Below are 115,826 nucleotides of genomic sequence, written 5' to 3' on the forward strand. Positions count from 1 at the left end.
TTCGCCTTGGTAAAAAATACCATGATGTCATAGACAGGAATCGACTTAACATATAGGGTCAAACTACTTTTACCTGTACTGTTGACACACTCTAACCCATGTGTCTTGATCAATTCCTGTCTATGGTATTTTTTCCAGAGCGAGACTTGTACACCAGCTTCAAAAAATCTTATAGCCAGATTGTTTCATTAAGCAATTTAAATCAGCACACTACAGTATTAAATGTTATATAAGTACACCTTAATTGTGTTACAAACTTACAAATCAGATCTTGTGTTATCTAAGCTTATGATGATTAAATGTTATGACTGCTCCTGACAATTTACCAAAAGTCATTCACGACATTCAAGGTTAAAACGTTTTTTTATTAACATAGTCTAGCTCTAGGATATAATGAAGTTCATAAGGAGTTTTCTATTTACTTCGTATCATTTGTTTGCAATTTCAATAGCCTATAAAGTCAATAACCTGCAAACACAAATTGTTTATCGTACTTAAATTATTTTTGTTTTGTTTGAATGGCCTACTTCTGATATGCTGTACCGTATATTGATAGTTTCAACCTTACACATTACACAAATGTAATAAAGTAAAAAGAACAATTTATTTTATAATATATATCAATGTGTTATCAAAGTTGTAACTATATTTTAGATGCTGTGATTCAACTGTGTGAGCAGTTTAAAGTAACCAACGAACCAATCACTGATGACAACCCAGACTTGCACAGGTGTTCATTTTTAAATAGAATTTGTGAAGAGTTGCTATGTTTTGATTATATTCGGTAACGTAACCTTTTTCCACTAAGCTTTATCTCAGAACACTTCAGATGCAGTAATTTAATGTTTCTATTACCGTATATAGCAAGTTTATACTATTTCAACACATGATTGTAATCTGTATTAAAGTGAACGTCATAATAAACAAGCAACACTTTTTTTATTACAGATTAGGTTTATATGAAATAATAGATATATTTACAATTATACATAATAGACTTTTGATGAAGGCTAATGAAGTTATGAGGAAAATCTGAATAGAAACTTGAACTGTAATTAGTATCATTTGATCTGATGTGAAATATACATATCAGCACTGACTGCAGTTATCTATTATTTATAGGAAATATGCTGCTGTTCAGTTTACCAATGAACAAAACTGGATCAGACATCAAGACCGGATTTATTTAGTGCTCAGCAGCAATTTTATTGTAAAGAGTTTTTAACCTTTTGTTCATGTTATGCAGACTGTGTGCGAAATTGGAGTTTCTGTTCACGTCTAGTCTAAGAGAGCAGTCGATACTTGGTGTTCCACGTAGTTACTGGAACTGGATTCATGCTTGTCTAAAAGTAAACAAGGGTTTGAGTGATGGAATCCGTTATGTCCGAGGAAACAAAGAGGTGAAAACATCTTTATGTGTTGAATTTTAAAGATGATTGTTTAATTTTTTTTTATTTAAAGTGGCCATGCGCAGTGCGCACTGCGCAGTGTTAATCACATTGACATCAGTAGAATTTGATATTTTACCTGTTTTTAAGTTCTCAGGCCACCACTTATTTGCACTGCTGTAACAAAACAAAACTACGGTTGATTTGAAACTTTATTTATTGAAACAGTAATAACTAACACTTTATTTATTGTGCAATGATTTTTATCAGTAAATGATTTCAAAATTGATTGCAATTGTTCATTTTTGCATTGTGGCTAGTTCCTGGAATGATTCTAACCATTTAATTATTTGCATGTAAACTTCTCGGTAGATCAACAAACGATTGTCTGAAAAAATTTACTTTCTTTGACAAAAGAAAACTACAGCAAAATTATTTTTTTAAGCTGAATATACATATGTGTATGTACAATGTACATAGCTTAAAAGAAAGTGATACAGGTTTAGTTTTAGTCCTATATATATAAATAATAGCCTAATGCATGTGATTGCAGCTGACATCCATGCAGAAAGGATTTATTCAATATTAATATGACACATACTGTATTATACATATAAGGCTATGTAGTTACTCGTTTATGTATCTTTAGATTGTCAGATTATTGTGCAAATGCCAGCATTTGATGAATGCAAAATAGCAGTACTATTTTTCTACAACTAATAGTACGGTATCTATAAAATGTGTTTACTTTTTGATTTGTTGATGCTGTGGAATAAGTTGGACTAAAATGCATTATCCTTTAATATTTTTCTTTAAAGCTTTCCACCATGCCATCATTCCTTAGTGTCGTCTAGCTATAAAAAACAAACTTTCAGTTTTCAGCAGTAGTTTTAGTAACAAATGATGGCAGTTTTAAAACTCTATCTATTTGTTTTTTTTAATTTTTATCTAGCATTTGCGGGAAAGCAGACTTGAGCGCTATGCATCGGTGTACGCCTTCCGACGTACACCTGACGCACGTTGCAGCCGACTGCAATGTCTGTTTCCGGTTTACTCTACTTATGACTTAAATTTGGTACTACCCATTACTCGAAATCGATCACTGGGTAGAGGCAATTATCGTAAAGTTTCTTGCCCAGAGAAACAACAGCAAGTGCGGGTGGCTGGAGTCGAACATGCAGGCTCTCGACTGCAAGTCCAACGCGCTAACCACTCGGCCACTGCTGCCGACTTTGCAGGTTCACTCTACTGCTGGAAAAGGAAGGCTGTTCGTGCGTTACAGTTTGGTTCACCACACATTAGCGGATAGCTTGCAAAACTGTGTCATGAACAAGGCAACCACCAGTCAACACATCAATCCCAGATCAATCTTGGCAAATCCACTGTATTCATCCGCATTGGTGACGGCTTTATACGATCTTCATGGTATCAACTTTGATCTCAATACCAAAGGTTATGACCTGGACTCTGGTTGGCCAACGTTTGCTAGGTTTGTTGTATACATTACATATACTGTAGTTTTACAATTTTGGCAGAGAGGTTAATTTGTTAAATCAAAACCAAGCTAACACCACTGCGTTTATTATGTCACAAAAGAGAAACAAAGAAATAAATCTAGCACTTGTCAAGCAGTTGAAAGCTGATTGACAGAGAGTGTACTGCACACTAAAATATGAAATGCAAGAGTATTGATTGCGCAATCTTGCGTTGATGCTACACGGGTTGATGTATAACCGAAAACGTTCGCATTTTTATTATGTTACTAGATAAATGCCCTGATACTGCTTGGTTAGCTTGCTTGTACAGTATTAATTTACTAAGAATGCATGTATTGTATATATACCTTACATTGCTGACCGATGATGCGCTGAAATTAAGCAATCTTTTGTGGCGTATTTGTGCAATAGGTATTATTTCCGAATTGCGGTCGTTTTGCAGTAAAACAAGCCAAGCTACGGACAAGTGGGAAATTCAAAGTAATGCCGAAAGCACGTCCAGTGGGTCCACTACTTTACCGATGGACTCCGTTCATGCTCACAGTAGTGGTAAGGGATTTCTGAATGCTTTAGTTGTTATTGGGTACTCTTTCTGCGATTAATTTGCCATTAATACCACTTTCTTTATGTACAAAAAGTTATATGTTCCTGCTGCTGTGCTAACGTTTCACATATTGTGTTAAACTTCATCCTCGAAGCAGATAGTGTACACGACACACGTGTAATATTTTTTTTATCTCTCTGATGTCATTTAGCACTCCATGTTAAATATTGTTGAAGACCTTAAGTTTTTCAATTCTAAATTGTAATTCAGTTCTTTTATCGCTTTCAGGGTCATTTCATTATAATAGGAACATTGATTGGCACCACCTAATTTCTGAAAAGAATGGTGCAAATTTGATGAAAATCAGATAAGTGGTTCTCGAGTTATAAGTGAAATAACCCATGACCACTAGGTAGCTTCATAGTTAAGGAGCAATGGAAAAACGGCAATATCTGAAGAACCGCTCAACATATTTGGATAATTTTAGCTCTACCCCCATGTTTTCTGAGGTGGTCTATCTGTTAATGAACACTAAAACAAGTTTTGGCTATTACTTTTTGAGATAAAAAGAAATTGACCTCTTGTCGTTACACATCATGGTTTTATTGGTTACTTACTTTAGTTACAACTTTGGTTACAAACTTTAAAAAAAATTTTTTTTTTTAATTAGGTAAAGGAAAGATTGATAAAAAGTTTGGCAAAAACAGAAAAGTGCTAAAGTCTCAACTTTCTGCACAAATCGTCTATAACACCTGCACAAAGTGATAATAACAACAATCACCCAAAAACCTACCAGTATGAATTGAATATGACATCACAAATAATAACTATCACATCACAAAGGAGTATTGAACCTTTTCAGGAAATATAAAAAACATCAAAAAGTTTCCATTTTACTTCAATTAAATGTGATTTGGGCAAAAAGTTGAGACTTTAGCACTACACTGTTTGTGCCAAACTTTTCATCAATCTTTCCTCTACCTAATTAAAAAAAAGTTTTTTTAAAGTTACGCGTCATGGTTTTATTGGTGCATAACGACAAGAGGTCAATTTAGTAAGTTATCTCAAAAAGTAGTAGCCAAAACTTGTTTTAGTGTTCATAAACAGATAAACCACCCCAGAAAACATGGGGATAGAGCTAAAAATTATCCAAATATGTTGAGCGGTTCTTCAGATATTGCCGTTTTTTCATTGCTCCTTATCTATAAAGCCATCTAGTGGTCAATGGTTATTTCACTTATAACTCGAGAACCACTTGTCTGATTTTCATCAAATTTGCACCATTCTTCTCAGAAAAGTGAGAAGCATGTTTTAAGCCAATAGAAAAATTAGGTGGTGCCAAAATTTGAAAATTTTGTTTGTATTATAATTAGGGCGATTTTTTTGTAACCTAAAAAATTCAAAAAAGTGACTTTATTTTTGCAAAAAGTAACCAAAAAGTAACTTTATTCAACGAAAACAAGAAAGCGTAAAAAAGCAGCAATTCAACACAAAAAAACATTTAAATTATATAGCTTCAATTTGTGCTCAAATTATAGTTGCACATTCAAATTACACAATTACACATATGTAATGTTTTACATTCTCTGGCAGGAAGTTTCTGTCAATCAAACACTTTAGCTGTTGCAGGGAAAACAAGTGGTTAAATATAGTTAACACAATTTGTTTCATCGAAAAAATTACTTTACGAGTTTCGGGAATACACGCGATACGAACAAGCATGGGCTCGTGCAAACCTAATATCCGTACCATAGTAGAAGATACATTACAAGTCTTGGCATTAGGTCTTCATAGAATGTAAATTCATCTCTACAGTAGCAATGAAAGAAACATAAACAAGGAAATTAGGCAAAAAAGTATGCAAAATAAAGTGACCTAACGAATGAAAAGTAACCTAAAAACACAAAAAGTAACTTTTAGTAACTTTATAACTTCTTAAATATTAACCCCATGGCCATGAAATTTTGGCTCTACATTTCTTTTGTTAATTGGTACAACTAAAAAAAAGTAACTTTAGTAACAAAAAATCGTCCTAATTATAATGAAATGACTCAACAATATAATTTTACTCATGTACAGGCCTAACTGACACAATGTCAAACTACAAGGCTTTTGATTGTAAATCAATTCTTCTATTGCCAACTTTTGCGTTGCAACGTAACAAATTTTATGTACAGTGTTTAGCTATTGCTTTTAGGTTAGTATTGCTTTTAGCTTATTAGCTGTTTTTTTTTTATCTTAGTATTGCATTTTGACTGAAGATCGCACAAAGTGCAGCAGACTTCATACAATAAGAAATAAGAATGGCCATTACTTTAAAATAGAGTTTTCTTTCAACCATAACATTTCGTTTTGTGGCTCCCCAGTGTTACTTTGATTCGTTTATTCCTTTGCAGTCAACACTGCTTCACATGTTGATCGCAGACTGGAGGACCTTATGTTTGAGTTGGCTCAAGCAGATAACAAAACGAAAACACAACAGGTAACCACAGCTCAATCTTCAATAATAAACGGGTCAACATTTTAGGGTTGAACACGAAAATGCATTTGAAACCTGAAAGCTAAATTTTCTGAAAGCATCTAACTGGCAACTTGCTTGCCTGGAAAATGAATTTGTTTATATTTCTGTATTGTTGAAGCGATGTACTGCATAATGGCACTTAGTTTTCATTTTTATTTTACGGACGAAGTGATATGCCTCTGTATCAGCTACACCCCTGGATATTGGTGATCCTCGCTGTTAACTTTTTTAGTGGAATTGATGGTTTAGTTTTCTAGTGCTGGCTGCAGTGCTCATCCACTGAAACACAATTTAAAAGCATAAAATTATAATGAATCCGTTTTTATGCTTCACTGATATTTTCTCGCCCCGTGAGTGAGTAGTTTCAAAGCTAGCAACATACATTACAAGATATAATATTTTAAAAATGTACAACCAATGTCGGATGAAAAGGTTAGTCACACAAACATTAAATTGAAATCACTGCTTCGTAAAATAACGTACAATATACCAACTGTGTAATAAGCTCCGGACATTGCGTGTAAGCCGAACAATTGGATTAATCGAGCATATTATTAAAAACGAAATTAAATCAAGGTCCGAGCTGTTTAAACCTAACCATGAACGCTGGTACATTGGTGTGAAGAAAACCGCGACGCAAATGTGACATAATTTTAGTGTGAATTCACTCACAAAATAATAATTAAGCCTTGCTTTTCAAATCTTGTATAAACAATGCAAAGAAAATAATTCAATACGTTTTTTGTGCATCATTTGTTTTGAGCATGCGCTTTGTCATGTTGCCCAAAACGTTGGTAAAGTATATATATCAAGTACGGTATTGTCTATTGTTTGCTTGCATTTCAAAATGTCCCATTAACATATAGGTCTTGTTAAAAGTTAAATAACTCTGATGCACAGTTTTAAACGTCTTGTCAATCATGCGAGGGAAAGGCTGATTTAAAGTTCGCGAGTTTCCTCTGCTTGGATACCCCTGTCGGAACATGATTTGTCTGCAGTGGGCTCAGGTTCGGTAACCCTTTGACTGTTCAGTTATACAGTATTTACTGATTACTATTTGCCTGTGACTTTTTGACACCGTTCACTTCTCAATATTCTATTATGATAGGACGTTATTTCAAGCCATGAAGCAAAGACAGAGGCCATGATACAGCCAACCCACGAGGAAGATGATGCTTTGTTTCAGAAAATAGCTGACCTTGAATCGAAAAATCGTCTCCTACACGATACCATCGACCAGTTGTCTTCAGATTCTCAGGTACTTTATGAGTCATTGAAAGTGTTTTTTGTTCAATGCGCTTTCTATGTTGAGTTACAAGAGCGAAAAAAAATACTTTCACTTTCCCTATTCCCCGCTGCAATGTAGTCCATGTGGATGTTATTTTCGGACAAGTTTTGTATCTCATTTTAGAAATTCATAGCTGCAAGACGGGGTATGTAGGACCGTGGCATACGAGAATACTACTGTGTATTTGAGTAGGCCTTGGTAGGACTTTGTATGATAAACTCTAACACTAATTTGATAGTCACACAGACTGATTTTATAATTTGCAACAGGCTCTCGAACAGCGGTGGAGCGAAAAGTACGATATATTATTGGAGAAATTTCGCTCTTCCGAAGAAAAGAACGAGACTCTTTCTTCTAAAATCGAACAACTGGAACAAGAAAAGAAAACTTTGGCTGATCAGTCAAAGTCTGATGGTTCTGTTGCGGCTCCTGCGACCATTTACGCCTTTTCATCTCATTCCAACAGTTCCGCTCATGAAATGGACGACAAGTCAGACACTCCTGGGAACATTTACTCCTTGGCTCCCGCTTCTTCATCTCATTCCTACAGCTCCGCTCATGAGTTGGACGACAAATTAGACGTTCCTGCGATCGTTCACACCTTAGCTTCTGCCTCTTCATCTCATTCTAACAGCTTCGCACATAAAATGTGCTACAAATTAGACGAACTGACCAAGAAAAATCTTGTCTTAGCTGAACAGCTTGCCGATTCTCAGGCGCAGTGCGCTCTTTTTCAATCGAAAATGAAGGAGCATTTGTTTAAGACGGATACCCTTCCAGACTCGGAGGACAAAGTTGAAATGCAACAAGCAAAGATTGAAGAATTGAAAACAGAGGTGTGCGCCATAAAACTACAACATGAGACATTTCTCTGTCGCGTGAAAGATGCTTTGCAACTCGATGGCAAAGAAACTAGTGAGGTAAGGTCGCTATAATCGTTCTACTGCGATTCTTACATACGTTCACTATTGTACTGAACATTTCACTGGTTTATAGCACTTATCAACCCATATTTCTTCACTGGTTAACATTTTTTGTGCCAAGAAAGTTTCTATGGTTTAGGGATGTGTACTCCAACAGTGAATCATTCACAAATTAAACAAATCAACCGATTAAGAAGCTTATTCCGAGAATTTTTTTTTACATGCACCATTCCCAACCGTATTTCGTGGATTAGAATGCCGATTACTATTCCATCGATAACTGTGTACAAACCGATTTTCGATTTAACGGTTTTCTAAATCGGTCGTTTTTAAACTATCTGCTGATGGTGGCATCCAACCCTTAATGTTGTTGAGTCAGAAAAATACATTGTTTTTTGAATTAGCTTTGGTTTTTGAGATATTTCATATTTTCGGTTCAAAACATGTTAAAAGTACACACATTTTCACATTTTTAATTTTTAGATTTTTAGACCACGTCGATGGTGCTGTATTTGTTTTTATAAGCGGGTATATGTAGTGTTTTTTTATATTTATCATGTGATATTGTAAAAATGGCGCCCAATCAAAGAAGCTTTTGTTTGCAAGTAATGTTTTAACGTGATAAATCAACAATTTTTTTTTTAGAAAATTAAGTATTTTAAGCCGCCAACAGCACATTTTTGTACCGTAGAAACAGGTGACGTCAAAACACAAATAATACTTAATTTAGCAGTGATCACTGATCAGACTGGATTGCATAAACTGTTCCTGTTTCATTCCATGAACTGTGAACAAGGCATATTAATATACACCTGACATTTGATCCGGATAAACGGTCAGGATGAAGTCGCGAGGGTTTCCCGTGGTTGGGGAGAGATCCAGTAAACCTTAATTCTCGTTTTAATACACGAATCAGCAACGTTTCAAAACGTGCATTCTACATCCCTTCAATTATTTTTTTTTTAGTTTTTCAGCATAGAAAATCCTGAACGGGATGTACGTTATTGACTGCAGACAAAGGCCAACTGTTCAGTACTTTAGGTTCTCTATGCCATAGGGAACCAACGCATGGGTCGCGACCCATTATTGGCGTTTTTTTAACATTTACATGTTGTTCGTGTTATGTGCGTGAGACGCAATCTGTAACTGAGTTTTACTGTCCGTGTTGGAGTGTGTTTATGTGTAACATGTGATTCCATTATTTTCATTTTACAAACTTCTAAACATTCCAGTTGAATGAAATCATAGAAAGCACGAGGTGTCTGTGCGAAATTGCTGAAGAGGCACTGAATAAAACTGCAGCCAAGTCCAGTGATCACCTGACCGTCCGTGCTGTTACTTTCCAAGGTAAGCAAATCAGCCGGCTTTGACTTTCACCCTGGTTCATGTTGAAATCAGCCTTCGTGGCAATGCTAGCCACATTATTTTGTTGTTTTCCTTGGAAATTTGCGACTATCCCAGCTCGATCATTGTTGGGTGTCGTCTTCTTAGTTGCACCAAAAAAAAAACTTTCTTGAACACTTCGGTCGTGACAAAAACTAGCACACATTGATTTCAACACTGAGTTGCATGAGTAGCTATGGCAATTTGCAATATGTATTCGCTATTTTTCTTACATAATTTTACAGAAGAGAACAACCAAACGGCGATTGAACCTGGACCTAGCAAGTGCCGCGTCAAGGAAATGGATGACGAAGTCATTCAATTAAAAGTAAGATGAAGTTGGTATACCGTATATACTTTGAAGATAGACCGAAAGTGGTAACCTACTTAAAGTGATACCCAAAGTGCAATTGAATCTTCTTCACCGCATGGCCAGTAGTGAGGGGTTATACTGTGTGGTTTGTGTGCTGTATTAACATGAGCGATTTCATTTTATACCATACAGTTCGAGCAAGAGATGTATTCCAGTAAGGAAACGTTTTCATTACCACATACATAGAAGAATAGTCTTGTTCAAGTTCCGATGCAGCGTATTCATATAATTCCATCAGCTGCGCGGACCAGTGATAAAAGGGTGTTGCTTGAAAGGTCGTCGGTTCAACACCCACGGAGGGCACGTGACTGTGTTTTGAGGCGACTCCCTATAACCTGCTTGTAGGTGGACAAGAAGATCGGCCGTATTGCCTTCCTGGCCTACGACCAAAATCTGCAACAATTAGACGTAGAGCTTCTGTAGAGAGTTTGTCTTGTTGAACCATAGGCATATGTTAAACTTGGTCACGTTGCTCGGTTTCGTATGCCTATGGTTCAATTAGACGTAGATATTACAATTACTAAAAGAAAGTAAACTTGTACATGGTTAAACCTAAACATCTGGTGGATGGTGCTAAAGCTCGGCATTTTCTAAACAGCTATTTCTAACTTCTGCTATGTTTGGTACAAATAGCCTCACACATCCTACTCCTGACGTGTCGAATTACTTGAGTTTATTTATGTCAGACGCGAAATGATCCATAAAACAATCAGATGAAAACATCAACTTACATTGATCACAGGTTCAACTTGAGGTAATGAGCACAAAAGCTGCTGTGCGAATTGCGGAGCTTGAAGATCAAATTTCCACAACGAATCAAGACAAAGATTCCCACGAGCGTAGCTATCGGGAAGTACTTGCCGATCTTCAAAAAACACGAGAGGATTTGAAACAAACCGAATCTGAGCTGGAAGCTGCTCGAGATAGGTGCAGCGAACTTTATCAGAAAGAAAGGTGCTCTTAAATATACTTAGCGAAAGTTTTTCTGTCATTGCGATTTGAAGATTTTGTGTGATTTTTCACTGTGCGAGTGCTTTTTCTAACATTGCACGCCTTTCATGACATTTGTGCATTTAGACTTTTTACCTCAGTATTTCTTTTTGATTTTATTTATCTAATTTAAGTTTTTATCTTAAAGTATTTACTCTAGTGGTGTGTGTTTTTCTAATACTATTGTTGTAACATATTCCACTGCCATACTCAGCAATGTGCCATAAAGTTCTTCCAGCAGTTAGTGAGCGAAGACTTGAAAAAGAGAATTGCTGTTTCTGTATTTTGTTGAGCCGCAAGCAAAAGAACTTAAGCAACACTATGGTATTTACGACGATGCAAAAAGAAAGCGTTTTTGAGTGATGTTTGACAAAGGCTAGATGCATAGCCGAAAACGTCCACACATTTATGTTTCCTTTGCATCATGATCAATGCGATGGTTATGCTTAGTTTCGTTTGCTCATACCTAGACAGCAAAGCAACCGCTTTTACATTGATTTAACGTCTGCACACGTTGAATCAATGTAAAAACGGTTGCTTTACTGTCTGGGTAATTCAGCCAATTAATCTCTCTTAAGTTTGATTTGAAAAGCAAATACGTTACAAGTTGAAATAACTTCAAACACACTTTACGCCAACCACACAAGAGCATGTGCGAGGGATCTTATAACCTTAGCCAGCAAAGAAGTCCTTTTTGACATTGATTTAACATCTGCAGACGTTGACTCAACCAATGCCGACGTTAACATAAGTTAGTTTGTTGAATGGGATCTTGCTTTCTGCCACTGCTGTGTTTGGTGCTTCTCATTATTAGGTGTTTTTGTTTTGTTTTACTGTTCATATTCTGCCTTTTGAGTTGACGATCTTTGTGCGAAAGTATTTATTGTTCCATAGTTTCGATGGCTTTGAATCACCGTGATTTAAAACAAGTTATGTGAAAATTGAAAAACATTGAGCATATTTCTGCAAAGTTTTAAGGTGTTTTCTCATAAACTAAAAACGAAGTTTTTTGGCGTTTTTTCTTCAATAAACCTCCAGAGGAAGTTGCGATTGGTAATGGACAGAAACACGAGAAAGGAAAGCTAAACTTGAGATAAAGGACTCTGCAGTTTTGGTGAGTGAAAGTTTTTTTCTCTCGGTTTCTGTCCATTACACTGCCTTTCCTTTTCATACCTTTAGCTTGATAATTTCTATACTTTGCAGCGGTTTGAAAGAAGAGCTCGAAGCCACCAAGCGACATTATGAAGATGAAATATGCGAAAACGAATTTCTTCTCGAAGAGTTACAAGTAATATTTTGCGCACAGAAAGTTTTCCTCTTCTAGAAAACAATAATGATTGTAAATTTTAGCAAAACAAAATGTCCGTTTAAAAGTTGGTTTGGTTTTGAATCTTTATCTTCGGACTGACAAAGCCTTGATAGGTTATTCTTGATAGTTTTGCATGTTTCTTATCGTTTTCCTGTCTTCAAAAAGTTGCTGTATTGCCTCAGGTGAACTCATACTTCTCTTCATTTCCTTCAAAGAGACCATGCTGAAGTATCAGGGTCGGCCACTATGTTAGCAACAAACACTTCTCAACGATAAAAGAATTGTTTGTAAAATTGTTTACTCGCAGGCAGAAATGAAGCACCAGACCTCTCTGAATGAAACCCTCGACCAGAAGTTGGGCCAAGAGAAAGTGAAATGCTGTCGACTGAACGGGGAACTACTTGACGCGGATAGAATAATCAAAACTTTCACAAGAGAGTTAGAAGAGACCAAAGAAACCCTGATCCTGACGGAAGACACCGTTTCAAAGCTCCAGGCCGACATGATGAGGATAAATGAAACTGAACTCGTCAGAGAAAAGCAAATGAATTTCTTGTCTGGACAAGTCGAAGGATTTTTTGAACATGTCAGGTAATTGATAGTATGAATATTGAATAAGTTACCCTCAGACTGTGAAAGGCTTTTATTAAGCTTAATCCTGGGAGCTTTGCAACTTACAAAGACTTTGAGCCGCGACTGCAGACTCCGTCACCGAAGTTGAAAGTTTCAAGAATTCTCTTTCGAAACTTTTTATTTGAAGTGCTGGCCTCTTAAAATTATTTTAACCGTTAGCTGCCGCTAGACAGTTGCTCAAACATTGGTTGAATCATCGTTGTCTAACACAGCATATTTTTTTCCTAGAACGAGATTGATAATGAAAATTAGTAAAGTTAACTGCAACGCTAGCTGGTGTTGTTACTTCACCCTTTATATGTACAATTTGGGTAGAGAGGTAACTTTTTTAAACCATAAACAGACATAACTCAGCAACAACACTATATTTAACATTATAAAAACAAAAAATAGGCTTGAAAAGGGCTGTATGACTAGCCGAAAACGTTAGCTTATTCTTTTTTTTTGTTTTTATAATGTTAAATGTAGTGTTGTTGCTGAGTTATGTCTGTTTACCCTTTATATGCACTCCAGTAGTTTTATCTCTCTACGCGAAGCCATAACGTTTGATGTAAAAAAAATTTATTAAAGTATTGTTGTTACGAAATATTAACAGTGTTAAGCTGCGAATATCGATTAACACGTTAATTTATTGGTGTACTTTGGTTTGTTTGTTACCGTTGACAGTAGCCTACCGGTAGCGTGGTTAATAGATTTTAATAGAATTTTTCGATATTACGTCATTGTGCACAAATCAGACCATTGATGAGACGTTTTATAAAGGTTGCTTGAAGACAGCGAAGATCTAGAAAAAGTAACTCTGCAAGGAAGTGAAGCTGGTGTTTCAGTTGTGGACGACACAGACGGACTTGGAAAGTGGAACTCTTTCCATAGCAAATTTTTCGACATTTTGCTGAAGTACAAAGAGACAAAAAGTGGGTTTTCTTTATTAATCAGATAATACACTTTGCTGTGTGATGGCGAGTGCCTGGCTTCTACTGAAACAGAGCCCCCCTTTTCTACTGTTCTGTGGTCAATTTTAATTACGTATGTTAAAGTCAAAACTTGTTAAAGAGTTAAAAATTCATATACATTGACATGATTCTATTTGTTACACGCTGACAACAAGGCACTGCATTCTTGAGGCCAAACGAAATTCTTTTAAACTGACATAGCTGTGCGTTGGTTTCAAAGAAGGTGTACTGTTGTTCTTCAGACAGCAGGGGATTTTGATGACAAGCGCTGCGTAGATTAAGAGTAGAAAACCATTTGTACTGGAAAACATTATCTATAACCGTTTGCATGTTCAAAAAAGGTTAGGTACCGAGCATAGTAAATTTGTTCACTGTTTGACTGTAAAAACTGGGCGTTGTACTCAGAAGCTCACGATAGCCCTTTGCTCAGACATTTATTCCGAGCCCGACTGTTAATTTTTTTCCAATGAGATGCCCTACATAAACATCGCCGGTATTCAGACCCACATCTGACCTAATTTTTTTTTTAAACCTGCTCTGCTGAGCCTGAAAGTGCTTACCGAATTGTCACTCTACTTCAAACTGCCTTGCAGTGCGATACTCTGACTATTACTTCCTCTGTCGTTTTAGCACCACTGTATAATGTGCTTCAAATTGTAGGTAAGCTGACGTCACTAGAGAAGGAGCATACCTCGTTATCAGAAGAAGTTGAAACATATAAAAAACAAACAGAGGAGTTGAGCGAAGAGTTGTCGGAAGTACAGAGTTACAATGACATTCATTTGGTGACTATCAAAGATTTGAGTGACAAGCATAAAGTTTTGCAGGTAGTTTCATTCGTAGCAACATTTCAGTGCTTGGTAATTTCTCATTTACATAGACAAAAGTGAATTCTGTAGTATGTTTAACAGAAAAACTATTTCTACCTTATTGAAAGGAGGTAAAGCAGAAAATATTGCCTTCACTATTTTGAGGCTATCTGTCCAGTTTCTGGTCCCAACGTAAGAAATTGTTAACATTATCTGCTTTAGCTTTAAGGATCAACTGCACTCTTACCTCTGCAGATTAGCTCAAGTGGCTTAAATTGACATTTCACCTCACAGGACGCCAAAGCATCGATCTCGGACGAACTTGATCAACTCCAATTTGAGAAAAATAACCTTGTCCGGTCCTTAGAGGAAAGCCGGAAGGTCACTGATGAGGTGCGCGTCTTATTCGCTCACTAAATTTTGAGTTTTATGATTTTCCTCTGAATTTCAATAAACAATTAAACATTTTAATGAATGAGCTTCGTGACGTCACAACACCATTGGGGAAGTTTTATTTTCTCTCTTCGTCGACTGAGTGTGATAATCTTTTTATGATTCTTATGCCATTCTTATGCCTTATGATTCTTCGGCCACCCCCACTAGTGGGGAACAAACCGACGATGGAGTATGATGATGATGATGCCCCACTGCATGTTTCAGCTGCAGTTACGTGTTATGGAAGAGTCTGCCATCCGGTTGGAACTTGAAGGGAAGGTAGAGCTGCAGACCTGTGACATCGAAAGTCTGAAGGATAAAGTCACACAGCTTCTGCTGTAAGTATCACCACGTTAATAGTAACTTTTATACAGCAAGTATCCAATTCAGATCTAAAATCTGTTCGGTTCTTTTCTACTTTATATTCTTTTTACCAAGGGCGCGCTGTAGCTGGATTGGGACATGGTTAAAACTCCAAACTGTGGAAACAGAAATTCCCAAGCTAGTTTAGTTCGACTGGTCTGAAGACAACCAACAGTTAGGAATAGAATCATCATTCCTTTTTACCGTATCAACACAAGTTAGGCATGCTCAGAAGAAAAACGACTCAAGTTATCTATTTTCAAATTTCTATACAAAAATAAAACTCTTATTGAATTTGCATGTAAGCAGCAGCCCGAGCCTGTAACCTTGCTGGAACGTAAGCGCACAAAGAAGTTGAACACGGGAAAAAACAAACTTTTCTTTTTCAGCGACAAAGACACTTTGTGGAAGGAGAAGGAAGAGTTACGTGATCGCTTTAATGAACATCCGGAAGATCCCGGGGAGCCGGACTGGATGCATGACGATGACGCTACTCAATGTACTGGATGCGATGCTCCATTTAGCATCACTCTACGAAGACATCATTGCAGGTAGGATCAGAAAGAATTAACAAGTTGAACCCGCCTGTCCTGTTGACCGCTGCCTCGCGATGTCAGCTTGAGCTTGAACAAAACGACATTAGCCTGCAATTTTGAGAGAATAAAACGATGTCTATTTATTTTATGTTTTTCAGTCAACATACAATACAATAAATAGTAGCCAATCATTTTTTTTATTTCTATACCTGTTGCCACAACATAGAAAATAATACAAATCACAGAATCATAAATTACAAATCACAGCTGGAAGCGTCGAGGGGACTGCTCGCAATGCAGCAGTACTCGATGCAGGAAAATTCAAAAATATCAAACATTTGTTAGGCATGTTATATCCGACTTAGCTTGTTCCCTGTAATAAAATTCCTTTAGTGATGTCCGATTAATTAAATTGTTGAACAAAGTGGTTGGAGTGCATCTACAGAACTAAATTCTGATTGACGATGTTCTAACTGCCCAGTAATGAGGACTGATTACAACTCAGTGCTTGCATGCTTAATTCCCTTGGCTGCTAGTCACAGTTGTATCGCCTATAGGTTACGAACGACGCATTTGTGCTTTTGTGGCAGGCTTTGCGGAAAGATATTTTGCAAGAATTGTTGCGGAAATTGGAAGGAGAGAAAAAACAAAAAAATTCGCATCTGCAACGCCTGCTTCGAGACATTTTCGCTCGACCAATCAGATCTGGCTGCTGATGACACGTCACGCATCTCTCTCGAGCCCACAGAAACACCATCCAAAGGTTTGAAACCAACCCATCGTTTTGCATGTCGTAGACATGGCTGTTTTTGTGGAATAGTCTTAACAATGAGGCACCAGAAAGTGTGACGTATTGATAGTTGCTTCATTTATTTAATTAGCAGCATGTTACTAGCTAAAATAATTTTCCATACACATATGAGAATATCTCACAAAGGTATTTGTTTGTCAGATTATTATTGATAAGATTTTCCATGCCTCCTGTCAAACACGACGTTCTGGTGGCTCGGGTATGGTATTTGAAAAGCTTCATTTTGTACTTTACAGAATACGAAGAAATAGAAGGTGAAGAGTCACACGCAGTTGAACAACACGTAGATGATGACATCTTTTCTGATTTTGACGACAGGTAAATCAACTGTATATTTGGTTACCCCAGACATCAAGTTGTAACCGTGAGTTTTGTACGTAGCCTACTGCATTTACTGTAATAATTGTGGAAATTTTCATCTTTGAACGGGGAAAGCCTCTCTGAATGATTATTTCTGGCAATGGAAGGAAGCATAAGGACTGTCCATAAAAGACGTCCTCATAAAATTGCAAAAAATGGAATTCTCCATGTCCGCTCTGTGTCATAGAAAAATCCTCAATTTTCAACCCCCCCTGCGGACGTCTTTTATAGACAATCCTTAAGCTATTATTAATACCATTCAGGAAAAAGTGAGAAAATGTGATTTTTAGACAATTTTAGTCTGAGAGTCGTGAAAATCTGCAAAATATGACAATTCAGGCCGCATGCTAATCTTACCGTTTCTTCGTTTACAAATTCGGTTTTTCCACCGACTGAGCTTTGATCGCAATTACAGGTTTGGTATTAGCCAGATTTGATCATGCCGCAATTTTAGGACACCAAACGTAAAAAGTCAAGACAACATATCAGTGCCAGCTCGAAGGGAAGTTCACCTTCCCATCCACATAGAACACCCCGGCATTGTGCTGCATTGGGAGATCTCCACGGACCGGGACATTAACTTCAAACTATGTTACTCTCAAACAGAGGCAAGTATTGCATCTATCTAGTTAAAGTAACCATTGAACTTGACAATCACTTCGACAATTTCCACTTCCAGGCAGTGGCGGATAACCTCCCCAAAGCTACTTGCCGGACCCACCCCTGCTTTCAGTTGCTTATCAAGCCGGTCTTTTATCTTCTCGTGTTGCTTTTGTTTTCTCGAAATTTCTTTCCAGAATTCTCCACCCCGTCAACTTGTACGTTTTGCATGGGAAATACCACTCAACGGAAGCTGAATATGATGACGTGTTCATGTAGCTTACGTCACTCTGCCCAAGATAATGCAGCTGCTCTACAAGTGCATTTTTCCAATATAACTAGACCTACCATACGTCCCGGTTTAAACGTCTGTCCCGGCTAGCAAAATGTCCCAGAATTTTACTTTGGTGAAATTTTCAAAATTAACTCTAACCTGATGCAAAATTATGAAATAATTCTGTCCCAAAAGGCATAACTTTGCTTTAACTCGAGGCTTATTTTAATATCTTAACTTTTTTAGCTTATTAGGTTGAGTAAAAAATCGCGCATAGCTTGAGAAATCCTTTAGTTAGGGAATAATGAGTGACGTTTATTGCGTCATTATTCTATTGACTTGAATGAAACGATGAAGCCAATGGTTTCTGAATGCATCCCCCTATAAATGTTTGATTTGTGAGTTAGTGTTATTTCTTTGTTGTCAGTGTTTGTTCTTTCTTTTTTTCTTATAAATGTCTGATTTGTGACTTAGTGTTGCTTAAATTAACATGTATTTTCCTTTAAATAAAGTAATAAAATTTTTTATTCAATCTAAGTACAATAGTTACTTTATTATGCAATATTAAAGCTTATAAATATGGAATAAAAATTTGCCAAGCTCAGGCCTTCGGTCTTCCGTCCAGTTATTTCATTCATAGTTTTGAGTTTGTCCCGGATTATGCCCAAGAAATTATGGTAAGTCTAAATATAACTATGTTATGTATGCCTGCGGGGGTTGACTAGTATACACCTAACTTATGTCACTTTTAACAGGAAGACGAGTTGCAGGAACTGGTTCCACTGCGAAGAATAGATTCTCACATCAAGCCATTCACAGGCGATATTGAAGCAAAGAAAGAAGGTGTTTATACTCTAATACTCGACAACACTTATTCGAGGTGAGTATCTGACAAACACAGTAATCTAAACGTGGCAGTACAGTAAGGTGTTTCATATGTTCGATTTTTAAAAACCTGGGGTCTGGTGCGGCTTTGGGTGAAAACTCGACACCCAAAGTATTAGCTCATTTGACGTCATAAAGATCCGGCCCTTGCCAGTTCCAAAAAAAAACACTTTACAATAAGTAGTTTTCAAAATACGTGGAGCCACAAAAATAGTATCAAATTGCGCAGGGAAAACGGTTTTCCATGACCCCTTCTCTCGGGACTTAATTTCAACAGTTGCTGTTATGCTGCAAATCTCAAGTCAGTAACATGCAGAATACAAATATTTTTATTACGCAGTTAAATGGTGGGAGTGGTCCGATGATCAAGCAATTTAATAGTAGCATACTGTAATACGAATGTAAATATACTTGGAAGCGATTGACTTACAAATACACATGATAGAATTATGTTTCTGGTGCTGAAGCCAGTAATTTGACGAGTTTCACAATTTTGGCAACTTTCCTTTGGCACGTAATTGGACATCTCTTAAAACTGCTGTGTCATGATTAGATTTTTATTGAATTATTTCAGGTTCACAGCAAAGCAAGTTCTTTACACCCTTCGGACGTTCACATGAGTTGTTCGCCTGGCAAATTCAAGTCTTTTGTGTGTTGATTCATTCTGCAACCGTTATGTACGAGGGCACTTGAACACTCTCCTTGGTGCAATATTGTCGACATCTTCAATTATCCTGGTGTCGTGTATAAAATTCATGTTTGTAACTGAATAAATACAACAAAACTTTTCTCGGTCACTTTTGATTCAAGTTCTTCTGACGCTTTTCCTCACAGTTGTGTGTGCAGGTGACGTCACGTTCCACGTGGCCGGAGGAGGTGTCCTATAAAAACGTAGCGAGTTAAGCGCGCCCAGTGCAAAATTGTATTTTTGACATGCACAGTACAGTTTTTCCATTGGGGTGTTTCAAATTATCGATTTTCAAAAAGCCTAGGAATTTATGTGGCTTGGGTAAACTCGACATCAAAATTTTAGCTCATAATGATGTGAATTGGCAATCACGCAACAGCTAACCCACCACGTTACACATTTCAACTTACTTTTCTGGGCAAGCTAGTAAGACAACCGGAGCGTTGGAAGGTTCTCCTGTTGTGATGATGGCGCTGATGTCGCGAGCGAACGTTACATTGATATCAGTAGACGTTTCTAAACAGATGACATTCATACTTGGGCTGTCAGCTTACTTTGAACAGCTCTCTTATATATATAACGAAGCTTTAAAAGTGGCACCAGGGACTTTACGACCTCTACAAGCAAAGGATTTGGGAATGCAAGAAATCAACACTATTGTACTTACGAGGTGTGGAGGCCGCCCTTAAATCGGCAACACGCGTCGCCACAGGAGTCATGGAAGAGAGCGGCTCGTTCAACGCAGGGCGATCATTGAACGATTCAGACGTTCCCGGTTTGGGTGACTGCACTACCTTCCTCGCCGAATGCAAGATAGCTTGGACGTTCATCGGCCGTTTCCTTAAAAGCATAAGACGGAGGACGTTAAAATAAAGTTGCTATGATCTCGTCAATTGACACACAAAGGCAAGATGACAACCCTTCACCCAAAAAGGAATCATGTAATCTTTGAACAGCCCCCCAAGTACCTACCTTCAAGGTTCAGCGACATGACATAAGATCCGGCTATTTTTGGCAAGTATCTAAGTAACTGAAGCAGCTTATCATGCTATGGCAACTACTTTAATTTGGGTATCGGCAATGAAGCAACCGTAAAAGATATCATGATGTAACAATTCCATTGGAACGCAGACTTACTTTCGTTTCAGGGTTGCTGGTGTAGTCAAGGCTTGAGCAGCGGAAAGAACGGGTATGTTCGTTGGTGTACCAGGTACTGAAAGCCTGGCCACTGAAATCAATTTTGTGTACATTTATTCGGTTTATAAAAGAAAGAAAAATATCGACGAAACTTTGCACAAGAAGTGTACGAACTAAATAGGAATTAACGCTTATCAAACGGATAAACAGAGCAAACAAAAATTCACATATCGAACCCAAGGGGACCAACACAGGCCATGCCAACGTGCAAACTTCAAATATTCGACTGGAGACCGATCTACAACGCTCGATAGCAGCCAGAATCGTTGGTAACTAATAATACTGTCCTCAACGCTGGAAACAAAAAAATATTTTTTCATTTATTTTGAAGTGAGTTTTGAGGTGATTTGAGATTCAATGAGTGCACTTCGGCAATTTGGTTTTTCATACCAATGTACAGTACATTTAGTGCAAAGTTCGAAATCATATCAGTTATCAGCTTCCAGTCATTATTATAAGTTTGCACATTGGCAAGGTCTGCGAAAAAAAGAAGTAAGTCAGCAGAAAAAAGCACAATTATCATCACACAGCAAGTATTTGTAACATTCTTCACGGAAGCGAGCAGTTAATTGCTTACCGGACATTCGCTGTACTACAGCTGCCTGTTCTTGCTCGGCGTCAAAGCGCTTCAAATCAAATTCTATTTCACTTGCAAGTTGCTTGTCGGCTGATAAGATGACTTGAACCTCCTTCCTGTATTCTTTCATCACTTCCTGAAAGAATAAATGGTCTGATAGTGACGGAAAAACACAGCATCTTGTATGAATCTGTTTGTGAGTTTATCTTCTTACAAAATCATCGTACCTTCAAGTAAAGCATGACATTTTTGACCAACGGACTCTTCGCATCGAAAAGCATGTTCTTCAGCGCAATAATGATTGGAATAATGTTTTCCACCAAGTTTGTTTTAACAGTCTGAAATGAAAGTTTGGCTTGCAGTCATATGTTCTAGATCTGGAATACATTTAATACTAAGACCTTATGATAAATGCACATCTGCTGACCACCAAACTCCTGTTGTTGGTAAATTAACTTTTAGATAGTCCGTAAGGTGGGAGGCGAGATTTAAAAGTTGGGATCAACTTCAAAAACACATCAAAATGATGTTTCTCATCCCTTCTGTGAAGTCGGAAGAATTTGCCCGGAATCAGTTCTTCAAAATTAGTGGCGAAAGTATTATTGATCTGACTCTACAGCACTGGCTTGATTCACATGCAATGCTAAACCATTCGGTTGATAGAGAAGTGCTCCCAACCTGCAAGATGACTTTGTGTTTGGCGGCGTTCTGTATCATCCTCAACTGATCGGTGGGATTGTTGGACTCCAAGTCTTCCGGATCAGTATCTTCTCTTGCTCGCAAGCATCTCAATCGAATGTCCTTCGCATATATTAAATCAGTTAGATTCAATCATTACGGGAATTGGAAAGCTCATAACAAACTTGTGCCACCCAATCCGAGGCGTCTCTATTGCACCCTGTATGACATTATCACAGGACATATAATTGAAACTTAACACAAGCTATATGGAAAATGTATTCAATATGCAAAATACTTGACAAGTAATCTTTTTAAAATCAAGTTTATCTGAAAGTGAAGAAATTTAAATACAAATTGTAGATTTATGGTGCAAGTGTACGCGATTTCAGACTCTAACTTACAAAGACTGCGGTGCCTAATGCATCAGTTGGTTACCTTGCAGCATAGGACGGATAGTGTATCTGTCAATAAGTTTTGTGTTTTCTTCTTGAGAGGAATCGTTCCTTCAACAAAAGCCTCTGCAAAGAGTGCAAAATGAAAAACAAAACATGCGCCAGACAGTTGAGCCAGAAGATGTCTATAACAACAGACTGTCCTCAGTCAGTTCACACCCAAATAGCTACATCCTACAAATACGTACTGACAACTCTTTTGATCTTGTTCGTTTTGAAACAGTTCACAAAAATAGATTGATTGTGATTAACGTGAAACAAGGAAGGGCTGGCTATTAATAACACGCAATGAGCCATTAACGACAATGAGCGGGAAAAAATTACAAAACTTTGAAAGACTTGGAACGGAGGTGTTCAAAGCTACCAGAACACGGGGAACGTTTTAATGTTTATGATTCTTGGCAGGCCACATCTTAATTCTAACAGCTTTTGTTGGAATTATGAAAGGAATACCGAAGAACTTATGAGCTTGCTTAGGTTGAATGAGAGTGTTGATAAGTTGGCAAAAGCGAATGGAGTGAGGTGGTATGGGCATGTTTTGAGAAGGGATGAAGATGATGTTTTGAGAAGAGCGCTGGAGTTGCGAGTGGAGGGTCGTAGAAAACAAGGAAGACCAAAGAAAACATGGAAAAAGCAAGTTGAGGAAGAAAGTAGCAAGGTGGGCTTGACAAGAGAGGACGCGTTAGACAGATCGATGTGGAGGCAGGGTGTGAAGACGATTGCGGCACTTGGAGGTGAATCCGGCCACCCTCGGTAACGGGGACATCACCGGATTAAAACTGGACTACTACTACTACTTTTGTGCTTGAGTTTCGGCTTAAAATTTACGACTGTAATGAAGCTAAGCCTAGGAGGAGTCGCACCCTTCGTTTAAAACGTGTATGGACAGTTGTTTGGCAAGCTAGGTACATGTCTTGCTGCTGATAGTCACAAAATCCCAATGCAAATTGCCATTAGTGACTGGGATGAGTCGCTTACCAAGCACATCGGTACAAAGCTTCCCTGTGAGATTTATCCGATGCTGGTCCTCCATGTTTTGCAACACAAACTCGTAGATTTCCATCCGCTTTTTGAAGTTATCCGATAAATCAAACAGTTTCTTTCCTCTGCGAAACAGAGTACTTTTTATTGACTTTCATCATGAAAAAAATTGTTTAACGCACAAATGAATAAAAGCACAGATAAATTTGTAATTGATTAACCAAAAAATGTTGTCAAGACAAGAGTACCTAGCATTCGAATCCGCACATCCGCTAGTGAACTTATGACCCTCGTAGACGTTATAATAGAACAAGCAAGGCACAAAATTTCGATAGAAGAGATTTCCTGCAGAAAGGGATCCGTTAAGAAGCTGCTTCAATAAAAAATGTCTTGCCAGTGACTTCACTTCCTCACAATCGTCACAAGAGACATAAAGGAACTTGAAAAGCAATGCCTCCTTCCATTTGACGTATTCCCTCTGAAAATTCATTGGTGATTGACAGTTTTGAGAGTTATTAACAACTGCCGCAGCCCAATCTAACATGCTGAAAACTTAAACAAAAGAATATCAGGTTGGTTATTCAAAAAGTGTATTAGCATTAAAGCTTTCGCCACTGTAAAGGTGGGTTTGTCAGTGATCTTACTCAAATACGAAGTAAAATTCTGATTACAGTCATTTACATGTAATTACATAAATGCTTCCATTTGAAGATATGGAACTATTCTTATGGCGGCGAAAAAATCAATGTCTAATAAAAATCTCAAGTTGCTGGACTTGATTGATTTAACTGTTCAGTGTTCAGCCGATCAGTTGTTTGTGAATTCTCAATTATTATCTTTAAGGTCAGAAACATCTGTTGCAAACTCGCTGGGAGCATCGACTGCTGAACTACTGAGAAGCTGAAATCCAAGATAAAAAACGTCTGACTACCCAGCTAGTAAAATTAGTGCTTTTAACATGGACTCAGCGTATGCAAACGTTGAATAATAATGCAAAGGACCGATTAAGCCAGCTGGGCACATACCTGTAGTAAGCTGCTGAGAAGCACAATGGCGTGTTTTCTTACAGTCACTGATTTGTCACCGAGGCAATTTGCCATGTCATGAAGGAATCTAAACCAGAGGTCGGTTGCAAAGATGGGAAACAAATGCCGCATGTTTACCCAACGATAACCCCAGACAGCACATCCATGGACTTCTAAATAGTAGCATCTGGACTGGAAACTCAGTGGGCAACAGTAGGCCAAACAGTTGGTACAACAGTGGGCCAACAGGGTTAGTTACTTGGCTGTTGGCCCACTGTTGGCCAACTGTTGTACCAACTGTTTGGCCTACTGTTGCCCACTGAGTTTCCAGTCCACATGCTACTATTTAGAAGTCCATGGCACATCACTCGGTTTTTACATTGATTTGTTGTCTGAGAACAAATACAAGCAAAATAAAGAGGAAAACTTACGGGTCAACTAACTGTGTTTGCAGAACACATAAGTCTGTTAAGATGACCAGAGCGTTGCTTCTCACTTCTTCGTGATCGCATGTCGCCAACTCTCTAAAAAGGTAGAACGGAATTAAAGATGGCATGAGATGCAAAATCTAAAGTGAAGCTTTTGACAGATGTGAAACTTTTTCAGACCATGCAATAGTTGAACGGGTGTAACCTTTTCGGACAAATGTGACTGTTCAGACCACCGAAAAAGAACTAATCGAAAACTTGTTAAATTTAACAAAAGCGCTACAATGAGTTGTTTAGTATTTAATACAAAAACAGTTTTTAAATCAATGCAACCTAATATAAGTCTCCCTTCTTCCTGATAAAAACAAACATGTAAAAGTAGATGAATACTGTATCAATCGACCCAATGATCACAAAACGCAACTACAGTACTTCAACTACGACAGTTATATCGTTACCGGGATAGTGCTGGTACAAATTTCTTGGCCAAAACTTCATCATGGAAACAAATCCGACCCAAATTGAAAATTGCATGAGCACGAACCGAAGGTGGGACACCGGCGTCGCCAAACTGTGACAACGGTTGTGAAAGCGAGGGCGAATCTGAAAGACATGCCCAGGATGACTTAGACGAGCAAGTTCATTAATATTCCTTTATGTTGCAGTGCACAACAAAAAAAATGTTCAGAAACAAAAGTATAGTGTAAAATAGTGTAAATAGTTTAGTTCGAATTAAGCAACTTGTTGTAGAGTATAACTTAAAAAAATGTTCAGAAACAAAAGTATAGTGTAAAATAGTGCAAATAGTTTAGTTCGAATTATGCAACTTGTTGTAGAGTATAACTTAAAATAATGTTCAGGAACAAAAGTTTGCGAAAGCATTGATACCATTATCAAGCGACGTGTTGGTGAGCAGCGCCTGAATGGATAGCAAAAGCCGTTTAGGAAGATTGCCACAGCAACGCTGCGATGCTTCACCGACCACGTAGAGGTGGTTGATCAGCAGGTCTACGTCATATCCGCATTGGGATGGCTTGATGACGACATCGGAGAACCACGTGTCCCTAGCCGCCAGCAAAGCATTGCACCAGTCATCCATGACGGCCTAAAAGTAGTTGAACTGTGAGAAATTATATGTTATTTTGCAATTCTTTGGTTTATTTTTGTCTCTTTTAAAAGACAGGATTAACCTAGCCAGCCTATTAGTCTTTTTGGCATTGATTCATTGCTTTCAGGCGTTGAATCAGTGTAAAAATTAGATGATTTGCTGCTGGTTGGGAACTCATTTGATGAAATATTTGATGTCAATTCAATCAATCACATCGTCGCATTAACGTCACTCAAATTCCGCGTGCAAAAATAAGTCGGAAAATAAAGTTTCTAGTACGTTGCATGTTTCACCAGGTAGTCAATGTAACTTCTTCTAAAGCTGTACAGCTTTGGGAGAGAGAAGTAATGTTACAATACTGGACGGCAAACAGACGATAGACAATCTTTTCGTATCCTTACATTCTTTTCTAGCAATAACTTTGCAAACTACGAGATTTGGTGCCGTAACTAGAACATGGCAGAAACAATCCTTTTTAAATGCTTTTTGGTGTATGCGAAACTATTTTAAGAAAACAAATTTGAAGGTTTAAAAAATCGTACTGATGAGAATGGAATAGTTGGTTTTGAATCTTTACCCTCGGACTGACAAAGCCTTGATAGGTTATTCCTGGTAGTTTCGCATACTTGTAGAGGCTCTTGACGCAGGGCCGGTTACCGAGATTGACAGAGTGATTTTTTCCGATTGTTGAAGTCTTGTGGCTGGGGAATTATTCCATCCGTTAGGTGCCGTTGAATGGAGAGCAGTCCTTAGACTGCGTTGCTCAAGCGCACACTCCGAGAGTCGAACCAGCGCCGCTTGATCTTGAAGCTTCTCCGTTCACAAAGTCAAACTTACTTACTAACGGAAACTTACTTTAGTCTGAACGTTGTCGCTACGGTCACTATAAACGAGGTTATATATCGCTTCGAACACATAGCCCACGAGTTGGATGGAACATCGACCGCTCTCAATTCGTGCTTTTAAATTTTCTGTAAATTAAAAAGAGGATTAAAACGAACAAAAGCCACGCGTCAGGAAAGTTTCGAAATCTTAACTTAAACAAGATTTGGAAAGTAAAACTACAAAGAATTTCAGTGCAGCACATTAGTGTTGCAAAATACAACAACATTTTTCTCTCTCTTAAACATATTTCTGCATATCTTTTGTTGCTGCTGTCAGAAATAAAACTGCACTCGGTAATATCCGGCAGCAGTGGCCGAGTGGTTAGCGCGTTGGGCTCGCAGTCGAGAGCCTGCATGTTCGACTCCAGCCACCCGCACTTGCTGTTGTTTCTCTGGGCAAGAAACTTTACGATAATTGCCTCTACCCAGTGATCGATTTCGAGTAATGGGTAGTACCAAATTTAAGTCATAAGTAGAGTAGACAACCGGAAACAGACATTGCCGTCTGCTGCAACGTGGGTCAGGTGTACGTCGGAAGGTGTACACCGATGCATAGCGCTCAAGTCCGCTTTCCCGCAATGCAGGATAAAGATATGAACAAACAAACAAATCACAGCCATACCTAGCACTACATCCTTGTCGTCGTCGTCCATGAATTTAGCGGCTTGTCCGGCAGTCGATATCATGTCGATCTGTAACAATACGAGTAACGTCACGTGACCATGGAGCATGCCCAGGAATTTGTAGAAAGTGACTGAGTGTTACTACAAAGATTGTGGGCTTCTTTTGCCTATGAATGTTCTTGTCGTTTCATTGACAAATCGCCGGCAATGCTTTCTTGTCACTCTCTTGCGAACTAGAACTACAGAAAAAATCTTTCTCTATTAGATGCACTGACAATTGACATTGTCTGCTTTGTAAAGCGCTGAGGAGCAACGACATATGCGATGGATACAGCGCTAAATAAAAACACACATTATTATTATTGAAAAGTTTGTAATATTGGAAACGTGCCTTTAAACTTTATTTGAGAACTTGCCTTTTAAGTTTGTACCTTGTGTTTCGCATTTTGCCTTACGCGTTTTCCATGACTTCTTGATTGGCCGCTGTTAAATACGCTTTCCTGACAGCGTTGCGTCATTTTCAAAACTCGAGTTCCAATAATAAGTCAATGGTTTTAGTGCCGCAACTATGTGGGCGTTTACGTTGCTAGTTTATGTTGAAGTCTGAGTACATGTTGAGATTCAAATAAAGTTATCTGTTTGTTTATAACAGTTCGTCCGAGATAGTTAGACGTCAAGGATCCCGCGAAACATTACAAAGTTGAGGTACCAAATGAGAATTCTATTTAAACTACTTTGTCAAAAACAGCGTTAAACTCTCAGTCGAAATTAATACATAAATAGTTAAGCACAATGATTGAAATAGGCAAAAAAACAATGACGCGGCAACTTGCTGAGCCCGGATGGAACAATAGCAACAATTTTTGACTGCACAACGTACTTGCATGTTCATGGGACTGCTGACTTGTCTTTCCCTCGCCCAGTGCTGAAATACATGGGAAGCCGTTTCTTTGTCGCCGGTGAAAAGAGTAAAGATGCTGAGGAGCATCCACGCTTGAACTGCAAAGGACAAGATGACCTACTAGGCCGAGACAAAAAGTGGGCTACTTCCTACAATCTAGCATGCTAATAAACAGGACAAAACCTCTGAAAGTTAAAGCGTGCTTGAGTCTTTGTTTCTGTTGTAATCTGCATGAGTGGAGTTAAGGGAGAGACAAAAATTACAATCTCCGGATTATACCTATCACACAAAGCATTTAAATAGCAATTGTGACATAAATGCCATCAGATAAAACAATCAGACCTTACTCAAAGTTGCTGAAGCGTGTAACTAAACGGCTCTTGTAAAATACCTTTTCGTTTGTCAATTTCAAGCGAATCTAGAACTTTCTCCAAAACGTTTTTCTTCAACTTTCCCTGAACATTCCATTCCTTTGCTACTTTTTGAAGATATATCCTAAACAAGTATTGATCTCTTGAATCCTCTTGTAAAAATGTAATTTAATGAAATACTAATGATTACAATTTACATAATGGCTCAGCGATCAAGTAATGTGGTTTATGTAATAAACAATTAATGCTATACGTACCTATTTTGATTTCCTTTTTCTGTTGTTAAATGCGATAACAATTTCCATGGCAAATCATCGTCTTCCAACAACTTCGATAAGATTTTTTCCTCGATTAACTAAATTTATTAACAAAACAAAAAGATGAACCTGAGAGTCAACAGACCGGATTACAAGATCGCATCACGCCGTAAAAGTTTCAAAAAAGATGCGCAATTGGCTACGCAATTTGTGCATATTGTTACTGTTTGCGCTGATCTAGGAGAAACCCCACACAATACTTTCACCACGTAAGCAATAAAAGTTCGTTAAAAAGTAATTCAAAACCATAAAAAGAAAAAAGTCAATACCTGGGAGGCCTTTTCTTGCATTGATGATTCGCGGTCTGAGATTGATGGCAGAAGACAATCCATCCAGACGAACCGAGCGTTACAACTATCAGGATAAACCTGCAATAACAGCTTTACATAATGCGGTTTTAATGCAGGTTGCAAAGCACAACTTTTTTCATCTCTCGCTCGTATTTTCGCATGAAATATCAGGGCCGCCAGTCGACTTGCTATCGCTTAAGACGCTTATTGTCTTATTATCCTCTTATCATTGCCGTGTAGTACAGTCCTTGATAGCGACAGTTGTGGTGTTAAGTATTCCTTAAACTTGCCAATATGACAACGCGGTGGTACTTGCTTTCGTCTTAAAATATATTTTCGACAGAACTCTCTCTCAGACACAAGAAGTGCCATTTCTCAACTCTCATCTGATTGTAATAACTTTTGACAGAAAAATATTAAAATGTAATCTCTTAAACATGGACAACTTGATTGACAGCAAGGAACCTTTATACATACACATTACTACACTTACTTGTAACACATTGGTAATGGCTTGAATTGCGCATTTGCGAACACTCAACAGAGGATCACGGCTTCTCTCGCTTAGTATTTCCAAAGCATCCTTCGAGGCAGCTACAAAGCCTTTACATATCGCTGCTTCCAAAACTAAAACAGAACTTTTGCGGACAGCACATTTCATTTCCAAAGAACATTTCGATATGAGTGATAATAAATTGTTACCTGTAAAACAATAAAACAGACATCACGAATTGAATTACTAGATGGATGAATGCATACTATAGTATTGTTGATTATAAATTCTTTTTGGTTTTATCCTATCGTCTACATGTTACGTTGTCTGTTTTCCACCTAAGTAGGCCTACGACATAAGCATAATCTGACGTTTATACAGTACGTAAGATACGTCATCACGGGTCGGTATCTCGCAACTCACTTGTCGGATCATACAAACACAAGGAAGGAACTGGTACTGAATTAAGAATCAAAGGAGTGACACCCGGCAATGGAGTCACCAAAGTGCGAATTCTGAAACAAAAATTGATTCTGGTCAGTTGTCATTATGCTAGAGATGACTACCAAGGGTACAGCACTACCAATGAAGAAACGTCTTCGCATATCAGCCAATTTAATTCTTTTACCAATACTCTGTTCGCCAGTTGGTTTACAGCTCTCTTGCTTTCGTTTACGGGAACACCATTTTCATTTATCAACTATAAACGTGAAAAGCGTTACACAACATCTAAAGCTATTGATTTCTGCTGTAACAATTGTGCCCATAAAATTATAATTCAACAGGAGATTATAGATTTCTTGGACGTGCTGGCTACAAATGGGTGCTCACAACAATCCAAACACTCGCCCATGCACATTTAAATCCTTTAAGTTTTTGGGTTATTCTAGCTAGTGCTATCGCTTTCGTTCTAGACAAGTCAATGAAGAAAAACAAAATATAATCAAATACGAAATTGTACAACTCCTGACCCTGTATCCCCATCTTTCGGTGGTGAAGTGCAAGTGAAAGAACTTTGCAGAAGTTCATTGAAAACAACAGGGGAAACACTGGACTTTTCCATCACATCAGCAAGGATGTTCAACGCTTTTGCACGAATCGATGAGCCACAGTCGCTTACAGCCAACACAACTGTCTGCGTATAAGCTGGTTAATAAAACCTTACGACAATGCGAGTGTGAGCAGCTTTCCACTTATACATTGAAAAGCATAAAACTGTAAAAGAAAAGTTGTGTAATGCAACTACTACAAGTTTTTAAAAAAAAAATCCAGTAGCTTAGTCCTTACAACGTATAGAAAACTAAAAGTCGTTCATTGCAATCACAAAAAACGCAATGCGACTTTAAACTGTCTCAAGTATCACGTTTGTAAGTGTTTGTAGCTGCCAGGTTGCGGGTTGTTTGTAGCAATAGCGGGTTGCTCTATAACTAAATACAAACAGTGATATACTGTAGTAACTAGTAACCATACCTCTAATATAAATTTATGAGTTAAGGAAGTTTTGGCGTCTTCAGACAACCCATCGTCATCAGTGGGGGTCCTTTCAGGTTTCAATAGTAACCGGTTGATGAGGCTTAGAGCTGCTAATCTGTATCCAATCTGCAAACAAAATTGATAAACTATTCGATAACAACAGATTCAGTTCCACAATTTCCCAGCTTAATCAATATGACAAAATAAAAAAAAACTTCGTTACTTTAACTTTTTATTAAAAATCTTCCCTTGAATTGACCAGTGGTCTAAAAGGATGCGCAGTGCAGTAAATTTAAACAAAAAAAAGTAGAGAGTATCAAACTAAATTGATGAATACAAGTTGTTTGTTTGAAGAAAACTTATTTGCATCAATGTGTGACGTTCTCTGCTTTAGTGTGATATTCTCTGTTTTGTTTTCTTTTGATCACAATGAATTTAGTTGAATTACCCGAGAATGGTTTGCGAACCTCTTCAACCACGTGATGAAGTCGGCATACCATGCGATTGGCATGATAGCTATAAAGGTGGAAGCAAATTCGGACACGTGATGGCGATATTCCATTCTTTCTGGACACTAAGAGACCAAAGATAAAATATCATGGTTAATCTTAGGGCAGTGGAGTCGGAGGGATTTTGGAGTGTCCTAAGTCGGAGTTTTCAAAAAAACACTGACTACGACTTGATACAAAACTATGAACATTGAACAATAAGCTTTTTATTTGCAATACACTTTTTCAAAATATTGTTTCTTATTCTTCGCATTGAGCTCTAAAACTTCACAAAAACATAGAAATGTTTGTTCTTGTCAATTTTGTGAAACTGGCCGTTTCAATTTCGACCACAACTTTTTTTAAATTAAACAAAAAAATAGAAAAAATTAAAAAACCTGTCAACACTAAAGCTGGAGTAGGCTAGTTATAAATCGAGTAGTCGTATATTTTTCCCTCGACTCCACAGCCCTGGTTAATCTGCACCTTAAGTAGAATAATGTGGTGTTAGAGTGTCGTTTTTTTATTATTTTAAAACAACGATACTCTCACTCCAACACCACTTATCATTGCACATGACTAGAACTGTGTTCTGAAAAGTTTTGAAAAACTGCTACTGTATTACTAAAGCGAACCCGCAGCATTAGGCTGAAACAGATCGTTCTATTTTACACTTGTGAAATCTGTATAAATCTTTGTTTTAGAGCAAATATTCAACTCGTTTTATAAAAATAAAATTTTATTTAAAAAGAGCGTTGAATGACGTTTTAATTACCTGTGCTATAATGTTCTGCATCAGCACACGTGAGGAATGCGCCACAGAAGATCCGTGTTTCTGGTAGACTGCTGCAACTAATTCCATCGCTGCTTCTGCTCGTCGCACGGCAGCCCTGGGTAAGCTTGGACCACAGGTGCTTGCGTGACGCATGGTGATGGTTGTCATGAGCAGCCGGAAAACTAACATTGAAAGCTGAGGTAACAAGCAATCCTTGTTTAGTTTCAAAATTCGATGCTATTCACTATTCAGTATCAAACATCAAGTAACATTGATGGTCCATCAAAAATTGGATTATTGATGAAGTTTTGAGTCTTTCCACAGTATCGAAAAAGCACTGCTAGCCAATCATGCGACACACATCGCTTCTAGTTTCGGCAATTAAAATCCTCCAAATCAAATACATCTGACGTCATAAACTGGTATGATTTCAATTGTCTTTCTCTACTAAGCTGCTGTTGAAAACATGAAAGTTTCTTAAATCCAATGTTCTGTATGAAACCATTTAACTAAGGTACAAACAGATTAACCGAGTCGGAGATACGTTTCGTAAACGTGAAAAATAAATTGATTCTGATGAAACTTTTTCGTAAATACACGCACTGGTCTTGCTGTTTCCAAAGAAATACATACCTCTTCCACTTTCCCATGTTTTAAGTTGACCATCAATTGTAAGGCGCGTAGTGCCAACTGATTGGGCTTTGCGATCCCTTCCAAATCACTAATATACATTATACAACCATAAACACAATTACTATTAAAGTTTAACTTTAAGCAGTTTTTCAGTTTCTTTTGAATACATCTTGAGGAGTCCAACTGGAGTGTACTTAATAGCTCTGAATGGATGGGAAAAAAAATGATGTTTCAGACGGCGATGCTCAAAAACTCCGGGAGCCGGAAATTTTTGAACAGATACCAAAGCTCTGACTACAACAGTACACAAGTGTACTTTTATTCAAACCCAAGACCAGTTTTCTTTGCTTTTCATATCTTTATCCTGCATTGCGGGAAAGCGGACTTGAGCGCTATGCATCGGTGTACGCCTTCCGACGTACACCTGACCCACGCTGCAGCCGACGGCAATGTCTGTTTCCTGTTGTCTACTCTACTTATGACTTAAATTTAGTTCTAACATCCACAACTATAAACACAAAATGATTTGACACATTGAAAGCTTTCGCAGCTACGGCCATGTCACACAATACTTCAAACATTAAAGTGCATTGCAGATACAAAATACAGTCCACTTGTCTCAGTTGTCTGGACACAGTACCTTTCTGTTGACTCTGTGATTTTTTCACAAGGCCTATGGTTCGCTGAAAACGATTTCACCAACAAGACCAGAGCCTAAAAAAACAAGTAATTTTAGTTCATTTGGTTATAGGTGGGATGACGCAGACGACAGGACGTCCGTTTTTTAATTAAAGGTCATGATTTAGCTGCCAGCTTTAAGCTAGTCCTTTAAACACCTCTTTCCAGGGTGAACAGAGCAGAGATGTACGTATACGCCGTAAATTCTACGCCGCAAGTATGCGGCGTAGACTTTTGTTTGCGCTAACGCTTGCGGCCACATTTTTTTGGATAGTTTGCGCTTGTGGCTACGCCGTAAAGTTTTCGCGGTTTTTAGCGCTTAGCGTCAACGCATACTTTTTATGTATTTTTTTCTCTATAACACGCCAATACCTTCCAGCGCTGCAGTTGAAAGAATGTTTTCAATGGGCAAAGACATATTGGAACCAAAACACAGCAAAATCTCAGATAAACACTTTCAGATGCTTGTGTTTCTTCGTGGAAATTCAAAATAAAACTTGTTTGTTTCGAGTGGTTTATACCGTGTGAATGTTTGGCACCTAGCAAACAAAATTGGTTTACGCTAGTGTATGCGCTGACGTTGACGCCGCCAACTTTTTTTACAAGTTGCGTTGACGCATACGGCGTATGTTTTTTCGGACGTTTGCGTTTACGCTGACGGCGTCAATATTTTTTGTATGCGCGTACATCACTGGAACAGAGTAGTCTACAGAAAGGAACTGACCATTTCATTCTACTTTCGTAAGATCGCTTTATATCATGAGAACTCAATTTCTCATTACCCGATGCTTAGTACCAACCATAGTAACAACTCACAATGGCGTCAACTATTTCTTTGTCATTTGAGTTAAATACAATAACCAGTCTTCCCCCACAAAATTAATTTCCTAACCTCAACAGTTCGTTTAATCTCATTTGGTCGGCTCTTCAAAGAATAGGTTGAAAGCAATCGGCAAAAATCTTTCAAGACTCCATTGAAAGTATTTACTAACGAAACTTGCTGGTCAGTTGTGAGAATGGTTTCTCCATCCTCATGATCCTAAACATTCACACAACAAAATATTAATTAATCAATGCATGAAGCATGAAAAGCGTGAATAAAGAGAGTTTAGAAAGACCTTCATTTTAATTGATACAAATAGATTGAGCAACAGTGTACACTGTACAATAGGGTGGGTCAAAAAAAACTTTTTCTTCCAAAACATGGCGGCAACTCCCTTAGATTATGAGGTGGACCTAGAAACTCCCCACAAAAAATTTTGAGCAGATTGGTTCAAGTATTCGCCAAGCAATGGCCCTTTGAAATTTTCAGTATACTGTAGGCCATATGCGAAAATGTAAGGTAAAAAAAATATTTTTTTGGGTTTTTAAGTGATTTTTTTATCTCTATGCCATTGCTATCATCTAAAATAATCATTTCTGACTGAAATCACCACATATTTAGTATCAATCGATGTTTAAAAGATACAAGAAAAGTTTAATTTGATCAAAAATAGTAGCAATATTATAACTATTTTTGTAAGGGCAATCTTAGTTGAAAGCCTGAACACCGCGTCAAGGTATCACCCATCATCCAGGTTTCTCTTATTTGCTGTTAGATCAGGCAAACGAAACTGGACTAAACTCCCAATACGTCAATAATTACATCTTGGAGGATGACAATGTGGCTTTTTTGAAATCTGGATAATCCCGCCTTGCCCTTTCTACGCAATGAAGAATTACATTTCTTTCTTCTGCATCATGGGTTAAAATCCCTTTGTACTCTTCTATAATTCTCACTTCTCGGTCTGCCACATCATTTACAACTTTGATACTCTTTATCACTTTTTCCAATCTTATATAATTCTGAAACTCCGGTCATCTTTCTACTGCATACTTCAAGAAACCAAATGTCTCCCATACTGAATTGCAGCCTATGAAACAATAAAGCAGATCTTGCACCAACAAATTCATGCAATTTTGTGTCTACAGAGACCGAAGAAAACACTGGCTTTTGTGTAGCCAAATGAACATCATGATTTTTTTGGTAGTTGTGTGGATGTCAACACCTATTTACGCATTGAAGATTCTGTTGTTGCAAAACCAACTAGACTTGGAGCCACACATTTTGCAAAGTCTTCCACAATTCTGAAAATTTGTTGCTATTTTTTTATACTCCTTATTGGTTCCAGTGACCCATGGCTTCTGAAGCGGCTGTCAATGATTTATCGTTTTATAAGAAAATGGTTGAGTATACCTTTGTAACTGAATTTTCAGGAATTGCAAATGTTGCCGAACAAGCCTTCACGTGCCACATGTGGTATTTGACAGACAGGGTTGTCGGTATTTTACCCAACCCAAAAAAACCCGGGTGGGTTTTATTCAAAAAAATCACTTAAAAAAACCAAAAAAATAAATAAAAAACCCAGAGCATCATATTTGTCCAATTTTTATCAGAAAATTGAAAAAATGAACTAAAGTACTACAAGGTACTTAAAACAAACTTCAAATTAGGACTTAAGGATGTGATTGTGAAGGAAATTTCCAAGGATAAATTGAAAACACAGTGGATATTTCTGTACACAAAAATCAAGTAATGCCACTTTGTACACTAAAACTCATTTATGCAAGAAGGCCTCATAGTTAAACAGCCCTAGTGCATTATTTTATTGAGTTATGCCAGCATGTACTGTGAGTGAGAGGCACTTCATTGGTAAAAAGTAGTATTTGAGGTGAAATAAGCATGAATCTACCTTTTTTGCATCTTTTTTAAATAAAACCAAAAAAGCCGCGTTTTTTTAAAAAAAAACCATGCGGGTTGGGCTTTTTTTTAAAAACCCGGGTTTTTCTTAATGTTAATGACAAGAAGAGCTGGTACCATTCGCTTCATGTTCACATCAGCTTTCCACAGAAGATAAAGAAATCATACGCGCCGACTTCCGGGGGGGGCCGGGGAGCGGTGCCCCCCGTAAATTTATGGTTGAGGGGCAACAAAAATGGTTATTACAAGTGGTGTTTCGAAGATAAAACACTTTGCTAAAGAGATTTAGATAATTTAAACGGACTTAAAGAATGCCAAAAGCAAAAAAACAGCCTACTTTGCTCTTTCCAGCAAAACAGCAGCTGATCGCATGGCTTTCTCATACGGTATGGAAATTTCAAAGTAGATCGTAGAGTAACATACGCTGCTGGAATAGTCACGTAACTATTCATTGCAATATTAAGTAAACCAGCTAAATTAGACGCGCTATTTTCAACAAGGTCTTCCCGCTGTGAGACGATTACGATTCAACAGAACGCATTGTTTTCTTCGCAATGTGTGAGAATTAAATCGAAAACCGATAAAAGAAAAGGTGTTTAATGGTCTTGGTCGCATATATTGCCTGCATTAACGACGTCTCTTACCGCTATTATCACCTAGCCAACCTGACATCATTGTTTTATGCGGCCGCTAAGGTTTGCCATCGACTTTAACGATCATGGAATGTTACGTAATAAGAACGATTACAACCTTCACGCAATAATTAAAATATGATCTCTTAAAACAGCTCTTTCTGCTGTTTTGTCTCGTGAGCTTTGCGTATTGCTCAACAAATGTATAAAGTTTAGAATTGACAAGAAATCTTTAAATTTGAAAATTAAGTTTGAATCACTGCAAATAAACGTATTCGAAACTTTTACTGAGGCCGACGCGATTTCACACTCCGTAATCTACGTCGACAATGATTTTAAGTGCGTTCAGTTTGAAAACTGCCGAGCTGGAGACAACAGCTTGTCCTGTGTTAGTTGAACTTGTCTTTTTGAGGTGAAAATCACTTGTGAACATCTCGACCTATACTCGAGTATAGCCTACTGTATTCAATAAAAGACTATAAAGACTTTCGATAAAAAACAGAAGAGAAAACACTTCGCCGTTGTTAACGCTTTGAAGGTAGGTAATTAGCAAAACGAGGTTAATAAAACTGATAGCGGGTTTTCACTCTGCTTGAGATCATGATTTTTTGCGTTTTATTTCGATAACTTCACTGTCTTGATCGTTGTTATTCACTCGCACGAAAAGGAAATGAATCGACTTGTTTTCCAACTGTTCCAATTATGAGCTAACAATATGAAAATTTTTACGACTAGGCGTTTTACATGCGTAAAACTAATCGTTTCAAGCAGCTGTTCTAATAAATTCGGTTAGCGACCTAGGTGTCAATATAAACAAGACACTAAGCTTAATCAAAGACTATTTTAATTGAGCAAAAATAGCGTTATAGTTATGACGTCATCACCTTTCTCGCCCCCCAAGGTTTTTTGAAAAGTCGGCGCCTATGAAAGAAATACTTGCATAATGCTTACAAGCTGCATCACAACTACCAAAAAAATCATGGTGTTTATTTGGCTCCACAAAAGCCAGTGTTTCCTTCGGCCTCTGTAGACACAAAATTGCATGAATTTGTTGGTGCAAGATCTGCTTTATTGTTTCATAGGCTGCAATTCAGTATGGGAGACATTGGTTTCTTGAAGTATGCAGTAAAAAGATGGCCGGAGTTTCAGAATTATAAAAGATTGGAAAAAGTGATAAAGAGTATCAAAGTTGTAAACGATGTGGCAGACTGAGAAGTGAGAATTATGGCAGAGTACAAAGGGATTTTAACCCATGATGCAGAAGAAAGAAATGTAATTCTTCATTGCGTAGAAAGGGCAAGACGAGATTATCCAGATTTCAAAAAAGCCACATTGTCATCCTCCAAGATGTAATTATTGACGTATTGGGAGTTTAGTCCAGTTTCGTTTGCCTGATCTAACAGCAAATAAGAGAAACCTGGATGATGGGCGACACCTTGACGCGGTGTTCAGGCTTTCAACTAAGATTGCCCTTACAAAAATAGACATAATATTGCTACTATTTTTGATCAAATTAAACTTTTCTTGTATCTTTTAAACATTGATTGATACTAGATATGTGGTGATTTCAGTCAAAAATGATTATTTTAGATGATAGCAAGGGCATAGAGATAAAAAAAATCACTTGAAAAACCCCCCAAAAAAAATTTTTTTTTTTACTATATACGTTTTCCCATATGGTCTTTGCTTGGCGAATACTTGAACAAACCTGCTCACATTTTTTTTGGGGAGTTTCTAGGACCAACCTTATAATCTGAAGGGTTTGCCGCCATGTTTTGGAAAAAAAAGTTTTTATTGACTCACCCTAGTGTACAGGAATACAAATACATCTGTAGCCTACTCATTAATCTATTCACAAACAGTGGCATAGCCAGAAAAAAATTTTGGGGGGGGCCAAATATTTGATGAATTGAAGAGAACGACAAAATGTTTGATTTAAGACATCGCCACCTCATGTGCAGTGGCGCATCCTGGTGGGTTAAGCAAGGGAAGCAATAAAGCTGGTGGGGGTTAGAGCGTGCCGAAGGCACGCGTATTCTAGGGGGGTCCGGGGGCATGTTCCCCCGGAAAATTTTTGCAAAATTACACTTAAATAATGGATTATAACGCTTTCTGGAAACACTTTCAGGGTAATATTTGTATGAAACTTATTAGCAGATAAACAGCTATTAACTTATTAAAGGTAGCTCTTATCTACACACAAACGGGCAAAAACTGCGGCTAAAATTAGAGAACACAAAAAACTCAGCTACACAAAAACCCTACAGAGTAAGCGATTCTGAAATTGCTTCCACAGATTAGTTAAAAGAAGCGTAAATCGCGTAAACTTTGCGCGATTTACGATTTGAAACATTTATTGGTGTCTTTCTGTGTGTCTAAAACAAGTCCTGGGGGGTGTTAATAGCCAGATGTCTTGGAAAACAATATAAATTTATACAAATTATATTATATTTTCAACAAAGGGTTCAACTTCGGAATCCAAACTTTGAAAATTTGGGGGGGCATGGACCCCTTCGCCCCCCCTGGCTACGCCTATGTTCACAAATAAGCCGAGTGTAAATCGATTTGATTGACATACTGTACAGCTCTACAGCAAAAATCTACTGCTAAATTACTCCAATGTTTGAGATAAAAAAAGGGTTATACCATTTTGGTTGCTTTTCTGGTTGAAAGCACAAAAGCTATACTGAGATAACCTCACGATGAAATATTGACACTTAAGACAAAATGAAATCTTCTAAAAAGTTGTGTCCGATTTTATTGTTAAGCAACCTGCCTGATCTTGGGATTTTGCTTTCTTTTCTTTGCTTTTTGTATTTTGAGTGGCAATCATTTCAAAAGTGGCCAATGACTTTTCATAGATGCTTGAATGATAAAATTGGCTTCCATCGCTTCCTAAGAAAGTTTATGTACGAAGAATCAGGCAGGTAAACAACAAAAGCAGACTCACAAGATTACTTTAAAATTACACTAAGCATATAAAGGTATGAAGGTACGTATTTAGATCGGCCTGCTACTACTGTATTCGAAGAAACTCGAATTCGGAGACAGCCTTTTTCGGAGATTTCTAAGTCTCACAGCGGAATCAAGTTATTAAAAGGAATTAGCTTATAATAGAAGTTAAGTCTAAGCGAAAACGTCTAAACTAAAGTTGCTAAATATGCTAGATATCGCAATAGCTTATACCGACAGGATATCCGCTAATTTACATCTACCTCACTGAAACGATTCAACTTTTTTGTTTGCATGGGTATGGGAAGGTAAACACAAAAACCGCCTACCTAAATGACCCCATCTAAATAAACACAAGTTGGATTTAGAAAACCACCGAATCTGTTTTCTTTGAAAAAGTCTGTCTCCAAATTCTGTATTTAGATGGTAGCACTAGCCATTTTAAAGCTTTTAATGAGATTTTTACTCACAAAACATCACATAATTAAATGATTTTTAATTAATATTTTAAATTCTAATACTAAAATATTTTTTTAGTTTTTTAACATTGCCGAGAGCACTATGTATGGTTAATTCGGGTCTGCTACTATTCGGCGAGTCCAATTCGGCTAGTCCGATTTGGCAAGTGGCCTATTCGACGAGAGCCCTTTTCGGCGAGTTCCCTATTCAGCAATTTTTCAAAATTTTTTTTTTAATTATTGGGTACCGTAGCCTAATTATCATTGCCGCTTTTACATCGTTTTAACGTCGCTAAACGTTCAAATAACCCCCTAACCCTTAACCTCCTAACCCCTTAACCTCCTAACCCCTTAACCCCCATAATCCTTAACCCCCTAACCCTTAACCTCCTAACCTAGGGGTTCCCAACCTTTTTACGATCTCGTACCACTTTGACGCACTGTACTGCCAAGCGTACCACTTCTTGCATAACAACTAATTTGATCGAATCATATTTTATTAAGAAGAATAATATTGGCGTACTAAAATAACACTATAAAAGCACTACAACTAAATTTAATGACATTTTTGTTTACTGTCCACCAATTGGTTGATGCGCGGTGTAAATTTGCTAACAGTGCATCGAAAGTCATTGGCGGACGGCGAAATTTTTTTTCCCACAAGATTTCTGTCTCATTTGCATATTTTGGTAAAAGTTTGTATTAAAACCGTGTGAATGCAACATTTTCTTGTTGGCATGGTTGGTTCAGTGGTTTCACCCTCTGCCTAGTGTTCGTGAAAACGAGGGTTCGACGCCCGTCGAAGTCAAACTTTTTTTTTCTTTAAATTAAATTTTGCGGTGTACAAGAGCTTTTCAAAAAAAGTAGGGTTAGGGAAAGCTTATATTTTATTATGATTGCAGAATTTCATTGGCAAATAGTTATTTCGCAATCTGAATCAACCAATCTCTCAAAACACTTTGGGAAAATCTTACTTTTAGAGTGACTAGAATCAATGAGACAGAAAGCTTGTGGGAAAAAAATTTCGCTGGCGGGCGCACCTAGTCGGTTTGGATTTTTTGACTTGATGTTCATCATGACTGAAAATCCCAGCTTGCATTCCCGTGTGGAAGAGAAAATCAGTAGCTGTGGAACAGCATGGGAAGCTAGCGTTGAATATGAAGAGGCCATATTGTCACTGAGCCAGAAGTTTGTTGGTTAACATTCCTTGTTACTGTTATTGATAGGCTTCGGGAATTTATTTTTTGTAAACAAAACCAGATAAACAAAATATGAAGCTGCAAATCCAAGTTTTTGTGAAAAAACGGAAGCTACCTGCGTACCACCTAAAATGACTTCACGTACCACTAGTGGTACACGTACCACAGGTTGGGAACCCTTGTCCTAACCCTTAACCCTCTAACCCTTAATCCCCTAACCCTTAACCCCCTAACTCCAACCCTAACTCTTAACCCCCTAACTCCAACCCTAACCTCTAACCCCAACCCCTAAAACGACAATGATAATTAGGCTACGATGCCCAATAATTTTAAAAAAAATTCAAAAAATTGCCAAATAGGGAACTCGCCGAAAAGGGCTCTCGCTGAATAGGGCACTCGCCGAATCGGACTAGCCGAATTGGACTCGCCGAAACGGGCCATTCCGGGTTAATTCATGTTAAATCATTATAAAAAATACTTTACCTGGTTGTGTAAGAAAAACAAAATACAATTGAGCAGCAAGCAACGCTCTTTCTTTCTCACTGAACGTGGAAGCCAACAATAAACCATTGCTTAAAACATAGTACACCCACACTTGAATGGCTTTGCAACTAACTCCTTCATCTGTGATCAGATTCCATACATTCTAAAAACATAGCCTCAACGAATGATGATATTTTTCAAGAGCATGTAAAATCCAGGACATTTCAAACACTTTCTTTGTGAATCGAAGTTTGCTTCAACTTTTCATCTTTGCAATGACAAAATCACATTTAGAATAGAGAGTAATCAATAGGGTGTGACAGCCGCTCCGACCTTTTTAGAATTTGCCTACCTTTTTTTTGGTGGTGAGGTTTTACCTGTATAAGATTCCTGTAAAGTTTCAAAAAAATTGGTCAAGGTTTAGAGGTGGCCCGTGGCCACTAAAGTTTTTGGGGGGTGCGCGATGTATTTTTAGGGGTGCTTTTGCTATATCTCGGCTCCTAGACATGATAGAAGGTCGTTCTATAGCTCAATCGATGCAGAATAAGCAAATTTGTATTAGACTTGTGAAGAAACTATTTGCCTAAAATGTTTAGTTTTTGAATTATTTGAGAAAAACCCGTTTTTTGCACAAAATTTGTGAAAAATTGTTACATATGAATTGAATATTTTATCATTTTCACTTTTTTTTCTTCTTAGGAACACCTGGAGAAGTACAGAAGATGTAACTCTTCAAAGTTTAAACCTAAGTTACCTCATGTTTTGTTTTGTTAGAAGCATAGAAACTGAACACTAACATTGTGTTTACTGTTAAGGCAATTTTTATGGTGGTAAGTGCTAATTTATATTACATGCTATGTCACAGTTTAAAGATCATCATCATCAACCAATTTTGATTATACAGGCCATGAATTAATCCTCATGTCGAGGGTGTGGCCTGTCTGTCGAGAATGAAGTCTTCCCCTCCACACCTCATTTATTGGGTTGACAGAGTTCATGTTCAGGGCTACAAGGTCATGTTTTACAAGTTCTTCCCAAAAAAGTTTTGGTCTACCTTGACCCCGCTGTGCTGCGATGTTAACACATCTGACCTGTGAGATCCAGCTTGAGCTGCGCTCAACGAGACCAAGCCATCTCAGTCTGCCTAATTGGAGGACTTCACTGATGTCTTTTATTTTGAGCTTTGATAGAAGTGTCCCAAACTGGATGTTGTCTTCAGGCTTGACTAGGCGAGTCCATCTTACCATCAGAGCGATGGCCAGCAGATATTAGGATCAAGAAGGGGATGATTGTGAAGATCTGCTATGAAGCCCTAGCACAGGGATTTGTGATGGATGATTATGAGGAGCTAGTCAAACTAGTGCTTTTGCATCTTGGTGAGGGAGCTGAAACCTTTGGAGGTTTTCTACATCCGGGTGCTTGTCACCACGCCAGATGGATGGCCAGGATTTTATACTGCATCAAGATCGTTCTTCTCACTAAAGTTATTACTAGAGATCTTCCTGCAGGTTTTATATGTTCAAAGCAACAGCTAAAGAAAATCCAAAAATTTGTTCAGCTTGTTGTATATTCCTATGTGCCATGGTGGCTAACCACTTTTGTGTCAACTTCTGCTCCTTGCAACGCACCTAGAACTTATCAACGTCAATGAGTATGAATAAATCGAAACCAGTATGGCCAAAGCAGCTCTTAAAGCTCTAAAGGGGCACATGTGATATCTTAGTGAAGAACTTATCCCCCTTACCCTTTTCGATAGCAGTGTGTCTGACGGGACAAAGCAGAAAATTGTTCAAAAGCTGACAAGCTTCGAAGATCCTAAACATTCTTTGAAAAGAGAAGCAAGTGATTTTGGCAAACCCTCCTTTTCTTCCGTTGCTACAAAACTAACAGATGACTTGAGCTCCTTTGTTGGAGAAGATTTTTGGAGCTTCTTCAGAATCTTGAGGATTGACACGACCTTTTTAAGTGTTGGTGTTGTCGATTGGTGCCAGAACGGCAGCTACTGTGAAGCAAAGAAACGGGTTTCAAATCTTTGTGTTGTTAATGATGCAGCAGAAAGGGGTGTCAAACTGTGCCAAGACTTTATAGACACTACTAAGACAGAAGTTTCATTTCAAAATATTCTTCAAGTAGTTGAGAACAGCAGAAATTCTATGCCCAATCAGCGTAAACAATACTTACATCCATCTCGGTGTTGGTTTCTTACATTGTGATTTTTATCATCGCTGTTCCTTGCTCTCAAATGTATTTTGTGATTTTGTTTAACATTAACTAAACATGTGAATTCATCATTTCATTGATTTTCCATGTGTTTTGACCCAGGAAGAAAAGGTGCTAAGAACATGTTTCTCACAAATATGCAAAAAACAGGTTTTTCTCAAATAACTCAAAAACTAAACATTTTAGACTGAACATTTGTTCACAAGTTTGATATAAACTTTCCTATACTGCATCGACTGAGCTATAGCATGACCTTCTATCATGTCTACGAGCTGAGATATAGCAAAAACGCCCCTAAAAATGCATCTCGCACCCCCAAAAACTTTAGTGGCCACGGGCCACCTCTAAACCTTGACCAATTTTTTTGAAACTTTACAGGAATCTTATACAGGTAAAACCTCACCACCAAAAAAAAGGTAGGCTCTGTGAAACCAAGTTTTAAAAATCATGGGGCGGCTGTCACACCCTAGTAATCAATATAACGAGTATTGATTTTTAAGATATAATAGGTTTACTTTTCCTATCTTAGAGTTCATAATAGTCCAATACAAAACTTTCAACTGCGTGGCCGAGTGGTGAGCGACAATTGCATGATGATCGAAATTCGAAAGGATCTTGGTTCGACACTGCTTCAAAGCATGTGGCTATGGCTTTAAACGACACTTAAAATAGCATGCCAACATATTGGGAGCAACTAACTTATGATGTACATGAACCATTGTTGCTTCCAGTTGTCTGTTGTAGTGCATAGATGATTGCATGCAGAGTACTGTCACAATGAGCGCAAAAAAAACGTGATTAACTGATTATTAAAGTCAACCATGCTTAAGCTGATGCAGCACTGAAAGTTGTACTGCGTAGGAAAATCAATGAATGCTTTTAGCACCTGAATAAAAATAGCTACAAAAAATTCATAGGTCAAATATTTTAAGAAAACATAGAATTTTTTAACAAAGTGAATAACCAGCCTTTGTAAACTTCAAAGAAGTTAACTGAGATTAGTGGGCTGTCAATTAATTACTATAAATCAGTGGTTCCCAAACTGTGGCACGCGGAAGTGTTCCAGTCATGAGACCTGAGAAACTCACTTAAGTTGACAATAGTTAATTTGAGAGAACTTTCAGATTGCACAATGTGCATTAGGCTATTGTGTCATAATTAACTTTATTCGGAGGGATATCAAGGGTTTATGACACAACACCTAGGTCAGTGGTTCTCAAACGTTTTCGTTGCACGCTTTTGGAAAAGTTTATTGGACTTTCGAAGCACCCAGCGATAAAACTTTCAGTTATTTTTATTTGTTTGTATCCCATCCTTCATTTATCTTGCAACAAGTGAATGAGAATTGCGCTATGTAATTGTTAAACCATAATCAATTGCTACAGTTTCGTAATAATGATTTCTAATGCACATGTCAGAGGATGATAATATCTGTAGCCCAAGTGTTTTATTGCCGCAATTTAGTTTTGATACGAATCGTAATCATTGTGCAACGCTTTTAAAAAATTTAACGATACACCAAGGCGTCGCGACGCACAGTTTGAGAACCTTTGACCCAGATTGTTTAAGAGAAACGCCAATACTTTTCAGTATACAATAGTAAGTGCAGACTATTGATTGATCTTACTTTGCACATATTGGACAGCTAAACAGCTTAATTATATTTAGTCTCATGGGCTCCATTAGAGGTGGGGCGCGGGGGTAATTACCCGCCCACTAATTGGAGTGGGGGGGTAACTAATGCAAAATTACTCCCCCCCCCCACTAATGTAGAGATAAAAGAATTTAATTTTTAAAATTTTTTCTACTTTTGTGTTTTATTTTCATTTTTTATTTTGTTGCACAACTTTTTTGTTTTTTGCTTGAAAACTCCGACTGTAAGACAACGCAAATATGCAATAAAGACCTGCATAATGCTATGGGAATTGTTCAGGGGCCAAGTAGTTTGCAAAATCAGTCTGGGAAGTTCAAAATCACCCTGCACGAAGAATCTCACCATAGCCGGCATTGTGCATTGCTCGATGCTTCTGCACTTTGGCATAGTAAGTAGGAGTAACAAAATTGTTTTACACACCACAAATAATAAACAACGCCACTTAAATATTCAGTTGTGATGTCATAAAAGACTCAGAAAAATAAACATTGCAGGAAACCGGCTCAGGGTGACCATGCGGATTCAGAAAAAACTACATAACAATAGATAAATTATAATTAAATGTAATAAAACACAAACATACTACTTCTGTTCAAATAAACTTTGTTCAATCAATTAAAGTAGTTTTGATGATACGAATTTTAGTACAAAAATAAAAAGGTCTGGCAGCACTACTTCTAAAATATGGTTAGGCTAGGTAATTTGATGACAAAAATAACTAATATACAGTATTCTAAGTTTGCATACAGACGATGACGTAGGATTCAAAGAACCCAATTAGCCTAACAGTACGTATTTACATTGAGTCAATGTCTGAATATTGAATAATATTCAATCATCGGGGATTTGCAGAAGGCGTCGTTGGATTTTCAAAAAATTGCCGAATAGGCAACTCGCCAAAAAAGGCTCTTGCCGAATAGGGAACTCGCCAAATAGTAGCAGAACCTTTTATAAAAGTAAATAAACAAAGCTAAGCAACACCTTAACATTACTTTTAACAGGTATAACATGTTTTTGTTAAATGTTGTGGTGTTGCTTAGCTATGTCCGTTTGTGGTGTTGCTTAGCTATGTCCGTTTATATTAAAGGAGATTGACAAGTTTTATGACAGTATCGTAGAGGTCCTCCTAGATGCCTCAAGAAAAGTTCTTTTAGTTAAAAACAAGAAAATATCTACTTATTCAACTCCTGGTTGGAACAATACTGTCAAGTCTCTCCACAAGCAAGCCAGAGCTAAGTACCTGGACTGGGTTGAAGGTGGCAAACCTAAAACTGGCAGCATACACAAGGCCATGTCTGCTACTCGTAAAATATTCAAATCTTCTCTACGAAAGTGCAAAAGTAACAGAGATCAGCATGAAGCAGATGCCATTGCCAAAGCATTTCATGCAGACTCCTCGTTTAAAACATTTTGGGATAAAATTAGACAGTCTGGATCACAAAGATGTTCATTACCTACCTCTGTCGGAAGTGCTGTTGGAAGTAAAAACATTTCGAACATGTGGATGTGTCACTTTAATCAATTGCTAAACTCGACTGGTAAAAAAGTTGTCAATGAAGAATTTGTTTCATCTCACTTAAATGATATACATGGCCATCACAATACTAATCAATTTCTGACCTCTGCTGACACAGTTTCTTCTTTGCTTCATAAATTGCCATTAAATTGCTCTGTTGGTTGTGATAAAATATCTTCTGAGCACATTGCTTATGCAGATTCCAGTATCAGTGTATATCTTTCATCATTTTTTAATATGTGCCTTGTTCATGGGTATGTGCCAAATGCTTGTCTTAAAACTAAATTAGTTCCCATTGTTAAAAACAAATCTGGTGACGTTAGAGACATCGCAAACTACAGACCTATTGCTCTTGCTACTGTCATTTCTAAACTATTTGAACATGTTGTACTTTTTTTTATTAATGACTATCTCACAACAAACGATAATCAATGTGGCTTTAAACCTAAGCATAGCACAGATATGTGCATTTTTGTACTTAAGCAAGCTGTGTCTTACTACAGAAAACGTGGAAGTCCTGTTTTTTCTGTATTCTTAGATGCTTCGAAAGCATTTGATAGGGTAAACCACAACTTCCTATTCAAGAAACTAATTCAACGAGGAGTGCCGATGTGCCTTGTTCGTCTAATAGTTTATTGGTATACCCATCAGCGGATGTACATACGCTGGGGTTGTCATTACTCACAGTCTTTTTCTGTCAGCAATGGTGTCAAACAGGGTGGTGTTCTCAGTCCTTACTTATTTGCCGTGTATATGGATGATCTATCGACTGTGTTAAGCAAAACCAAGGCAGGCTGTTACATAGGTAATACACTTGTTAATCATCTCATGTTTGCTGATGATATTTGTTGTATTTCTCCAAGTGTTCATGGTCTGCAGAGTATCTTGAATGTGTGTGAAGATTATGCGCTTTCTAACGATGTCATTTTTAACTGCAAAAAGTCATTTGCTATGTACTTCCAAACCAAACACTTAAAGTTAAATTTGAATCCAATTGTACGGCTCAATGGAAGTGAGATCAAATTTGTAGACAGTGTCAAATATTTGGGTGTTTTTCTTGACACGGCAATGTGTGACGACAAGGATATAAATCGACAAGTGCGATCAATCTACTGTTCTGCCAACAAATTAAAATCAAAATTTTACAAGTGCTCCAGTGATATTAAAAATGTTCTATTCCATTCTTATTGTACTCCAATGTATGCATGTCATCTGTGGGAAAATTATCATCAACGTGACATTAATCGTCTGCGTGTTGCCTTCAATAATGCGTTTAGAATTATACACAATTTGCCTAAACACTATAGCGTACGTGAACATCAAGTCTTGTGTAACATCATAACATTTGATGCATTACTTCGTAAATATGTTTTTTCTTTTGTTGGAAGATGCGAAGTATCGTCTAACTCTATTGTTGCCTCCCTGATGAGGTCTGATTGCCATCGTATATCAAATTACCGTACTTCATTATAATAATTCTATGTATGCTATGTATTATCTAGTTTTGATGGCTGCCATGTCATCTGATTGTTTTTATCGTTCTCAATACTTTCAGTTCTTCTAACTTGTAACGCTACCGTACCATTGTCTATAAACTTGTAACAGTAGATAGGCCTAGCCTATTTATTGAGATTTTGTGCATTTGCAGTTTGTGTATTATTTTGTTATTTTTTGATGTTATTTCGTTGTTGTTGTTCGTTATTTGTGCATTTGCAGTTTGTGTATTATTTTGTTGTTTTGTTTTGGATATGGACAGCTTTGTCTGATGCAAATAAATTATTATTATGGTTGAAAAAGTACAGTGACCTCCCCACCCGAATTGTTTTATAAAAGTAGGCTATTCACCAGATTTATATAAATTCATATTAGCCTATGTAGTTGCCCAAATCAAGATGATGCATTTATTGATATTATGAAAAATGTTATGTATTTTAGTTTATTTGCATTGAAACGATGTACTTTGTTTTCGTTTCCCTCAGGTCTTCTCTTTTGCTTAATATTCATCCGCCTGCTTTTGTTAATTGGCACTTCTCCTTTTGGGCTTACTTTGCAGGTTTCACACTATATCTTGGTTGTGCAATTTTATAATAAAACAGAATTCCAGTATGACTCTGATTGAATGAGCTAAGAACACAACAGAGTTATTTGGCGACGAGGATGGGATGCTGAACGTCTGAACGAGAAACTTACAGTGGTACGCAGAAGTGTTCAGTCTTAGTCCCTACGAGTTTTACTTTCTACAAGTTTTATTTTTTTTTTTAAATTATTTACAATATGGACAAGGTGGTGGAATTAATGCAGTCGCAGCTAGAACATATGCGACAACAAATGCAGCAACAAGAAGAACAGGCGCGACAACAAATGCAACAGCAAGAACGTCATCATGAAGAACAACTGAAGGAGTTAATTTCAGCCCTCAAAATTCCATGCGAATCAGAAAACCAACATCGATTATCTCTTAAAGCTATTCCTAAATTTTGTGAGTTTGATTCAACTTTAGAACTTTGGACTGATTATTGGTCACGTTTTTGCACATTTGTAAAAGCACAATCCGTTCCTGATGATAAGAAGGCTCAAGTTTTCCTCACTAACCAGTCAGCCAGCATCTACAAGATGATCCTCAATCTGGCCGCACAAGAGTCTACAGCAAAGCCAATCAATGAACTTACAATGGAGGAAATTTCGAATTACATGAAGGCACAGTTCGACCCTAAGCGCTTCGTTATTCGTGAACGATTTCGCTTCTGGAGCAACTTGAAGCGGAAACCAGGTGAGACTGTTCCAGAATTGGGTGCACGAATAAGGCAAGCCGCTGCCACGTGCGACTTTTCTTCTATTACTAATCCTTTAGATGAAGCTTTGCGCACTTGTTTTATGTGCTCGGTAGGAAACGAAGCAGTTCTTAAAACTCTCTTTAAAATTAAACCTGACGATCTTACTTTTTCACGTGCTCTTGAAATAGCCATAGAAACTGAAGACGCTGCAAAAGTGGCTAAGGAGACGGTGTTTGGCACTGAACCGTCGGTGGTACATAAAGTTAAAGGCACCGATAGACGATATTCTTTCAAGAAAGCTACAGTGGCCAGTGCTAATGCGAACAAGCAAAGTAAGTGCTATCGATGTGGTAACTCTAATCACCTTGCTACCAACTGCAGATTTAAAAATGCGGTCTGCAATTTCTGTAAACTTACAGGGCATGTACAATCCGCATGTCGTAAAAAAGCCGCACAAGTTCATTCTTCTAAGGGCAACTGCATACAGGAGGTAAATACTGTTCATAATTCATCGTGTAAAGTTCCTAAACTCAAGGTTCAAATTTTTATTAAGTCTTTTCCCGTCTTAATGGAACTTGATACAGCTACAGGGGGAAATTTCATCTCTTCTGAAGTTTGGTCGCAGCTAGGCAAACCTATCTTGCAGACTCCGCAGCTACGTTTTCAGTCGGCAAGTAAGCACTCGATGCCTATTATTGGATCTTTCACTGCCGAAGCTGCAACAAATCGGGAAAGACAACCACAGTTCAATTTATGGTATGTGAAATCCCCAACCTTAACTTATTAGGGCGTGATGCTATTCAAGCACTAGATATTTCGGTAGATAAGTTCTTTTCTTCATCTTTACATGCTATTCATCGTCACAACGACATAGATTTTAACTTGCAAAAATCATGTTCCGAGTTATGTGACCAATACGAAGACTTATTTAAACCTGAGTTAGGTTGTCTTCAGGATTACGAATTAGAGATTGAGTTTAACTCTGATTGTAAACCAGTGTTTTCAAAGCCCAGACCAGTGCCTTTCGCCATTCAAGAAGACTTAGCTCTTGCCTATGACGCCGGCATAGAAAAAGGTATCTGGACACCTGTACAATTTTGCGACTGGGGAACTCCTGTAGTACCAGTTCGCAAGGCTTCTACAGAAGGTAAGAAATCCAAATTAAGAGTTTGTGGTGACTATTCCTCGACGGTTAATCCACAACTTAAAACTCACAGGCACCCTTTGCCTCTTCCAGAGGACTTAATGCGTAAACTAGGGGGTGGCCACGGATTCACTAAGATTGACCTGGCAGATGCTTATAACCAGATTAGGTTAGGTCCAAAGAGTCGAAAAATATTGGCATTAAGTACCCATAGAGGGGTTTTATTGCAAAATGTTATGCCGTTTGGCATCTCTTCTGCCCCAGGCCATTTCCAAAAGATAATGGATGATTTAACTAGTGACCTTCCAGGTGTAGCAGTCTACCTGGATGACATTTTGATAAGTGGAGCTACAGCGGAAGAGCATTTCCAGAACCTTAAACGACTACTCGATCGTTTATCTTCGAAAGGTCTTAGATGTAGGAAGGAAAAATGTAGATTTGCCCAGGCAAATGTCGAGTACTTAGGTCATTTCTTTCTAAACAGGGGATTTCAAAGGGTCCTAAAGTCGATGCAGTACTGAACATGCCTGCTCCTTCCAATGCTGGTACCTTACGTTCTTTTCTGGGGTCGGTTCATTTTTATGCTAAGTTTATGCCCCCAGATTTTTCTACGGTAGCGCAACCGTTATATCATTTAACCAAGAGTGGTGTTCCTTGGAGATGGGAACACAAAGATAAATGCGTTTTTGAAAAATTAAAAACGTTTCTTTCCGCAGACGATGTTCTCGTACACTTTAACCCGTTGCTTCCTTTAGGAATTGCATGCGACGCTTCAAGCGTGGGCATTGGCGCCACACTGTTTCACCGCTCCCCGGACGGAAGCGAGAGGCCAATAGCCAATGTGTCGAAAATCTTGACAAAGTCTCAAAGAAACTACAGCCAAATCCAAAAGGAGGCTTTATCCATCATCTTCGCTTTGAAGAAATTTTACCAATACCTCTACGGTAGGAATTTTATTTTGGTAACAGATCATAAGCCTTTACTTTCACTTTTTGGTCCAGATAAACCTACCCCTTCGCTGGCGGCTATCCGGTTAGCACGCTGGGCGTTGTTTTTGAGTCAATTTAGTTATACTATAGAGTATCGCAAAACAACGCATCACCAAAATGCTGACGCCTTGAGCCGTCTTCCGTCCAACGATGACACAATTTTTGATGGGGAGGAAAGTGCAGATGATGTTGATATTGTCTGCGCAATTGATACGTTGGATTCGCAGGTTAGTCATTCCGATTCTTCTACTTTGCGCAAGGAAACTTCCAAGGATCCAGTCTTGTCTAAAATCATTCGCTTTACACAAGAAGGATGGCCTGCGAAATCAAATTCTAACGATCCAATCGAACAGTTTAGAAGAGTTGCTGATTCTCTAACAACATGTTATGGTTGTTTATTATATGGTTCTAGAGTAGTTATTCCTTTTAAACTCCGCAATGATATTCTTTCTCTTTTACACGAAGGTCATTTCGGCATGCAGCGAATGAAACAGCTGGCCAGGACAGCAGTCTACTGGCCCAATATCGATGCGGACATTGTCGACCTCTGCCGAACATGTACTACATGTGGTGAGCATCAAGCTGCACCAAGCAAGGCTCCTATCCACCCATGGATAGCTCCAGAGAAGCCTTGGAGTCGAATTCATGTCGATCACGCTATTAATTTTTTAGGTTCCAATTGGCTTATTGTTACCGATGCTTATAGTAAGTATCCTTCTATTCACCCAACTTCTTCCGTATCAACGTCTGCTACTATTGATCTTTTAGAGCAGGATTTTGCCCATTTTGGATACCCCCACTCCATTGTCTCAGACAATGCGACTACGTTTTCTTCAGAAGACTTCAAGAATTATTGTAAAGCTAGGGGTATAGTCCACATCACTGGAGCACCATACCATCCAGCTACGAATGGTGCTGCAGAGCGTTCGGTGCGCACTTTCAAGCAGGCGTTGAGAAAATCGTCGTTACCGCCTAAAAGTGCCACCACTCAATTCTTGATGCAGTTTCGCCGTACGCCTAATGCCAGTGGTTACTCTCCCAGTGAGTTATTAAACCACCGACAACTACGTACTAAATTAGATATTTTACTTCCTTCCTCAGCTCAGATCACGAAACCATCGACGAGTCCTTCGCCTCGGAAACAAAACCGGAAAACAATTAACTTCGATGTTGGTGATCCTTGTTATGCTTTATACTTTGGTTCCAGGCAAAGCCGAAGCCCTCGGTGGGTTCCTGCCGTCGTGGTGAAGCGACACGGGAGTCGTAGTTTGCAGGTTCGAGTGGACCCTCGAGGTCCAATATGGAGACGCCATATCAACCAGCTACGTCCGCGTTACATCTCGCCGGAAGACGGGGACCCAGGGGAGACTACTTTCACGTCATCATCGACAGCTGACGAGTTTCCAGTTCCATCGACGCCGATTGCGACGAGGATTCATCGACGCCGACAGCGACCGAGGATTCATCGACGCCGACAGCGACCGAGGATTCATCGACGCCGATTGCGACCGAGGATTCATCGACGCCGATAGCGACCGACGATCCATCATCGTCATCGCACCAAGAACAAACATTAAGGCGATCAAAGAGAAGACGCCAACCACCTCTTCGTTATGGGTGGTCATAAATTTTATTGGGGAGGTGTTATGTATTTTAGTTTATTTGCATTGAAACGGTGTACTTTGTTTTCGTTTCCCTCAGGTCTTCTCTTTTGCTTAATATTCATCCGCCTGCTTTTGTTAATTGGCACTTCTCGTTTTGGGCTTACTTTGCAGGTTTCACACTATATCTTGGTTGTGCAATTTTATAATAAAACAGAATTCCAGTATGACTCTGATTGAATGAGCTAAGAACACAACAAAAAAAATTAAAGACTTTGTAAATTTTGATGCCAAGGCAACTGCATCATGCCAATTTGGGCAGTTTTATAAATAGACTAGGCTATGATCAGATATTTTCATATTTTTTTGTTGCCCAAATCTAAACGATACAGTTATGTAAATGGGAAAAATTAATGAATTTGTTCATTTTGGGGAAACTGCCTCACGCTAATTTGGGCAGTTGCATAAACAGACTAATCAGTTTCATCAAATAGCCTAATTTCATGATTTCAGCTGCCCAAATCAACATGATGCATTTGTGAAAATTAATAAAATTAGCTATATTGCAAATTTTGCCATTTGATTTGGGCAGTTTCACAAAACTATTCGAGACATATTTTGGTGGCTGCCCAAATTGGCATGATGCAGTTGGTTAAATGCATTTCGTACTACAATTTGATCACCATGGAATACAATACATCAATACGGTGTGCCAAATGACAATTTTGCGGCACATTTCTTGTGCAAATAAAAGGCTGTACTTAGTTTGATAGGTAAAAGTTACTAATTTATAGTTTTTCTTAATTCATGCAATTTTGTAGCTTTTTATATAGCAATTTTTGCCCGAATAATTTCAAGATTTTGCCCGAATTCGCAACGTTTTGAAACAACAGGGGGGCGCCTGCCCCCCTGGCTCGTACGGCTATGCTTATACCATACCATCAGCGACATGATAGAGCTGGTTGAAAAGTTAAAAGTTAATTACCAGAGTTTTAGAAATGAAGAACAATTTATGCAGTTATACAAGGAATCTCAGCAGCGAGTGGAGCTTAGGCTTAGCTAAAGTCCAAAATTTCAAAAAAAGCGCTGTGAGCAAAGTGCTTCCCATGACCTTGCTTCTCATTACAGAAGGTAGTTCTATGCATCTATTGACAGCATAGTGCAAGACCTCACCAACCGATTCAATGGCGAAAAAATTAAACCTCACCAAAAGCCTAGAGAAGTTTTAGTATCTGGCACAGTCAACGACAGTGCTGTTACAGCGTTGAAATGGCATGGCCTTGACGTGAATATTTTGGGCCAAGATTTAAGCCACTTCCATCAGAAATTTGGGCCGATCAAGTATGTGTGCGATGTTCGAAGCAAGTTAATGGGACTTATTGTTGTCAAACAGTTTTATGCCAGGGTAGAAAAACTTGTAAAATTGCAATTGGTCAATGGCCCTTTTTCTGCAGAAGCTGAAAGGTGGTTTAGCTCGCTATACGCCGCCAGGGAATGGGATGGGATGAAAGACAGATTTTGGGATGGAAGATGGAAAATCTCAAGGATGGAAAGGAATGAAAGATCTTGATGATGGAATGGAAGACAATCTTCCATCATTTCATCCCAATTCCATCATTAACTTTCTAACGCTTTATCAAGACATACAAAATATTACTTGTTGTTTCTTTCTGTATTTATAGAATCAATCTACGCTTCTAGTTCTAACACCAAACGGTACGTAATCCTTAGGAAAATACTGCTGTTAAATTTTTAGCTTAAATTTGGCCTATGGTTTTTAGGTTTATTTGTGGCATATTCAAAGCAGAAATAACAAAATGTGAAGATGGAAGATGGAATGGAAGAGATTTCTGAGATGGAATAGAAGATTTCTAAGATGGAATGGAGATGAAATAGAAGAAAATCTCAGGATGGAAGATAGAAAAAACGTCTTCCATTCCATCCTATACCCTGTACGTCGCTTAAAAACATGGCTCCGAAGCACAATGACTGCTTCAAGACTCAATTTTATTGCCATGTGCTATGCCCATCAAGTGCGTTTGGATGAAATAGTGTTGATGAAATCTGCAAAGAATTTGTTTTACAATACACAAAGATTTAAAGTCTTTGGCGACTTCTGAAGTTCTGACTGTTCTGCTTAGAATAGCAGAGTGCACACAGTGTTTTGTTTGAGTTGAGGTGTTCTTTTATAATGTTATTTCCTTGTAGTTTTTGTGTCATTTTGGCACAAGGTATTACCTGGGTGTTATGGCATTTTTTGTTCAGTGTTATATCTTATACGGCGCAAATCCTGTAACTTAGTATCGATCAAGATGTTTCCTTATTTTCAGTTCTTGTAAAAGTGAATGCATTTTCGATTTTTTTTTTTTTTGTGAGTTGAATGTAGGCCTAGACCCTAGATGCTGAAACGTTTCATTTCACTGTGGATGTTATGGCACAGGTTGTTGTGCTGTATTCATTCATGTAATTGTAAATTAAGTTATAGATTATAGCTTTGACCTTAACACTTTTGGCCTTTTAAATCTAACCTTTTAGGATCTGAAGTGCAAAACTGGAGGACTTGAGCCAAAGAAGAATACAGAGAGGGATTTTGTGTACATCACCTCTTCCAGTCAAAATTGTCTCAAAACTTCAATAATGTGGCAAATGTTAAAAAGCTTTTGCTCGTAATTTCAGATTCGTTAAAAGAATTTTTCGATTTTATATCGTGCTGAAAGGCAAAAATTTTGCATCTTTGGAGCGAAACATGCAGCCTAAGACGCTGCATAAGAAACTAAAGCTTTCATTAGTGCAAACGGGTCTGGGGAGCGACCTTCCAGAAGTATAAGTGATGCGATAATCCAATAAGCCCCTGTCGATGTGAAAACATCGTTCCCACTCCTGCTTAAATTACCCCCCCCCCCCCACTCTCAGGAAGTGTCCGGAGCCCCCGTTTAGTCTTATTAATATTTTTATCTTGGAAGCCTGTGCTGATATTTGTTAAATTTTCTTGGCTTTTATAGTTTTATTGCATACTTTGGAGATTTTCTGGATATATTATAGGACATATGCAAACACTGTACAAAATTACTAAATAGTATTATACGCGAAAAGAAAAGTTTGGGTATCCCTGCTATAAATGGATCGAACTTCCGAGACATTTCCCCCACCCCTGCTTAATTGGATCAATTTGGCTTGGCTCCAATAATATGGTCTGATTAAGCTGGGTTGATTGTGAAAACTGAAGAAATGCATGGCATTCACTGTGGAATTGATTAAAATTTGCTTAATTCGTGTTACTACAAACAATTACAACCCTTTATAAAATACAGTGAAACATGAATTGAAGAAAATCAAATCACATAATTATTGTGGATGACACATTTGATGTGCTCAAAATCTAATTAAATTGTGCATCCTCTACAATAGTAATATAACAAAAGTGCATTTAGTTCTACATACTTGATCATTTTGGATTGCTTTTATTTTCTTTATGACACTTGAAACATCTTTATTAACAGAATTCGAAAATTCAAGCATGAAATCTAGATCTTCTGTAAACTCTGTCGCACATGTTGTTTCAATGAATTCTAAAAAACAAAGAAAACTTATATATCAGAATCAACAGTAGAAAATTTTGAAATAACAGTAACAAAAATAAACCAAGATTATCTCCAGGATTACTTTCCAACCTGAGGAAGCAGATGAAACAGATATTGTTACTGAATCAAACAATGCTTTGCTTTTCAACTTTACACATTGAAACGCTTTGCCCTCTTCTCTGATGTGCGATCCACACAGCTACACTACAAAGAAACACAATACATTTTATCCTTTTTTATTTCTTTGTTTGTGTCAGACAAAAATCTAAGTCGTGTTACAATCACTGTTACATCCTACCTGAAAAGTATTTCGGTGTTCGTAGGCTACTGGTTGTTTAATTTTCATGGTTGCATACGAAATATTCACCGGACCGCAAAAATATTTAACTTGTCAAGATGGACCTTTGCTTACATTAGTTGAGTAGCCCCGCACTACAGTATACACTATACAGGGTGAATTGAAAGTCCTTGAACCAAATTATAAACGATTTATTAATAGAAAATGAATAAAATTTCATTATAACGGTATCACAATGAGAGCTTGCAATACCATGAATAAATTTATTTATTTTTAATGTGACTGCCCCCTTCTTTTGGATAACTCTCTCAATTCTTTGTCAAAAGTTTTCGACCAAGGCACGTAGCACATCCTAGGGTATTTTGGAACATTCCCACAGGAGTGATTGCTTCAGAGCATCAAGACTTGGGTGAGCAACGGAACAGGCCTTTACCTCCAATAACGACCACACACAAAACCCAAAACTCCCAAAAAAAACCAAAACCCCCCAAAAAAAACCAAAACCCCAAAAAAACCAAAACCCCCAAAAAAAAACCCAAAACCCCAAATTTGATTCTATTGCAGGACGTCGCCCAGACTTCAACAACACTAAGTGATCATTTTGACCTTGTTGCAAGTTTAATTCTATTTTGGGTTGTTTTTTTTTCGGTCATATATCGGTCATTGACCGATTTTTTAACAAAATTGTCCGAAAAAAATAGTCAATTCGGTCAAAATGTCCAAAAAAATATATAGTCAATTGACTATATATGACCAAAAATGACCAAAATCAATAAAAAATGACCGAATTTTTTCAAGCCATTTTGGACAAATGACCGAAAAGTCTCAGCGAAAAAAAAAACCCAGATTCTATTTACTTGTGCTATCGTGATTCGTATTTTGGCCTCTAAGCATGCAGATTTGGCCGCCGAGAAGGAGCTCTCAGTAGGTCACGATGGCTGTTCAAAGGAAAAAAAAAAACGAGTTTTAAGGCCTGAAAGTCCATGGGATTCAAATCAGGTGATGAGGGAGGCCACATTTCCTTGTTCCAGAATCTTGGAAGTTGACTTGAGCAGCACCATCCGTGAGGTCTGGGATGGTGCACGAAATGCACCATCTTGTTTTAATGTGGAGGGCTTATCTTTGTAGTGTTTCATCATCTCTTCAAGGGTTGGAACCAAAATATTGTTGATGTAGTGATCTGAAATGAATTTAACTTTTTGTTTCAGAAAAATCAGAGAAGACTTCCAAGTTTTGGAGATGGTGGCCCACACCATGACAAAAGATGGTTTTTGATGGTGATAAACAGTTCTCAGAATCTTTAATATCTGCTGAAGACTTTGTGAACACTTTTTTGACTGAAAAAATGATCTCTTGAACTGCAATGCCTGCCTTCAGTTCTCGTAGAATCTTTACGGTACTCTTTCGAGTCTATTTCGCTTTTGGAGAGGTGTAAGAAACAGCTGTTTTCTCATCTTGTTCGGAGACAACTAAAGATCCTTTTCCACAATGGTTCTCATTGAAGTGTCGCTCACAATCATGTCTTTGGCCATGTGACGGTTTAATCTGTTTAAGTTTCTCCTCACCCTTTTTCGATCAGCCTTAAGCTGTTTCTTTGTTCGAGCAGTGCGAGGTCTTCCACATCTAGGACGATCTTCAGATGTACCAATTTCTTTGAATCTAATCACAACATGGCAAATGGTGGATTTGGCAACTTTTAAGAGTATAATAATCTCCAAGTTGGTTTTCCCTACATGATGGAACTGAATGATGGCTTCTCTTTGGGTCATTTTAGACCATACAATTAATGCTTAGACTTAGACTAACTTTTAGAGAGTTCAGCAAGATGTTTAGCATATTAAAAGGCATATAAGTGACATAGAAAGAATAATATTAAACATAAATAGAAAAGACAAGATTAGAAATGAAGTCATCAGAAACAAAACTTGTATCAAAGATGTTTAGAAACAGCAACAAACCTAAAGTGACAATGGGCGGGACATGTAGCAAGAATGACAGACAACAGATGGGCCAAGATAACCACAGAATGGACACCAAGATATGCAAGAAGAACTAGAGGGAGACTAAAAAGAAGATGTCGAGATGACATAGATTGGTATCACCTGGATGAGAACAGCAAAAAACAGAATGGTGTGGTCTGTGGAAACATATGTGGAGGCCATCTGCCAGCAGTGGCATGACCGGCTGATGATGATGAAGTGACTTTCAATCCGTTTAATCATAAAATGAAAAAGTCCAAGGACTTTCTGTTCACCCTGTGAATTAAAAGTATTCTCTCTTGCTGGTCAATGTAAAAAAATGGATTTGGCCATGTCTACAGCCGAGCACCATAGATACAACCGTTCCATGCTCTTTTTTGTTATTGTAATGGCGCTTTTACTGTGCGTGCGCCGTGCGCACTCCACACCGTTACTGTACTTGCGTAAAGCTGTCACCTCACATGCATCAGTGAAGGCTGGCGCAGCAATTTGATTGACAGTGTTGTCAAAGCAGATGGATTAAGTTGATAGCTTAATGAAGTCAGAATTTTTTTGATTGGTTGTATGCAGGGGCGCAACTAGGGGGGTCGTCTAGTCGGCATGACAGCCCCCTTTAAAACTTGCAACTTCAAGAAGACGGACGACTAACTAGACTGAGACTTACCTACTACTTAACGTGTGTCAGTTCAAGCTACGTTCTATGCATACCAAACTTGTTTGAACATAGAACAGGGTCCTAAGGGACCTCTGTTTATCACATGCAGAAACGGATTGGCATGCACGACGCACGTGACTTGCAGGCGTTTTGCGGACAGCAGAGCATTTTTCTTCTTTTTTTTTATAATTTTTTTCCTTTATCCGTATTATTTCAGAATCCAATTACCTGATAAAAAAGCGGTTTTTAGATTCAAATTCTACTTTGGGCATCCCTACTTAGGATGCAACCTTATTAACCCACAAAACGAAACTGCAGCTGGCTTTAGGCTAGTCTGATTTGTAATATTCGTATCGTCGAAACTTCACACATTTTTAAATCAATTTTATAATTTTGGTATCCAAAAGACGGCAATTAAATTTTCTTTATAATCTTGCCAAACTTGACGTGTATCCAGGCCCTAAGCTTGTGTGGACTACTTTTTAAAATGTGGGCCTGGAGAGCAAACAATTTACTGCCTACTTTCGAAAGCGCGGGAAACTTTTTTTGAGAGTGAGTAGCAAGCGCAGGCAGAGCGAAAAAGGTCGCTTCGCAGTTCGCACGTCACAGAATTGGATCATTATGCTGTCAATTTACACTAGGCTAATACTCTAACAATCTAACTGTGATATATCCACTTCTACAAATAATTGTTAGTTTTCTCTCTTGTTGCCGACCCCCTTTGATTTTTTCTAGTTGCGCCGCTGGTTGTATGTCATGTATCTAAAAGAAAAATAACTGAGGTAGTTTGACAGCTCAGTGGAGGCAAATGTGATTTTGACTGATTGTGTAATTTTGGTCAGCAAGAATGTTTTATTTATCCAAAAAAGAATAAGATTTTGATGAAAGATAATTTGGTAGCTTTGTTTTGATTATGAAAATTTTACTGAACTCAAAAAAGGTAGGCACAGTACAGCAGTATCAACCTTCAAACTTTTAACGTATTTTGCTGCAAAAAATTGACCGGACTGTCATTTAAACTGCTGTGTGTGACGTGACAGCGCGCGCACACAGTAAAAGTGATGTAGCGATACAAAAAAAGCATGGAACGTCTATATGTCTAAACGTCGTAGAAATAGCCACTTCTTAAAAAAATACCTTGACAAGCATAAAAAAATGAAAATTATAAAGAAATTAAATAGAAAAATACTCGAGTCAGCTGTATTTTTTTTATACATATACACACTTGTTAGCATTACAGACAAATTAAAGCATACCTTTTGTGATCTGCAACACACCTATACTTTGAATATTCAACATTGCTACTTCCAAGAAATTTTATTGCAAAAATGTCAAACAATTTCTTGATATTATTATTATATAATATGTCAAAATACATAGGATTTAAGTTCATTTTTTTTACTTCTAAATAAAGAGAAACAATTGTTGTGATTGGTTACTTAGTATTTAGCTGAGTTTACACACAATTAAGCTGTTTCATTATTAAAAAAAGGCTGTGGCTATATTTACACTGCATAGTGTAATAATAGCCTCAATAGTGTTGCCAGATAAGGAATTCTGCCCTAATTTGAGAAAAGTTTAAACCTGTTGAAAACAAAAACTTGCATTTTGGAATTTTTTTAGTCTTGGGAAGATTAAAACCATAATCTTATTTATAACTCTAATCCTTACCTTACCCCTTCCTAACTTTAATCCTAACTCTGGCAACACCTGATTGTGGAAAAATAGCCACTTCCATTAAAAAAATGCAAACGTTTTAAAGAAAAACTCATTTTGAAAAGTACCGTTGGCTTAATGCAAAAGTTTATTTATTAATAGCCTACATCTAATGCATGACACTCACTCACGATAAAAAAATATATATATAACGTTGCATCCTTAGGTATGCAACTTTTAAACTTAAAAAATAACATAAACTACAGATCACATAAACTACAGAACTAAAACAAACTAGGGTGATGTATAACAGGTCCAGCTATTTGAAGTGAAGTTCCTAACAATCTATCCACATTGTCCTTCAAAAAGCAATACAAAATATACCGTATCTAGTCTACTACTGTATCTCAAGGAGAAGCATAGCTCAATACATGTGAAGTATTGTTATTGATATGTCAGTGCAGATTACATACAAACCCTAAATGTATATCAGTGCTGTTAGTCTCGGTTGTTTTTCTTATTTCCTCTTATGTTTCTATTGTAAACTTAAAAGATTAAGTCATTTTGTTTTTACATGAAATTGTTTTTTTTTTGTTACTTCTAAAGGTACTGTAGTGATTGACTTCACAACACTTTGTGGACTTTTTGCTGTTTCCGTTTCATTCAGAAGGAAATGTTGTTTATTATCGGCCATAACTAGTAACTCAGATGTATCTACTGGATGGTAAAAATACACTTGATTGTGTATTAGGGTGATTCATAAATTGAAATTTTTTTTAATTCAATGGGGCACCCTCTTGTATCGTGTCAATACCTGAAAAAATAATCCTGTCAAATTTTTAGAGCAATCGAAAGCATTTTTAAGGTTGCTACCAACTTTGAAAGCTGCACATAATACACAAATGGGTCATTCCATATCAACTCAACGTCAACGGGGTGTGCAAGCTCGACCCTCTTAGATTTTCTTGAAATTCCCACTAAAGTTTCATATTGATGTATAATGAACACAAAAAAAATTTCAGCTCATCATCTCAAGACGTTTAGAAATTACAGCCCTTCATAGTCATTTTTTGCATTTGAAAAAAATTTATCAATTTTTGATGTCCGCTATCTCCCAAACCAATAGTCACAAAACTCCATTTCGCGTATCATTAATCTATACTAGTTGGTAATTAACCCCCATGAGACTGACACTACACAAATGTGAAATTATTGAAGTTTGGAGGGTGTAAAGATGGTTCGGGAGATAGCGGACATCAAAAATTGATAAAAAAATTTTAATTTTTGAAAGGTTCTATATCTAAACCTAATTTGAAATTAGCAACTTTGGTGGTAGATATGAAAACTAGGGCTGCTTCCTAATCAGAAACCAAATTTCAGCTTTGTAAATGCTTTAGATTAAAAGTTATGAAGACCCAAACATGGAGGAAAATGTACAGTACATGCAAACCCATTTTGAGGGACCTTGGTGACTTTGAAGGGCTTTAAGGTCTAAACGTCTTGAGATAATGAGCTGAAATTTTTTTTGTGTTCATTATACATCAATATGAAACTTTAGTGTGAATTTCAAGAAAATCTAAGAGGGTCGAGCTTGCACACCCTGTTGACGTTGAGTTGATATGGAATGACCCATTTGTGTATTATATACAGCTTTCAAAGTCGGTAGCAACCTTAAAAATGCTTTCGATTGCCCTAAAAATTTGACAGGATTATTTTTTCAGGTATTGACACGATACAAGAGAGTGCCCCATTGAATTAAAAAAAATTTCAATTTATGAATCACCCTATGTGACTGTATAGTATATACCGTATTGGTTCAATAGATACAAACCAGAACTTGGATGATTTAGTTTAAACACTGTTGTTGATACCGGTATATAAAAAAAGTTTTATGTCTTGATATTGATTGAATCTTAACCCTCAGACTGGGAAAGCTTTTTGAAAGCGTAATCCTAGCAGTTTTGCATGCTTGTAAAGGCTTTGAACCACTACGCAGGCTCAGTCACCGAGATTGATAGAGTAGAGTTTCTGATTGTTAAAGTGTTGTTGTTGGGAAATTATTTCATCCATTAAATCAGGGGTTCCCAACCTGTGGTACGCGAAGGTTTTTCAGGTGGTACGTGGGTAAAAGCTTGATTAGCTTCCGTTTTTTTTTTACAAAAACCTGGAATTTCACAACTTTATATTTTGTTTATCTGGTTTTGTTTACAAAATTTTTTTCCCAAAGCCTATTCTTGTTGTTTCGTATCACTATGATCTTCAAAATACAGGTCATGTCAATTGTCAACATGGAGCACAGTTGCTTTGAAAAGCCGTACAATGCTGTGGGATACCGGTAGTGGGCGTTAATTATGTCAAATGATTGCTCTTGATAGATATCATCTACTGTTCTAGGCCGGATGCAACCTAGTTCGTACCCTGAACAGTTCGGACCCTCAGTTCGTACCCTGAAAAGATCGAGAGAAAAAATTAAAAAAAGCGGAAGTCGCTGATCGCAGTTTCCGCTAACCCTAACTCTAACCATAGACTAATCTATGCTCTAACCCTAACCCTCGCTGATCGAAGTTTCCGCCAAACATTTTTCCGCAGTTTCCGCTAACCTTTACCCTAACCCTAACTATAGAGCAATCTATGCTCTAACCCTAACCCTCGCTGATCCCAGTTTCTGCAAACATTTTTTCGCAGTTTTTGCTAACTGCAGTTTCGGCTTACCCTAACCCTAATTCTAACCATCGAGTAATCTATGATCTCTAACTCTCGCTGATCGCAGTTTCTGCAAATATTTTTTCCGCAGTTTCCGCTAACCGCGTTTTCCGTTAACCCTAACCCTCGTGTTTGTTTGTGGAAACTCCGATCAGCGACTTCGGCTTTGTGCTATTAAACTGCGATCAGCGACTTCGGCTTTTTTGAATTTTTTTTCTCGATCTTTTCAGGGTACGAACTGAGGGTCCGAAGTGTTCAGGGTACGAACTAGGTTGCACCCTTCTAGGCCTATACGTTAAGGCACCAATAGCGTTGAATAGGCTAATGCTAATTGTAAGCTAAAAATAGATCGGAATAAAATGTTCAATAACAGTTACAAGGAATGTTCTCCAATAAACTTCTGGCTCAGTACCGGTAATCAGTATGGCCTCTTCATATTCAACGCTAGCTTCCCATGCTGTTCTACAGCTACTGATTTTCCCTTCCATCTGGGAATGCGAGCAGGGATTTTCAGTAATGATGATGAACTTCAAGTCAAAAAATCGAAACCGACTAGGTGCAACCGAAAATGACTTTCGATGAGCTGTTAACAAATTTACACCGCGCATCGACTAATCGGTGGTCAGTAAACAAAAAATCTTATTAAATTTAGTTGCGGAGCTTTACTGTTATTTTAGTCGGCTAATATTATTCTTCTGGATAAAATATGATTCGATCAAACTAGTTGTTCTACAAGAAGTGGTACGCTTGGCAGTACAAAGCGTCCAAGTGGTACGAGATCGTAAAAAGGTTGGGAACCCCTGCATTAGATGCTGCTGAATAGGAAGCAGTCCTTAATGTGCGTTACTCAAGTGCAAACCAGCATCGCTTGATGTTGAAGATTCTTCGTTCACAAAGACAAGCACTACTGTATGTTACAACTGAGCTATTGGGGTTGAAGTCTTCTTATTGAATTAAGTCTTGCGCTAAACAACTGAGCAATCGGAGTGGAATTTTATGTTAGAAATTGATAATGGTAGACTGTCTTCCATCCTTGACATTCTTAATTCCATAACCTGCGTCAAGTTCTCAAGGGACTCACTGCCAAAGCCAATTGCTTAACCAAAGGTAAATTCATTATTTCATTCATAGAATTCAGGAAATATACAATATTCGCGCCACAGCAACTTCTCAGAGTTTCCCTCACTTGTTTTCATAACCTTGGAGACACACCGGCCAGTTCAGGCAGCCACTTTAACACAACAACTTTTGTAAGACCCTGTAAAGGTTCGAAGCATTCGCGTTCCAACCAATCAGAAGTTACAGGTAGAACAAAGAAAAAACGCCAACAGTTTTGAAAGAAAGTAAATCAGATGAACGTTACGCCTTAGCCAGTGTGACTTAAAGGATTAGGGCTAGAGAATATATTTCGATGACGTGAGTTAGATTCCCACCCCGGTCATAACTTTTTTCCCCTGTAATTACCAAACAATGTTCAAAGCACGAATCAACTCTCTGGCCGAGCGCTGAAGGGTCACAATTGGACGGTAGCCGCTTAACCATGTTCCGATTGGTTGGCGGTGTCATTGGGGGTTAGGCTACTCAGAATTTACATGTTAAAGTGATTACCGTTAATTAATATTAGGCACTTTAACTGAAAGCAAATTGGTAAGACAAAGGAATCATTAGGCCAATCAGAAGTTACAGGAACAGCGTTTCAACCGGTCAGAAAGTTACAGGTAAAACAGACAAAAAGCGCAAACACGTTTCGCCGTAGCCAGTGTAGTCAAATGGCTTATGCGGGTTCACACTGAGCTTGTCTAGCAGGGAATACTTAAAGCTAGGGAATACATGTCGATGGCGTGGGTTGGATTTCCACTCCTATCATAGCCTAACTCTCATCTCTTCTGTAATTTAGCCTACCGGTACCAAACAAAGTGTAAAGTACGATCAACTCTCCGGCGAAACGCTAGAGGGGTTACAATTAGCTGTGTCTTAAAGAAAATTGTCATGTTTAAGCGGTTAACTCAATTCATGCTTCTTCAGAACAGGTTTACCGGCACTGCGTTTGATGAGCTGGTAACGATATAAAAATTCGTTTTGGTTTGAATAAAAAAGCAGTAAAATCACATTGTACGGTAGCCTATATCAATTTAATAAATTATTTTGTATCTCAAGATATGGAGCCGAGTGGTTTTTGTGAAGCATTGTTTTGGGTTTGACTTTTTTCAAAGGATAGATTTAATGTTGGTAAAACATTCAACCTGGCATAAGCATTATACAAGCATAAATTTAGTGTCAACATTGATGGATTAGGCTATATTTTTCTAGATTTAGGGACTTTACTACAAGTCCCGGTCTAGATTGTTATGGTATTATTTTATGCGTATAACTGGACAGTACTATTCTCGCAACAGACAAAATAAAAGGTTTCCCACTCTCTCTACTATTAGATAAGTTAGATAGAATATTTATCAGGTAGTCAGACAACCTTAATATTAATTCAACTTATAAACAAACATTCTTATACTTAAATATAAACTGATTGATTGATTGACATTTTATTTTTGTTGCGAGTATAAACACACATATTCAACAAAGTCGGATAAAACAAACGATAACGTAGAATGTATTATGAGTGGATACTGCAACGCAACTATCGTTATACGTTAAATATAATGCATAAAAGTTACCACAATATCACAAAGCAGAAAATCTTTCGGTCAATCTGCAACCGTGCTTCTCGAGTGACATCGTTTTATGGCTTCGTAGATTATTCTCGGACTGACAAAGCCTTGATAAGTTATTCCTGGTAGTTTTGCAGACTTGTAGAAGCTTTTGAGGCAGGGCCGGTTACCAAGATTGACAGAGCGAAGTTTCCGATTGTTGACCGAAAATTATTCCACACACTAGGTGACGCTGAATGGAGAACAGTCCTGAAATGTGTTGCACACATCCCTAGAGCCGAACCAGCACCCCGCGTGATTTTTCACGAGGTGTTTTTGTTTCAAGAAATGCCGTGATCAAGATTTAAAACCAACCATTCCGTCTGACAATACTGTAGAAGGGGTTTTGTTATCGTAAAATGATAATTGGCTCCGTGAGTAATTTAACGACCTTGGTATGATAACCTGCATTGCGCTATCAGAGGCGCCGGAAGCGGGGGGGGGGGGGGGGGGCATGGGGTTGGATGCCCCTCTGCCCTCAATTTTTCTGTGGATGGGGGGCAGGAGGGGCAATGGTACCATTTTAAGGTCATGTAAGCTACTGCACATTTTGCAACACAACATAGGCTAACAATTTCAGCTATTGGCTTTTAGCCTAAGGGACCGTTCAAATATTACGTAACGCTATCGAGGGGGAGGGAGGGTTTATGAAAAGCGTTACGTTAGCGTCACATCGGGGGGGAGGGGGTTCAAGCAAAACGTTACGTAACGAGTACGGTAGTTTATTTGTGCATACTTTCCGAGTCAAGCAGCAAAAACGCGACACATGGTGATGAACCGGTATGTAGGTGTACCTATGACCACTAGCGTAAGCAGGGGGGGCCATGCCCCCCCCCCCCTTAAAAATGTTTTAGTAGTTAACGACGTAGATTAAACCATTTAATATGTTTTGGATTGCACTGTCAAAGCAATTAACAATGTTGTTCTATAGACTAAGCCAATACGAAATACATAGCCCAATCCACCTACCCCGCCCCAGGTATGCCAATGTAGCATAGTGTTCTGTAAGCCTATTATAGTGAGAAAAAAGTGGATAAAGTCTAAACTAAAACCATACTGGGATATCAATGGCCAGTGGCGTAGCCAGGGGGGAGGGTTGGGGTTACAACCCCCCTTTGGCACGCGTGTGACGTCACGATATTGAGAATGATGCTTTCAGTCTCTTTATGCTTGGGAATGATGCTTTCAGTCTAAAAAAAATTGCCTAATTTTAAACAAAACTGCATTAAAAGAGCCAGTTTTGCCAATACCAAACATCTCAGCCAGGAATTAGCAACAAGAAAACATAGAGACTTAGCTTTATTTCCGAAAAATGCAGAAGAAAACATGATCTTATCCTTTTGCTATGCCACCTGACAGTACCATTTTACAGGAATATTTATACCCACATTTTTGTTGAAAATGCTCTCAGAATGCACCAAATTCAAAGTCAGTTTTCAAAATTTTCTGCGTAGCCTACGCCACTGCCTATGACTGTTACATAGCCGAGGCCCTAGGCCTACATATGTTCATTAAGAACCAAATAACTTTGACACAAACCTCTGAACAGGTAGAAGACATTCATACGTGCGAGTCTGAAGAAGACAATTACCGGTATGCATCAAGTTTGAACCGCACAAGCGAGAGTAGCCCACTGCTCCAATATATAGAAACATTTTTGAAGCATTGATGACCCCATTCGAAGATGTTTAGCTTTCCTTGCGGTTTCTTTTGCGCTTTTGTGATGTTTCTTTCAATACATAACCAAACAATGAAAGGTTTGGATCGAAACATTTTGGACGGTGGGCTACTAAACGTTTTCAGTAGGTACATAACGTTTTAATCCAAAAAAAGAATATAGCTAAAATTTCATGTCTCAAACGTAAGCTTTAGGTCCATACAAACCAAGATATTTTATCAGCACGTGTTTCCACGTCATAATTTTGATATAAACTGGCAAAACGGGCTTTGTAATGGAAAAGCGTCACGTGGGGGAGGGGGGGGGTCAAAAATTCGGAAAAACAGCGTTACGTAATATTTGAACGCTCCCTAATAATAATCTTTCACTACTGCCTCAAAATAATATTCACGACACCAAATTCTGTATCACAGTACGGTAGGTAGGCTAATTAGCCTACATCATCATAACAGAGCATGATGCCCTCCCGGGCAATTGTTTTTTGTATACCGGACACTTGTATCATTACTCGATGATGAGCTGATGAATGAGCATTATTGTAAAACTTATCTTAAAACTTAAAAAAAAAGGCTTTTCAGCAACAAAAGTGCCCTTTTTTCATATCCTGCCCTGCCCCCCACCAGTCAAAAACCGTTCCGGCGCCCCTGTGCGCTATTACCATCAGGCGTGGATATTCACTGAATGCTCATAATTAGGCCTACTGGTTAATTCAACTAGGCTCCCAGTCTTTGTTTGTGTGCGACAAGATAGTTCGGATTTCAGAGGTGATTTAAAGCCAGATGAGTGTCGCTTCGTGCAGTTCTGCTATGCTATGCATTCCAGTTGGCGCCTTGTAAGTTGTAACCACCATTTTCTTAATACAAGCTGTAATGGGCCATTGAGAGTGGAAACCATACTTTTATTCCTATACTTGATTATTAAATACAAGTTAAAGTCGCCAAATAGCAATTGCATTGACAGAAAAACTGCCATCTCCATATTTTTTTTTATAAAATGAACAATGATTGTTTTCAAATAGGCCACATAGCCTGTACATAGCGTAAACAAAACAAGGACAACGAAGAACCACTCATACAAAGAGATTCGAAACAATTACAAACATAATCTTGCTATCCCTCCATCTTGAAGAGGGATAAATATTGATCGATCAATGTTTCCTTAGGGGCAGTGCTGAGATCGCAAATCACACACGTATGATTTTATGTGATCAGAAATGCAAACTTTTTGTTGATTGCAACAAAAAGTTTGTATTTCTGATGAAAGCTTTAGTTTGAAACAAGCTTCAACGTTCTGAATGCATTTACAAACGATCGCGGATGTACAAATAAAATCGATTTACCAAGTCAGAGTTCTCATTCAAAACCGGCACCAACTCAAAACAAGGAGTGCCTAATTCTACTGGTTTAATGGTCAATGAACAAACGACTTCGTCTGAGTTTAAAGCATTATTTGGCTTATAAATTTTACTTTTAGGAGGACTGCAGCTTTGCTCTCGTGCGAATTTGTCTTTCCTTCTGGCTTTGCGATTTGGTAAAGTCGCACATAAGTTTCCTTTGAGCAAAAATTTTAAGAGTTCTTGAGAAAAATCGATTTCAAGTGTGTTTAGCAGCTCTGTGGTTGCACAAATAGTCTCTTCAATAGCTGCAAATTTTGATGAGAAAGATAAAACCTTTTTCCGTTTAGTTTTGCAAGAATCTTTACTGAACCGAACCGGTAAAGATGAAACGTCTATTTCCGTAAATGCCCAGGCAACCCCCCACCGCATAGTCCTCCCTTGGCAAAACTCTGTCCAAGTCATTGTTTTCGCGTTCTGACTTTTTAAGTATTTTTTGAAGTTGGCAAAACTGGACTTCTTACCAAGCATGATCGTGTACCACTTTGCCAAAGCTTCATTTTGACAACTTTCTTTAAAGATTCGCTTTGCAAAATTGATGTCTCCTCCAATCATTTCATCTTTTCCACCGGAATTGGATGAGTTCGCCGTTGGTCGGTCGGGCTCAGTCAAAAGTTCATCGGCGGATGAAAAAAATGGGGGATTGCACATGCACGCGTCCAGATCTTTCGCACACAACAAAGGATCCTTTTCCGTTGTTCGAATAAGTTCGATCTTACCCGCCAGTATATTACTTTGCACGTTCCTTGTTGCGTAGAAGAAATTTTTTTCATCGATTTCGCTTGCCACAAACTTCCATGACTCGTTTATGCGGCAGCCAAGAAGAGGGTAGACGCAAGAGCTACCGCAGCCTATGTCCAGTATAGTACGGGTGTCACTTTTGGGAAGACAATTTAACAAATCTTCCATCCACAAAATGTAATTTACTCTTAAAGGAATTGTAGGTGCCAGTCTATCAATAGGAAGTTCTATTTTCAAATTGAAGTCTCTCTCCAACAGACACAGAGATAGGCATCTCACAACATTGGGATCACGAAAATTTACAAACGGCTTTCCAGATTTCTTGAAATGAACATATTTCTTAAAGTTTGGAAATTTATCTGACAATTCAACAAAACTGGGAGGATTATCTTTGTATATATTACGCGGGTGCATAAACTTATTTAGAGCCATTGCTGCAAATGAACAGCAGAATATGTGTTATTGATGCAAACAAGTTTATAATGAAGACTTGTACAGCTCATCTCTATTGAAAAGTGTGTTTTCAAAATCTGCATACCAAAAATGTTCTAAAAAAATCATGATGAAAAGCAACGCAATTTATGATAATCTTTTGCTACATTCCAACCAGATGTTTTGCATGTTATATTGTGCTATAGTCGTTGCCATCGTCTCATAGTCGTTGCCATATCCGCATGAAGTTTAATATTAGCACAATATAACGCCAGCACAGACGAAGCTAAGTTTTTTTTTGTATTTTGCTTAGAGCAGTAACTATCGTACGTTTTGTCATCAAACGCTGAAAGTACATTCATAAACTGTTCTGAGAAGGAAAACAAACTATACAATGATCAAGCATACTTTTGTATCACGATTAGAGTAAATTCAGTAGTATGATTGTTTCAAACATGTAAAAAGCATTGAATAGAGCAATTTGCTATACTATTTGCTGTCATGAAAGTACAAAAGACCCATAGTTCTGAACCTGTACAACAGCACTGAACATAGACGTGCATTACACTTCCTCGAATTTCTTAGCTACGAATGAGCATGGGCCACTAGCACCAACCACAATTATGCTCCGTATGCATCACAAGAATGATCGCTCCAAGTTTGATCGGGTTACCGATGCTGCAAGCAATGAAGTTCAAACAGAAGGTTTTCACACAGGTGGTGCTTCATCACTCTGTTGGTGGTCTCGAACTTCTAAATCTTCTCCATATTGTATTGTCATATCAATATGCTGAAGAACAATGTTAATAGACTCTTCGTCAGACTGGTCTAAAGGTAAAAATCGAACCATTCCATAGTCTTCGATGACTTGGCATATGGATTCTGTGAGACGTTTGTATTTGGAGCCTGATGTACTTTCGGCTAATTCCAATAGATCTGGGTCTAAGTACTTTTCAATTTCTCTCTTGGATTTTTTAGGTAGTAAATCTAATTTTGTCATCACACTTATATGAGATATTTCTAAGTTAACCATGCAAGACAAGCAAGATAAAACTCCGGAAATAAATTTACTGTTATCACCAAGGAATTGAGCATCTACTAAAAATACTCCGCAAAGTCTGAAATCCCACGATTGCAAAGTTTCAGTAAGCTGTCTCATAACAGGCAAATGAGTATAGAGCTCAATTTGACCAGGGCAATCAAACAAAAAATAATCATCGTCATTTGCATCAAGATTTTCTTGCAGCCAGTCTAAGTTTTTAGTGATGTACTCCATGCAGTATATTAAGCCCCCATTAGGACCGAAATGCAATTCTTTATCTTCCATCACATCATCAAGCTGAATTAACTCCCGACAATCCACAGTTACCGGATATTTGAAATCCTCAGCAGCAGGATCAAGATTCACAACAAAACATTCACGTTTTAAAACTTTCAAGTGTTCAGCAAGCATTGCACAGTATGTGCTTTTACCACTCCCAGCGGGTCCCATGACTAGTTGACCATACTTAGGCATTATGTAATATTATATGGATCAATTTAGTTTTTAAACCTGCAAGTACAAAAAAAGAAAAACTTATAGAAGCAAGCAAACCAGTGAAAAAATCATGATTAAACTAAATAACACATTATAGATATTGATTATAATTGAATATTTTCAATTGGAAAGTTTGCAAAACTAGCAGTACTACTTTGAAAAAGTGGAACAATAGAAAGATATGTTACGAGGCTGTGAGTGTGAAACCTTAATTACTATTGATTTGCACAGTTGTTCGATTGGATTCATTAAAATGTAGTAAAAAAACACAAAACTTCACACAAAGACTGAGTTAAGGAAATCTAATTAAGTAACTTGAAAGTTGGCAAGCCTAAACAGTCAGTAGATACTGGATAGTAGGGTGGGTCGATTTCTCCATTTATCATATAAATTTGAACACAGGTGCCACTTTACCTTCTGAATATTTCCTCAAAGTTTAAAATTGTTTGGTGCACAGCAACCCATTACCCCAAAGACCCCCTGTTTCTATAACAGGGTTGCCAGATTGGGCGAGAAGTTGCGAAAATTATTGTCATTTTATCTCATTTTTTCGCCCAATCCGGCAATCCTGCGCAGTGAGCAAACTTCTAATAATTGTGCGGTTTAGCACGCCACAAAAAAACTTTGTGAAACTGACTCTTTATCTTATTCATCCGATAATGATCCGAGTTTCATGGAGAATGTCTCAACAAGTAGTGCCTACAATACCATCCCTATCCCTTGTGTTGCAAGGGAAGCCCATCAAAAGATGGTTTCTGACGAAACAGTTGCTGCTATTGCCACTGCTACTTTTCAAGATGTGTTAGAAAAAGACTTCTCCACAGACATCATCATTGACCCACGGAAAGTGAGACATAGCCAAGTCAAGAGGCGTACTGGATTGAAACCAACCCAACATGTCGTCAATAATTTTATATCGCTCTATTTCGATGGGAGAAAGGATGAATCATACGTCTTTGATGACTTCCACCACAGGAGAAACATAAAAGAATACCATTACGTTTTACTGACACAACCTGGTGACATCTACATCTCTCATGTCACAACACCAAGTGGTCGTTCAGTTGACATTTTAAAATGTATGATCGATGAGATATGAACATGGATGGAATTCTAATAACAGGTTGTGACGGGACAGCAGTGAACACTGGAAATCGTAATGGAGTAATTGCTAGAATAGAAGATCATATCCATTATAAAGTTCAATGGAATATATGTTGGCCTATGCTGCCCATCAATGAGTTACCATTGCAACATCTATTTGGATTATTTGGAAAGACATCTGGTCCAGAAACATTCATTGGTGAAATTGGCGATATTCTGTGGTCAAACCATATAGCCTTGGAGATCGCATTGTTTGATAAAATTGAGAGTCCCCATTTGCCAAAATTGGACAATTCAAAGATCTAAGCACAGACCAGATGTATATACCTTTTGGAAATCTGCCATGCAATCAGTTCTGGGGAATGCTCTGAAACACTCCTGCACAGAGATCCTGGGAAATATAATCACTCACAGGAGCAAATCGAATGTGTCGCTATTATGTTAGTCAAACCCATCCATTTGAGATTAGACTCTGTTTAGACATTGACACGATTCATTGCAACTGTATATGGGCCTGTATGGTTTGCACTAAGATGGCCACAGATATCAGCGATGCTCCAGCAGTACTTTTCCTTATGATACAACTCAGTCGTAGACTTGAGCCAGTAGAAGTGCAGTCTGTCATCGACAAATCGATCAAGCAAAATTGTTATGCTGCTCACCCCGAAAACTTGCTATATGCTATGTTTCATGACAATAAATCTGCCATTCGTGAAGTAGCTGTTTGGCGAATTCTGAAAGCACGAAAGCTTTCATCTATTTTACAATAATATGAAGATTCCATCGCCCTGCTGATCAACTTAATCTTAATCTTAATGCAATGGATTATATTGATATGATCGTCATCGATTGGACACAGATTGACGTTACTGAACCACCATTATTATCATCTAAGAACAAACTAAGAGTGAGGATGAACTTTGGGATGCAATAAAGTCAGTCCCAACTACAGACTCAAGCCGTTAAAAGAATGATTCGTGTAGTCGCTGAGGTCAGCTTCAAAACTGTCGGAAAGGAGAAAAGAAACTCTATGATTTACTCTATCTTAGATGCATGGAAGCAGCGGCCTATATTTGAATCAAAGAAAGACTGTGTTGTTTAGTTTAACATTCAGGTCAGGCCCGGATTTGGGGGGGGGCAGAGGGTGCAGGTGCCCCGGCCCCCCCTCCCGACTTTTGAAGGGTCCCCCTACATGGAAAAAATGTGATTTCATGTTATTATTATTTTATTCTTTCAACGTTTGAAGTCTCTGCAAAATGCTGTGCAGTGCTGGATGAATGCTATTGTAGACGTAGAGGTGGCTTTACGCGCCGTAGGCGCAAAAAAAATTTTTTGCGCGGGGGCCCCCTGATCTAAAATTGCCCCGGGCTCTTCATCAGCTAAATCCGGCCCTGATCTAGGTGTGGCTTTAACTCATTACATTTCAATTATGTTTCGTTTTCACTGTAGCCTACCTATTGAATATAATTTACCGTGAAGTAGAAAATTGTATTTTTCCGTACCACCTGGGGTAAGTGGTTAGGAGCACACCATCACATTGAAATTTTAACACTTTATTTAGTATGGCAAACCTCGCCTTAATACCGATTTATGCGACAATCCGACCATTTTATGTGAAAATCGACCCACCCTACTGGATAGTGCACTCATTACACTACCAACTCCAGATAATATACAGTAGTCAATTATTAGCACCTGGGTTTTTTTTTTCACTGAGACTTTTTGGTCATTTGTCCAAAATGACTTGAAAAAATTCAATCATTTTTTCTGATGAAAATATTTCCTTTCAAGTAGCAAAATTTGCACTTTCTGACTAGCTACAACATTAAGAGTCGCTGAGAAAGGTTGTCGTGTTTTATCTGAGAAAAGTTAGAACAGACAAACGTTTCTTCAACGTTAATCAGCGAAACTCAACCTTGTAACACCCGGCCGAATTAACTATATATTTTTTCGGACATTTTGACCGGATTCACTATATATTTTTTCGGAAATTTTGCTAAAAAATCGGTCAATGACCGATAAATGACCAAAAAAAAAAAAAAAAAACCCAGGTTAGTACTTTGTCTCCATAAAACAAAGTCATAATTCTTATTGGTAAAATATACAATAGAAAAAGAAAGCTGTTTAAAGCTGTAACACTCTACACACTTTTCTATTTTCCGATACAAAAGTCTTTAAAAATTATATCTAATATTTCTTCAGATCTAACTTTTCCAGAAATTTTTCCAATTTCGTTTAAACCTAAATGTAAGTATTCTGCTGATATAACAACATCTTTTTCAAGAAATTTTAAGCTTTTTTCTAAATATTCAACACAGTGTGATAAATGATCTCTGTGTCTTTGTTGGGTCACACTTGGAGTTTCACCTAAAAATGCTTCACCACATAATGCTTTAATCTTTTCAAGAAAGATATTCATAAATTCTGTAAAGCCTTGAAATGAAGCACAAGAAAGCAATGGCACCAAACTGCCATAATCTTTGACAAGATTTTCAACTGAAGAAAGTTCACCTTCAGAAAGTAGGTCTATTTTATTGATAATAATAACATTATTGTCAATGCTAAGTATGTCGTTGACCATTCCCAACTTGGCTAAATGTTTCACAACAAAACATTCGAAATTAGTCACATTTTTCATTGCTTGAGCATCAATAACAAGTATAAGAATGTCAGCTTGTTCAGCTCGGTCATAAGCTCGAGAAATCCCTTCTTGCTCAACGATGTCTTCACTTACAGTTAAACCAGCAGTATCAGAAATCAAAACAGGAAAGCCTTCCACATCTAAAGTTGTTTCAATGACATCTCTAGTCGTTCCAGCAATGGGAGATACTATTGCAGCTGGACGTTGTATAATTGCATTGAGGAGACTACTTTTACCAACATTTGGTTGGCCTATTATTGCTATTCTAACACCATTTCGAAGGATTTCACCACGCCGCCTGTCACACAAATGCAGCTCAATTTCTTTTTTAGTTTTCTCTAAACCTATTTTAATATTTTTAACTAACTCTTCATCCAATCCTTCATCTTCACTGAAGTCTATAAATGCTTCAATATGAGCTGTACACTTTACAATTTCACTATTCCAGTTTGTGTATAGCTTAGACAATGACCCTTCCATCTGCAAAAGTGCTTGCCTTCGTTGAGCTTCTGTCTCAGCATGAATTAAATCACCAAGTCCCTCCACTTCTGTTAAATCCAATTTGTTGTTTAAAAAAGCTCTTTTTGTATAATCACCTGCTTCAGCAGGCCTGAGTCCATCAAATGTCGACAACGCATTCAACACAGAACTAATAACTGCTGGCCCACCATGAACTTGAAATTCACATACGTCTTCTCCAGTAAAACTGTGTGGTTTTGAGAACCACACCACAAGAGCCCGATCGAGTGTAAGTTGTGTCTTTGGGTGCACCAGAGTTGACACAAAGGTTTTTCTCGGTGGTGGGAGAATTTTACGTTTTGTTAGCTTCTGCAGAACATCTCTCGTTTGCACTCCACTTACTCGTATAACAGAAACTCCACATTTCCCAAACCCAGATGACAAAGCATATATTGTGTCATGTTGGCAAAAATTGCTGAAATTTGCAATGAAACCAATTCTATAGGTAGTTATTTGACTGTTGAAATCAAAGGGAGTTGCAAATTTTAGCTTCATCCATGACGCTGTACTGTGCTTCATAAACACTCTGAGTCTGCACAGCTTATTAGCTAAGAAAACCATTATTCTAAATCTAACAAAACATTATTAATCTAGTTTATTTTGCAAAGTGTTGACCTGCAAAAAAAGATGAAATTTAAAAGACAATTTAACCAGATCATGGAAATAAATCTACAGCCAATCAGCAGAATGATAATTCTGATTGTACAAGTCAATCAATCAATGGTTAATATATCAGAAACAGTATATGTTTGAATAATGCAAGTTACTGTATTACTATTACAAGTTATGGTCATTCTCCTTAGCACGATTTTTTTTTCTGAAACATGAAATATTTTTCATCACCCACTCGTTAATTCTGAAGATATATTTTTTTGGTGGTAATCCACTTCTAGCTACTTGCGCCTACTTTACAAAACAATTTATTTCAAGCAAAACCTCCATCTACTTCGGAAATATGGAAGAAGATCGTGAATTGGGAGCAGGATTTTCGTGGAAAGGGAAAAATCCCTAATGCGTAAAAGCGCAATTGGGGATATTCGTGGATACAACAAATCTTTTAAAATTTGCACGTTTATTTTTAGAATAAATTTGCTTCCATTTGACATGGTTAGCTACTGCATACCTACTGATTATTTTCACATAGTTTCATCCGAAAAAAAAAACAAACCTTGGCGTAATGAAACCCGAAAACGATGTTGGTCGGTAGAAAAATATGTATAAATTTCCGCAGATCCGCAATTTTCCTAATTCTTATTTCTTTAGTGAAAAAATATCAATCCAAACATTTTAAAGACTTAAGAACACAATAGCAGTAATGACAATACTCATCAATTGATTCAGGCCTTAAAACTCGTATTTTTTTCCGGCAGCCATTGTGGCCTACCGGGAGCTTCTTCTCGGCGGTCAAATCTGCGCGCTTGGAGGCCAAAATACAAATAACGATAGAATTAAACTTGTTACAATGCTACCGTATAATGAACACTTAGCGTCTGTTAAAGTCTGTGCGACGTCCTGCAATAGAATGGTTGTACCCACGCAATAACTGCTTTATCGGGATTGTAATCCGGTATTGTAGGACCATCTAACGACAATAAATTGTTGCAGCTGCTCAGTAAATTGTTTCAACTGCATTACCGTTTACCGAATACCGCCTGTCTTAAAATTTGACCATTTGTACCGTTATGATGTCACCATTAGGGGTGTGAAGTCACTAACCCATAGCGGGAACATTTCTCAACTATGAAGACACGTGTTTTCCCTTCGGATGTCAACTAACCTAGTTCTCCTTTTTAACAACGATTCAATGTTTGACAACATTGTATCGACATAAAAACAACAATATTGTCAGTCGATGTAAATTAGCACTTCGGATTAACACTTTGTTAAAATAAACACCGGGAATTACAAACAAGACTTAGTCAAACAGGCAAATGCCCGAAGGTTTTTAAAAAACATTATTCTAGATCGTTAAATAAGCGAAAAAATCGTGTTATTTTTGTTCAATTATGTTTGTCTAGTACTGCTCTATAATCGTGCAAAAAATTGCAAACGTGCGACTTGTGGTTTCGCATCACGGTATATTTAACGACTCGCGCATTTGCACACAATGGACGAAAGCGCGTCGCGCGTTGGCCTAATGCGCTCACGCATTTGCGAATGCGCGGGTACAGCTGAGCTGGTGATCGCAGCTGCATAATATTCGATTCTATATATACAATAGCAAATGTTCCCGCACAATACAACAGTAGTGATTATAATGCGCTGACCTAATTCTGTGTCACTCTTTGATACTACATAATACATACATGTATTTTCAACAGTTAATCGACGCTCATTCTATTGCAAAACTAAATAATTGGCTAGAAGAAACCTGCGGTCAAACTTGGCTGACTGAAAAGGTAGCACCAGCGCATAGGCGCCGACTTTTCAAAAAACCTTGGGGGGCGAGAAAGGTGATGACGTCATAACCATAACGATATTTTACTCGATTAAAATAGTCTTTGATTAAGCTTAGTGTCTTGTTTATATTGACACCTAGGTCGCAACCCTAATTTCTTTAAACTGCTGCTTGATACGATTAGTTTTACGCATGCAGTACGCCTAGTTCGTAAAAAAATTGATATTGTTAGCTCATAATTGGAATTGGAAAACAAGACGATTCATTTCCTTTTCGTGCGAGTGAATAACAACGATCACGACAGTGAAGTTATTGAAATAAAACGCAAAAAATCATGATCTCAAGCAGAGTGGAAACCTGCTATCGGTTTTATTAACCTCGCATTGCTCCTTTTGCTAATTACTTACCCTTCAAAGCGTTAACAACGGCGAATTGTTTTCTCTTCTGTATTTTATCGAAAGTCTTTATAGTCTTTTATCGAATACCTATATATATATACTCGATATATATCTACCTATATATGTATATATACTCGAGTATAGGTCGAGCTTTTCGCAAGTGATTTTCACCTTAAAAAGACAGGTTCAACTTATACACGGGACAAGCTGTTATCTCCAGCTCAGCAGTTTTTAAAATGAACGCATTTTTGCTGCGGAAAAATCATTGCCGACGTAGATTATGAAGTGTGAAAAGACGTCGGCCGAAGTAAAAGCTTTGAATACGTTTATTTGTAGTGATTCAAACTTAATTTTCAAATTTAATGACTTCTTGTCAATTTTGAACTTTATGCACCTGTTGAGCAATATGCAAAGCTCACGAGACAAAACAGCAGAAAGAGCTGTTTTAAGAGATCATTTTTTTTATTTTTGCGTATAGGATATAATCGTTCTTGTTACGTAACATTCCATGATCGTTGAAGTCGATGTCAAACCTTAGCGGCCGCATAAAACAATGATGTCAGGTTGGCTAGGTGATAATAGCGGTAAGAGACGTCGTTAATAGAGGCAATATCTGCGACCAAGACTATTAACACCTTTTCTTTTATCGGTTTTCGATTTAATTCTCACACATTGCGAACAAAACAATGCGTTCTGTTGAATCATAATTGATCTCACAGCGGGAAGACCTCGTTGAAAAAGCGCGTTTGAGGGCAAGAGCAACGTAGGCTGTTTTTCAATTTCGGCATTCTTTAAGTTCGTTTAAATGATCTAAATCTCTTTCGCGAAGTATTTTATCTTTGAAACACCACTTGTAATAGCCATTTTTGTTGCCCCTCAACCATAAATTTACGGGGGGCGCCGCCCCACGGCCCCCTCGGGAGTCGGCGCGTATGCACCAGCGGTCATTCAAGCACTACTTAGCGGCCATGGCCGCCGGCTGCTTTCAGGCTTGTGATTGATTGAATCTTTATCCTCAGACTGGGAAAGCTTCTTGCAGAGCTTAATCCTGGCAGTTTCGCATACTTGTAGAAGCTTTGAATCACTGACGCAGGCCCAGTCACCAAGATTGACAGCGTGAAGTTTCCGATTGTTGAAGTCTTGTTGCCAGAGAATTATTTCATCCATTAGATGCCGCTGAATGGAGAGCAGCCCTTAACGTGCGTTGCTCAAGCGCACACACTGAGAGTCGAACCAGCGCCACTTGATCTTGAATCTTCTTTGTTCCAGAAGTCACGTGCTAACCCACTGAGCTATCGGGGCGGACGCCATTGCACAACGCAACAGTGAAAAAAAGAAATTTATTAAAGAAATTAAAATGAACAACACAGCATAAGAAACAAGAAAACAACACGGAGGAATTAAAATGATTTAACAAAGTCTTCAAATATTTTAACTCGCTCTGCGTGACGAGTGCGTGCGAGACGTACTATAGCATCATAGTTAGTGCATTGCCATTTGTTGCCTTTAAGAGGCAGCATGGATGCAACAGATATTATGTCACATGCTGGGAAAATGAAGATGTCCAGATTTAAATCATCCGGGACATTTTGCATATTTCAAACATGTACTATGTTCCTGTTACTGACAAATAAACCATTGATTGATTGACATTTGTAAATTTGCCTCCGGCTCTGAACACCCCCACACTAGCCTGTATAATATTCATGTTTAAATAAGTTTCTACATTCTCTAATGCATATATCTGAATTCTATCTGCATCCTAAGCAAAGGCTAACTCTTCATTACACTTCCTTACCTTTTCCATGACCAGATCAAAACGGATATAATAAAAGGGATGCAACCTAATTCGTAACATGAACAATTTGTACCGTCAGTTCGTACCTTGAAAAGATTAAGAAAATAATAAAAAGCCGAAGTCGCTGATTGCAGTTTCCGCAAACATTTTAAATTTTCCGCAAAACAAACAAAAACTCTTAAGATCATTACCAGAAATTTTAAAATGTTTGCGGAAACTCCGATCAACCCTAACCCTTTTAAAATGTTTGTGGAAACTGCGATCAGCGACTTCGTCAAACTCTTAGGATCTTTACCAGAAATTTTAAAATGTTTGCGGAAACTGCGGAAAAACGGAAACTGGGATGAGGGATGTTTTATTTTTTTCTCTTGATCTTTTCAGTTTGTTTGTTTGCGGATACCGATATTTATCTGATACTCCAGTACCCTAACCCTTTTAAAATGTTTGTGGAAACTGCGATCAGCGACTTCGGCTTTTTTAATTTTTTCTCTTGATCTTTTCAAGGTACGAACTGACGATACGAATTGTTCATGGTACGAATTAGGTTGCACCCTAATAAAAATATGGCCGCTCTTGCGCAATAGTAAAATTGCTCGAATGCGCGATATTTACTATTGCCATCTAGCGGTTGCTGTTTTGAACTTTTATTTGCCACATGGCGCCAGAGTATTATTTTCCGATTTCATTGATGTTTCAATGGCAATTCTAGGTTCACCAGAAGAGATTTAACAGCAAAGTTAGTGCAGACGGTCGAAAGTTTTCAATTTTATCAGGGACAGGGTTTTGGGCCTAGGTGAAATATTTGCTGATTGCTGAAATCTGAAAAGCGGTTATGGTCTAATTTTTAATGCAGAAATAGGGATAGCAATCTTCTTGCCTGTACCATTTCAGTTTTTGAGTTTAAACAAACATTAGTTTTATTTGAAATTCGTGTTTTGGGTTATTTTACCGAAAATTCGTGTTTAGGGGAATCACTATACTGTATAATAAACAGTGCAAAAGTGGCACAAGTTCCAATACTGACAGGGAGACAACAAAACAACCATACACAATAACACAGCCTGCTAGTCAATTGCCACAGTAAATAAAACCTTCATGAATACCGGTTGTCAATCCATCATACTGATGCTAATTACTCTTAATGCAAGTATTGTACGTTCTTAACTGCACATATTCAACACTGACTCACAATTACTCAATTTTAGAGCAGGTTAAGATGTGGTAAACTTCAACCACCGGGGTTATTTCAACTGCTTCCCGACTTGGGGGCACGGCTGTTTAGGGGCCCACTCATTTTAGCCTGTAGATGTTTTTTGACTGTTTACAAGGAGAAGAGCCGCTACAGAAGTTAGTTTAAATAATGATATAATCAATAGCTTCAAACCATGCTGCAAGGCCGTATTTACTGTTTCCTGAATAGGCGGCTGAAGGTCCACTTTTGTCCAGGGGCCCATGCATCCCTAGTTCGTGCAGCATGTTTTGGCTAGTAATTTTACATGCAACATTCAATACGTAATTTATTTTCTATTTCTGAAAAAAAAAATTTGATCGCTTAACAACATTTTATTCGTCTATAATATTCCAAAGTAAACACTGCTCACTCAAGCTGCCTAGTTAATTAACAATTAAATTTATTAATTTCAGCATTAATGAAGATAAAGGCTAAAGTAAAATGTGTTGTGAAAGTGGGCACCTCAGATAGATTTTCGAAATTCTAGTCTGCTGAAAACCTAAGGCTACACCATACGAGACTACACAAATTTTCAAGATATTAATTACGATACCGGTATTGGAATCTTTCTGTGGTCATTAATGATTTTTTGAAATAGTTGGCTAACTTAAACCAAATCCAATTTTAATTTGATGAATTTTGTTACATACAAAGTGACATATGGTTACATAGGCTACAGCACAGCATGTGCATCTTGATAAAAAACATCATAGCGTCAAAAATACCCAAAAAAAAAATAAAACAAAATTATGTTTGTTAAAATTCTCTAGGGGGTAGGCCTCCACCGGAATGGCCCGATTCGGTGAGTCCGATTCGGTGAGAGCCTTTTTCGGTGAGAGCCCTATTCGGTGAGTTTTTTTTTTTTAAATTATTGCGCGCCGTAGCTTAATTATCATTGCCGTTATAGGGTTAGGGGATAGAGGTTAGGGGGTTGGGGTGGGTTTTTGGGGTTGGGGGTTTTTGGGGTTTGGGTTTTTTGGGGGTTTTGGGGTTGGGGGTTTTTGGGGTTGGGGTTTTGGGGACTTGGGGGTTTTGGGGTTAGGGGTTTTAATTAGGCTACGGTACCCGATAATTTTCAAACAAAAATTCAAAAAAAAAACACAAAAACCCCCAACCCCAAAAACCCCCTAACCCCTATCCCCCAACCCCTAACCCTATAACGGCAATGATAATCAGGCTACGGCGCGCAATAATTAAAAAAAAAAACTCACCGAATAGGGCTCTCACCGAAAAAGGCTCTCACCGAATCGGACTCACCGAATAGTAGCAGACCCGGCCTCCACACCCCCTGGCCTAGCTTACTTTTTGGATATTAAGTGTTCTATTGCCTATTTGTCATATAAATTTTGTTTTGTGAATATTCTGGTCCTTTATCAACTTTTTTGCTGTAAAAATCTCATGAGTTTAGCCTTCTCTTTGTTGAAATAATAACTTTTTTCCCGGCATTGAACTTGAAGAAATATACGGCCATAACCTAACGTTTTCTTGTCCTAATTTTTAAGAGCCATCACTAAAGATAGGGGCCCACTAGTGCAAAATCAACCTCACACTGTCCTGAATACTAGGCTACAATAATTCATAAAAGCAACATTAATCAACTGGTGCATTTTATTGTCAACCTAGGGTAATTAACTTTGAAAATTATCCTTCCACACCAGTATGTCCAAAAGTTCACTGAGAAGATGCGAAGTTATGGACTGTAGAATTGTACACTAAAAACCTAGCCGCTGACTCAATTAACGAACTCATGCTGCAGCTGAGTGCATGCTGCAAGTGCAATGCAGTTTTGGCCCTTTGGGCATTGGGCAGGGTTGTCAGACAGCTTATGAGAAAAAGAGCCAAATAATGTCGAAAAAAGGGTCAAACTAGGTAAAAAACAGGCAAACTGTTCAATAACGTTAGTAACATTGTTAATAATACATAATAACATTAACAACGTCAATAACGTTACAACAACACAGTCTACATTCTACAACAGCACTTCTTAAACTGGGGTAAATTTACCCTTGGGGGTAAATTTCCTCGTTTTGGGGGGTAAATGAGCTATCAATCAAAATATCCACATCAGTTGACGGGACAGAAAAATTGTGCCAGCTGTAGGTATTGGTATTGTAAATATCATTTCACCGCTTGACGGAGATAGCTGGAGATGATCTCAATCAAAACTTGAAGAATAACATCATCAGTCATCTTCAAAACTTGCAGGAGGAGTTTGAACGATATTTTCCCGAGATAAATACTGGCAGCATTTTGAGGAAAGTAGCGAGAAATCTTTTTGTATGTAAAGTGAAAAATGTTCCTGAAGCAATCCAAGAAGAATTTATAGAATTAACAAACGATTCTTTTGCAAAAGATGTGTTTCACTCTTGCAACCTAGAAAAGTTTTGGGTTAAAATATAACATTGCTATCCAAAGATAGAGATATATTCAAGCTTTGAATGTTTTGGTCACGTTTTCTTCAACTTACCTATGCGAAAGTGGCTTCTCTGCATTGCTTAGCCTACTATCAAATCTATAATATACTACGCCACTCAATACGAATGATTCAGTTCATAGCAAATTTAATCATTTCATCGACACTTTTAATGACACTTTAAACAAGCATGCACCTTTACGATTGTTGTCTCGAAGAGAAAGAAAACTCAAGACCAAACCATGGATAACAAAAGGAATTTTGAACTCCATCAAAACTAAAAACAGACTATATCACTTAAAAATAAAAGACCCAACAAACACTTCTGCACAAGCAACATACAAAAAGTACAGAAATATACTTACTCATACCAAAGAGCAAGCAAAAAAAATTTATTACAGTTTTCTTATTACGCAAAGCAAGCACAACACTGGAAAAATATGGAAAACCATAAATGACATCATCAAGTACAAACATAAGCACACAGCTCACATACCAGAAGAAATAATTAGCACTGACAATGAAAAAATCTCTGACCCTGCACAAATAAGTAACTGTTTTAATGATTATTTCACAGAAATTGGTCCTTCCATGGCATCTAAAATCCCTCTACCGTCTCCTGGCTCATTATTGAAATTGCAAAGTGTCCCATTCTCCTTTTTCCTAAAACCCGTCAATCAAGAAGAAGTATTAAAACATCTTAATAATCTTTCTGTCTCTAAAAGTACAGGACATGATGGAAAAGATTTGTCAAACTATCCTCACCAATAATCGCCCCTTTCCTCACCAACTTATTCAATGAGTGTATCGATAAAGGTGTATATCCTGATGTACTAAAGGTCGCTCAAGTTACCCCAATCTTCAAAAGTGGCTCCAGGAAAAATTGTTCCAACTATAGGCCCATATCACTATTGTCCCCCTTCACCAAAATATTCGAAAAATGCCTGTATGAACAAATGTACAATTATCTAACAAAAAAAGACCTGATCACACCACATCAGTATGGATTTAGACCACAATATTCCACTTCGTTAGCTGTGTCAAACGTTTGTGATAACATCTTAACTAACCTAGATAATAAAAATACAACTTGCTCTGTATTTCTTGATTTAGCTAAAGCCTTCGACACAGTTGATCACAATATTCTCATACAGAAACTGCAAACATACGGTTTTCGGGGCCTTCCATTACAATTGTTAAAAAGCTATATCAGCAATCGTCTACAGCACACGGTCGTCAATGGAATCTCTTCAAACTCAAGACAGGTTACCTGCGGTGTGCCCCAAGGATCGACATTGGGACCCCTTCTTTTCTTACTGTATATAAATGACTTACCAAATTCAACAAACATGAATGTTAAACTATTTGCTGACGACACCAATCTTACGATGAACAACAAATGTGAAATAAATTTGCAGAACAATGTGAATGCCGAAATGCAAAAAGTTTACAACTGGTTGAAGCTTAATAGATTATCATTAAATTTCTCAAAAACTGAATACATGCTAATAACAAATAAAAAATACATAAAAAATTTTAACATTAACATTGGTAACACAAGCATTCAACAAAAAGATCAAATAAAATACCTTGGCGTTTACATAGATAACAAATTAACATGGAAATATCACATAGATAAAATTTGCGGAAAAGTAGCAAAAGGTTCATGGGCGTTGCTTAAACTCAGAAATTATGTCAACACAGACACTTTTAAAGATGTGTATCACGCTTTGATTTACTGTCATTTGCAATATTGTATTTCAAGCTGGGGAAAGGCCTGTGACAGTGCACTGGATCCATTAATAAAATTACAAAAAAAGGTTATAAGAATAATTACGAAACAAAATTACTATGCTCACACTAATTTTTTATTTTTCAAAATGAACATCTTGAATAGGGTGACCCAAAAAAAAATAAATTTTGATTGTTAAACTTTTTCTTGTTTAGACCTCTGCATTATGGTCCAAAATGACACCTTGCCAAGTTTTGTTGAGATTGGTCCACATTTGACGCCCTAGCAGTGGGCCGGTACCCCCCGCCGGGTCAAAATCGGCCAATCTGGCTGTATCTCAGCAACCGGTAGGCCTAGAATGCTCAAACTTGGCTTTGAAGAAGCAGAATGCATGGTTTCCTATCTTACTTCCAGAGGGTTTTGGGGTCTAAACCATTTAGTTTATGAAAAAAATGCAAAAAACACATTTTTGACCAAATGTGGCCCCATAAACGTGTAATGTTCAACTTTTAGTTTAATATACAGCACTAATTGACTAATAACACAAAATTTAAAATACAAGCAACTTTTGTTTAATCATGGACAAGCTTTATTGCTTTTGCACTTTGGTTTACCACTTTAGTTCAACTTTAGTTCAAGACAGTTTTTTTTTTAATTTTTTGTATTTTTGGTGGACAATGACTTCTTGGCCATATCTCGAACTTTGGAACGGTAAGCATGAGTGACTTTAATTGCTTTGTCCAACTCTTTCTCACTATTTAGAGCAGAAACCCTTTCCTCAACATCAGTGACCATGCCCAAAACGCTCTCCACAACATCATTTGTAGCAGGCATGTTCTGTAACAGAGCTTTGAACGATGAAAACTCCTCCATATGATGCCAAGATCTGAGACTTTTATGAGTCAGACATTCAAATTTGGGAAAAATTCTAGTGTAATTCCTTACCAATAACGGCTCTCACAGAACTTGATCGAAATGTTTGCATCTTTTGCCACATTCGGACCTTGGTGGATATGCTCAGACGATCACTTGCAAAAGCAAACACAACGTGGCGCTCAATGAGGTACCACAGGTGCAGGTTGAGTTTCATGCGTGCAGCAACAGCCATTTCAAGGAAAAGGTCCAGGTAGCCTAAGTTGCTTCTTTTAGAGGTGAGCTGAATGTCATTTTTGAGAGTGTTCCACATTTCTAAGTCATACGCTGCAGCATTTGTCAAACTAGGGGATGTAAACCAATATTTAACATAAAAAAGTGTTAAAAAAGCAGCCAGTGAATATATATTCCAAAGGCCGCAATCTTTTGTAAAAGCTGGATTTTCTGATAACTGCTGCTTGAACAAGGTAATTTGAATGGTATAAATGATCTTTGATGATCTTCGGAGCCTTGAACGTATAATATTGTATCCACGCCGGAAAGTACTATCAAGAAAAAGAAAGGACAATTTAGCCAACTTTTTGTAATCTTCTCGTATGTTTATTCCATTTTGAAGCTAACTGAACAAGAAATCTAGAACCGATTCTTTAATTCTATTCAATTTTCTGTTGTTCGCTTGGAAAGTTTCATAAACTTAAACATTTATATTGTTCACCCAAACTTCTGCAAAGCTTTTAAATACAGCTTCATGTGGTGATTCTGTGTCACCGTAGACCACTGAAGCTGCTCCACCACTAACAAGCTCCATGATATGATGCCTGCAGGCTAGTTAAAGGATACTGTGTCATATATGGCTTTGAAATTGAACGGTGACACCGCTTTTCTAACCACTATTTACTGCAGTTGTGTCAAAAACAAGACCCCAGACTATTTTATGTCGAAATTGACAGCATTCAGTGCTTCAATCACGTTTCTTGTTTCATTCTTTGATCTACTTGAGTCCGTCGTGTTTATCACAATCACATCAACCAACACTTCTGCCCCATTATTTAAACATTTCAGTACCACTGCAAGAACTGGCTTCTTTTTTCTAGTATGTTAACGCTTTTTTATGTTAAATATTGGTTTATATCTCCAAGTTTGACAAATGCTGAAGTGAATGACTAAGAAATGTGGAATGCTCTCACAAATGCCATTCCTAAAAGAAGCAACATAGGCTACCTGGACCTTTTCTTTGAAATGGCTGTTGGTGCTCGCGTGAAACTCAACCTGCACCTGTGGTACCTCATTGAGCGCCACATTGGTTTGCTTTTGCAAGTGATCGTCTGAGCATATCCACCAAGGTCCGAATGTGGCAAAAGATGCAAACATTTCGATCAAGTTCTGAGAGAGCCGTTATTGGAAAGGGCTTAGTTCAAATGCATACTATTCAAAACTCCACCCACTTGCCGGACTTAATCGGACCAGACTCTTTTGCACTCATTAGAGTTTTTTCCAAGTTTGAATGTCTGACTCATAAAAGTCCCAGATCTTGGCACTATATGGATGAGTTTTCATCAGTCAAAACTCTGCTACAAAACTTGCCTGCTACAAATGATGTTGAGAGCGTTTTGGGCATGGTCACTGATGTTGAGGAAAGGGCTTCTGCCCCAAGTAGTGAGAACGAGTTGGACAAAGCAATTAAAGTCACTCATGCTTACCGTTCTAAAGTTCGAGATATGGTCAAGAAGTCATTGTCTATCAAAAATCTGGACACAACCACAAAATCATTTTTAAGAAATGTTAAGTGGTAAACTAATACAAAAAATGAAAAAAAAGCTGTCTTGAATTATTTAATGGGTAATTACAGTGGTCAGTGGTTGAAAGTTAAGTGGTAAACCAAAGTGCAAAAGCAATAAAGCTTGTCTATGATTAAACAAAAGTTGCTTGCATTTTAAATTTTGTGTTATTAGTCAATTAGTGTTGCATATTAAACTAAAAGTTGAACATTACACGTTTATGGGGGCCACATTTGGTCAAAAATGTGTTTTTTGCATTTTTTTCAAAAATTAAATAGTTTAGACCCCAAAACTCTCTGAAAGTTAGATAGGAAACCATGCATTCTGCTTCTTCAAAGCCAAGTTTGAGCATTCTAGGCCTACTGGTTGCTGAGATACAGCCAAATTGGCCAATTTTGACCCGGCGGGGGGTACCGGCCCACTGCTAGGGCGTCAAATGTGGACCAATCTCAACAAAACTTGGCAAGGTGTCATTTTGGACCATAATGCAGAGGTCTAAACAAGAAAAAGTTTAAAAATCAAAATTTAGTTTTTTTTGGGTCACCCTAATCTTGAAACTAAAAGACATACATAACATTGAAATAAAAAAACATATGTACAAAGTTCATATGAATGAGTATCCGTCTACGTATTGTGATTTATTTACAAATGCTTCATCTATTCATCAGCATAACACAAGATATCAAACAGGCAACAATTATTTTATAAACAGATCAAACACAGAATTTGGCAAGAAGTCCATGCAGGTATTGGGACCAATGCTCTGGTCAGAGGTTCCAAGTAGGCTAAAAAACTTATCATTTCATTGTTTCAAAAAAGAGATCAAAACGTTAATTTTACAAAGCTACAGTGCATCGTAAGTGATATGTTATGGAAACCAACTTGTCAGTTGCTTCGGAAACTTTATTATTCTCTGCTTGCTTCATGGAATTTTGTGTTTTGGCCTACGTTATCATCAATATGTTTTTTTTTTTTATGCGTATGCTGTTGTTGAAGCGCGGGAACGTTTCAATTATTATTTTTCTCTTGTAAGCTTATTTTAAATGGCAAAATCGTAATTTCCGTAGGGTGGCAATTGACTAGTAGACCGTATGGTCGTCTCGTTGTCTCCCTGTCGGTATGGGAACTTGTGTAACTTTTGTACTGTGTATATTGCATATTTCAAACATGTACCTATGTTCCTGTTACTGACAAATAAAACATTGATTGATTGATTGATTGAATATTTGTTGTGCATTATCTCCTACTGTACCAGACATTGAATAACTCTTTGCCAAAAAGCAAGGGCAGCCGTCGCATTGAATGTAACTGTTTCGTTTTTTAATAAATGAGTACGGTACCATTTTATCTAATTGGGGGTAAATCTGATATTCATCTTTGTTAAAAGGGTAAAACATAGAAAAAAGATTAAGAACCACTGTTCTACAAGAACAATTCCAAATCTTCATCTTCTACAGTGCTTCCACTCGAATCTTTAGCATTGGCATAAACATTGTCAGCTAAACACTGTCTAAAAAATCGTAATAACACTTTTCAGTCTGAGTTTCCGAAAAACATTTATTTAAATAGCTAGTTTGATAGTATATGTGCCACCTGCTTCCAAAAAGAGCCAAATATTGAAAACAAAGGGCCAAGGGGCAAAACAATTTTTTTTTGCGCCAACTACCTCTAAAAAGGACCAAATTTGTGAAATTTGGCCCCAAAAGGACCAATCTGGCAAGCCTGGCTTTGGGTCTCATAAAAAAAATAACAATGTTGCCAGTTTCTCAAACTGAATCACAAATTCCACAGTTGCAACTTCATTTCACGGCAGTTTTCATCAGCACATTTTCGCCAAAATTCAGTTCAGTTGTTTTTATTTCTGACCATCATATCAAAACAATACACGTCAACATAGCAAAGGTCGAGAAAAGGGTAGAAGCGACAAAACGCGAACGTTAAAACACGCTTGAGACCGAAGTAAGTTATTGATTTGAAAGAAATTTGGCACGGTCGCAACACCTTCAGAAAAATTTAAGATATAAAGGGAAAATAAAAAAAGAAAATGTTACAAAAAAACAAAAAACAAATAAACAACATATATTGAGGCTATAGCTTTATTAGCCCACATAGCTTTAGCTAATATATTTAAGATTTGTATGGACAGTTGCTATGAAGATCGGCCATGGTTGCGTTATCAAGAGTGCTATCAAGAATGCAAATTGTTTTCAGGAGCTCTTGCAATAAAATCAACGCCACCTTTAAAAATTAATTTTCACCTGCTTTTGAGACTGTTTATCAGATAATTTGACATTATCTCTAATATTAATAAATAAAAAAAGCCAATTCTACTGTAACGTCTTGATCTCTCAAGATATGTTGATTCTTATACTGAATTATAGCTTCATCAAACTAGCGTCTTGCGCATACATCTAACATCAGTAACTCGTGAGAATGTATATTTTGTCATAATGATGGTAACCGCACATATATACAAATGGTAGATGGCGCTATAGGCCTAATCGTTCAATCTGTTACATCTTCCTTCTTCAAATAGGCCAACATTATTTACACAGCATAAAAATACAATCGTGAAATATGAACAGTAACACAAATGCTTGTAAGTCACAAGTCGGTGAATAAATCAATCACGATATCTTTGTGGGGTGACAACTTGTCTGTCAGATCGCGTTGTCCTATTTTCAAGTCGAGAAGTACTTGATTCATTTCGAACATCAGGCACATTTTGATTCAAGTCATGATTATTTGCGATACAGTTTTCATCAGGATCAAAATTGAAATCACCATGACAGTACGGATCAGCGGGCATTTGCAATAGATGTCTACGATTACGTCGAAGAGGTCCACGTTCATTGCAAACAATGTAAGATCGAGGTTCATTGCATACATTCGAAACAACAGCATTGTTCCAATAATTACGTGTTTTATAACGTACTTTATCTCCTTTCTGCAAAGTAGGTAAGGGTTTTGTATGACGATCAAAATAAGACTTCTGGCGATTTTGACGTTTGCGTAAATCAGCATACACATCAACAACTTTAGGCACAAGTAAAGTGTTAGCAATAGGCAATTTACTGCGAAGACGACAACTCATCAAAATTTGAGCAGGTGAGTAACCAAGACCGGCAATGGGTGTATTACGGTACTCTAACAAAGCTAAATAGGGGTCAGTGCCTGCATCAAAAGCTTTTTTGAGCATTTTCTTTAACGTCTGAACAGTGCGTTCAGCCTGGCCATTACTCTGAGGATATTCGGGGCTGGAGGTAACACTCTTAACACCATACTCTTTACAAAACTCAACAAACTCTTTGCTTCGAAACGGCATATTGTCGCTGACAATTTCTTCAGGAATAGGCCTACCGTGTCTCGCACAGACACTTTTAACTTGATCTACAACAGTCTTTGCTGTCTTGTCAGCTAAGGAAAGCAGCTCAGGGTACTTGGAATAATAGTCAACAACAACAAGATAATCGCGATTTTTAACAGTCATTATGTCCATAGCAATTTTTAAAAAGCGTCCATCTGAAATTTCGTGAGAAACTAGCGGTTCACGTTGGTTGTTTCGCTGATGAGCACAACAAACATCCCAGCTAGAAAGCTACGTATATTACACGTTGATTTTTGGTTGATTTTAGGTAGTATGGTATCTTAGGTAGAATTCAGGTGTTATTAAGGAGTTTGTGTACACCAACAAAAATTCACTTGTTTAAAAAACATTTTTTTAGAGACATATTTTAGCTATCATTTAGTATGACTAGTGTGTAAATATGATTCTAGAAGTTTTATCAGGGATTATTTTGTGAATATAACTTTTGCAAAAATAACACGTGTTTTCCACGTATATTACACGTGTTCAAAATCCTATGATTATTTGACTAATTTTTAAGGTATAAAGGTAAAATCACACCCAGAAGAGGGCATACAAAAGAGAAAAAATGTTTACCCCAGCAGAAGGATGTTTTACCGGAATTTTTTGTATGTTGATTATATGTTGTTTCCACGTGTATTGCACGTTTCCATCTGTTGAAAAGTAACACGTGCTTTCCACGTATATTAAACGTGTTGAAGTTCTTTCGTTCATTTGGGCAATTTTTAATCTGTGTTAGGTAAAACTACCTCCCAAGGACGGTATAAACAGAAAGAATTCTCCACTCAAGTAGATTGGTGTCAACCACGCTCCTCCGCATTTTTTAGGATATAAGTTAGATTATGTGTTTTTGTAGGTGTCTTTACACGTTTTTATTACGTTATGTAAAAAGGAAACTTCATGACATTTTTTAGTCGCAAATTAATGTGATCTTTTAACGATAGTTCTTAGTGTAAATTTAAGTGGTCTCGCTTACTGATATTAAACAATTACTTACTAAGGTTTGGTACGGTAGCCACTTTAACAAGTCGAAATTCTGCCACTAAAAATGACTAGAATGAAACCGCCAACCAATCATAAGCTCCGGTTTTAGTGACGTAAAAATGGCGAAAAGAAGATGATAGAAAGCAAATTAAGTGATGGATTTTTTGTCAGCTGGTTGGCTTAGGGGGTAAGGTTAGGGCTAGAAAGTAGTCATTTCATTGACGCGGGTTCGATTCCCACCACTGCTATTTCTCTTTTTCTTCTCTAATTCCAAATAAAGTTCAAAACAAGCATTAACTCTCCGAATGAGTGCTAGAAGGGTCACAATCGGACAGTAGCCTCTTATAACAATATGTGTTATACAAATGTGTTAAATAAATACAAATGTGTTAAATTGTTGATTTCAGATACGGTACGCGGAAATTAGGTAGAATGTGGGTGTAAAAACACGTAAAATCCACCACCAAATATACGTGTAATTCACGTGAAATAGTATCGACACTTATACGTGTATTATACGTGAAAATTAACGTATAATACACGACCCAAGGAACGTAGAATCTACGTGTCAGATACGAGAAAATTAGGTGTAATGCGGCTGTAAAACACGTAAAATCCACCACCAAATATACGTGGAAAACACGTGTATTAGTGTTGTCAGATACGAAGAAATTAGGTGTAATGCGGGCGTAAAACACGTAAAATCCACCACCAAATATACGTGTAATACACGTGAAATAGTGTCGACACATATGCGTGTATTATACGTGAAAATTAACGTATAATACACGACCCAAGGTACGTAGAATCTACGTGTAATACACGTAAAATTTCTAGCTGGGATTGCATTTTGCAACAATGTTTTCGATGTCTGATAACATCCTAGGCCAATAAAGCAAGTCCTGCGCTCTGGATTTGCATTTTTCCATTCCAAAGTGGCTTTCATGGATTAAATTCAACATAAACGATCGTAACTCGACTGGAACAACGATTCGATCGTTGGCCATTATTAAATGTTCGGCTTCACGCAATATGTCACGCATATTCCAGTAACTTCTAGCTTCGACTGGAACGTCTCTTTGTGCACGAGGCCATTCCATTTTTGCAATAGCTTTTGACCTTTTTTAGACCTGCATCTCGCTCTGTAGCCTCAATAAGCTCGTCCATGCGAGATGGCGTAACTGGAAGGCTAGTTATAAGAGTGTGGATTACACGAACAAGGTCATCATTCAATTCATTGTCTGGCACAACATTGAGATAAGCACGTGATAAAGTATCAGCTATAGGTACATTTCTTTTCTTGGAACAAATTTGATTTTTAAATCGTATGGCTGCAAACAAAGCATTAAACGTTGAAGTCGAGACGGAGCTTTGCACAATGGCTTCTTCATAATTGATTCAATTGGTTTGTGATCAGACTCAACAACAATAGAGTCTTTTCCATAAATGTAGGTGTTAGAAACTCGACTCCCTTTCTTAAATGATTAAATTGTTTCACGCTCGGTTGATTTTCGAGCGCACGATATTCGCATTTTGCTGGTAGCTGTTTCTTTTTGCTTCGTCTATTGTGGTAGCCACTTTAACAAGTCGAAATTCTGCCACTGAAATTGACTAGAATGAAACCGCCAACCAATCATAAGCTACGGTTTAAGTGACGTAAAAAATAGCGAAAAGAAGATCATAGAAAGCAAATTAAGTGATGGATTTTTTGTCAGCTGGTTGGCTTAGGGGTTAGGGTTAGGGCTAGAAAGTAGTCATTTCATTGACGCGTGTTCGATTCTCACCACTGCTATTGCTCTTTTTCTTCTATAATTACCAAATAAAGTTCAAAACAAGCATTAACTCTCTGGATGAGTGCTAGAAGGGTCACAATTGGACGGTAGCCTCTTATAACACGTTCTGATTGGTTGGCGGTTGCATTGTAGTCAATTTCAGTGGCAGAATTTCGACTTGTTAAAGTGGCTACCGTCTATTGTGAAGGTAAGAGCTGCCATTTTTATTGTAATTGTTTCTCATAGTTTGTGTTTGTGTCTTATTGTGTCTTTAGTTGTATCAAGGGTGCTGCTATGCTTAACATTGTCCCTGTAAAAGTGTGGGAAGAAGGCTCAAACTCATTCGTTACCACATATGCTATGTTGGACACAGGCTCAACAACATGCCTGTGTAGCACAAGCCTGGTTCGTAAACTAAAATTGCAGACAAAAAGGGATGATATTGAGCTGCAAGGCATTAGTGGGGTAAGCAAGTGTGGAATAAGTGCAGGAAAGTTGTGTGTTCAGGGAATAAATGAGGATCAATCCTTTAGAATTCCTTCGTGTAGAGTGCTAAGAGAGTTGCCTCATTTGGAAGATAACATCCCTGGTGCCAATTCGTTGAAAGGTTATCCTCACTTGGCAGATGTAAACCTTCCCCAATTGCAGTCAAAAAAGGTAGAGTTGCTAATAGGGGCTAATGCTCATGAGATGTTTAGAACGTCTGAGCAAAGGTATGGTCAGTTTGGGCAGCCATTTGCGCTACATACTGCTCTGGGATGGACTATTTTTGGGTCAGACTACGAGTCAGTATCAGACGCAAATGGTGTTTGCTCGACATGCTTGTTCGTTAAGTCGTCACCTGCTGACAGCTCATGTCAGCAGATAATTAACATTTTAAATCAGGATTTTCAGGACATCGATGAACCCCAAATAGGTGCGCCCTCTTTGAATGACCGGCAAGCATTGAAGGTTATGGAACACACCATTCGCAAGCAAGGAGACCACTATGAGATGGAACTGCCATGGAAGGAGAATGCGACACTGCCTAACAACCGACTTGTGGCAGAAAAGCGTCTTGGAGGTCTGAAACGTAAGTTAAGTGCAAATCCGGACTTGCACAGTAAGTATTGCGAGAAAGTTAATGATTACATTCAAAGTGGTTATGCTAGTCGTGTGCCTGATGATAAATTACAGTGTTCGGATACCGTCTGGTACCTGCCTCACCATTGCACCGGAAAAAAGTTCTTGTAGTATTCGACTGTGCCGCTAAGTTTCAAAACGTTTCCTTAAATGATAAACTCTTACAGGGACCAGACCTCAACAATAATTTAACTGGTGTTTTGTTGCGATTCAGGCAAGGTAATGTCGCTGTAGCAGCAGACATAAAGGCCATGTTTCACCAGGTCTTTGTGTCTGAGAAGGACAGAGATGCCCTTCGATTTTTGTGGTGGCCGGATGGAGATATGAGCCAGACCCCGGTCGACTACAGGATGAACGTTCTGGTCTTTGGAGCTACATGCTCTCCGAGTTGTGCTGCGTTTGCCCTCAAGAAAACTGCCAGTGACAACGTAACTGCAGCTACTGAGGAAGTATTACAAACTGTAGATAAAATTTTTTATGTAGATGACCTTCTTAAGTCGTACAACACTTCCCAGGAAGCTGTCACAGCAATTACCCAATTAAAAGGACTTTTGGCCAGTGGTGGGTTTAACCTTACCAAATTTCTTTCAAATAGGGTTGACGTAATGAGCTCTATTCCAGAAGCAGATCGAGCGTCGTCGGTGTTGGACCTGAGTCTGCATGACTTACCAACGGAGCAGGCCTTGGGTGTCTATTGGAACATCGCGTCGGATTGTTTTTCGGTAAAGGTTAACATAGAACAAAAACCATTTACTAGAAGAGGTCTGCTGTCTATGGTTAGCCAGGTGTACGATGTCCTGGGGTTTGTGCAGCCCTTTATCCTGCCAGCCCGTAAGCTTTTGCAGGAAGCGTGTCAGAGCGGAACGGCCTGGGATGAACCGCTCGAAGAGTCGCGAAGACAGACGTGGGAGGCTTGGCTGAATGGACTTCCTCATCTTGGTGGTATTTCCATCCATCGAAGCCTCAAACGTCAGGAGCAGGTAATCAGCCATGTTGGATTGCACGTATTTAGTGATGCCAGCGGCATAGGCTACGGTGTCGCATGCTACAGTACATTCGTATTGTATATGCCAACGGTCACATTGACAACATGTTTTGTATGGGAAAGTCCCGTGTCGCCCCTCTCAAGCCGGTAACCATCCCGCGCCTAGAATTGACCGCCGCCACCATCGCCGTAAAGTTGTGTTCGTTCATTTGTCGCGAAATGGACTTCAATTTTGATAGCGTAGTTTTGTGGACAGACGCGACGATTGTGCTTCAGTATATTAACAATGTTTCCACCTGTTTTCAAACTTTCGTGGCCAACCGCCTGCAACAAATTCACACACATACTGTACCCCGTCAGTGGCGCCATGTTCCTACTGAAGAAAATCCCGCTGATATTGCGTCACGTGGGTTAATGCCTGACAAGGCTGATGTTGCTGACTTGTGGTTTAATGGGCCACGGTTTTTGCTTATGCCAGAGGATAATTGGCCTGAACAACCGAACTGTATTAATCAACTTTCCCTCAGTGACCCGGAATTGAAGAAGACAACTGTCTGCACTGTCGTCACCTCTACTTTAAACTATCTGCATGATCTGCTAGCACTGTGCTCCGAGTACAAGACCGTACAACGCTCAACTGCCTGGTTGTTAAGATGGAAGCAGTTTTTGAAGTGGAAACATTTGAAAGGTTCTTGTCCGCCCATTGGACGTTTGAGCTCAGATGAATTAAACGATTCGACTAGAAAGATTAATCGAAAGAAAAGATTAATTCGACAGAAAGATTAATCCCTGACAAAGAAATGCGGAATGCTAAACATTTTCAGGAATTGCGTCAACTCAGCCCTTTTGTGCTCAACGGCGTCATGCGAATAGATGGTCGTCTTCAAAATTCGGCTCTCTCCTTCGAAGCTATGCATCCGATCATTCTACCAAGTAAGCACCGATTCACGGACACGGTAATCCAAGCCCATCATGAAAGACGGTTCTTGTACGGAGAGTCCGTGTGCGTACAGCAGATTCAGTGCTCATGAGAGACATCAGGAAAATTTGTCTACTTGAAGGACATTTACATGGTTGAATTTGAACTGTTTATAAAGACTGTTGCGATACCGGTTAGCTTTTATCTAATGCTATGTCTTCATTAAGTGTTTATTAGTTTGTTTACGGTGGTGGCGGTGACAACATTGTTAGTTTGTTTATCTATTGTTAGTTGGTTACGCTAACTAGTAGCACCTTATTTACGGTAATGTTGATCAGGTGCCAATTAACATCGCTGTTTAATTGCTTGTTTTATGACCATGGAGATTTCACTTTACATCACAACCACGTTTGATGTTGGGTGAAGCATATCTGCGTAGTATCTCATGTCAGTTTTCTTGTTTTGCTACCTTGGCCTTGTGTTAACTGGTGAGCATCGCAACTGATGAAGTAACATTTGCTTCCTACGTCCTCAAGTTGGTACGCTCATTGATGAGTTTTTGGGCCACCATTCTCGGCTATGTCATGCGCTGTTTTTGCATGCTCGGACACAGGTGACAATGGTCGCATAATGTGCATGCTTGCGTTATTTGTGTCATGACCTCATGTAGGTTAGAAACTTGAGTTGTATTTTCGTATTACGGTTGTGTGGGATTGGTTTGAATTAGATTGTCACTCATGTCTATTCAGGATTCGATTGCTAACTAGTTTCTGTAATGTGACTTAGTACCAAAACCTGTGCCGATTATTTTAATAATTTTATTGCCTTCGAGAACTCTTCATTCAGTTAAACTGGCTAATTACTTCTGACCTTATCTCAGCTATTGTTTATCTCCGGTTTTGTGGCTGACTTAAGTGCTACAGTGCTTCTCAGTTGTAGCGTGACTGAAGGCTTCACTCAACATTAGAATGACGTTTTAATCTTGAGTGAAACGACTACGTAATATTATGTTCCAGTCACTGTTGCATGCCTGTATTGGTGTTTATTTGTGTGGACGCTCGTTATCGATTCATCTCGACGTTGCTGTGGCATGTGAGAATTTCGTATACTGATAGCCTACTGGTCTCTATTTTCCACTGTATCACTCGCTGCCTCGGCATGCTCTGATACCGCTGACAATGGTGACAAGTTATGCGTGTTTTCAATTTTATGTCTTCAGCCAAAGTGGCTTAAGTTTGTTACATGTAGCCTACTTTACCTTGAAGTTGTGCAGTGTGACATTGAAGCCTAGCATCAGCTTTCCTATCCGTCGATGTCGTTACTCCTAGGAGCCTTATTGTGTATAGAATTGTAAGATGGGTCCTTGTGTGTATTTCATTTTATTCATACGCATTTTTTCTGTTGGCCACTTTGGTCAGGCTTGAATTTCTGATGTCAGGCTATGTAAACAGGTTACGATCACCCAGTACATTATGTTTAGTCTCGTCTATTTCACAAAGTAGAAAATGTCATACGCATTTTCGGGGCCGGTATGTTAGAAACTCGACTCCCTTTCTTAAATGATTAAATTGTTTCACGCTCGGTTGATTTTCGAGCGCACGATATTCGCATTTTGCTGGTAGCTCTTTCTTTTTGGGTAGCCACTTTAACAAGTCGAAATTCTGCCACTGAAATTGATTAGAATGAAACCGCCAACCAATCATAAGCTACGGTTTTAGTGACGTAAAAAATTTCGAAAAGAAGATCATAGAAAGCAAATTAAGTGATTGATTTTTTGTCAGCAGGTTGGCTTAGGGGTTAGGGTTAGGGATAGAAAGTAATAATTTCGTTGACGCGTGTTCGATTCTCACCACTGCTATTGCTCTTTTTCTTCTGTAATTACCAAATAAAGTTCAAAACAAGCATTAACTCTCTGGGTGAGTGCTAGAAGAGTCACAATTGGACGGTAGCCTCTTATAACACTTTCTGATTGGTTGGCGCTTGCATTGTAGTCAATTTCAGTGGCAGAATTTCGACTTGTTAAAGTGGCTACCTTCTTTTTGCTTCGTCTATTGTGAAGGTAAGAGCTGCCATTTTTATTGTAATTGTTTCTCATAGTTTGTGTTTGTGTCTTATTGTGTCTTTAGTTGTATCATTATACTTTTGCCAACCTAGTGGTATTTGAAATAGAGTGGAGTATAGGGCAACTAGCACTTAAGCGACCAGACTAGGAGAAGTGATCTGCAATTCAGTTCAGGCAGTAGACGAAAACTTTGGCCACTTGTTGGCAACTCGTGGAGTTAACCTGTAGTTTAGGGTTTAAACTTTACAGTAGGGGAAGGTGGGGTAAAGTGGAATACCTAAGGGTTAATTCAGTACAGTTCACTGATTTTACCAAAAAAATTAACTTTTTTTATTTGAGCGTTAACTCTAACATATTTCGACAATTTTTAAAGTGCACTTTTGATGACTGCCAGCTTTTTTATATAAATTTTTTTAATTTTAAAATTACCTCCAATAATCCACTTTACCCCACATATGTGGGGTAAACTGGACCGTTGTAAGTTTTGAGCAAATTCCGTAATTTTTTTCCACGCAATCAAATTATTTACAACTAGCATCATTAGCGATGACATTATGAAACTTCAAAACTGCAGTTCATAAGTCCATTACGAATCAAACTTTGAAAATTTTTTTTAAAAACGGAGTTCACAGATAAAGTTGTCATCCTCTTCATTGCAACCAGCACAGGCTTCATACGCCCACAGGATGTCCTTTGGTGATAACGAGGCATTCTGAAAAACAAGAATATAACTAAGTTAAGAACCAGCTCGTCTACTCGATCATGATTGGTGGGATATTCCGCCCCGTTAGCTCAGTGGTTACGAGCCCGGCTCAAGATTACACGGCGCTGGTTCGACTCTTGGGATGTGCGCTTGAGCAACGCATTTCAGGACTGCTCTCCATTTAGCGGTACTTAATGGATGGAATAATTTCAGGCAACAACACGTTAGCAATCGGAAACTTCACTCAGCCAATCTCGGTAACCGGCCCTGCGTCAAGAGCCTCTACAAGTGTGCGAAACTACCAGAAATAGCCTATCAAGGCTTTGTCAGTCCGAGGATAAAGATTCAATAACCAACCAACCATATCAGAACAACTATCCACTTGAGTGCTAATTAGGCCTACACAGCTGTTGTGTAAAATAAGCTACAAGATTATAAGTAACACAGCACCTAATTCGGTCAAGAAATCATAAACAAGAAAAAATATTTATGACGGGGTAAAGTGGATCACCACTGGTCCACTTTACCCCACCTCTACATTACTACTAATGTAACTGTTGGTCAAGTTTAGGCTAGTCAGCAACAAGAGTAATGGTCACAGCGGTAAACCACAATCTCTTCGTGGGAAAATTGTAACGTAAGATTCCCAAATCCGTTCGTCTGCATGCAATGACCGAACAAGAAACACGCCTTTGAAACGTCTATTCAAAATTGTATTTCTGTAAAAATTAGCCCGCGGCTATCGAAAAATTGGGGTGCAACGCGATACACCATTAAAAACTGTCACTACAGAACAGATTACTTGGATAAAAGACGGAACCTTTGTCCAGCTAGCAAGCACTAAGCCAACAGTTAAATGTGCGGCCAACTTTCAAACAATCATTTTACGAATGACCAGAATAGATAGCAATATCTCAAATTCACGTATGCAGTACTGTGACGCAATAATGAAAGACAATTATGAAGTCATTCCAACAGGTGTTTAAAGCTGATGTAATATTTCCTGTTTAAACAGGCCCAAACAGGTTTGACACAAGTCTTATGAACGATGGTGCAATTTTGGCACATTTTCTAGCAACTTGCATGACGTAATATTCAGTAGACTTGAACGGTTTTTATCAGGGAGTCGAACCGTTTGATTTTTCCGGTTCGGGTCCGGTTCTGGTTCAAAGATTGTTTCAAAATTTGGTTCAGTTCCGGTTCGAAGAAACTTAAAACCGGTTTTATAAGTTCCGGTTCGGGTCCGATAAAGTTAGGCCTAGGCCTACTATTGCCCAACTACTAACTAGCCTAATGGGGCGTGAAAACCGCAAGGTTGGCAACACTGATCTCAACACTGCTTTGTTCAATTAACTTGCCTTTGTTGCTTGTTGCACAAGTTACAATCAAACTATATTGTCTATGATGTCACAGAACAGAAGTTGCTTACCTCAAACTTTCCTCTCCAAAGCATCGATGATAGTAGATCGTCTGTTACGGAATAGGCTATAATTCATCCGTACAATGTGGCCTCCAAGATAACAACATGCTACATACAACTTCACTTACCACAATGCGAACAATGACGTAATGCTGGAGTGAACCGCTTTTTTCAACCGGTTCGGGTTCGGTTAGGGTTTAAGCTAACTCAAATTTTCGGTTCAGTTCCGGTTAAGGTTCAGACAAAATCGCACCAAAACCGGTTTACAAAAATCCGGTTCGGGTTCGGTTCGACTCCCTGGTTTTTATATGACGTTTGATTAGGTGAACCATTGTCTGGAACATAGCGGCCCCTAGTTATGACAGTCTGACATGGCATAACTAAAAAAGAATTGACGACAATTGTGAGCCAATGAATAAAAACACATGATACACAAATTGTTTGAATCACTCACGTTTAAGTTAATACGCAAATACAAAGGGCATGCAAAGAATGAACAGCAATAAGAATAAACACGACGATACATGAAATTGGTACCATAGGTACACGCTAAAATGGCGCTATATACAATAGTTGCGATAATAACCGACTGTTCTGGGCTCAGACAAGGGTCGGCCACCGCAGACAAAACCAGGCTCAAACCCTAACACTTAGGTGTTCTTTACGGGGGCGAGGCACGAAATATCCCTCAACACATAGTCTACTTTCACTTTCCCCGTACTCTCATCATAGTTGCAGACGGCAACTTTGGCTCTACGAACCACAGGCTTCCCTTTCCTAATTTGTGGAACTACCTCATGCACCCTCCCAAGTTGATACTTCCCACGTTTACCAATGTCTTGGAGAGAACCCACCACTACAAATTGACCAGGCTCCAAATTCTCGGCCATTTTTAACCATTTTTTCCGGCCCTGAAGACCTGGCAAGTAAAAATCGATCCATTTACTCCAAAACTGCTGAGAAAGTGACAAATTGAACCGATAATCCCTTCTTAATTGGTCACGATCATGTGGTTGCCCAACAGCACAGTATGGGTCTAAGTATGGAGTCAAAAGTGAGGCAGGGGTGATGACAGTAAAATCCCTAGGGTCGTCACTCAAAGATACCAAAGGGCGTTCGTTCACGATCCGAACGGCACTGCCGGTGTACGTAAGCAGTTCAATAAAATTGGGCTTACGTATTGAAGAGTCCAAAATGTGAAAAAAGTATTTAATCACATCGGCCATGAAACAAAACCTTTCAAGCCGAAATCTAGCCAAGAGATCTGCCAGAGAGTTTAAGAAATCAGGACACGAAAACATTACATCATTAACACAAGTTCCTCGAAATTCAGACTTGCCATCGTAAACAATACGCTTTTTTAATTGTGACGTAACAAAGTATGGTAAATACCATTCAAATCCCTTGACATTTCCTGCTTCACCAGCACGCTCAATATAGCCATTAGATTTAAGATCTTTCATGGTGTCAGTAAGGAAATCACGAAGTTCAGGTTGTTTTAAAGCCTTCTTCCTTAAAGCAGCAGCTCTATCTGACGCCAACACAAAATTGTTAGGTACATCAATATCTTCCTTCAACGGAACAGGTATCTCAAATCGACCATCTTTCAACTCAATATTCGGTTCAACAAGTTCTCTAGCCAAAATGTCATTGCGAGACAATTCACAGGTTTCATTTTGCAAGGTCAAATCCTGAATGACTTTATTCAGGTCTGCTATTTCCATATCGCGAGACTCAATTTTACGCTGAAAGCCAGAGATGACATCCGACTCTGAAGACGTCTGCACTCTGCACACTTTAGCAACGCTTTCATCTAAGGGTGACTTACCACCACAAGCCAACCAACCGAGAGGAGTGAGTAAAGCATGCGGTTCACTACGATTTTCACCAACACGTTCTTCTTTTGTCCACATCAAATAAGCGTTGTCATTGCCAATCAGTACATCTACAGTACTACAATCATTCAAATGAAACATATTCACGTCATGAAAATGACGGAAACCATTTAAATCTTGTTTATGCGTTAAAGTTTTAACATCGTCAGCCCAAGCTGGGTTAACCACCGAAGTTATATCACAAAACAGTTCATCTGTCTCTAACGACTGGATGTTGAGTTTAACAAGGTTAGCACAAGTAGGTTTCTGACCAGCCAGGGTATCCATTTTAAACGACGCTTTATCGTACGGTTTAAGATCAAGTTCGCACACCAAATCACTCGAAACAAACGTCAACTGCGAACCAGGATCATGCTGACAATACACCAACTTCGATTTGCCAGTCATTGGATTCAAAACACGAGCAGCAGTAACGCGGTTAAAAGCTGCTTTAACATTTCCAATCTTAACATTACGCACAGGAACTCTGGCACCAGTATCATCTTTGCCAACCGAATCCAGAGAATCACGTGACGTCACATAAAAATCATGCAGAAGAAAATAGTGTTTCCTATCGTTGTTAGGCCCACACTTACGACAGTTATTTGCGTGAACGCAATCCCTAACCATATGCTGGCGCAAACAATTCAAGCATTTGCCAGCTTTCACAATGACATCTCTCCGACCTTTAGGTGTCAAGCGCAAAAATTCTTTACAATTAGACAAAAAATGATATTCAACTTGACCACGTGACGAACAATAAAAACATGCCGGTATGTCACTACGTCTGGCCACACCACCGCGCGGTGCGCCAACAGCAGTCGAGTAATGCGAACTCCCTGAAATCACATTATGATGGGGTTTTACCGACGTCTGCCTAACCGGACAAGAAGGCAATTTTCCTTTGCCAAACTTTTTCAAATGCTGCGACTCACCAGAATCGCCCATTAGCATAATGCTAAAATCAGTCGACTTGCGCGTTTCCTCCCGTACTACAAATTCAAACAAACTCTGAAAAGTAGGTTCCTCAGTGCCACCATACTGATCACCTAAAAAGTCAAGATAACGCTGCTTAGCGTCAAACGGGAGTCGCTTAGCCAAATCCAAAACAAAACGTCCTTCCAATTTGTCACGCTGACCATAAGCTTGCGCGTAAAGCAGACACTGCGACAATTCATCTTTAAACTCTTTCAAATCACTGGAAGAGATCGAAGTCAATTTGCTACCATAGCGGTACTTCCTAATTTCCGGTTCGGCGAAAAGACCTCCACGAACCCCAAAACGTTGAGACAAGCGAGCTAATGACATTTCTATCCTGTCTTCCTCTGACAAGCCAGGAGTGTCGGAAACCAAATTAGCAATCGTTTGCGCAGCTGTTCTAACACAAGCTGCTTGTAACAAAGTCAAACGTGTTCGTTTAAAGGGCGAAGCTGCCATTAAGGCCGTAACACGATTTTTAAAGAAGACAAATGGCATATTATTACCATCGTAACCAATCAAGGCCGCCTTATCGAAAAACGTCCTACTATTTTGGTATTCAAAAAAGCAATCCTGCTGTTGAGAACTCGATTTAGCGGGAGAAGACAAGCTATATCCCTTAATGGGCTGAGTGGGCTCAGTCACATGCACAGCCCGATCACGATCCTCACATAGCCTACGTTAAAATCAGGAGACACGATACGCCTCTCACAACCACCCAAATTACGTGTAGCTGGGCGATCAAAAACTAGCGGCGCAGAAAACTGTGAAGGGGGCAAAGCATTACTGCTAATGGCGGCCCCGTGACCTGTACGCTCTGGGGGAGGAGTTCGGTTGTAATTCACAGACCTTGGCTCTACAGCCTTCGGAAGACCCTTAGCCGCGGCCCCAGGGCCGGATTAAGGCGGGGGCTGATGGGGCTGCAGCCCCAGGCCCACCAAGAAAATAGGCCCACCGATAACAACTTACTAAGAGTAGCTGACATGCTTATTGTCAGGATCTAAAGAAAAAAGGACGAAAATCATCGAACGAACGCTAACTGTGTAAACCAGTGGTTCTTAGGGGCACGCCTCCCTAGGGGGCGTCAGCTAATTTCCAAGAGGGGTGCGAGACCTAACGTGCTCTACAACTTGAAACCGTTAATTTAATTGAGTTGTGGTCGTGCATAATGGAACGGTTTCATAAAACTAGTCGGGCGCTGCAGGATAGCTAAACTACTTTGAATAAGGTAACACATTTTCTTCATGGTCTACATGACTTTGTTAAAACATTAAGATTCCGATTTCAAGAATTCGAAGAAAAGGGTAGAGTATTAAGTGTCTGTCATCATTATATTGAAGAAATTTTAAGTAAGAAGAGAAGAAACGTATGCTTAGATAGCGGAGGGGGATCTGAAGACACAACACTTGATCCATCCAGCAGATTCAAAGTAGACTCATATTTGCCAATTATTGCCCAAATTATTTTGTGTATGAAATCCCTAATTGCAGCATATGATCATCTTCAAATAAGATTTTCGTTTCTGGCGGAATTAAACCAGGGATATCAATAACTAGTTATAGATAGGGTAGTTATAGATATCCCTGAATTAAACACCATGTCTAACTGAAACATTGAAGAGAGTGCAAAAACATTGCTTCACAATTATCCAGATGATCTAGAAGAATTAGCCTACTGCCTGAAAAGATGATTTATTTTTCTGCACTGCTAAAACAACACCATTTTAACAGCAAATGCAGGAAAGAAACTCAAATGTTTAGATTTATCAATGAAAGTGAGTTGATGTATGCATTTCCTAACGTAGGCCTATCTGTTGTAGCCTACTAAGAATGTATCTTTGTCTGATGATTTCTAATTGCTCAGGCGCTGAGCGCTTATTTTCAGTGCTTAAAAGAGTAAAGAATCAACTGCGTTCGTCCATGGGCCAGAAAAGGTTGCATTCCAGAGCTGGTAATATCATCGGTGTCTATTTTTGTCCAAACCTTTGTTTTCAATGCAGAGGTAGAGCTAAGGAATGTAAAGCTCTTTGCTTTGTTTAAATCCAGCAAACATGTCATTTGAATGTGTTAAGTAATACTTCATTTTAATTGTGATAGGTACAATGAGGGGAATGAAATATAGGCCTCAGATTACCATATAGCCCCAGGTCCATCAAAACCTTAATCCGGCCCTGCGCGGCCCCGAGACCTCCTGAAACAGCTGGAAAACATTTGGATTGTACAGGTCCACTTACGGATTCAACAGGCGTCTGGAAAAGGTTAGGTAAATTAAACTGCGATTGATGTTCACTTCTGGAATGCCTAGAAGAGCCCTTCCTAGAGCTACGCCGGGAGCCCAACTCAGAACGATATTCAGCTAAAACTACCTCTTTACGTTGTTCGGCCCTCAACTGAGCGTCTTTGAGTGCGAACTCAGCAGCTCTAGCTTCAGCTTTCGCGGCGGCCTCAGCAGCTCTCGCTTCGGCCTCAGCAGCTTTCGCGGCAGCCTCAGCTCGTATGGCCTCAGCTCTCGCGATGGCCTCAGTAGCTCTTGCTTCGGCCTCAGCTTGTATCTGGAGCTCCTCTCGTCTTAACTGTAGATTAATTTGTGCAACTATCCGTGACGAGCTCTCAGACATCCTAGTGCTTACATTTGAGGCGCTATCCTCAGGATGTATGTCAGCATCCAACCTATCTGAAAACTCACTTTCTTTTTGTTCGAAGTTATTTTTTAACGAGTTAAATTCGGGATCTACCCTATCACGAAGTTCTGCCAAGATTGCAAAGTTAACAGTTTTACTCAAAAGAGCATGGAAATGCCTTAATTCCTCTTCTAAAGTAGATAAGTTAGATCGAAAAATTAACAGTTCCTGCTTATCACTCAAAGAACCTAGGGCTACAGAAAGTTTCCCAATTTGAGTCAAAATATCCCTTCTAAGATGCCGGGCCTCTCGAACTGACTTAGCCTCATCGTTACTGGGTCCCTCCCCAGAATGGCTTGCTCGACCGCAAAGAACATCATCAGGCTTAAACTCAGTCGAGTCGACGGCGGCCGAGTCCCTGTCGCCACCGAGTGTAGACATATTAAATGTTGGGGCTAAATTTAACAATTAAAAAATTAAGTTACACAAACACACAAAATATTACAGTAGTTATAAAAAACTTAACTGTAAAGACCGTAAAATATACAAAAAAGAATTTAAATGCACGATACCGTAGCTGTACGAGTATATGAAGTCCAAAAGTCCACAAAACTTGCTTGGATTCTTCGACTTGAATCTTCAAGCACAGATCGATTGTCTTTAATCTTCTTTCTTGCCAATGAATGTCAAAGTTATTTTTCGTCAGTACCAAACTGAGAAGAAATGTCTTTAATTTTCTTTTGCTTCTGTAGACTACCAACCAACAAGATCTTCTTTTATTATTTCTTTGCTTCTGTAGCCTACCAACCAACAACTTCGTCTTTTATTTTTTTATGCTTCTAAGTGCTTCTGTGCCAAACACTAGACAGAGAATCGTCTTTTATTTTTTATGTGCTTCAAGTGCTTCTTGGCCTACCAGCTAACAAGCCACGTCTTTTATTTTTTATGGTCACAGCGGTAAACCATAATCTCTTCGTGGGAAAATTGTAACGTAAGATTCCCAAATCCGTTCGTCTGCATGCAATGACCGAACAAGAAACACGCCTTTGAAACGTCTATTCAAAATTGTATTTCTGTAAAAATTAGCCCGCGGCTATCGAAAATGAGACGCAACACCGTACGCCTCTAAAACTGTCACTACAGAACAGATTACTTGGATAAAAGACGGAACCTTTGTCCAGCTAGCAAGCACTAAGCCAACAGTTAAATGTGCGGCCAACTTTCAAACAATCATTTTACGAATGACCAGAATAGATAGCAATATCTCAAATTCACGTATGCAGTACTGTGACGCAATAATGAAAGACAATTATGAAGTCATTCCAACAGGTGTTTAAAGCTGATGTAATATTTCCTGTTTAAACAGGCCCAAACAGGTTTGACACAAGTCTTATGAACGATGGTGCAATTTTGGCACATTTTCTAGCAACTTGCATGACGTAATATTCAGTAGACTTGAACGGTTTTTATATGACGTTTGATTAGGTGAACCATTGTCTGGAACAAGTAAATCTACGTAATGCGTACGTGATATAGTGAGGCTCATTTTTATTATTCAAAAAAACTTCTACCTTATGTACATAAGATACAATTTAAGTTACCATACATACCTTTCAATAGATCAGAGGGTGCCAAAAGTAATTTCCACGCTTTTTTGTGTCTTCTAAACCATGAAACCTTGAATAATGGCGTGTGCAGCTACTTTTCGTCATGCTTCACTAAACTTAATGGTAGCCTATCCGCACAATAGTGAAACTTTAATAGCAAAAAAAGGCGGGGTTCCACTTTACCTCGTTGGTCCGCTTTACCCCACCTTCCCCTACTGATGGAACTTTTTTGCTGCAAAAACGATAGAGAGCATCTCTTTTTCTATTTGTGCATAGTTTTGTTCGGCGAAAGTCATGGACCTAAAAGCATAGGCAATCGGTTTTCCATCTTGAAGTAAGCACGCTCCGAGTCCCTTCTGAGAAGCGTCGGACTGGATTGTTACAATGTTACAGGCTTCATGACACCGTAGAACGATAAAACTGGCTTACTTGTCAACAGTAATTTAAGATGAGTTAATGCTTCGTCATGAGCATCAGTCCACTTCCATTCAACTCCTTTCTTTAACAGATCACGTAAAGGCGCAGTAATGGAGGATTTATTAGGTATATATTGAGATAAGAACTTCGTCATTCCTAGCAATCGTTGCAAAGAATGGACATCTGTGGGCTTGGGCATGTTCACAATAGCGTCAATTTTCTTTTCATCCGGCTTCAGACCATCTTGTGAAACAACGTTACCCATATATTCAACAGTTTTCACTTTGAGTTGGATTTTCTTTTTGTTAAACTTCACTCCTTTTTGACGAGCTCCGTCTAGCACAGCTTTGAGAATTTCATCATGTTCTTTCTCAGAAGATGCTGCTATGATGATGTCATCAGCTATGACATGCACATTAGCAATGTCACCAAATGTATCTTTATTTCGTTTCTGCATTATTTCAGACGCGGACGACAGTCCAAAAGGCATTCGAAGAAATCGTTTTCTACCCCAAGGGGTGTGAAACGTAGTGAGGTACGAAGATTCTTCTGTCAACTTTATATGCCAGTAAGCGTCTTTCATGTCAATTACAGTAAATAAATTCTTTCCGGACAGTTGGGATTGGACATCCGCTGGTGTGGGAATATTATGACGTTCACGCTTTATAAAAGCATTCAATGGTTTTGGGTCTAAACAAATGCGCAACGATTTGTCTTTCTTTTCAACCACAACAAGGTTATTTACCCAATCAGTTGGCGTATCAACATCAGCAATGATTTTTTGTGTTTTAAGTTTTTCAAGATGCTCTTGCAAGTGTGATCTTATAGCATAAGAGATTTTTCTGGGGTGCTGGATTACAGCTTTGGCATCAGGATTGAGCATTATGTGGTATTCTTTATCATAAGCTCCAATGCCAGAAAAAATATCAGCATATTCATGGGTAATATTTGCAATAGTAGGCTACTAGTGCCATTTTGTGTGTATGCGTCGATACGTTTAACAAGGTTTAAAATAGCACATGCATGTTCACCAAGAATGGCAATATTAATGACATCAGTTACGTAAAATAACAAGTCAAAACAATTGTCGCTTTTATCATAGTATTTAATTACGGTGGTGCTATGCGGCTTAACAACGCTATTACCAAAACCACAACGCTTGGTGCTCGTCTGCTGCAATTCAAGACCGGACATTTGTGCAAAAGAATTGTAAGGAATAACATTTGCAGCTGCACCAGTGTCAAGCTTACACAATACAGAATATTTGTGACCATCAGGATCACCAATAAGCAGGCGAGTTCGCATTTTCGTGCTGCTTTCTTGTTCATCAATGGTAGAAAGTTGTAGAAATGTTGGTTCTGATTCTTCGGCTTTGATGTCATGCATCGGCTTCGTAGGTGGATTTCGACACACCGATTTAAAATGATTACGCACACCACAGTTGAGACATGTTTTTCCATAGGCAGGGCATTGTCTAGGTGTGTGGACTTTACCACAGTATCTACAACTGTTTCTTGGCTTTGGAACGGGTTGCATCGCAGAGGCTGCGCGGTTCGTCATGGTTGGCTGGCGTTTACTACTAATGCTGTCGATATGTTGTGGTTGTGTGTTATTCATGACCAACAAATGGCTTCTTGTTGCGTCATACGCGTGGCATAAATCGATGGCTTTTGCCAGCGTTACGTCTGAAGTTTGCATCAGCCTTTCTCTAATACTTTGGTTTGAAATACCACAGACAATTTGATCACGAAGATTTCTCTCTTTAACAGCTTGATTATGAAATGCACAGTCATTTGCAAGTGTTCTGAGATCATTAATCCAACAATCAAAAGACTCACCATCAAGTTGATTTCTATGCCAAAACTTGTACGTGGAAAAAATTTCGTTCTTCTTAATTGTCATTGTCTTTGCTATCATTATCATCATTGTCTGGAAAGACGAAATTGCTAAAGATTTCTTGTGCTGCAGTCCCAGCACAGTGTAGCAAGATTGCGACTTGCGTCTCTGCTGACTTCTTGCTGATCTCAGCGGCTACATAATAGGTTCGGAAAGACATCTTCCATTTTTTCCATGCTTCTGCTGTGCTTGAACTGGAGAAGTTCATCGGGGCAGGCTGCTTAAAATCTGCCATGCTTTAAGACTAAAAAAACGACTATTGATAATTTTTCTTTCAATACGTAGTCGTAGGTTCAAGTAAGTTCTGACACCATGTAACGTCTTGATCTCTCAAGATATGTTGATTCTTATACTGAATTATAGCTTCATCAAACTAGCGTCTTGCGCATACATCAGTAACTCGTGAGAATGTATATTTTGTCATAATGATGGTAACCGCACATATATACAAATGGTAGATGGCGCTATAGGCCTAATCGTTCAATCTGTTACATCTACCGCGCTTCCAATGCATAGTTTATTTTCAGTTAAAATTTCCCAGAACCTAAAACTTTCTTCATCTGGCAACATTGATTCACGTTCTGTTCTTTTCAATGCCAGAGTTTCCCAAACTTTTTAACTCACTAAGACACAGAACATGAGAACACAGCAATGTTGTTTGCAGAGATGAGAAATCTAAATATGTGCAAAAGTCTTTAAAACCACAATAAAAAGTAAAAAGTAGCTACATTTGTATCGCTACCCAATATAGCCAGTTCCAGTAAAAATTATTTACCGACCTCCGTTGGGCATGCACTTAGGTCAGTGATCTTCAATTGATGTTCCAGGGAACCCAAAGGTTCCAATAAACATACAGTGGGGTTCTTTGAGTTTGAGGGGTTCCGCAAGGGCTTTTCGATTTTTAGAATTTTTGCTTTGACTGATTAATATGATATATTAGTATTACGAGTAAATTATACGGCGGGGGACAGATAACATGAGATGTAAAATACAGGCATGTAGACAAACAATCAAAACACACACAAAAGAACGATGAGCCGCAAGCACGATAAATGGCGCATTTTTGTTTCCTTTTAGCAGTCACATCAGGAACACAATTTATGGTGTGAATGGTAGGCTAAAAGGAAACAATCATGCGCAATTTTTTGTGCGACGTTTTTGTATGCTCACGACTGGTTTGTATGTTCCGTGTGAATCTCGCTTTAACTAATTTTAAGGAAAAAGGCATTTCTATGCGTTTCTGCATTGCTACCATGGTGATGAACTGTTTTAGTTTGATCAACAGCGCAGCAGTACAAAATATTTGACACGGCGAGAAGAACACAATAGACAATATAGACATAGCCAGGTCAGAGACTTTAAAGAACCGGCCTGCCACACCTCGCGCGGGGATGAGCGGCGAGATTTTGAAGTAGGCGTACCGGCCTGCCACACCAATAATTTTATGTGTTTCTGCAAAATTTAGATCCGCAAAATATAGAATGGCGAAGCAGGCCAGAGAGACAGGCATAGCTTTCCGCAAACGCAAAAAGGTCGGCCCACGACGGACTAGACGGCCCGTCGGGCGTCAACTGTCGTGCGGGTGAATGGTACCGAAAGTAGTTTTATAGCCGGGAAGCGCTCATGCTCCCATCACGTGACCGTAACGCAGGTACGTTTAACTCCTATCTCTACCTAGTCTACCTGGTCTGCCGGTAGGCACAGGGGATAAAGTTTTGGGTCTCTCACGAGGAAGAAGCTTAATAGCTAGGCTACAAGAAAAATTTAAATTCTCGTGGGAGACGAACATTAAATAAAATCTGGAGCGAAAACTCAATTAATTGGTCTAAAACGAAAAGTTCAAGGGAATATATTGTACACCGTACTTTAGGCAACCTACTTGAGAAGTGTAGGCGTTGAACCAACGAGCACGAATGTGCACTGGCCAGACGTTAGGGTAGTTTCCAGTAGCGTATTTAGGGGGGAGGATAAAGGGCGATGGCCTCCCCCTAATGATCAGGTAAAAAAAATACAAATTCTGCAAAAAAAAGTTAGGGTTAGGGTTAGCGCGGGGAGGGGGCGGAGGTATAGCCTACTTTTTGCAATGTAATTCGTCAACAGTTTTTCTTCCTTGACAATTGCATGGCACAAATTCATGAGAGATTTAATGAACACTGCTCGCAAGCTTTTAAAGTCAGCACATTTCTGCCTTCATTGATTCATGAAGATGAAGACTGTCCGATCGAGGAGATTTTCGACTGCTACCATGAAATGCTAGATGTTGAACCAAGCAATTGCTTTGCAGCTACTGTTGAATTGCGAAAATGGAGAGCGAATTGGCTTGCAGTTTCTGTGGATAAACGATCTGCGACTCTTGTGGATGGGTGTCAAGCTGATGAACAACTCGGCACTTATCCGATTATCCATGAATTACTTCGAATCTTTGCTTCGCTTCCAGTTACAACTGCCTCCAATCAGGGCCTCCGAGAGAAGTCAGCACTGGTCGGGAAACAATACGAAAAATGGGCCCCATAATATTTTTTAGCAAATATTGCGTTGCATGTTCGTGTTAAGCTGAA

General features: G+C 38.4%; 7 protein-coding genes across 8 annotated transcripts; 2 read left to right on the forward strand and 5 right to left on the reverse strand.

Moving 5' to 3' along the window:
• The first annotated feature begins 266 nt into the window (after nt 1–266).
• LOC145783239 (uncharacterized) lies at nt 267–19,685 on the forward strand. Of its 2 annotated transcripts, XM_082595051.1 has the most exons (23): nt 267–350; nt 655–730; nt 1,247–1,400; nt 2,627–2,877; nt 3,327–3,433; nt 5,825–5,910; nt 7,058–7,207; nt 7,507–8,157; nt 9,393–9,507; nt 9,789–9,871; nt 10,659–10,870; nt 12,110–12,194; nt 12,523–12,806; nt 13,611–13,762; nt 14,462–14,628; nt 14,905–15,003; nt 15,271–15,383; nt 15,798–15,959; nt 16,535–16,707; nt 16,992–17,073; nt 17,570–17,727; nt 18,749–18,869; nt 19,449–19,685. In XM_082595051.1, the coding sequence occupies exons 1-23, from the start codon at nt 305–307 to the stop codon at nt 19,492–19,494; spliced, it is 3,573 nt and encodes a 1,190-aa protein (XP_082451177.1). In that variant the 5' UTR covers nt 267–304; the 3' UTR covers nt 19,495–19,685. The 2 variants fall into 2 exon arrangements, with proteins under 2 accessions (XP_082451177.1, XP_082451178.1); XM_082595052.1 differs by lacking the exons at nt 18,749–18,869; nt 19,449–19,685 and having other exon boundaries at nt 17,531–17,713.
• LOC145782931 (condensin-2 complex subunit D3-L-like) lies at nt 19,620–39,081 on the reverse strand. Its single transcript, XM_082594691.1, has 30 exons — nt 39,055–39,081; nt 34,830–34,976; nt 33,900–33,973; nt 33,260–33,347; nt 32,627–32,821; nt 31,812–31,937; nt 31,361–31,489; nt 30,862–31,025; nt 30,314–30,405; nt 29,891–30,099; nt 29,377–29,475; nt 29,048–29,145; nt 28,811–28,914; nt 28,399–28,517; nt 27,518–27,587; nt 26,867–26,982; nt 25,792–26,008; nt 25,362–25,506; nt 24,907–24,999; nt 24,476–24,563; nt 23,699–23,928; nt 23,448–23,575; nt 22,453–22,535; nt 22,015–22,137; nt 21,564–21,674; nt 21,337–21,472; nt 20,700–20,790; nt 20,230–20,402; nt 19,973–20,078; nt 19,620–19,755 (listed from the first exon to the last, which is right to left on the reverse strand). Exons 1-30 carry the CDS (start codon nt 39,079–39,081, stop codon nt 19,680–19,682), a joined length of 3,657 nt encoding a protein of 1,218 aa, XP_082450817.1. The 3' UTR covers nt 19,620–19,679.
• Nucleotides 39,082–40,046: 965 nt separating this feature from the next.
• On the reverse strand, nt 40,047–62,211 carry LOC145782932 (uncharacterized). The gene is made up of 4 exons (XM_082594692.1): nt 62,069–62,211; nt 57,741–57,868; nt 42,402–42,564; nt 40,047–40,204 (listed from the first exon to the last, which is right to left on the reverse strand). Exons 1-4 carry the CDS (start codon nt 62,109–62,111, stop codon nt 40,047–40,049), a joined length of 492 nt encoding a protein of 163 aa, XP_082450818.1. The 5' UTR covers nt 62,112–62,211.
• Nucleotides 62,212–70,445: 8,234 nt separating this feature from the next.
• On the reverse strand, nt 70,446–72,127 carry LOC145783033 (RNA N(6)-adenosine-methyltransferase mettl16-like). The gene has a single exon (XM_082594798.1). It carries the CDS (start codon nt 72,118–72,120, stop codon nt 70,855–70,857), a length of 1,266 nt encoding a protein of 421 aa, XP_082450924.1. The 5' UTR covers nt 72,121–72,127; the 3' UTR covers nt 70,446–70,854.
• Nucleotides 72,128–72,823: 696 nt separating this feature from the next.
• On the reverse strand, nt 72,824–73,664 carry LOC145783034 (GPN-loop GTPase 3-like). Its single transcript, XM_082594799.1, has one exon. It carries the CDS (start codon nt 73,634–73,636, stop codon nt 72,830–72,832), a length of 807 nt encoding a protein of 268 aa, XP_082450925.1. The 5' UTR covers nt 73,637–73,664; the 3' UTR covers nt 72,824–72,829.
• A 3,249-nt stretch (nt 73,665–76,913) lies between these two features.
• Nucleotides 76,914–78,482, reverse strand: LOC145782933 (5-taurinomethyluridine-[tRNA] synthase subunit GTPB3, mitochondrial-like). The gene has a single exon (XM_082594693.1). The coding sequence runs from the start codon at nt 78,480–78,482 to the stop codon at nt 76,914–76,916; it is 1,569 nt and encodes a 522-aa protein (XP_082450819.1).
• Nucleotides 78,483–96,959: 18,477 nt separating this feature from the next.
• LOC145782934 (uncharacterized) lies at nt 96,960–99,558 on the forward strand. Its single transcript, XM_082594695.1, has 3 exons — nt 96,960–97,858; nt 98,002–98,767; nt 98,896–99,558. The coding sequence occupies exons 1-3, from the start codon at nt 96,960–96,962 to the stop codon at nt 99,556–99,558; spliced, it is 2,328 nt and encodes a 775-aa protein (XP_082450821.1).
• Nucleotides 99,559–115,826: the final 16,268 nt, after the last annotated feature.

Source organism: Aplidium turbinatum, chromosome 14 (genome assembly GCF_918807975.1).
Source record: "Aplidium turbinatum chromosome 14, kaAplTurb1.1, whole genome shotgun sequence".
Lineage (NCBI taxonomy): Eukaryota > Metazoa > Chordata > Ascidiacea > Aplousobranchia > Polyclinidae > Aplidium > Aplidium turbinatum.

Bases quoted from the DNA above. Each gene is read 5' to 3' on its own strand.
- LOC145783033 (XM_082594798.1), bottom strand. From the start codon at position 72,120: ATGGCTCTAAATAAGTTTATGCACCCGCGTAATATATACAAAGATAAT.
- LOC145782933 (XM_082594693.1), bottom strand. From the start codon at position 78,482: ATGGTTTTCTTAGCTAATAAGCTGTGCAGACTCAGAGTGTTTATGAAG.
- LOC145782934 (XM_082594695.1), top strand. From the start codon at position 96,960: ATGCTTAACATTGTCCCTGTAAAAGTGTGGGAAGAAGGCTCAAACTCA. The intron at 97,859-98,001 runs GTACCTGCCTCA...GTTGCGATTCAG, and splicing joins CAGTGTTCGGATACCGTCTG to GCAAGGTAATGTCGCTGTAG. The intron at 98,768-98,895 runs GTAATCAGCCAT...TGTATGGGAAAG, and splicing joins GCCTCAAACGTCAGGAGCAG to TCCCGTGTCGCCCCTCTCAA.
- LOC145782931 (XM_082594691.1), bottom strand. From the start codon at position 39,081: ATGGCGGCAAACCCTTCAGATTATAAG. The intron at 28,915-29,047 runs GTACGTATAGCA...ATACTTGTTTAG, and splicing joins GAAAAAGGAAATCAAAATAG to GATATATCTTCAAAAAGTAG. The intron at 19,756-19,972 runs GTAAGTTGAAAT...ACGTTTTTATAG, and splicing joins TTACTAGCTTGCCCAGAAAA to GACACCTCCTCCGGCCACGT.
- LOC145782932 (XM_082594692.1), bottom strand. From the start codon at position 62,111: ATGTTGAATATTCAAAGTATAGGTGTGTTGCAGATCACAAAAG. The intron at 42,565-57,740 runs GTATGTAGAACT...CTATGTTTTTAG, and splicing joins AAGCAATCCAAAATGATCAA to AATGTATGGAATCTGATCAC. The intron at 40,205-42,401 runs GTAAAGTATTTT...AAACTTTCTTAG, and splicing joins TGTTTTTCTTACACAACCAG to GAAGCGATGGAAGCCAATTT.
- LOC145783034 (XM_082594799.1), bottom strand. From the start codon at position 73,636: ATGCCTAAGTATGGTCAACTAGTCATGGGACCCGCTGGGAGTGGTAAA.
- LOC145783239 (XM_082595051.1), top strand. From the start codon at position 305: ATGACTGCTCCTGACAATTTACCAAAAGTCATTCACGACATTCAAG. The intron at 3,434-5,824 runs GTAAGGGATTTC...ATTCCTTTGCAG, and splicing joins CGTTCATGCTCACAGTAGTG to TCAACACTGCTTCACATGTT. The intron at 5,911-7,057 runs GTAACCACAGCT...CTATTATGATAG, and splicing joins ACAAAACGAAAACACAACAG to GACGTTATTTCAAGCCATGA.